General features: G+C 42.3%; 4 protein-coding genes across 9 annotated transcripts; 2 read left to right on the top strand and 2 right to left on the bottom strand.

The window, feature by feature from the left end:
• Positions 1-26,230: 26,230 nt before the first annotated feature.
• Positions 26,231-28,585, bottom strand: ras-dva1.S (ras-related protein ras-dva S homeolog). Its single transcript, XM_018239244.2, has one exon. The coding sequence runs from the start codon at positions 28,345-28,347 to the stop codon at positions 27,718-27,720; it is 630 nt and encodes a 209-aa protein (XP_018094733.1). The 5' UTR covers positions 28,348-28,585; the 3' UTR covers positions 26,231-27,717.
• Positions 28,586-67,403: 38,818 nt separating this feature from the next.
• dctn5.S (dynactin subunit 5 S homeolog) lies at positions 67,404-78,657 on the bottom strand. Its single transcript, NM_001093018.1, has 6 exons — positions 78,592-78,657; positions 74,822-74,890; positions 73,168-73,286; positions 69,583-69,694; positions 69,323-69,425; positions 67,404-67,815 (listed from the first exon to the last, which is right to left on the bottom strand). Exons 1-6 carry the CDS (start codon positions 78,637-78,639, stop codon positions 67,718-67,720), a joined length of 549 nt encoding a protein of 182 aa, NP_001086487.1. The 5' UTR covers positions 78,640-78,657; the 3' UTR covers positions 67,404-67,717.
• Positions 78,658-78,668: 11 nt separating this feature from the next.
• LOC108703181 (partner and localizer of BRCA2) lies at positions 78,669-112,814 on the top strand. Of its 4 annotated transcripts, XM_041578142.1 has the most exons (15): positions 78,669-78,803; positions 82,193-82,263; positions 82,362-82,421; positions 84,791-84,890; positions 85,332-85,798; positions 85,952-87,323; positions 90,078-91,252; positions 91,958-92,038; positions 92,781-92,948; positions 101,139-101,224; positions 102,115-102,276; positions 103,725-103,841; positions 110,320-110,407; positions 111,044-111,192; positions 111,705-112,814. In XM_041578142.1, exons 2-15 carry the CDS (start codon positions 82,213-82,215, stop codon positions 111,964-111,966), a joined length of 4,338 nt encoding a protein of 1,445 aa, XP_041434076.1. In that variant the 5' UTR covers positions 78,669-78,803; positions 82,193-82,212; the 3' UTR covers positions 111,967-112,814. The 4 variants fall into 4 exon arrangements, 3 of the variants coding, with proteins under 3 accessions (XP_041434076.1, XP_018094723.1, XP_018094724.1); XM_018239234.2 differs by having other exon boundaries at positions 85,332-87,323; XR_005964524.1 differs by lacking the exon at positions 110,320-110,407 and having other exon boundaries at positions 85,332-87,323; positions 111,705-111,843.
• Positions 112,815-115,179: 2,365 nt separating this feature from the next.
• spsb3.S (splA/ryanodine receptor domain and SOCS box containing 3 S homeolog) lies at positions 115,180-136,249 on the top strand. Of its 3 annotated transcripts, none has more exons than XM_041578145.1 (7): positions 115,180-115,243; positions 129,525-129,663; positions 130,695-130,869; positions 132,038-132,225; positions 132,413-132,515; positions 133,502-133,627; positions 134,573-136,249. In XM_041578145.1, exons 2-7 carry the CDS (start codon positions 129,535-129,537, stop codon positions 134,932-134,934), a joined length of 1,083 nt encoding a protein of 360 aa, XP_041434079.1. In that variant the 5' UTR covers positions 115,180-115,243; positions 129,525-129,534; the 3' UTR covers positions 134,935-136,249. The 3 variants fall into 3 exon arrangements, with proteins under 3 accessions (XP_041434079.1, XP_018094731.1, XP_018094732.1); XM_018239242.2 differs by lacking the exon at positions 115,180-115,243 and adding an exon at positions 127,201-127,364; XM_018239243.2 differs by lacking the exon at positions 115,180-115,243 and adding an exon at positions 128,180-128,223.
• The last annotated feature ends 7,930 nt before the right edge of the window (positions 136,250-144,179 follow it).

The following is a 144,179-nucleotide window of genomic DNA, read 5'->3' as shown; positions in this document are numbered from 1 at the left end:
AGAGGGGCTGCTGTAAGATGCTATAGACAGTCACTATTTAGTGGGCTGGCGGGGGAGTTGTTTGGGCCTCTCTGTACTTGCAATGCCAGGGCCTATTTTCAATCCCAGTTTGAGGCAGAGTTAGAGGATACACCCCCTAATTGTTATTAGAGACTTATAGGACAGCACAATACAATGTTTTGGGTTTGACACCAACCTTCCTTTTTTTCACATGGTGTCTTTATTTTCTTGATGTTTGGAGAAAATCCACATTGCTTTTCTCTTGTAGGAAATATTGCACTTTGCAGAAGTGGATGCAGATAACTTATGGCACATAAACAGGGCTGTATTTTCTACTTAGGTATAGGATGCCATGATCCTAGGGAGGCAGATTTGGGGAAACTATATGGATTTCTTTTTAAGTTTTGGAGCCCTTAGGACACCAACACTTGCACATATTGGATTGGAGGGAAGCAGTGACTGGTGCTGCATGCATACGCAGGCCCGGACTGGCAATCTGTGGGTTCTGGCAAATGCCAGAGGGGCTGCTATAAGGTGCGATAGAAAGTCAGTATTTGGTGGGCTGGTGGGGGCTGTTTGGGCCTCTATGTGGGCTGACTGGGCCTCTGTGTACCTGAAATGCCAGGGCCTATTTTAATTCTCAGTCCGGACCTAAAGCTGGGACACTGGCAGGGGCATACATGATTTGTATAACAATTGGGTAAGTATTTGGGAAGACACTGAGACTGTGGGGTTGGAAAGGACAGATAGGTGGGCTGCACAAGTGCACACAGTTCGTAGGTCGCATGCTTGTGTGTGCATCGCTATTTGGGCTCCCTTGGCCATGCATGTGACACAGGAGACCCAAGAAAGTTTTTGCTGGAGGGCATGGGGCAACGGCCCTGTTGTGGAGTGTCACTAGATATTTTTGAACCACAAACTGTAGCGTTAGATCCAGAGTGCTTATCCTCTTAAAACAGTATTACCCGCAATCTGGCCCTGGCCCAAACATCCAACAGAGTCACTGCTTTGGTATTTAAATAAGGCTTTATTTCAACACACTATGTGATATACATTGGCAGTGGGTATGTGGTAAGCCTAACACATTTCGTGCCCAACACTCGCGGCACTTCCTCAGAGTCTGACTCTGAGGAAGTGCCGCTAGTGTTGGGCATGAAACGCGTTAGTCTTACCACATACCTACTGCCAATGTATATCACATAGTGTGTTGAAATAAAGCCATATTTAAATACCAAAGCAGTGACTCCGTTGGATGTTTGGGTCAGCGCCAGATTGCGGGTAATAATGTTGATAGAAGTTCTGGATTGAAGTAGCCGGATTCCCGCAAGAGCAGCGACTGACAGGGAGACGCTGCGCTGCATGAGGACGAGCTTTGCTTTTCCTACACATCCTTAATTTATGCATGCTTACCCTCTTGGCCCAGGATTTCATAACCTTGTTTGAATGAAACCCAGATAAAGCCCGGGATTCAGTTGTGCACCCAAGATTCAGGACCAATCACTATTTCCTTATAGTTTAGGCAAGCAATGGAATCATTCTTGGCACCATGCTGGAGAGCCATGGGTGTATATACTTACATGTCTCTCGGTTGTGTCTAGTGCCTCATTGACATTTTTTCTAAAGGCCTGAAATCCAACAGTTAAATCCTTAGGCCTGGGCAATGCCCTGTATCTGAGTGTACACAACTCACAGTGACTTTAGCATTATTTCAATGTCAGGTGAGGAAGCAAATGTCACCCAGGCTGCAGAATTGGCATTTATATTTTAGCCAATCTAGATAAAGCTTTGTAGCTTGTAGAGGTGCCAAATTACCACCTTATATCTCAGTAATCCAGTAAAAGACTACCATACCCCCTACCCCTCACTAGTAAAGATACAATTCCTCCGTGCTTAACAATTTACCATCATGCATCAGAGCAGGATAAATGGGTTCACTGGTAAATGCCACAAGATTCATAGGGGTGTACATAGGCACAAGTACCTTTCTGAATAAAATCAAAGAGCACTCGGTATTATTCCTATAGACTAGTCCCCAACTCTTTTTACATCTAAATGCCCCTTTGGCATTTGCCAGAACCCACAGATCGCCAGTGGGGCCTTGTACTGGCCCTTAAAGCTACTCTGTTTCAGAGCTGAGCCAAGTAATATTTGCACTCCTTGCCCTGGTCAGGCTTGTAAAATATTGGGCAGGTGAATACCTTAAATAGGGGGCCTTAAAATAAAGTTACTCTGTGACCCATTAACATCTAATCATGTATAAATGACCAGCCAAAATGCAATAAATGACAATAACCATACAGTACAGGACACTGCTATTTATTATGAGGGGGCAGAGCAGTGTCTTGCCTCTTGTCATTCATCTAAAGCACTAATATGAAAAGCACAAACAACAAACTCCTGACACAATATTTTTCCGGCCATCATTTCCTCCAGGCTGGATCCCCAACCTTGCACTTTATTATCAGCCTTGATTATTTGCAATAGGCTTTATCTTTTTAAATGAAGAAATGATTTGCTTGGGCGCCGGTCGGTCAATGCAATTACCAATTAGGCCTCAAATGAATAATTGGGAAATGTGATGAGTCTTAAAGGGAAATTAGCAGGAAAAATGGCTTTTATTTTGCAAGTATGATTCCAATAGCAACCTTTTCTGACTATGTAACAGAAAACATGTAATTCTCCTTGTGTGCCTGTCTATTTTCTTCCAGCTACCTGTATGCAGGGACAGCATCTAAATCAGTTTTAAAACTCTGTAGTCTGGGTTAAAGGGATACTATCTTCAGATGCAGGGGTTTCTAGTTTCTTTTTATACCCATTTGCCCACACCCTGCTCCATTCTGCCCTGCTCCACCACCACTGGGTGTATAAATATGGTGGTTCTTGAAAAATCCAGGAGGATCTCATGTATAAATAAACCATAACGCCAGAAGATTTTGATGTAATGAAAAAAGACGTATTTCAGACCACTGACTCTTTTTTTGGGTGAGGCTGAGTTATAATCATATGACTTGGAGAAAGCAGACTGGCCTGATTGTGCCAGGATATATGCATGCAGAAAAGTGGCTCTAACTTTTCCAAAATTTCCAAAAGTAAATCAGATTAAGATCTCATTCACTAAACCATGCACCACAGACCTTGTTTATTAAAGTGCATGTATAAGAGCCCATATGGAACACCCTTTGAATAGGTCACCTGGGACCTATCCAAGGAGCACTTGCGCCAATGGCATTTGTACAGCCTTGCATTTAATTCAGCTTTATGCAGGCGGTGAGAAAGGGGACAGAATGACTGATGTAGGGGGACAGAACACTGACATTTAGAGGTAGGCTGGTGATGTCAGAGGGCAGACCAGTGATGCCGGGGGCAGGGTTACGTTACGACCAATTTCAGAACAATTTCAATATGAGTCCTGTTCATTTTTCAGACTTCTGGGATCTAGATAGGCAGTTTAATTTATTTAAAAATTACACTGGCAACCCTGCAGTAAACAGAGGGCACTGCTGTAGTTTTCAAGGCTATACCATCATACCACCCCAAACGGCTGAGTACAGAGCTGCTGAGCACATACAACACTGTATCGATGGGTCTTTGAGCACCATCCAGACCTCTGGGAGGTGAGGGTGGCACAAGATGCAAATGGAAAAAGCATGTTGGTTTTCAGATAAAGAATTATTTTAATGAAAGTGTACACTAAAAAGGGGGCAGGTATAACCATTCTCAGACATATAGAAACCTTATCCCGAGGCAAGAATGAGTGGAAGTCACCCATAAAGCCCCGTTGCACATGCAAATGGATCTGAACATTATGAATCACAATGACTCACTCACTCCCAGAAATGATACAAGAGAGGAAGAAAATAAAACCCATTAGTCAAGAACTCAGCATCAGGATCCAGCCTGGAGAAACATCCTACTATTACTGGTGTTCAATTGTTCACTCTGTTTATATTTGATGTTCATCATTTCCCTTAAATGGACAATAAAAAAACAAGGTCCAGTTGTAGTGTGCACACAGAAAATGTAAGGGTATCAGGTAAGTGAATACAATCACCTGACTTTTGGCACCACCAGTGATTTCACATTTCCTTCTCCTTTAATATAGAATAAAAGCTTTCTAGGTGTATGTGAATTCTTTAGTAGAAGGTATTCCCACATACCTCCCAACATTTGAAAAATGAAAAGAGGGAGAAAAACCTGTGCTTTTTGGCCACACCCACTTTATGGCCGCATCCCCTAATGATCATGTCCATTTTACATAATTTGGCAGGTTATGAAAGTTTGAACACATTTCTGAGAGTTTTAGGGAAACGTTTTCATCTGTTAAAACAGCTTTGCCAATAAAGGGGAAATTGCCCATTAAGCTGATAGTCTCAGTTCTCCCAAGAGACCGGTTTATCTTAAATAGTTACAATTGTTTCTTTGCTTATATTAAATTGTTACAAAAGCATCTAAGTGCAGCTGCCACGTATTCTGGGCTCTCTGCTCTCTTATTTTAATTACGTTTCAGCAACTTTGTCTCTCGCTCTCAGGCTATCAGGCTATCAAAGAGAAAGTCGGGACATTTCAGTAAGAAACCCGGGACTGCCGGCTAAGCTGTCAAAATCAGGACTGTCCCACAGAAAACAGCATAGCTGAGACTAACGGTCTTGCCCTATTTATTTTAGTGCTAGCCTTTTGATTTTTAATACTTTAAACCCCATCCTAGTGATGACTTACCTCTAATACTGATCAGAAAAGTCAAACAGTGGGATCGGGCCTTTACATTATACTCAAGATTATCCAAACTTCCGGGCCCAAAGGCTTCTGTAACAGTCTTGCAGCACATGCTATGATCCTGTGGGCAACGGGATAGATCCAGTGGGCAAGAGACTAGGGTTCTGCTACTACACTTGACTACAATAACACTGGTAAACCTTGCATTGTGGGGAGTTTGCTTCGGGAAAGTGCACTTTACATTCTTAAATGTAACCTAATAACCGACCTAACCTCAGGCCCAGTTAAAGCATTAAGCATCTCCATGGACCAAGTGTTGGGCAGGCTGAAATCACTCAAACGGTTTCTCATCTCTGTTTATGTGTAGCCCGTGTAGAGGTGTCATAGACGCTTCATACTATATTTGGTGCATCTATGGCTGGAGATGAGCCGACTGTTATTGGCAGAAGGTTGGGATAACGGTCGGCTTGCCAATCGGGCTGGCTGGAAATTTTTGATTGGGCTCCTTTGAAGGCACCTAAACATTGGCAACTGTTGAATCGTCAGAATTCTATAATTTCTACCTGTATATCTGACAATTCAGGTCTAACAGTACTGCAAACAAATCATCGCAGGAAAAAGATCGTAATTGTAACATCTCTTGCCACCTTTACACAAGTGTATGGCTTGCAGGAAATAAACACAAAGTGACTCGGTATCCTTTCTCATTTCCATATATGTGCCTACATATGAAGTAACAATGAAAAGCAAATAAATACAATGGTGAAAGAGTTACGTTACTCACAGGGTGCGTCCAATCACCATTCTGCAATGTTGCCTTCTCATTGTCTTTATTATCTCTTTTTCTATTTTTAGATTCCTATATCTGTGTTTGTACAGTGCCAGAAATCCAGCTAGCCACCTGAGATTATATACAGAAACAAGGTAGGTAACTGAAGGTTAAAATATGGGATCTCCCTTCCCTGGAGTCAGTTGAACTGTAGCTAATCTCTTTTTATGGTTCCCATAAGACCATTACTGTTGTAAGACCTAGTTTGCCCTGTGTAGGTCTGGGAGGGCAGACAATAGTGCAGTTCTTGTAAAATAACCAGAACTATCAACGGCACAAGTCATTACTGCTATGGAGCCCTATCCTTACTGTTATGGTGCCCTGTGCTGCCTGCCATATTGCAAGGTGCAAGGTGTAGACTGCAACCAGACCCGGGATAGAAGTGCTGCTTGAAGGAACAGTAAGGGGCAATTGTACTTCATCCCCTGGTCTTCGAAAATGACCCCTAGTAGGTTTCTGGTGATACTACACATAAGGAAGGTTCTTTGTAAATAATAATCTATGTTAAAACTTTCTGTTCTCTGCCCCTTTAAACAATATAACAGGAGTCTGGTCTTTTCTGGTGTGCTACATTGTTACAGGAGTCAGAGCAAGGGGTGCAGAGAATGTAAAAAGTCAGACAGACACCAATTGCAACCAGTGAAAATGTATAATGTGCTGTATATTGTAGGGTTAGAATAGTTTTTGGTGGAGTTCCTCTTTAAAGCTATCATTAATTCCAGCAAAAATACCTGTGATTAGGTACAAAATAGCTGCCTTCCAAAGGTATAAATATAGGGGTAGCAGATCCTATGCAAGCCTGGATTTGTGGAAAGGCCACCAAGGCCCTAGAATGCCATAGACACTTACTATTTATTGGGCTGGTGGGAGGGTTGTTTGGGCTTCTGTGTATTTGAAATGCCAGGGCCTATTTGGAATCCCACTCTGGACCTGGTCAACGCACAGAGAATTTTTAGGGGTCATACGATTTAACCCCCCCACCCAGCCAGTCACCCACTATAATAGACCAATCATCCAATGTCAGTAATATGCACTCCAACATTAAAAAGCATCAAAGTTGCACTCAAATTCCTCAAAGACAGCCGGAGCAGGAAGCACAATCAGGAGCCATGGTCTGGGCCAGGTTAGAAATGTAAGTGTCTGAGAAAGTGCTGAATAATACACAGAAATATGTACATTAAATATATATACATTATATATAATCCTGTATAGAAGAACTACTTTCCGGTTCATATGAGGCATTGAATGGTCCAGGGTTGCCAGGTCTGAATTTCAAAACCAGCCAAGCCAAGTCAGTTACAAAACCAACCAAAACTAGCCTTCAAAAGTAGCCCAAAAATAACACTTTTTTAAAATTTTCACTGATTTGCAACATGGGAAAGATTTGCCCATCACCAGGGGTGTAGTAAATACAGAGGGGGGGGGGGGCAGGAGGTATAGGGGTCCCATGAAGCTCTAATACATATGCAATACGCATTTTCATATATGCAATTTCAATAAATATTGATAAAACAAGTCAACCTCAAGATATTTTGGTGACCAGCAGATTTATGCCCCAAATTGTCTGAAATTGAGGAAAGTCACCGGAAAATGAGAGAAAGCTACAGAGGGAATGGAAGACTGAGGTACAGAGCCCAAAATCTGGTAACTCCCGATTCTACACAAGTCAGTCCCATTGCATGCTGGGTATTGTAGCCTTACATTAGACTTGGCAGTCTGCAAATTATTAAACAAAAACGACATTACCCAACATGCATTGGGAGACACAGGCTTGGCACATTAGGGCAAGAAAAAACTTTGGCTGGTTTCCAAAGTACAAATCAGCCAAAGGCCCAAAAAGTAGCCCAAATCCATACTTTGGCTGATTTGTACTTTTAAAGCCAGTGTTTTACCGTCCTGACTGGTAAAAATGATGCTTGACCCGAATGTTATTAATAGGAAAAAAATCTAAATATACAGGAAGGCTGGTATTTTTTTCCAAAAAAGGTGGCAACCCTACTCATGGTACAAGATGTAAAGAAATATTCACTAATATGTTTATGCCTACATTCTTGGAACTATGGGGTATATTTCTCAAAGAGTGAAGTTAAAGATCGCCACAGTCCTCTAGAGTCAAATTCCGCCACTCTCCATTCATTTCTATGGGATTTTGAAAGGCGTATTTCTCAAAGGATGAACTTTCACTTTCACCCATTAATAAATATTCTTTTAAAAATCCCATAGAAATGAATGGAGAGTGGCGGAATTTCACTCTAGAGGACTGTGGCGATCTTTAACTTCACTCTTTGAGAAATATATGCCTATAACTGAATGACTGATATGCCAAGATTTTATTTTTCTGTGTTTGTAACCTTATTATGTGGTAATGACCAAAAGTTGGACCTCCATGTGGGCTTTAACTGAAAGTCTGACAGTCACTGAGATTAGTCATTTTCCACAGCTTTCAAAAGAACAGCTTCATTGTGTGATTAGAAATAGACAGTAGTGTTCTATTGTTTTGTACTGTTATTCAACACAAGTTGCATGGATTATTCCATTCCTACTCTCTATATAATGCCAATAAAGGATATTCTGTACATACAGTAGCCCATGTACATACTAAAATGAACATTAATCTGACTTATACACAGACGGTACTCATTTTCCAGGGCACTGGGAAAGGTAGTTAGGGAATTAGTGACGACTTTTTCAATGTATCCTGGAATAGACTGGAAATTTACTTTCCTTGCAGTAAAAGAAGAGAGGGATGACTTGAGAATATTTCCATTGCAATAAAACGTTACTTTCTCTGTTGACAAGAATCCTCCTCTTAAAACAAACGCTTGCCGGCTTCTGAGAAAACGTTACGTACGGTTACAAGTAAATACACTTTTGGCAGTTGTGTTACCGCCTGCTCCTGATTCTACTCAGCAGCTCCAGAGTACTTGACATAGTCAAGTCTGGATACATTTTCCCGTGAAAAATCGAAAGGTCTCAATAGGGAATGTTGCTGAATTTGTAAGGAGATTGTGCAATTTACGAAGGTGAACTGCAAGACACTGTCAACCATATCAAGTTACAGGCATTCTGATTTGTTTGGACTGGTCTGGTTCAAAACTGCATGTCTGGGTTTCAAGACTCTGAAATCTGAACACTATCATCCAACTTAGACCCCTTCACCTCCTCTCTCCCTGACATACCATCATAGCTCCTTTGTGTTATCTGCCCCCTGATGTCACCACCCCCTTTTATAAACAGAAAAAGGAGACAACTCTATCTATGGGACAGCTTAGAAAATCTTGCCATACGAAAACCTGCTTTAGTCTGTTAATGTGCTTTTCTCTCTAGTGCCCTATTTCGAGATTTGAACAAACCATCGTGATTTGGCTGAACATGGCGGTAGCCACATTGGAGATTCCAACTATTCCTCTAACAAAAAGTGATGAAAATCAAAGCAAGATTAATGATCTTCTATAGAAGTTGTTCCCAAACTGTGGGACTTTCCTTCAAGGGTTGAGCGCAGTAGACGGGGCTGTCAGTTTGCAAGTCAGTCTGAGAATTGAGGGAAAAGGACAACTTTCTCTGTTAAATAGCTCTAGTAGCCTGATCTTTAGAGCAGAGACACACGGTCAGATTTGGGGAGATTAGTCGATTAGACAAATTGGCTCTTCTTCAGGGCGAATATTCTCGCCGAACTGCCTTCCCTTGCCTTCACGCTGGCTAGAGCATAAATCGCCGGTGGGATGGCAATCAGATTGCTTTGTTTTCCGAAGTCGCCTGAAATTTCCTCTTGAGGCAAAACAAAGCACTCCGAGTGCCATCCAACTGGCGATTTACATTCTAGTCGGCGGGAAGGCAGTTCAGGGATATTAGTCGCCCCGAAGAAGAGAAGATGTGGCGCCAGGCGACTAATCTTCCCGAATCTGACCATGTGTCTCTGCCCTAACCCATGGTCTCCCACCCCCATACTTAAATATGGCACTGGAAAAGTGTGTTACAAAGGACTGAGCATTGTTTCAATATTCCCTTGATATGCAACCCAATCACAGTATCACTAATATACTCACTAATATACTCATAATTGGGAAATAAATTCTGCCAAATTCCAGAGCCTCCCCTTTCTGTTCTGTTTCAGTGTAGAAATTTGGAAATGAAACATTACAGAATGTACAGAGAGCTTGTTTTTATACTGCTATTATAAGAAAGTTAATCCCTTCTTGTTTACCGTTACAGAGCTCAGAACACAGAGCACAGTGTGTGACCAAATGGTTTCTAAATGGGAAAGTAAATATTTTTAATACATTAATGCCTGAAGGCTGTATATTGGAGAGAATATTCAACGTGTTTTGGTGTTTTTACAGAGCTTTAAAAGAGTACAAAAAATCCACCACTCTCCATTTTTAACCAATAGCCCACTGCCAAATTCCAACCATGTAATGCAGAATTGCGCAGCTCATTTGGCCAATGGGCTGTCTGTCTCCCTGGCAGTTGGGGTTGACAGATGTGATGCAGTTGAAGATGGTGGCCATTAACACTGGTGTGGAACTTGTTGCATAGAAAGACAGCCTGGGAATGGGAAAGACTTTAACTCATGGCGTCAAATGGTTGGGGAGGGGGCCCAGTGCATGGGAGCTATTGGGTAAAAATAGAAAGTGGTGTGTTCTCTTTAAGTCTTCCCTGGATACTACAAAATGGGGACTTCATGTTCTAATTAAAGGATAACCAAAGCTTAACTAAAGAAGTAGCTAGACATGTTGTACATTATGTGTATAATATTTGTACTTCTGTACCAGCCCAAGGCAACCACAGCCCTTTAGCAGTAAAGACCTGGCTCCAAAGATGCCCCAGTAGCTCCCCATCTTCTTTTCTGCTGATTCACTGCACATGCTCTGTGCTGCTGTCACTTACTGAGCTTAGGGACCCACTCACAATATACAGTACACATAGAATAGAAATGTCACAATATAATGCTGATTAGTAATTAATACAGATAATTATTACATGACACTACAGAAACCAGTGCAATTAGCATCAGAATTTAATAATCAGCCCTGTAGCATCATCTTATTTTACAGGGGAAGCTCATTTTCTGGTGGATAATTAGTGACGAGCCCTAAGCTTAGCTTCTCAACAGCCAATCAGAGCCCACTGAGCATGTGAGTGTCACAGACACTTTCCAAGATGGTGACCCCCTGTGACAAGTTTGAAGTCCTGGATCTTTGCTGCTATTGACAAGCTGAAACTTTAGCCTCGTGCAATGTGCTGTATACAAAATATGGCATTTTTGGCCAAATTCATTTTTAGGGTTCCTTTAAACTGTTAAAAAAGACAGTAGTACATATATACAAGTAATCTTGCTAGATCAGCCTGCTCATGACTTTCCATTGATTATACAATTATGAGCCAGATTAAATGCAACAGCAAACACTTCTTATCAGATTAAATCTGGCCCAATATCTTTATATGTTTGGCCATGTATAAATGTATGGCACAAGTTCAGCAGGGGCACATTAGGGCTACATTAGTTACTCCAGAAATCACAGCCATCCAGTATTGGCTTTCAGCCTTGTCCCGTGTGTACAGAAATTTCTCTGAACCTTTTAGTGTTGTTTAGAACTGTAAATGACAAAACCACCATGTTTTTTGCAGTTTTACTTTGACATTATTTCCTGTAGATGATAAAATTCCTAAATTCCTTGCAGTTTTATGTTAAAGAATTGGTATTGTTAAATGTTTGCAATGTCTCCCATGCTGTGCTTCACAGAATGGGGCACCTCTTTCCATCTTTACTTCTGACACCCCTCCCAGGGCCGGATTTACATAGTTGGTGCCCCTAGGCCCACTGCTGTTCGTCGCCCCTGTCCCCTCCCTTTTATTCGTGCAAATTTTCATCATCTGGACTGGAGCAATGGGGTTTGGTGCACAGGAAATTTAAAAAATGATTGTATTTCCTGCTCATCCCCAGTATTTCTGAACCAGTATGGGTGTGGTTGGGCAGCATGCCGCCCCCCTACAATTCTGCCACCCTAGGCCCGGGACTAGATGGCCTTTCCACAAATCCGGGCCTGACCCCTCCTCTCTGGGATCAGGGGGGCTCAGACTGCGGGGTTGGCTTCCTTATAGCATATAATCCCACCAGAGGGTTGCTGGCTGGAGAAGGGGTCTGGCACTCTTGTTATGCCACTTTCACTTTCATATTTTACACCTAATGCAACTTTTTGCATGGTTAGGTTCGCCAACTTTTTTTCATTTAAATGTGGTTCAGGGTAAAAAAGCGCACATTTAACTGTTTACCTAAATACTTTGCTTTCATACAAGGCAAAGTATAATTTGGAGAAGCCTTAATAGCCTCTCAAGTTTGCTTCTTTGCTAAAATAGGAAAGAGAACACCCCTAAGCACACAGAGCAGGGTAGGACTGTGCTGACTGTTTGCACATACCAGAACTGTATTGTCTTATTTAACTATGGCTGGCACCTTTCCTAGTAAACTCATGTGTGTCTGGGTACCAGTCCCATGGCTCAACATCATTCAAAATGAATAGAATGATTTATAAAACCACAAGCAGTGGTGAGGCCCCATAGCCACCATTTTGTTGTCATGGAACTTGGCCAGATGCACAGAAACATACAGTCCACCCAGAATTCCATTTTGGTTTTACTTGGAACCTGATATCTGCAACCAATGCCTCTCCATCTGTTGATCTATGATACAGCTCCCAGCCAGGCCATCAGGCAAAAAGCCACCTCTTGCAATTTTAAGAGCCAAATCTCTGGATTTTAGCTCAGAAATTCAGCTACGCCTAGTGCAGAGAGCGATATTGAGCTCATTGTACTAGCGATTGGTGCGGCATCAGGGCTGCTGGATCGCTCCTGCTCCTAGCAGCTATGGCAGTGATCCTTATCTGTAGTTCTCTGGCTGTTGCTACTGCTACCAATGGCAGGCAACCAATGTTGCTAGGGTGCTGGCATCTATAGTTTAGGAATATGTGAAAAGACACAGGAATAGCTAGACTGCAGGGATCCCCAACCTTTTTAACCCGTGAGCAACATTCAGAAGTAAAAGGAGTTGGGGAGCAACACATGCATGAAAAATGTTCTTGAGGTGCCAAATAAGGGCTGTGATTGGCCATTTGGTAGCCCCTATGTGGATTGTCAACCTACATTGAGATTCTGTTTGGCAGTACATCTGGTTTTTATACAACCAAAACTTGCCTCCAAGCCTGGAATTCAAAAATAAGCTCCTGCTTTGAGGCCACTGGGAGCAACATCCAAGGGGTTGGAGAGCAACATGTTGCTCACGAGCTACTGGTTGGGGATCACTGAGCTAGAGGTTCAAGACCACCACTCTCTGTCGCCATCTAATGTCTATGTATGGAGTTACCAGGGGTGTGGAGGGTGCAGGGATTGCACCAGAGCCTGCACCCTCTCAGGCCCACTGGCAGTTCACGCAAGCGCCAATGAAAGATCTCTTCCGGACGGGAAAGGCCATGCAGCCAGGCCCCAGGCCCTGTAGTTACATTACTGTATGTATACCCTATAACCACCTGTTGAAATAGAAAAGAGTAAAATACACTGCTTTTCTTTATAGTTAGGTTGGCAACCCCTTTGAGGAAGCCATCTTGCCCAGTTATAATATACAGGCATGGGACCTGTTATCCATGAATGTGTGGGCTCTGGGGCTTTCTGGATAACTGATCTTTCCATAATTTGGATCTTCATATCTTAAGTCTACTAGAAAATTGTGTAAACATTTAATACACCCAATGGGCTACTTCTACTTTCAATAAAGATTTAAAAAATTTGGATTATTTGAATAAAATGGAGTCTATGGTAGACAGCCTTTCTGTAATTTGGATAACGGATCCCATACCTGTACTACAATGCAGGCCTGGACTGGGAGTCAAAATAGGCCCTGCCATTCCAAGTACACAGAGGCTCAAACAGCCCCCTACCAGCCCACTATATGGTAACTTTCTATGGAACCATACAGCAGTAGAGATGTCGCGAACTGTTCGCCGGCGAACATCGGGTGTTCGCGCTCGCCGGAAGTTCGCGAACGTCGCGCGACGTTCGCCATTTTGGGTTCGCCATTGTTGGCGCTTTTTTTTGCCCTCTCACCCCAGACCAGCAGGTACATGGCAGCCAATCAGGAAGCTCTCCCCTGGACCACTCCCCTTCCCTATAAAACCGAAGCCCTGCAGCGTTTTTTCACTCTGCCTGTGTGTGCTGAAGAGATAGTGTAGGGAGAGAGCTGCTGCCTGTTAGTGATTTCAGGGACAGTTGAAAGTTTGCTGGCTAGTAATCGTTTTGATACTGCTCTGTTATTGGAGGGATAGAAGTCTGCAGGGGTTTGAGGGACATTTAAGCTTAGGTAGCTTTGCTGGCTAGTAATCTACCTTCTACTGCAGTGCTCTGTATGTAGCTGCAGTGGGCAGCTGTCCTGCTTCTGATCTCATCTGCTGACTGCTGCAATAACAGTAGTCCTTGTAAGGACTGCTTTTATTTATTTTTTTGTTGTTTTACTACTACTACTACTACTACTATAAGAGCCCAGTGCTATTAGTCTAGCAGTGTTGGGGAGTGGGACTGGTGTGCTAATCTGCTGCTCCTAGTAGTTCAGCAGCACCAACTTTAATTTTTTTTTTTAATATTCATTTTTTTTTATTTTACTTTTTTTATTTTACTACCGCTGTAGTAGTGTATAAGTTGACCTTTTAGGCATTATTTGCCCTGTAGGCATTATTTGCACACTGTTTTCTTCAACCCGCCATCTAGCTGTGTGACCTTGTTCACATTCTGTCTAAATATCCATAATATTACCGTCTCCAGAAAAAACACCGGAGTGACTTTTTTCAAGCAGCCATAATATATTTTACGTAATCCGTATCCACCGCTGTTGTAGTGTATACGTTGACCTTGTAGGCATTGTTTGCCCAGTTTTTTTGGCCGCAGCCACTGAAGCACAGAGGCCAGAAAAAATATGCCATATAAATGCTGAAAATAGTCATTTTTTGCCATACGTTGACTCAACGTATATGGCAAAAAATTACTATTTTCAGCATTTATATGGCATATTTTTTATGGCAACTGTGCTTCAGTGGCTGCGTCCAAAAAAACTGGGCAAACAATGCCTACAAGGTCAACGTATGGCAGTTGTTTAAAGAGAACAGTAGATTACTAGCCAGCAAAGCTACCTAAGCTAAAATGTCCCTCAAATCCCTGCAGACTTCTGTCCCTCCAATACAGAGCAGTATCAAGCAGATTACTAGCCAGCAAACTTACTATCATCTGTCCCTGAAATCACTAACAGCTCTCCCCCTACACTATCTCTTCCAAGCACACACAGGCAGATTTTTCAGATACATTTTTGCCCTTGATCCCCCTCTGGCATGCCACTGTCCAGGTCGTTGCACCCTTTAAACAACTTTAAAATCATTTTTCTGGCCAGAAATGTCTTTTCTAGATGTTAAAGTTCGCCTTCCCATTGAAGTCTATGGGGTTCGCGAACCGTTCGCGAACCGCTCGCATTTTTGCGCAAGTTCGCGAATATGTTCGCGAACTTTTTTTCCGACGTTCGCTACATCCCTATACAGCAGCCTCTCTGGCATTTGCCAGAACCCACATATTGCCAGTCCAGGCCTGCTACAATGTTCCTGTGCAGCCCTAGATTGTTCATGCCTATTTAAATCATCCTAAGAAGGGGTTGCTCACTTTTAAATTAACATTTAGTATGATGTAGAGAGTGATATTCTGAGACAATTTGCAGTTGGTTTCCATTTTTTATTAAGGGGTGTGTTTGCAATTTGGTAGCCCCTATGTGGACTGGTAGCCTACAGGAGGCTCTGTTTGGCAATACACCTGGTTTTTATGCTGTCAAAACTCCTCCGCCTCCAAGCCTGGAATTGAAAAATAAGCAACTGCTTTGATGCTATTGGGAGCAACATCCAAGGGGTTTGGGAGCAACATGTACACACAGCAAATTATTTTTCAGGCCTCCAAAGTGTCTAGAAATTGAAAAGTTTTAGCAATATTTATTGAAATTGTTTATGAATTAGGGCCTCATGGGGCCCTTATATTTATTATAGACACAGGGTCTGCTTCCTCTGTAGTTATGTCCCAGCATATTACCTAGAATTCCCACTCAGATATAAAGGCAGGGGAAGGTTGGTGCAATGTCATGCCAAATCGAGAGGTGGACGTGCTGGTATGACATATGCCTGCAATTTAAAGAAGAATTTAAAAACGAATATAACTTAGTAGATGCAGCGTCAAGCCATATTGAGAGGTGGACGTGATGGGGCAACATATGTCTGTGATTTAAAGAAGGATTTAAAAAACAATTTAACTTAGCAGATGAAAAGAGATAAAAGTTGCTGCCGAGAAACCTGAGTGGAACACGTGCGGGGTGGAGGGAGCAGCAACTGGTTTTTCTACCCAAGGGCTTGGGGCTAATATGTGCTAATAAGCCCTGGTTACATTTCCTTTAATCCTGTTTGTGCAGAGTTGTGACACTTTGTCAGTAACTTACTGTTTTCTTTTGTTCCTCTTCATTTGACTTATTAGTCCCTGTCTCATTCCCAGTTTTTTTTACCAAAGGAAATAAATAAATTGAACAATAAAAGGTACTGTGTGACAATTTAGAGAAATGCCTTTATACAGTGATGTAGTTAGAACTTGTTGCCCTCCCCCATCTTTGGGAATAAGACATTTTTAATAAACATAAACCAAAATTGCTTATCGGTTACCCTGGGCTATTTCCTGGGTTCCCAGCAGCAGGCCTGGACTGGGAGTCAAAATAGGTCCTGCCATTCCAAGTACACAGAGGCCCAAACAGCCCCCTACCAGCCCACTCATGGGTGTCCGCAGAAAATTTTCCAGGGGGGGGCAAGTAATTTAGTTTAGGGTAGCATCCCCCAACAGACAAATATATATATATATATATATATATATATATATATATATATATATATATATATCTAGGGAATGACCACTATAATAAAGGGTGGAATGAATTTATGGAATGTAACTGCTTAGGTGCCCCAGTGTGGAAGTGGTTGAGATAGTTTATTGGCAGATTTGGAAGTAGATGGAGTGTTCTACTAATGTGAGGCAGGGTCTTGACATGAAGGGGCCAGGGATGAGGGACCTCGTGAATCAGGAAGGAGCAGGCAGAGATCAGGTTGGGGAGAGAAAAGGGCAGGTCCTCACCTATTTCTTTTTCATCGCTCAGCTCAGCTCCCGCGCATTCGACTCGTCCTCACAAAGCACCCTCGCGAGTGGCGACGTGACGTTGCGTTGCGTCGGCGACGTCGCGTTGCGTCGGCGACGTCGCGTTGCGTCGGCGACGTCGCATTGGCAAAGTCGCGACGGCGTTCCGTGACGTCAATCAGAGTCACCCCGGAGACTGGGGGAGGCAGTTGGGAAGCGCTGGCTGTGGGTAAAATTAAGCGTGCAGAGAGATTTGTGTGGACAGTCCCAGGGGGGGGCACTGCCCCCTCTTGCCCCCCTCTGTGGACGCCCATGAGCCCACTATATGGTAACTTTCTAGGGAACCATAGAGCAGCCCCTCTGGCATTTGCCAGAACCCACAGATTGCCAGTCCGGGCCTGCCCAGCAGTCACAGGCAGAGCCGGGCCAAGTAATATGGCGCCCAAGGCCCAGTAGTAATTACATTTACAAATAACTATGGGGAATGTGTAGTGAATGTATATTGGGAAAAATATTTCGCTAGTCTATAATAAAACATTTGGCACCTGACTTCTAAGTTTCCATGTTCCATGATGATGTTATCCCTAACCTCAAACCTAAATCCAAATATATTATATTGCTTATAAGGTCTCACTTAGCTGTCTCCCATTGACTCCATTTTGTCCAAATCATTTTTTTAAATGTTTTTCTTTTTCTTTGTAATAATAAAACAGTACATTCTACTTCATCCAAACTAACATATAATGAATCCCTATAGGAAACAAAACCAGTCAATTAGCCATTTAAACAAGACCGGGCCTGGATGTGCAACTGGTCCCCCCACTCCCTCCAGACGCAAATTTTCTTACTTCTTTTCTGTGCGAAGGAAGCTGCGTAGTTTTTACTTCTCCTGTGAGCCTAGAGGGGGTGCACCCCCCACACCCCCGTAGTTAAACCATTGAAACCAGTCTATTGGATTTATTTCATGTTTACTTAAGGTATGAAAGGTAAGGAAAGATCCATTATCCAGAAAACGTCAGCTCCCAAGCCTTCAGGATAACAGGTCCCATACCTGTATTTTCAATGGATCTACAGGATTTACAGGGCTCAGCTCTATGCGTTTGCAGCTACACCATATCCCATGTAATCTCTAGCAAGAAAGTTATTCACATGGAAACTGCTTTATCTCACACTTGGCTTCTCAAAACACTTGTAACTGTCCCAAGAATCTCAGGATTATGTGTCTAAATGGCCAGCAACGTGACACCATGCTCAGTAGAGGAGATGTGCTTGATGGGTTTAGGTATTGCAACACGTGTAATAGCAAAAAGCAAAAAGAAAACAAAACATTTCATGAGAAATGTAAGACACGTTTTTTCTTCAGGTGAAACTACCGGATTGAAGAGGGTGAATCTGAACCAGGAAAGCAGGATGAGGTTCAATAGAATGTGAACTGGAAAGAGAGCGAATCAGATGCATGTTCAGTAAGGGGCACATTTACTATTGGTTAATTAACCCTCAATATTCGACCCTCAAAGTAAAATCCTTCGACTTCGAATATCGAAGTCGAAGGATTTACCGCATTTAGTACGATCGGATGATCGAAGGAAAAATCGATTTTCCTTCGATCAAAAAAAGCTTAGAAAGTTTATGGGGACCTTCCCCATAGGCCAACATTGGTGCTCGGTAGGTTTTAGGTGGCAAAGTATGTAGTCAAAGTTTTCTTTAAAGAGACAGTACTTCGACTATCGAATAGTCGAACGATTTGTAGTTCAAATCGTTCGATTCGAAGTCGCAGTTGTAGTAGCCAATTCGATGTTGTATTCATTCAAATCCTTCACTCGAGCTTAGTAAATGTGCTCCTAAGTGTTGGACAGTGCCAAATAAAATAGCAAAATAAATAGCAAAATCCTAAGTGGAAAGAATGTTTTCTAAACAAACAAAGGGGAGGGCTACATACACAACGGCATGTAAACTGGAGGAGGGAACGTTAGCCACACTATATTACAGCCACACTTTAACATGTTGCTCTCCGACCCCTTGGATGTTGCTCCCATTGGCCTCAAAGCAGGTGCTTATTTTTGAATTCCAGGCTTGGAGGCAAGTTTTGGTTGCATGGAAACCATGTGTATTGCCAAACAGAACCTCCTGTAGGCTGCCAGTCCACATAGGGGCTACCAAATAGCCAATCACAGCACTTATTTTGCACCCCCATGAACATTTTTCATGCTTGTGTTGCTGCCCCTTTTTTTTTTTTAATGTGGCTCATTGGTAAAAAAAAAAGGTTGGGGACCCCCACTATATAAGAACAAGAAATTGGTGCAGAGGAATTGGTCCCAAATGCTGTACCAATGTAGGATGGGCCTACAAGGGTAGCAGAGAATTGTGTGGCAGGTCCCAGCCCTAGTGGGCCCCAGTCATGTAGAATTCACTTTTTGAATTCCACCATAAGAAATATATTACCTTTAGCAATATGTATATCTAATTGTTGTGAGAGTGGGTGTTGGCTGTCAGTCTCTCTGGTAGACCCTAGGAGGCCTGGTCCAACCCCATCTTTGCCTACCAGGCTAATCTTAACTTTGCAACTGTGAGTCAACAAGGACAGAACAATCACATCTAGAAAATCCAAGTTGAAGCTTAGCCACATCTCATAAGCAGATACAGGGGGAAAATCCTGTTTTGTTCATTTACGTCATTATTATATATGCAAAACAGTGTCCCAGGCATGTCAAATCCCATTTATTTGGCAGAAGTCTCCTTGATGTAAGCCCCTATCCCAAATCAGTGGAGCAGGGAGCACAGCAGTGAGAAGGAATGGTGGTGGCATACCTGGGTCCCACAGCAAATTATTTTTCAGGCCCCCAAAATGTCTAGAGTTTGACCTGTTTTACCAGGTCCCTATACCTCCTGCCCCCCCCCTGCAGCTGCAGGGTCTGCTTCCTCTATAGTTACACCCCTGGGTGGTGGGGCAGAAAAGGTGCGGAGGATTTGCCCCTAGATCACTTTGGATTTGGACTGGAATATCTGGTGCCCTTGTTTTCTAGTTACCATTACAGTTCGGGTGCCATCCTCCCCAGCAGAAAAGTTTCTTACTTCACATCACAAGTCGTGGGGGATAATATAGCGGAGCTCGTGTCCACCTGGTGCCTCTTCTCCCTGGGCTTCTTGCAGTCTTGGGCTGTCTGGCTTACTGCTAAAGGGTACATTTTCCCTTTAATCAAATGAAACATATAATAGGTGAGACAACAGTGAGACATGTGCAATACACCTGCCGATACACAATTCAAAAAATAGAAACCATCTGATTAGACAAATATAATAAAATGAATTACTTCCAATGGAGAAGAAGAATTCTCCCTTAGACCTGCTTAGCGAGGCGTAAATATGAAATAACCACAGCAACCAATCAGATCTTTGCTTTGCTTATTGATTATTATGGAATACTGCATTGGTGCAATAATTATTGCTCTATGTCATAATTAGGTAAATAAAGATCCTTCCTGTCCCTGAGCATATTCCATTATCTGGGAATCACTGAAACTAATGTTAGTTTCCATTCTAAGAGCTCAATGAGTTGTACCTTTTTTACTCCCTGTTGGAGGGATGCTGGGAGTTGTGGAATATTCACAGTTGGGGGCCTGCATGGAATAAAAATTAAACAATAATGTTTAAGCATATTGTGCACAGATTAGTGTGCCAGTGAGCATTGGATTTTCTTGACCTGTTGAAAACCTTCTCTCTATAAGCCGCCAGGACAGGGCTTTAGTCTGGGCCACTGATAGAAATATGAAATTTTATACAGTATGTGTACAGTAAGGGACATACTGTAACTGTATAATTAAGTCAAAAGAAAAATTTACAAGCCTGGAACGTTTTCACCTGAAACCAGACGAGCAGTGTCGGCCTGGCCCACCAGGATACCAGGAAAACTCCCAGTGGGCCCAGGTGTCAGTGGGCCTCTTGCTTCTTATTTAAGAAGAAAACATTTAAACACGGTTGAATTCTCCTTTAATGATTAGCAACGAATCACCAGCATAGGCTAATACCTTGAGTTGCTTATTGTTAATTCCTTTAATTGAATTCTAGAAATCATATTAATGGTTCTAGCTCAATATTGAATAATAGAGGTGATAAGGGGCAGCCTTGCCTGGTCCCTTTGAATATTTCAAATTGTGGTGACATTGCCCCCCCCCAAAGGTAATTTGAGAATTGGGATTTTTATAGAGATATTTGGTAGGATAGTAAAATGGACCCGTAATGCCAAATTTTTCGAGGGAGACAAATTAGTTATTGCAAGTAGTATTATTAAACGTCTTCTCCGCATCAATATTAACGATGGAGCTAGGAATCTTGTGTTTTTTTGGCAATAAATATTATGTGCATTAGAGCACCTGATCTATTTTTAATGAAATCATTTTGGGCCATCAAAATCACTAAGGGAGAATTAAAGAGAGACAATCAGCTGGGATTTTAGACAGTATCTTAATATCTTGATTTAGTAAGGAAATTGGCCTATAAGAGGAGGGAAGAGATACATCTTTATATTTTTTTGGGATGACTGTGAGATTTGAAAATTTGCTAGAGGGTAAGCTTTTTCCAAAAATAAAATATCACTGAATAAATTTGTAAGAAAGGGAGAAATGTTGTCTTTTAAAATGTTGTGAAAAGAAGGGGGAAGGCCATTGGGGCCCCCTGCTTTTGAAGCTTTCAAAATGTTAATAGTAATGGAGACTTCTTCTGTAGTAATTAAATTATTAAGGCTCTCTAATTGCTCAATTGAAATCTGAGGGATCTTGTAATCTTCAAAAAAGATTTAATTTTCTCAGAATAAACTAGTGGCTTGTAGTATAATTATTTGTAGTAGTTCCTAGAGATATCAACAATCTTATCGGGATCATTAGTCAACAGATTACTTTTAACTTTGGTCTTTATAAGTTTAGCCTGTCTGTTCTCTAAATTAGTAAGATTAAAAAGTAGCTGGTTGGCTTTGTTACTCAAATTATTGAATTTAGCATGCAAGTAAAGGTGGCCATACACGGATAGATCCGCTCGTTTGGCGATGTCGCCAAACGAGCGGATCTCCCTCCGATATGCCCACCTTGAGGTGGGCAATATCGGGCTGATCCGATCGTGGGCCCTAGGGCCCAACGATCGGATCCTAGCGTTCGCCAAACGGGCGGTCGGATTGCGGGACCGCATCAACGAACAGATGCGGCCGCGATCCGACGGGATTTTTAATCCCATCCGATCGAGATCTGGCCGACTTTCGGCCAGATCTCGATCGGGGAAGCCCGTCGGGGGCCCCCATACACGGGCCAATAAGCTGCCGACTCGGTCTGTCGGCAGCTTTTATCGGCCCGTGTATGGCCACCTTAAGAAGCAAAGATGTTAATGCCTAATTTTGATCCAAGCTTTAAGATCATCTATAGCTGTCTTATATCTTAAGGAATTATCTATTGAAGAACATTGCTTTCATTTGAGATAAAGAATACTCTGTTTTTTACTTAAAGGGGTTGTTCACCTTCCAACACTTTCTTCAGTTCAGTTGTTTTCAGGTTCACCAGAAGTAAAGACTTTTTGCAACTACTTTCTATTTTATTTTATTTTTTTTTTACAGTTTTTCTAAAATCTAAGTTTAAAGTTTAATGTCTCTGGTGTTTGAGTCTGGCAGCTCAGTAATTCAGGAGCAGACTCTAAACTGTTACAATTTTACAACATTTAGTTGTTACATTTCTCAGCAGCATCTCTGGAGTATCAGCAACTATTGTATCAATTCTTACAGCTGCCTTTAATGAAACCCAGAGATTCTGCTCAGCAGGGACAAAAATAAGAAATGTATCAAATAAATGTATCCATTTAGAACCGTTTACATGGTCGGCGACCCCCTCCCAGAGCTGCTTTAGAAGGTTAGAATTACACTTTACACTTTAAAATTTTAAAGTAGAAAGTAATTGGAAAAAGTCTTTATTTCAGGTGAACTATCTGAAACCAACTGAACTGAAAAAAGTTTTGGAAGGTGAACCACCTCTTTAACTCAGAGAAATTCTTGTGCACCTTTCTAAAGAACTGGGACTTGAATGAGGAAATCTCCCCTCTAACCAAAGCCTTTCATGTTTCACAAACTAAGGATGGGTTATTCAGATGATCTTTGTTATCAACCAGAAATTACTCCCATTTTTTAGATGTTTTTATCAAAGGGATATTAAAAGAGCGATCAAAAGCTCTCTCCCAGTGGCGTAACTAGATATTACTGGGCCCCACAGAGAATTTTCTTTTCAGTCCCCAAAAATGTCTAGAGGTTGAGCTGTTTTACCAATATTTTTTGAAATTATATATGAGTTAGGGCCTCATGGAGCCCCTATAATTCCTGGGTCCCCCTGCAGCCGCAGGGTCTGCTTTCTCTGCTCTCTCCTAAGCTATGTACTCTCCCTCTCTTTTGCCAAAATTGTTTCTGGTAGATAAGGAGCTAATGTGATCTCACTCAGCGCAGGCTTGGTAAAAAGTTAATTTATTAGAAAGTCAACAGAGTGTTAGAGCCGCTCTCTTTTCCTCTATAGCAAATTATTCCCCAGCAGTAACTTCAAATGCACTATACTCCGAGTCTTAGATCTCTATGAGATATTCAGTCTGCTATCCTTTAATGAGTAATTTAAAGGATTCAGGGTTACAGTCACTGGGTCTCATCTGCCATTTTGTAGATAATTTGTTTATTATTATTATCCAGCACTGAAGCAAACCATTCAAGGAAAAGGACACCAGGCGTATATGAGAACCCCCAAACGGGAGAGTCAAACAAACAAGTGCACATCATATTCAGAGCAGTGACAAGCGCAGGCTAAACTGAATGGTGGGCTCTGAGGGGAGTGACGCGAGAGCTTCGTTGGTGTTCATGAAGGACCGGGGACCCACACATAGATCACTTCTAACCCTCTGAGGTCTGCTGGCAAGCTCCAGTAACCAGTAAGTATATATTCTGACGAATTCGGGTCTTAAGATGGCCATAGACGTACACACTCCGCGTGTGGAGTGTCCCGGCATTTTTCGTGCCACGTCGATCAGTCGTTCAGTCGATCGGACAGGTTAGCAAATTTCTGTCGGCTACTGATAATATCTCTGCATGCATTGCTGATCTGACGATATCAGTCGGAGACTGTCACCAGCTTTTGTTGGACATAAACTTTCGTACGATTGCTGTCAGGGCAGAACATCTTTCTGGTCTGTTATTTTACTACTTTATTTAAACTGAAGGTTAGTGGCAGATCGGGAGATGGGGACGTCCGTTTGTTCATCCAATAAAACAGATAAACTTGTGCACCTAGTACGGATTCTCTACCCTTTCAGACAGGTGCTCTAACTCAGTGCTTCCATTCCTGTGGGTGCCGAAACCAGAAGTCCAGTTTCTATAATTGTAATGCCCAGCCCAAAGATTATTGATGCATGCTACTACCTAAGTCTTGGTTAAACAGCCGGGGGGTTTACAGGTTAAAGACTGTTGATGTAAACCCCAACATTATCTTGTACTTATGTAGTAAGTCACAATGAGGAGCAAACATCTGCCTATGGTGGAAATATGGATGGACTGATGGAAATTATACTAAGGTATGGCTCATTAGGCACCAGCAGGAGATCCTCTGGCAGCTCAGTCCAACTCTGGCAGTCATGATATCACCTGGTATAACCCTATTTCCAATATTCTTTCATGTGTGTCTTCGTCATCTGTCGTTGCAGTGCTGGGCTACACCCAATGCTCACCTTGCACAGGCATTCTACCATTTCCCACGGTATCCTCAATACAAGGAGCTCTATTCTAAGAGTTACTATATCTCTGCCTAAGTGCTGTGCAGGCAGATGTTTTACCAGCAGATCAGATGCAAGTGGGGTTAACGTGTGTGTCTATTAAAGTGAATTCAACATTTTGGGGGAACATCCCTCCATCAAATGCAATTTATGAGTATGTGGACCCTCTATACCCGGCACCAAGCTTTCTATGACAGAAGAAATTAGGCTGGTGGTACATTGTTTAGAACTGTTATGCATTCCAATGGGGCAAACTATACTCATCAGCCCCAAAAGACATTTGGCATCCAACAGTGAACAGTGAAACAGTGGCCTGTGTTAAACATTTACCAGCACCTTATATTCATGGGCATTACTGGAGGGGTCTTGTTAAAAGGCATCCAGATGGGTTTTGAGGGTAATGCCCGTGGGTGCTGCCCCATATATGGTGGGTGTCAATCACACTGACAATGAGTTTTGGGACAAGGGGCATTGTAAGCAGAAAAACAGGATATTTTATGTGAGTAAATGAGTCCTTATGCGTGCTATTTCCTTTTAAAGGGGAAGTTCATTACTTGGATGTAGATAATGACAGTCTGTGACCATTTACAACTCTTTCTGTTGTTGAATTCTCTGTGCACTTATAACTGCTTCACTTGCCCACTTGGAATGCACCGTGTATCTGTGGCTGAACTGTATGCTGTACAGAGAAAAGCCCACCACTTCAACGGGCTGCCAATACCTTCAAGACCACCTAGCAGTCATAGGATGCTTCCTCAATAGTTACATCAATGGTGATGTGCATGTTTCAAATGAATTGTATAACCCCCCATGAATAGTTGTGCCTCTATCATATGCCTTTGTATGCTTAGTTCACTGGTTGGTTCTCAGCAACCCAAAGAATCTAGCCTCAGTAGCCTGGTCACCTGGAGTAATGCATCAATAGCACATACAAACAACCAGTGGTGTAACTAGATGTTATTGGGCCCCACAGCACATTCATTTTAGGGCCCCTAACATTTCCAGAGGTTGCACTGATTTACCAATAAATGTTGAAATTGCTCATTATTTGAACCTCATTATTATGCCTCCTGGGCCCCCTGCAGCCTCAGGGTCTGCTTCCTCTATAGATACGTCGGTGCAAACAAGCCTGCATTTTTTCTCAGTAGAGGGGACCACGGCAGCTCCCAACCATAGTCCTTTAAATAAATATGTATTAATAAATATGTACATGTCTCTGTGCCCAATAGTGCATGTATGTATGTTTATTTAAAAAATGATAGATGGACAACATGCAAGATTTCAGGGGCATTTCATGTGGTCCCTCACTATTCACTATAGGGTCCACACGTCTTGCCATTATATTTTAATAGAAATATACCCACATTTTATTCTGTGAATCTTCTAAAAAAAAAAACAGTGTACGATTTGCTTCTAGTACAACAGGTTATCTGATAGAAGCATGTATAAGTCTGCGCAGGCAGGTGGGGGGCTTTCATTATAAAGGGGCTTCCTGATTGATAACAAGAGATTTAAAATGAAAAAAAAAAATCTATTTGAATATATGTATGGATGCATGATGCAGCTCTTCCCATGCCTGTATCTATATCTATAATTTTACTTGAAAGATTGTTTCTTATTAAAACCACGTTTGCTATACATGCCATTGCCAGCTGCACCCCATAATTTGCACAGAAGCACAAAGAGTAGGTTTCTCAGTGGAAATGATGGAATACAGTGACTTTATTACAAAAACATTGTTTTTATTCACAGAAAAATGTTACAGAAATGTGCAGTGATGACAGTTCAGATTCTTGGAACAATGATCTACCCCTGCCAGTTATTGTGCCCACTAATGTAAACCTTTCAAAACATTCAAATTATACAAAAGACTAGTGGAAATGTATAAAATGATACCCTCCATTTTTTTATTTTAGCAGTTTGTTCGGCTGAAGGTAGGAATGGGCCAGGAATTTGTTCAACTGTACCAACCAAAAGCAATCTGCTTCATAAACAACATTCATAAGTAACCTTAGGCAAATACAAGGTCTATTTTTCTTTTTCAGACGTTATGGGGTATAAAAACATGTAAAGCGTCCCACCCAGATTATATAATCAGTTCTTTTGACACTGAGCAAATATTTTGCTGCCCAACAACAGACTCCTATTTCTTCGTAGAGTAGCTATTTCCGATTTCTTATGCCTAGAATGCCTTTGAGCAAGCACAGCCCTAGGGACGGCCCTGCCTTTGTGACTGGCAGACTTGGCACTTACTCAGTACTCTCAGTCAGTGATATCAGGTTAGCAGGTATTGCTTCTCTTATCCACCAGTACAGTCTTTGTTGTTAGACTTGGTGCTCTGCTGTCGCTATGCACAAAAATCATCAGTTTGGCAAAAATGACCTCTCATCCACCAGTGAGCAGAGACTAGGAGACATGGCACTATCCCACTATTCACTAGTGACTTAACTAGAAGTTACTGGGCCCCACAGCAAATTAATTTTAGGGCCCCCAACCAGGGCCGGAATTAGGGGTAGGCAGAGTAGACGCCTGCTTAGGGCGCAACCAGGGGGGGGCACACTTTTAAGGGGAATTTTTTCTTTTTGACCATTGTATGCATGTCCTTTAATAGTTTTTCAATTTTATAAACCCCCTCTTGCCTGTGATTGATACTGAGGGCAGACACACTCCTCACCTCCCTCTTGGCAGCTGCTGGCACAGGTACATGTTTGTGGGCAATATCTTGGCTTCTGCTTGCACAGGTAAACAGATGATGAGGGGCAATAGGATTTTTGGCACAGATACATATTTAGGAGCAATATGATAGATTTTTGGCTGCTGCTTACACAGGTACATATGGGGGACAATGGTAATGCAGGACCGGGTGGGGGCACTGATTGAAGCCCTTGCCTAGGGTGTCAAAATACCTTGGCCTGGCCGTCAACATATCCAGAGGTTGTCCTTTTTTTTACCAATATATGTTGAAATTGCTCTTTATTCGGGCTTCACGGGACCTCCTTGCAGCCGCAGGGTCTGCTTCCTCTATAGTTACACCCCTGACTTGTAGTAAATGCCATCAGGTTGGCACAGAGGATGCCTCCCTTCCACCAGTGCTGCTGGCACAATCTATGTTTGTTCGAATCCCAATGGACACCCAAGCAGTGGGCACCAAGTACACTAATGGGGCTGCTGGTGGAGCAGTGGAGCTTCAGGTGTAGATACTGGAGGTCCATTTAGGATAAAGTGCAACTCTGGGGTTTCCTGCGGTGTTGGTTTGTGTTGGACTCTGGCTGTGCGCTGGCTCTGCGCCTCTCTAGGGCTGGGCTCAGCCAGGCAGGAGAGTTCACCCTTCGCATCAGCTCCTGGAACACGTCCCACACTCTGTAGTCGACCTTAGCCGAGGTCTCCACGTATCCACAGTCCCATTCCAACTCTGCGGTGGCAGCAGCCCTGAGATCCACCATCTGTCCAGCCTCCAACCCGGGGAACAAGTCCATCTGGTTGGCCACTACCACTATGGGCACCTCGGCGTCTCCTTTCACCTGGATGATCTCGCTCCTCAGCCTCTCCACCTGCTGGAAGGAGTCCGGCTCGGACAGAGAGAAGACCAGGGCAAAGGCGTCCCCTTGCTGGATGCTGAGTTTGCGCATGGCCGGGAAGGAGTAGCTGCCGCTGGTGTCCAGGATCTGGATGCGCAACTGGAGCTCCCCGGGCTCGGGGTTCAGGCAGTGCATCTCCTCTACTGTGCGCCGGTAGCGCTCCTCGAAACTGTCGTTGAGGAATCGCTGGATGAGGGCAGTCTTGCCGACCCCGGCAGCTCCAAAGAACACCAGGCGCACAGTGTCACTAGAGGACACAGACATTGCGCTGCTGAGCGTTTTCTCGCTGTCTCAATGGAGCGCTATCCAGGGTGCTGATAGGAGACGTTGGTCGGGCTTTATACGGGGACGGCTTGTGGGTCTGCTCCTCTTATAGAGACACTGGATTACTGCTCAGGCGCACTTTACTTTCCTATTTATTCTTTTTCCTTATATGGTGGCTTCAGACGAAATCATGAGAACACAAAATACAGCTCCGACGCTCCTTAGTTGTGTGAGTGCTGCGGCGCATCCCTCTGTATTTATACCCCAGCCCGGGCAAGCTCCAACCAATGAGTGCAAAGCCTGCACACAGTTGATTGGTCGCGCAGAGTGGCCCTGAGCCAGGGGGCGGGGTGAGTCAGGGGACACGTGTGTGTGTGTGACCCAGAGTGAAAACACATTTAATAACAATCCCCGTGTTTCTTTCATAATGATATTTTCTTTCTTTTTACAAGGATTTCCTTGTTATTTTCAGAGCTCTGGGAGAGAACGTGATCCCATGAGGGACAGGCACATGCACAAGGGTGTTGGGTTGAATTAATCACTCAGTGAGGGAGAGACTGACAAATCAATTGTTTATCAGACAATCCAGGGACTGAGGTGGACTGGGCAGAATCATGAATTGGCCTGTCAATAATTGGTGCAAATAAAGGGACAGTCCTGTTGTTATTTGCCCAATGCCCATGTTTAGTGTTTCTCGTGGCCTCAAGCAGCGTTTGGCCTGACAAAAGACCCAAGTTGTCGAGAATGTATTGTTTTCACAACCGATACAATATCCTTGCAGAGTGCGTACATGTGGGATCACACGAAACGCGTTAGGGAAAATGTCTGGTTCATAAATCTGTTTTACTTCACCACTGTGTCAACTGATCTGTCGAGTGCACGCTGCAAGGATATTGTATCGGTTGTGAAAGCCTCCCAAAGCTGTGGAATCGGGGTGTTGCACTCGGACCAGAGACCAGGAGCCAGTGTCGGACTGACCCACAGGGATACCCGGTGGGCCAAGGTGTCAGTGGGCCTCTTGCTTCTAAATATTTGGCTTATTTCATGGCCATTCCATGTTTCTATGAGAATAAAGAGGCTAAATAGATGGAATAATATTTTATAGTATGGAAAGAAAAGAGAATAGGAGAATAGAGGTTGACTAAGGAAAGGAAGAAAATAATACTTCGAGTGGGCCCCTGGTCTAAAGGTGTTTGGGTGGGCCCCTGGTCTAAGGGTTTTTGGTGGGCCCCTGGTGTCCCATTCCAACAATGCCAGGAGCGGTGAGTGACCTGTATACTATGAATGCATATTGAATGTCTTGAATCAAGCGATAGGTTCAGGGCATTTGCACCCGGACCCACCCAGTAAAAGGGTGAGCGCTGCAGGAATAAAGCCTGCATAATATTATTAATAACACTAAAAGGTTCTCGGATTGGAGCGCACGTGTGAAGTTGATTTTTAGAATGTATTGTTTGTTTACATGTCCTGTGGGCTTGCAGAGCATTGGCTCTATGTGATACAGTAGGTGTCTCACCCACCAGTGCATTAGCTGGCTCCAGGTATTTTCCATAGAGACTGGAATTTGCAAGAATTTGCCACTCACAGGCTGAGCTGGTCGATCTGGGCACCAGAAAAAAATGTGTGTCCCCCGGCAACCCAGACCCGCTTCTACCACCTGCCCAATTGTCACTCTGGCACTCTCTCTCACACTTACTACTCACTAATTATAGCAATCCCCTGATGACAGCCATTTACATTCTAATGGATCAGATCCAGGCACAATGAGCACAAGAAGTTGATCTAAAAGTTGCCATAGGCGTTAAGATTTTTCAACCAATTTTCAAGCGATCTAACAAATCCGTCAAATTATCGTGAGGTTATTGTGCAGCTAACAATTTTCGTCCGACATCTGTCAGAAAATTTATCGGCAGTGAAATTGACCCTTTGTCTTATTGTTTACAGGGCCAAGCAGGCAGCTACCCACAGTTTCCTTGTTTTAACTACACGATATCGCTCGAAAAGGTCTTTTTTGTTGATAATGAAAAGATATTTTAAAAATCTTAACATCTATGGCCATTTGACGCTTGGGTACACCCTGTACAAGAGTAGAAGCACCTATTAGCAAGATGAGCAATTTTATGGCACTTTAGGTCCCAGTCAAAGGCCCGGATTTGTGGCGAGGCCACAAAAAACTGCCTAATTGCATGGCTGGGTGCAGCTGGGAAATTGACGAAATATCTAGCCTCATGTCAGATTTCAAAATTGAATATAAAAAAATCTTTTTGCTCTTTGAGAAATGGATTTCAGTGCAGAAGTCTGCTGGAGTAGCACTATTAACTGATGCGTTTTGAAAAAAACATGTTTTCCGATGACAGGATCCCTTTAAGCCTGCACATGAGGGGCCCTCTACATTTCCCCATTTATCCCAATCAGTTATCAGGGACGGCTGCCAGTCCTTAGTTTGCAAAATGCTAATGATCTAATTATATGATTGTGAGATGCTATCTTATACTCACCACTAGGGGGCAATAAACACACAGGGAAATTAAGTCCTTAGACTTCAGTGCTGTTATTACTTTTTTAAATGTTCTTTGTAATCAGTAACCCGTGTCCTCATAATTATCTGTTTAATTGAAAGTAAAAGGAAGTAAAACTTCACTGATCTATTAATAACCACTTTTTACCAATCTATTATCTAGAATGCTTGAGACCGGGGAGTTTCTGAATAAGGAGTCTTAAGCAAAAGGTCCTACATCCTCTGCAAGCCAGGAAGCCACCTGGTTAAGAAATACATTCCTTTTTGACTATAAGACAATAACCTGATAACTGTATTTATTTGAGACAATACAATAGCCAAACTATTCAACTATAACCAAATTCATATCCCCTATATCAGTGATCCCCAACCAGTGGCTCATAAGCAACTTGACCGTTGCTCGCAGTTGCTTATTTTTCAATTCCTGGCATAAAAACCAAGTGTATTGCCAAACAGAACATAAGTTGGGGAGGGGTGGGGAGGAACATACCTTACCAGGAATCCTGGTTTACTTCCCCTTTAATTACACCATTGGCTTCTTTACACTGACACAGCTCATTGTCCTTGCCTGCTTTCATAGAAATGCTGCTAATGGTTGCTGCTTGCTTGTGATGGCTGGGCAAACAATGGGGCGAATTTTCACTCTACTTCACCAGGTGCAAATTCGCTACCACTATGCTAATTCACTAAAATGCATCTCTGCAGCTGAACGCTGGCGAAGTTTCCCTAGGGTTAATTCATCAGTGTGAGCATTTCATAGTGAAATTTCACTAACGTTCATTTCTGCCAAGTAATAAATTTCATTATTACTAGGGATGTACCGAATCCAGGATTTGGTTTGGGATTCAGCCTTTTTTCAACAGGATTTGGATTCGGCCGAATCCTTCTGCCCGGCCGAACCAAATCCAAATCCTAATTTGCATATGCAAATTAGGGCCGGGGAGGGAAATCGCGTGACCTTTTGTCACAAAACAAGGAAGTAAAAAATGTTTTCCCCTTCCCACCTCTAATTTGCAAAAGCAAATTAGGGTTTGGATTCGGTTCGGTATTCGGCCGAATCTTTCGCAAAGGATTCGGGGGTTTGGCCGAATCCAAAATAGTGGATTCGGTGCATCTCTAATTATTACACTTGTGCTTAGGTCAATTTGTATAGGGCATGTCTTTATTAGTGTTGTTGGTGCAGATACTTGAAGTGGCCACTTATTATTGTTAATGTCCAAGGAAGCAAAATAAAGGCAAAAGAGATCCTCTAATGCCCTAGACATGGGCCCACCCTAAAACAAATGTGGTATGCCCCTCAAATGGTAAAAATAAATGTTAAAATAAAATGTTTTAATAGTTACAACTTTTAAAGACTTTTTAAAATATGAAAAAATGTTTTAAAATGTTTGTATGACATACATACAGGATATGATGTCACTGACATAAGATTGAGGAGGATGTAGTTTCATCTTATCAATTTGCCAGGTCTAAGCTGGTGAAGAAAACTCTGGCAAAAGAGGTAACATTGTGTATTCGCACTTTAGTAAATTTGCGGAGTAACGATCATTGACCTGAGCAAAAATTGCGCTAACGAAGGTCACTTTCGCTACTAAATTGTCCTATATCCCTGCGGATGGGATTTCTGGCGAATTTTTGCTAGCAACAGCCACTTCGCCCTTTAGTAAATCTGCCCCATTGTGTTATCAATGCTACATCTGCACTTGTGATGTTTTAATAGCAGCGTCATATCAAATAATACAAGGTACTCTCCTTATGTTAGTTAAGAGCAATTTGGCTCATGTAGTGCTGGTGGGGTTGATCCTCTTCCCACGGGCATTAGTGACACTTGGTCTGGTTTGCAATGAAAAGACAAACCAGTGCAATGTGATGTGTATAAATATCTTATCTATATTCTTGGTTTGTAGGATGACTCTGGATTTGTACCTGTAGCAGCTTGGTATGTATCCCACATGAAGCTGTCCAAACATTGTACAGTATGTATTTGCAATGTGCTGTTTTATGGCTTTGAGTGATTTTTATCCACAGGCCTTCTATAAAGGCTGGTCACAAGATCTGCCAGAGCTATGCCTACTTGTTTATTATTGTATTTATATACTTTGTCAGTATATAATCCAACATGTTACAGTGTTTGTTATATCATTCATATCGCACCACTGGGTCCCTAATGCACACACACACAAACATTGCCATTCATAGATTAACTGTTAGAATGATGTAGAGAGTGATATTCTGAGACAATTTGCAACTGGTTTTAATTTTTTATTATTTGTGGGTTTTGAATTATTTAGCTTTTTATTCAGCAGCTCTCCTTGCTCTTTGCAATTTCAGCAATCTGGTTGGTAGGGTCCAAATTACCCTAGCAACCATGGATTGATATGAATAAGAGACTGTATTAGGAGAGACCATGAATAGACAGGGTCGGATGGGAAGATTGGGGGCCCACCGGGTTCCAAACCTCTGGGGCCCACACCACATGTGACGCTCATGCGTGAAAGCCTACGCACGGGGGGCACACGTGAATGCCAACTCACGGCAGGTATGCGCACATGCATGGACGCCACCGCGGATGCCCGCAATTAGTTGGGTTTTTTTTTTTGGCCAGCTGAACGGATTGCGGGTCTGGGCCGGGGCCAACCTTTTTTTTTTCCCGGTGTCCTGCAGGCTCAGTCCAACCCTGTAAATAGAAAGATAATAAAACATAGCAATAACTGTAAATTAAGAGCCTTACAGAGCATTTTGGTTTTAGATGGGGTCAGTGACCACATTCAAAAGCTGGAAAGAGTCAGAAGAAAATAAGAATAATACCCCTAGCCATAGCATATACTGTAAAATGGACAGAGACCACACTGGCAACAATAAAACTTAAAGGGATACTGAAATGAATCAGTTAATAGTGTTACTCCAGAAGAATTCTGCACTGGAATCCATTTCTCAAAAGAGTAAACAGATTTTTTTATATTCAATTTTGAAATCTGACATGGGGCTAGACATTTTGTCAATTTCCCAGCTGCCCCTGGTCATGTGACTTGTGCCTGCACTTTAGGAGAGAAATGCTTTCTGGCAGGCTGCTGTTTTTCCTTCTCAATGTAACTGAATGTGTCTCAGTGAGACATGGGTTTTTACTATTGAGTGCTGTTCTTAGCTCTACCAGGCAGTTGTTATCTTGTGTTAGGGAGCTGTTATCTGGTTACCTTCCCATTGTTCTTTTGTTTAGCTGCTGGGGGGAAAAAAGGGAGGGGGTGATATCACTCCAACTTGCAGTACAGCAGTAAAGAGTGATTGAAGTTTATCAGAGCACAAGTCACATGACTGGAGGCAGCTGGGAAATTGACAATATGTCTAGCCCCATGTCAGATTTCAAAATTGAATATAAAAAAATCTGTTTGCTCTTTTGAGAAACGGATTTCAGTGCAGAATTCTGCTGGAGCAGCACTATTAACTGATTCATTTTTTCCCCATGACAGTATCCCTTTAATATTTGTCATTCATGGCTCTTCAATCATCTCAAGCACTGGTACAGGTAGGCTGACACCACCCAGTTATAGGTACCAAAAAGGCTGCATATGTAACAAGCAATACCCAGTCAGTGTGTGTGTGTTAAAGCCAGTCATTCTGTCCTAATACAGAGCACAATATGTGCTGCACTTCTGTCCCTGGCATTGACGTGGACTACTTGGCAGAGACTGTTCCTGACCAGCATCACCAAACTCCTGTCTAATTATGTTGGTTTTTCCGCAGAGGAGCAGCTCCACCTTCGCCTTTACAGACCATGTGTTTGCTGTAGAATATTGAAGCATCTGTGCAGAATTTAATTTACTACATGATATGAAGGATGTACACAAACCACCCAGTTTTATGGTACCCTGTGTTTTGATATTAAATGTAGACTTTGTCAGGGCCAGAACTGTTTCTTGATTTCTGTTGTTTGCTGACAGCTCTGACCCACTTAACCGCTTTGCACCCTGTTGATGATGTTATGGCTGGTGGCTAATGAATGAACTGAAGAGCTAGAGTAAAACTTCATGCTGAGAAGTTGCAGTGAATCTGTGTATGGATGGAGCAGCACCGCTACAGAAGGGTCGTGTCCCCTTTACTAGGAGTTTCATATTGAAAGAAATAGATATTCTCTGTATAATACAGGCATTCCCCAGATGACGTACAAGATAGGGTCTGTAGGTCTGTTCTTAAGTTAAGAATTTGTATGTAAATTGAAACATATACATTTACTGATTGAATGCAACTTAGACAGATGTCTGTCTTAACATAGTATTTATTTTTACCTTTCTGTGCTCCACAGTAGACAACACAAGCCAGAGGGGATTGGGGCAGGTGGTTTATTAAAGTTAAATAAGCAAACGATAGTACATTACTGTAATAGCCTCTGTATGTAAGTATGAGTTGTATGCAAGTCGGGTGTATGTAACTCAAGGACTCCCTGTATTTTATACATGTATTTCCCCTTCAGTAGACAGTGAAGGTACAACAATGAACAATCTTTGGGATATATAGTAAGCATGTGCACCAAGACACATTTCTAGATTTATATGTTCTTTAAAGGGATACTGTCATGGGAAAAAATTTATTTTCAAAATGAATCAGTTAATAGTGCTACTTGAGCAGAATTCTGCACTGAAATCCATTTCTCAAAAGAGCAAACAGATTTTTTTATATTCAATTTTGAAATCTGACATGGGGTTAGACATTTTGTCAATTTCCCAGCTGCCCCCAGTCATGTGACTTGTGCCTGCACTTTAGGAGAGAAATGCTTTCTGGCAGGCTGCTGTTTTTCCTTCTCAATGTAACTGAATGTGTCTCAGTGGGACATGGGTTTTTACTATTGAGTGTTGTTCTTAGATCTACCAGGCAGCTGTTATCTTGTGTTAGGGAGCTGCTATCTGGTTACCTTCCCATTGTTCTTTTGTTTGGCTGCTGGGGGGAAAAAGGAAGGGGGTGATATCACTCCAACTTGCAGTACAGCAGTAAAGAGTGATTGAAGTTTATCAGAGCACAAGTCACATGACTTGGGGCAGCTGGGAAATTAACAAAATGTCTAGCCCCATGTCAGATTTCAAAATTGAATATAAAAAAATCTGTTTGCTCTTTTGAGAAATGGATTTCAGTGCAGAATTCTGCTGGAGCAGCACTATTAACGGATTCATTTTGACATTTTTTTTTTCCCATGACAGTATCCCTTTAACTTAATAAACTATACTTTCCATCTTCATTTTCCTCCCAGAGTTCAAAGAAATCCCTGTTTCATTGTATATATTCCATGCATACATAGGAAGTAGACAATCCATGATGCATACAATTATGCCCCCTATTCTGGTACCAATCAAAGTCCCCTCATACAGCTCACTGTCTTTTATTTGTCATAGGATCATTTTCCTTCAAAATCACAAAGGCTTCCTGCAGTCTAATAGTCTAACATCTGGAGCAGTCATCTCTGGTTTCTGCACTATTTTCCTTGTGCTCAGACTGCGCCTAGTCCTGGTTCAGCTACTCAGTGCACGTTTATATACAGGTATGTAACCTGTTTCCATGGACCTGGGGATCTGAGATTTTCCAGATAAGCCATATTTCCATAATTTGGATCTCCATATCTTAAGTCTGCTAAAAAAAGAATCTAAACATTAAATAAACCCGATAGGATTGTTTTGCCTCCAATAAGGATTAATTATACCTTCGTTTGGATCAAGTAGAAAATTCTGTTTTATATATATATTACAGAGAAAAAGCAAATCAATTTTAAAATTTTAAATTATTTGATTAAAATTGAGTCTATGGGAGATGGTCTTCCTGTAATTCAGAGCTTTTTGGAAAATGGGTTTCTGGATAATGGATCCTATAACTGTTTTAGAACCTATGAGTGTTCTTTTCTGTTCCATCATGTTCCATTGCCATATTCATCTACATATCTTGCTGCATTGTTTCTCTATGACATTGGTTCCCAAACTGTTGGTATGGCCAACCTAGAAAGGGGATGTTTATAGTGGTAGTGGGGGGAACTCAGCCTAAAGTTCAGTTAAGAAAGAATGACTAATTAGTCCCCTACATACCATCTTGTAGATGAGATTTAGGGTGACAACCTATTGGATGTTCTTGGAACTTTATATACCTCCAGTAACGTAACTAGAGCACCCGGGGCCTGGGTGCAGGCCGGGCCCCCTCTGAATGAAACTTTGGCACTGGATTCCCATCGGCACAAGCATCTGGGGGCCCTAGTGTGATAGCACCCCCTGGTAGTTCCGCCACTGTATACCTCAATGTTTTCCTATATCTGTAACTCATTAATGAGCTAAATGGGCTCTGTCTAAAGGTGTCCTAAATGTATGAATGTTATTGAAATGCTTTGCTGTGGGTCCTAGGAATTTCCATTTATGTCACTAATACCCACCTATACAGTTCACTCCAGTTTGCTACCTTGTTCCATAACCATTATTTAATTTCTGCTGCCGATATTACTCTTCAACCTGCCTTTGTCTGGCTTGAATATGCTAATCAGAGTCCCTTTGGTACACTAATGAGTAAGGAGAGTAAAAATGCTCTGTAGCAGAGATGATGGTCAGCCCCTACTGTAGATGCCCCATTTATTAAATTTGGAGAAAACATCAGCTTATATAATATACCCCATGGGAACAGAAGTTTTGCAGCTAAATGCTGTCTTTCCCAGAAATTCCCAGAAATCCTTATGTAAGGCCTGGCATGCTAACAAAGTGCAATATTGCCATTCTACATGCCGGCATTCCCTTTACAGTTAAATAGATATTAAATTGGGTTTGGGAGCATTTGGGAGCATTTTAAGTTTGATGAAATAGGTCTGACTGGTAATTAAGATTCTAATGCTCATTACTTGTGGATCTGCTATATAGTTAGAAGGCATTATCCTGCCCTGATCTTGCACCTGTAAGGCTAACAACATGTATGTACAGTATGTATAACTTTATTTATAAAGCACTGGTAAGGAACCTAAGCTGTACAGTGCAGAAAGTACAATATATATGTATATATAGGTATATACGGGGAAGACAAAAATAATTAATATCATGACAAAGAGCTTAAGTGCTATGCGGTAAGAGACATAGGGGCAGATTTACTAAAGAGCGAAGTGGCTAACGCCAGCGACTTTTTGCCATCGTTGCCCCCACAGGGACATTGCTTATTCAACTGGAGTACGGGCCAATTCAATAGCGAATGGGACAGTCGCTAGAGGTCATTCGCCAGGTGACTTTTCACTCTGGCGAATGGTCGTTACTACGCAAATTCAGTGCAGATTTTACTGAACGTTACCTCTTTCTCCAGAGTTGCCTTCTCCACCTCAGACCAGGCAAAGTGCTATAAAGTAGCTAGATCTTCCTCAATCTTCTGTCACTTACTTCTGTCATATCCTGTGTTCCAAAAATGCATTAAAGTTCAAAAAACGCTGGCGACTTTTCCTTTTTTTTTTAAGCAGGATTGGCTGCAAAAGTCCTAACTTACTTTTTTAAGTAAGCGGTTTTCTCCACACATTTTATAAAATATGGAACATTAATTTTACAGTGGGCTCATGTGTAGGGCATTATATTATTAAGGTTCCCTGGACATGTGTAATATAAACTGGTAACTTAAACCATTTGCAGCAACATTTATAATAAAGACGTCCATACAACTTTAAATTTCCAGAGTCGTCCAGCCTTGGATGCCATTGTTTAAGTTGAAAAGACTAAATAAAAACATTACTATAAAAAATAAAACGATAAGATAAAATGACTCCTATTCTATTTTCAAAGGCCATGACTAATGAGACAGAATTCACTCATGTGGGCCTGTTAGGCCTCTGCAGCAGCCAAATCACCTCTTCATCACGAATTTCCCCAAACTGCCTCCCCGCCGGCTAGAATCTAAATCGCCGGCGGGATGGAACTCGGAGCGATTTGTTTTCGGAAATTGTCCGAAGTTGCCCCAGAGCAGAGACACACGTCGAGATTTGGGATTAGTTGCCCAGTGACAAATCACCTCCTCTTCATGCAAATAATCTCCCCTAACTGCTTCCCCGCGGGCTGGAATCGAAATCGACAGCGGGATGGCACTCGGAGCACTTCATTTCCGAAGTCGCCTGAAATTGCTTCATGAGGAAACTTCGGGCGACTTTGGAATACTGTATTATAATTATAAATGAATTGCCCTTGGATACTGTGAATGAATCCATGCAGAACATGTCTGTAATTAGCCTCCACAAAAATCTCACTCCACCTAGTTTAGATTAGTGTGGAAATCTGAATAGGGAGATTATGATACATTTCCTCCATTGGACAGCAGATAAGGCACATGAATTGCATATCAGGACAGACATCACACAGGTTATAGTGCCTGAAAAAAAAAGTGGCGTCAGGTTTACTGTAACCCATTTGCATTCGGGACTACTGATAATAAATTGTAATCATTGTGCCGAAAGTGATCATTAATATTTCCATTGTTCCCTTTAATCTCTCCACAAACACAGATTCCAGGCAGCCGGACGTAGTTCTGTGCCCGGAAATAGGAGATCAGGCTGGCAGAGAAATAAGAATAACAGTTGCAGTGTTCTCCCGAAATAACCAGAGGCTTATATTTAATTTCCACCCAGGTTTACCTACAGTTGTGTTTGTTAGACCCCTTAGCTCATAACAAGGTTATACATACAGTGAAACCTCCATTTCACGTACACTAATTTTATATTTTACCTTATTTTACTTTTTTTTTTGTGGTCCCACTATTGTACAGCATACAGAATATCAGATAAGTAGTTCCAAATCCCATTCTATTTGCCTTTATGTTTAGCAGTGGTGTAACTATAGAGGAAGCAGGGGGTCGCAGGGGGACCTGGACCATGGGGTCATCTTCCTCTATAGCTAAAGAGACCCCAGCGGGTCCCTGTGGGCAGGGTCGGACCGGAGCCTTGGTGGCCCACTGGAGCTCCAAATGAAGGGCCCACCTCGCAGTCCCTGGGGGTCTTTCTTAAATCAGATCCCCTGGTCCGCAACATGCACATATGCAAACACAGCTTGATGCACACACGAGCACTGTGCGCAGGTTTATTTCTTTATGCGGCAGTCGGGGGGAGCAGGAATCCCACCGGCCCAGTGGGCTGGGAAGGCAGACTCCAGAGTGGGACAGGGAGAGTCGGAAGGGCTGGGTAAGGATCGCCATACTCCAGGCCCCTCAGAAGATTTTTTTGCTGGGGGGGGGCATGGGAAGCACACACTGGTTACTAAGAACATGAAATCAGTATTTTCCCCAAATCTTATCCTAACTGGCCTTCAGGTTGAGCCACCTGCCAACCACTGATCTTGAGTCTGGAGTTGCTCTAGCCAAATGTTGTTGGACTTAAATTCCCAGCACTCTCAAACATAGTGTCATGGGTTTAAAGCATTTTGGGAGCTGTGTAACCACATCAGCAGTGTAGTAGGACTGGGCTGATGGGACACCGGAAAAAAACCCAGTGGGCCCCAGGCCAGATCCATCCTTTTGTGAAAGCAGCTTCCTCCTTCCCTGGCTCCCAGCACAGCAGAAAGATAAACAAGGTAGGTGAAGGGGCCAAAGGGGGCTAGGTTGCGGCTCGCTGAGAGGGGCCAGAGAGCGCTTTGCGTCTGGGGTGGGGGCCCCGAGGCAGCAGCCCTAGTGGGCCCCCTAGTCTGACACTGCACATCAGATGTTATTAGAGAATTTTTTTGCATCATGTGAGCTATGGGGCACACCTCTCCCCTTACCTAAGCTTTAAAGGTCAACTAAAACCACCACTACAACAAAATAATTGGTTTCAGCGGATAGGGCTGGCATAAGGCTTCCTGTGTGATTCAAAAAATGAACTCCACATCCCCACTCTTTCCCTCCACCCCTGGTCAGTCAACTCCATTACGAGCCAGCTGACTAGTTTAGGAGCTGAGAATTGATTGGCACCACAGCCAGCAACAAGCTTATTGGGTCTCGGGTAAGATGAAAGACTATAAGGTATATGGCATGTTTTAAAGAGGTGGTTCATCTTTAGTATGTTATAGCTTGGCCAATTTTAGGCAACTATAATTGGTCTTCATGATTTAATTTTTTCTTTCAATAGTTTTTTATTGATTTTCCAAGAAAAGAAAAAGGTTTTACAATCAAGCAGTGTCGTCAGGTATTTTCAAACAGAGGAAAACAGAGAAGAGAGAAAGATAATGAAACGAGCTCATCCTCCCCCCCTCCAGACACTCTGTCAGAAGTGGGAGAGAGACGAGCTACAACAATGATAGTACTAACTTTAGATGACATGGTACAGTTGACGTATGTTTAACTGTATATGTGAAGCAGAGATGTTGGCGACTTCAGCGGGGTCCCTTGACTATGTAGAATATCTCGATGAGATGGATTCATTTTCGTTGGCTCACGGCTCAGGAAAATAACCAATACTTATCCAAACAATAGTATCAAGTGCCCATTACCTACTGTCCAATGATTATAAACACGATACATTCAGAGGGGATTACCAGAGAATAGAAGGGGTGTCTGCCAATGGAAAGGAATATCTGTACCATGGTTCCCAGATTTCCTTGAATTTTTGATATTTGTCCACAAGTATGCTAGTTAACCTTTCATTGACCATGATCCAATTTAGTTTCTCTTTAAAATGCAGTATTGGGATCTGAGACGATTTCCAATGTTTGGCTATTGTAATTTTCGCAGCAAGGAACATAAAAGTAATAAGGGACTTTGTATTACTATGAACATTGGAGATCTTCTGGTTCAATAAAGCCTGAATCGGATCTTTCTTAAGATTAACCCGTGTCACTGAATATATAATAGTATAGATCCGAATCCAGAATCTATGAACATGTGGACAGGTCCACCAAATATGCATGACGGTCCCACTCTGTCCACAGCCCCTAAAACAATCCTGGCTAAATTGAGGATTAATTTTATGTAAACGAGTTGGGACCATGTACCATCGAGTAAGGACTTTATAGGCAGTTTCTAGTAACGAGACATTTCTGGAACAGTGGGCTGTAGTTTCCCATATCTTGTCCCAGGTTTCCTTGTCAATGGTAACATTGAGATCTTTATCCCAAGCCGTCGTATATGACAAGGGGACCTGGGAGTCCATATCTAGCAGGAGACGATATAGATAGGAAATTAATCCTCGTGAGTATGGATATTTAATACAGGCATTTTATGATTTAATTTTTTATAGTTTTTGCATTATTTGCCTTCTTCTACTGACTCTTTCAAGCTTTCAAATGGGGGTCACTGACCCCATCTAAAAAAACAAATGCTCTGTAAGGCTACAAATGCGTTGTTATTCCTACTTTTTATTACTCATCTTTCTATTCAGTCCCTCTCCTATTCATTTTTCAGTCTCTTATTCAAATTAATGCATGGTTGCTAGGGTAATTTGGACCCTAGCAACCAGATTGCTGAATTTTCAAACTGAAGAGCTACTGAATAAAAAGCTAAATAGCTTAAAAAACCCCCACAAATAATAAAAAAATGAAATCCAATTGCACTTTGTCTCAGAATATCACTCTACATCTCTACATCCTAAAAGTTAATTTAAAGGCGAACAACCTCTTTACCTCTCTAATATATTATTGAGCACCAGGTACTATAACTAGCTGCTTGATATATGATGTTGCCTGGCACATACCTGGTAATTAGTGATGGGCGAATAAATTGGCATGGTGCGAATTCGCATCGAATTTCTGTGTTTCGACGCTGACTAATAAATTCACGAAACGGTGGCGAAAATTGGCCGGCGTCAGAAAAATCCAGACGCGCGTCAAAATAGTCAATTGCATCAAAACTGTCGTGCGTCAATATTATTCAGACGCCCATTGACTTTAATGAAGGCATCAAAATTGAAGTATGCGTCAAAATTGACACGGGCGTCAATATTCGCGTTTCGCAAATGTCAAATTACCTGAAATAATCAAGGTTGGTCCCTTTCAGCAGTACATATTCTATAGATACACTGTCCCTGCATGTAAAGGGTTTTTGCAAAGAAGCTTCATAAAAATGATTGGAAAATCTGTACGACGTGTTTGGTTTCCATCTTGTGAATATTGTTCCCATCTTTATTTATGTAACCCAACAAATCTGAGTTTATTTAATCCGGGGGTTGAGGCCTCATTAACATGCATTGACTGCACAGGACATTGGCTTCAGTTGGAAAAACACTGTGAGAATCCAGTGGCAGGCTTCAGGGACAGAATCATCCTGGTGATAACGTTCCATACTGGGCGCAGGTTTAAATAGGGTGTATGGAGTCTGGACCACAGAGCTGGCAATCGATGGAGAGCTGGGAGAGAACTGACATTATGATTCGGAAGCTGGGGGAGTATGGAGTGTCCTTAAGAACTGGATTCATAAGCATTTCACAGCTGGTGGGAGATGTTATCAGACCCCGGGGAATGATAAATGTTAATATATATGCCCGGTCTGACCCGAGAGGAGTGAACCCTGCGCCATGAGGTGACGCTGAAATCCATTTAATTTGTCCTGAGTGGGCCCTTATCTGATGGCAGCTTAGAAAGTTTAGAGGGTCCCTGGCATTAGATTTCGCTTTGTGCTGAAAAGAATCATAATAAGTTATTAGCAGGTCCACCGAACAGGATAGTGGTGTTAACCCTCTCACTGCCAGATACATGTTTACAAGACATAATCCCAATCTATGTTATATACATAAACACACATCTGTGTACATCTTGGGGTTCTTTTAATGATGTTTTAGAGCCCAGATCAGGGTTGTATTGAACTGCCACAGCACCAGAAGATGCCCAAGTGATCCCAGGCCCACCCCAGGTCAATTATTACCATTAGTAGCCTTTTATATAGTCTTGTATAAAATGGTATACACCTTGCACAGAAATAACACGATGGATGCGCAAATACAAAGGAATTCCACCCCTAAACAATAGTAAAAAAGTTAGATTTTGTATGCGCTTCCTTTACAAATAAAGTGCACCAACTTCGTGCTTCCCTTCAATTCCCTACGTGACTCGATTGTCCCTGTATTATGCAGAAATCCGGACACAAAAGTCTGTCTGTGTATTAAGTTCACAATCCTTGTATCCAGTGATTATTTCTTAGCTTTCTCATCGTATGAATCGAGGATTCGTACGATTTTCGGACCGTGTGTGGAGAGTCCCGACATTTTTCGTCCGGCGGAGATCGGTCGTTTGGTCGATCGGACAGGTAGAAAATTTCTGTCGGCTGCCAATAATATCTCTGCGTGTATTGCTGATCGTATGATTTTCAGTGGGAGACTGTCACTAGCTTTGTCTATCGTACGATTGCTGTCAGGGGCAGAACATCGGCTGATCTGTTCTTTAACTACTTTATTTGGTCGGAATGGTAAGACTTCGATCTTAATGGTTAGTGGCAGGTCGGGAGATGGGAAAGTCCAATCGTATGAATCAATGTTTGATCGGACCTTCCCATCTCCCGACCTGCCACTAACCTGTCGGAACGAACTCTTTGCGTCTGTGGCCAGCTTTAGGCACACCAATGTGCGGTATCGTAATATCGGTACCAGAGCCCTGCTTAGTTGGTACTTACAGGATTTCCCAGACACGATCTCAAGTTTGAGTAAACCCTCAGTGCGATATAGCTGTAGGACTCTCCTGCACGCGATGTGGCCACTCCCCTTATGATCCCGCATACGTTCATCAGAGCCTCTGATGAAGTGATTCATTCACGAAATGCGCTAGACAGAGTACTCTAATCGAAAGTGCAAGTGTATACTACTTTTTTACAGTTAAAGCTATCCAAATATTTGAGTTTCCCTCTTTTGCACATTGGTGTGCCTTATGTCTTTCTTTTATATAGTCTATAGACTATAGCTGGGAAGTAGGGTTGCCACCTTTTTTAAAAAAAATTACCGGCCAGTGATGGGGGGCGGTAACCCCGTGACGTAAAAAGGGGCGGGCCATGGGTCAATGGGCGGGTTGTGATGTAAAAAGGGGCAGAGCCGCGTGCAGCGTGATGCGAAAGGCCCCATCGCAAGAGGGGCAGAAGACGGAGGAGGGGTACGTTTCAGCTGGAGGGCCAAGGGCTTTTGTTATAGCTATTACAAATTACTGGCAGCTACATTGCCGGTAAATTTGTAATACCGGCCCCTGCCCTGGCAGGTATTTTACCGGCTAGGCTTTGTCAAAGGGTCTTTACCCGAAACATGTAGTGTGTGTTTTACACTGCTAGAATAAAAAGAAAACTTTGCACAAATTACTGCCTTGAAGCTGTTTATTCCATTTGCTCTACATTTCTTCGGATTACCTTAGGGGTTGCACAGACTCCTTGAATACTAACAGCTATATGAACGGTTTGCAAGCTACGTTGTAGCCAGAACCCTGTTTTCTTCATTTGCTTTAGAAACTCTAGTTTACAGTATATAAACAAGCTGCTGTGTAGCCATGGGGGCAGCCATTCAAAGATGAAAAAGTAGAAAAGGCACAGGTTACACAGCAGATAACAGATAAGCTCTTTAGCAAACAATGGGATTCTTCAGAACCATGACCATCCTGTGCTTGAATTGTCAAGGATACACAGCAGCTTGTTTATATAAACTAAAGTTGTATTGCTAATGCAAACACCCCAGTTGTACCTGCAAAGTACATCCATTATATTGTCGTTCCTTTAGGGTCTGGCCACACGGGCAGATTCAGGGAAATTAGTCGCCAAAAGACAAATCTCCTCTTCTTCACCACGACTAATCTCCCCCTGCCTTCCGCCGGATAAAATATAAATCGCCTGGGAGCAGAAACACGGAGCGCTTAGTTTTCCAAAGAGACCCGAAGTTTTCGCAGTTACGGACGACTAATCTCCCTGAATCTGGCCGTGTGGCCAGACCCTTAAAACCATTTCATTTTTTGGTGTTACCGTTCCTTTAACCTGATAATGACACCATTATGTTCTACAGAGCTTATCTGCTGTGTAACCTGAGCCTTTTCTCCTTTGAATGGCTGCCCCCGTTGCTACACAGCAGATTATTTATATAAAGAAAGAAGTGTTTTTGAAGCAAACACACCAGTCTTACCAGTGCACAGCATCACTTGCATTTTTTGATGTTACTTTTCCTTTAAGGAAGGGGGGCAAATAAGAAAATTCTAGGGAAGGGAATTTATATCAATTAAGGTGTCATTTTGATCTACAAATTCTATTTTTTTTTGATCTTATGATATTTAACCAGAGCAGTGAAGGTCAGAGATAACCACTATTAGATTCACTCCAGTTGTTATCTGTTGTTATGTATTTTATTACATTTATTTGCTCATTAATTATTCGCCTGTTAGCCTAGCAGAACGGCTGCTGTAATTGCCCCTTTTAATCATTTATTACAGCTTTTTCCAATGGACAGCTGAACCCTGGGGAGAAATAAACTACAATCTAATAAAGCAAATTAATTTGTCTTAGAATTAGAGTGTGATCCTGGAGCATTTTAACAGTGTGATTAACTGAAGGAGTAGCAGTGGGACATGGTGTTTAACTATTGAGTGCTGTTCTTATATCTTTCGATTTTAGGAAGAAAACCAGCGCTATAAGCTCAGGGATAGACAAAAAAAAAGTAATATATAGTGTAGTGATTTTTAGATAGAGTTACACCTCTTAGTGCAATTGCTAGGGGGTGGGGGTGTTCTTTTTCTTCTACCAAAGGGTTTGATTGCCCTTTAACTGTTTGTGTTTTTTTTAAATTATATGTGATCACCTCCTATGTGCAAGTAATGAATACTCACAAACGTTTAAATGCATCACTAGCATAAAGGTACAGTTGTTCCTCCAATGTGAGGCATCACTTGATTTCTAAAAAGGATGTGTAAAAACTTCTTTAATAAATACTTAGATAAAATACAAATTGCACTCACATATGTGTGCTTAAAATAAGCATATTATCAGTCCGTCTGTGGGTTTCCCAAATCCGCGCTGCCCAATAGATGTTAGTTGCCTGGCATAGTTTGTATGGCAGGCAATGTTGGTCTCACCCAGATGACATCACAACTAGCCAACGCGTTTCGTCTATGCAACTTCCTCAAGTCTTCAAAACTCTTACTGCGCCTTTTGTGATCGCGCGGTAACCATGGTCTCGGGACTTTATTTAAGTAACTGTTCTTATATATATACCAGGGAGCTGTTATCTGGTTACCGTCCCATTGTTCTGCTGATGGGCTCCTGGGGGGAAGGGATGGGGTTGACAACACTCAAACATCTTCTGGGTGCAATGGTCTGAACTAGGGGAAGGCATCAGAAGAGGTGAGTGGCTGGTGCCCCTTTATCCTTGCGCCCTAGGCACATGCCTCTTCTGACTACCCCTAGTTCCGGCCCTGATAGAATGGCTAATTGGTCTTTATTATTTATTTTTATATAGTTTTTGAATTATTTGCCTTCTTCTTCTAACTCTTTCCAAACTTTCAAATGGGGGCCACTGACTCCATCTAAAAACAAATGCTTTGTAAGGCTACAAATGTATTGTTATTGCTACTTTTTATTACTGATCCTTCTTTTCAGGCCTCTCCTATTCACATTCCAGTCCTTTATTCAAATCAATGCATGGTTGCTAGGGTAATTTGGATCCTAGCAATCAGATTGCTGAAATTGCAAACTGGAGAGCTGCTGAATAAAAAGCTAAATAACTAAAAAAACAAACAACAAATAATAAAAATCAGAAATCATTTGCAAATTGTCTCAGAATATCACTCTCTAGTCTATACCATACTAAAAGTTATTTTAAAGGTGGACAACCCCTTTAATTACATCAGCTGTGAGTATAAACGTTTCTAGATAACAGCCCTTCCTCCATCTGCTTCAAGAGGAACCAGATGATTTAGCTCTATTCCCATCCTACTTTAGAAATGTATATTATATATATATATCTATCCTGGAAGTGGATCCAGTACAAAAATCCTTTTCAGAATCTGCCATAACAATGCTCAGCTTAGTTTAACAGTGGGCAAGATACCTTTGACCAGTGATAAAACAGGAATGTAAATCCAATAAATGAAAATGATGGCACCTTTTGTGTCCAAGACACATGGTTACTGACAATAATAGTACTGCTTATCTTAGTGGACTTGTCACCCAGACATAAAAAGCTTTATAATAAAAGTCCCATCATTAAACATGAAATCCAAATTCTTTTTTTTATTAAAGCATTCATAGCTGTTGTAAGCTCATTTTAAATTTTCAATATCAATCAAATATTGTCTGCCCCTCCTCTATGCCTTAGGCATAGAGGCGGGGCAAGCAATTACTTTCACTTTCTATTCAGCACTTCCTAGATGTCACTGCTCTCCCCACATTCCCCTGTTCTCTTAACCATTTAATTGTGTAACCAGGGCATTGGAATAGACATCAGCTCCCCCATTCTGGTGCACAAACAAGGTTCTGAGATGATGCAAGGCTACACCTCCTAGGTGTGTAATAGGGATATGGCATAAGTAGGATTCTCATCACTGCTACTAAGAAGCATGGTCAAGTTAGTATTTCTGTACCATTACTGTCAGGATATAGTATATATTACACAGCAATGCCCAACTGTGTGCTGTAAACCTTAACACTTAATCCTACAAAGGTTGGAGTCATGATGGTGTAACATCACTGGTTCTGGGGTACCACTTTTAAGTTATGTTACAGCACCCCTTAAAGCAAATTGATCTGACAGTATTGGTGCAGACAGGAGGGGTTTGGGTCCTTTCTAAGCCTCTTTGCCCCCTTGCTGTATTAGGGCCCGCTGGTAATTACGCAGCTACAGCCAGACCTTGATTTGTAGAGAGGCCACCAAGGCCTGGGCCTAGGGCAGCAGGATTTTAGGGGGTGGCATGTTGCCCGACTACACCCACATTTGTTTAGAAACACTGGGGAGGCACAGGAGATACAATGGTTTTTAAAATTTCCTGTATGCAAATGCCCATTGCTCTGGTCCTGATGATGAAAATCTGATTGAATAAAAGGGAGAGGACGGGGCGACAAATGACAGTGGGCCTAGGGGTCCCTGCTATGTAAATCTGGCCTTGGCTATACTTAAGTAATTGCTAAAGACTGTGTGTATCTTAGTTAGTGTAACCAACCTCAGCTCAGGTAGAACTGGAAACTATATGACTAGGAAGTAGCTGCGTCACTGGAGTTCTTTGCAGGTACTGACCCTACATCTGTTCCTCCTGCAGATTCATTGCCGGCTCTCACCCTGGCAGGCTGTATTGGGTTTCACTTACACCTGAAACTGACGTCAACTCCAAAGACAGCATTTCCCATTAATCCCCTTATTCCTTATCAACAGTTACTGTTTATGGTCTATTTAATCAGGCAATGCAAGGTGCTGTTGTGCAGAAAGGAAAGGGACTCTGCGGCTTTAGTGAGATACAAATCAACTGAGGGCAACAGAGGAAGGTAACAACAGTACAGGGCAAAATATAACTCTTTATTGTCCGGATTGTTGACCAAGGATATATTTATTTAAATATGTATATTTATTCTCATATACACATGTACATAAGGATTCCTGGTTATAAAGGTTCTTTAAAGAAAGAAATATATATATTTACAAAACCTATTGACACATATCTACAGAAATAATAAAGTTAAAAAAAAGTTACACTACATAGAATTTATAAAGAATATTTACAAAGAAAATTACAAATATGGATCAGTTGGATCTAAATCCACTGCCTCCCTAATACTCATCCTTCCATTTTGGTCTGGCATCATAAAATGATATCCTATATGTCTCCTTTAAAAACTACAAGTCTGTGGGAACAGAAGCTGCATTTAATGAATATGAATACTATATACTATATTAATAGTAAAAAGATGTAGGTTGAGAGTGTTGCTCCATTAAATAATGGTACCTGTATAGTTGTAACAAATACAGAAAAGGCAAATGTGCTAAATCAGTTCTTTTCGTCAGTGTATACAATAGAGGAGTCTGAGTTACCAGACTTACCTCATAGCTGCACTATTGGCTCAGCTCAATCTAGTCAGTGGCTGATAGGGATGTAGCGAACGTCGGAAAAAAAGTTCGCGAACATATTCGCGAACTTGCGCAAAAATGCGAGCGGTTCGCGAACGGTTCGCGAACCCCATAGACTTCAATGGGAAGGCGAACTTTAACATCTAGAAAAGACATTTCTGGCCAGAAAAATGATTTTAAAGTTGTTTAAAGGGTGCAACGACCTGGACAGTGGCATGCCAGAGGGGGATCAAGGGCAAAAATGTATCTGAAAAATCTGCCTGTGTGTGCTTGGAAGAGATAGTGTAGGGGGAGAGCTGTTAGTGATTTCAGGGACAGATGATAGTAAGTTTGCTGGCTAGTAATCTGCTTGATACTGCTCTGTATTGGAGGGACAGAAGTCTGCAGGGATTTGAGGGACATTTTAGCTTAGGTAGCTTTGCTGGCTAGTAATCTACTGTTCTCTTTAAACAACTGCCATACGTTGACCTTGTAGGCATTGTTTGCCCAGTTTTTTTGGACGCAGCCACTGAAGCACAGTTGCCAGAAAAAATATGCCATATAAATGCTGAAAATAGTCATTTTTCGCCATACGTTGACCTTGTAGACATTGTTTGCCCAGTTTTTTTGGACGCAGCCACTGAAGCACAGTTGCCAGAAAAAATATGCCATATAAATGCTGAAAATAGTAATTTTTCGCCATACGTTGACCTTGTAGACATTGTTTGCCCAGTTTTTTTGGTTGCAGCCACTGAAGCACAGTTGCCAGAAAAAATATGCCACATAAATGCTGAAAATAGTCATTTTTTGCCATATACGTTGAGTCAACGTATGGCAAAAAATGACTATTTTCAGCATTTATATGGCATATTTTTTCTGGCCTCTGTGCTTCAGTGGCTGTGGCCAAAAAAACTGGGCAAACAATGCCTACAAGGTCAACGTCGTTGACCTTGTAGGCATTGTTTGCCCAGTTTTTTTGGCCACAGCCACTGAAGCACAGAGGCCAGAAAAAATATGCCATATAAATGCTGAAAATAGTCATTTTTTTGGTCGCAGCCACTGAAGCACAGTTGCCAGAAAAATTATGCCATATAAATGCTGAAAATATAAATTTTTTTGGTTGCAGCCACTGAAGCACAGAGGCCAGAAAAATTATGCCATATAAATGCAGAAAATATGCATTTTTTTGGTCGCAGCCACTGAAGCACAGTTGACAGAAAAATTATGCCATATAAATGCTGAAAATATAAATTTTTTTAGTTGCAGCCACTGAAGCACAGAGGCCAGAAAAATTATGCCATATAAATGCAGAAAATATGCATTTTTTTGGTCGCAGCCACTGAAGCACAGTTGCCAGAAAAATTATGCCATATAAATGCTGAAAATAGTAATTTTTTTGGTTGCAGCCACTGAAGCACAGAGGCCAGAAAAATTATGCCATATAAATGCAGAAAATATGCATTTTTTGGTCGCAGCCACTGAAGCACAGTTGACAGAAAAATTATGCCATATAAATGCTGAAAATATAAATTTTTTTGGTTGCAGCCACTGAAGCACAGAGGCCAGAAAAATTATGTCATATAAATGCAGAAAATAGGCATTTTTTTGGTCGCAGCCACTGAAGCACAGAGGCCAGAAAAAATTAAACCAGTAGGGTTTGCACCCTAGTTTGTAACGGTGGCGGAGGGAGGAGGAGGACGCTAAAGGACAGCTGTGTGTGGAGTCATGAGGCTTGAAGAGAAGGACAGCTGCATAGAAGTCAGAACAAGTCTTCCGGCGTGCAGTAACCCTCCGAGATCCACCCCTCATTCATTTTAATAAAGGTCAGGTAATCGACACTTTTGTGACCTAGGCGAGTTCTCTTCTCAGTTACAATCCCTCCTGCTGCACTGAAGGTCCTTTCTGAGAGCACACTTGAGGCTGGGCAAGACAAGAGGTTCATGGCAAATTGTGACAGCTCTGGCCACAGATCAAGCCTGCGCACCCAGTAGTCCAGGGGTTCATCGCTCCTCAGAGTGTCGATATCTGCAGTTAATGCCAGGTAGTCCGCTACCTGCCGGTCGAGGCGTTCTTTGAGGGTGGATCCAGAAGGGTTGTGGCGCTGCCTTGGACAGAAAAACATTTGCATGTCTGACGTTACAGACTGGCCAAAGGGCTTTGTCCTTGCAGGTGTGCTCGTGGCAGGATTACTGGCACCTCTGCCCCTGGAATGTTGATGAGTTCCTGAAGTGACATCACCCTTAAAAGCATTGTACAACATGTTTTGCAGGCTGGTTTGTAAATGCCGCATCTTTTCGGACTTGTGGTATGTTGGTAACATTTCTGACACTTTATGCTTGTACCGAGGGTCTAGTAGCGTTGCGACCCAGTACAGGTCCTTCTCCTTAAGCCTCTTGATACGGGGGTCCTTCAACAGGCATGACAGCATGAAAGACCCCATTCTCACAAGGTTGGATGCAGAGCTATCCATCTCCGCTTCCTCATTATCAAGGACTGCATCATCCACGGTCTCCTCCCCCAGCCACGTACAAGACCAGGGGTCCCCAAAAGGTCACCACTAGCCCCCTGGGAAGCCTGCTCCTGTTGGTCCTCCTCCTCCTCCTCCACAAAGCCACCTTCCTCCTCTGACTCCACTTCTGGCACCTCTCCCTGCGTTGCAGCATGTGCCTGGGTTCGTTCTGGTGATTCCGACCAGAAATCGTGCGCTTCCAGCTCCTCGTCACGCTGGTCTACAGCCTCATCTGTCACTCGTCGCACGGCACGCTCCAGGAATAAAGCGAAGGGTATTAGGTCGCTGATGGTGCCTTCGGTGCGACTGACCATATTTGTCACCTCTTCAAAAGGTCGCATGAGCCTGCAGGCATCGCGCATAAGCACCCAGTAACGGGGGAAAAAAATCCCCAGCTGTGCAGATCCAGTCCTACCACCCAGTTCAAAAAGGTACTCGTTGACGGCCCTTTGTTGTTGCAGCAGACGTTCCAACATAAGGAGCGTTGAATTCCAGCGAGTCTGGCTGTCAGAAATCAAACGCCTGACTGGCATGTTGTAGCACTGCTGAATGTCAGCAAGGCGTGCCATGGCTGTGTAGGAACGTCTGAAATGGGCCGACACCTTTCTGGACTGGGTGAGAACGTCCTGGAATCCTGGGTACTTGGAGACAAAACGTTGGACTATTAAATTTAACACATGTGCCATGCAGGGCACATGTGTTAAATTGCCTAGTCTCAACGCTGCCAACAGATTGCTTCCATTGTCACACACCACTTTTCCGATCTGCAGTTGGTGTGGGGTCAGCCACCGATCGGCCTGTGACTGCAGAGATGACAGGAGTACAGATCCGGTATGGTTTTTGCTTTCCAGGCACGTCATCCCCAAGACAGCGTGACAACGGCGTACCTGGCACGTCGAATAGCCTAGGGGGAGCTGGGGGTGCACAGGTGTGGAGGAGGAGAAGGAGGACCCAGCAGCAGAGTAAGAAGAAGAAGAAGACGAGGTAGAGAGCGATGGAGGAGTAGAGGTGGTGGCAGAACCGCGTGCAATCCGTGGCGGTGACACCAACTCCACTGTTGTTGTTGAGCTACCCATTCCCTGCTTCCCAGCCATTACCAAGTTCACCCAGTGGGCAGTGTAGGTGACATACCTGCCCTGACCATGCTTGGAGGACCATGCGTCAGTAGTCATATGGACCTTTGGCCCAACACTAAGTGACAGAGATGCGGTAACTTGGCTCTGCACATGTTGGTACAGGTGTGGTATTCCCTTTTTAGAAAAAAAATTGCGGCTGGGTACCTTCCACTGCGGTGTCCCAATTGCTACAAATTTGCGGAAGGCCTCAGAGTCCACCAGCTGGTATGGTAAAAGCTGGCGGGCTAAGAGTGCAGACAAGCCAGCTGTCAGACGCCGGGCAAGGGGGTGACAGTCAGACATTGGCTTCTTACGCTCAAACATGGCCTTCACAGAAACTTGGCTGGTGGCAGATGACTGGGAATGGAAACAGGTGGTCAAGGTGGAAGGCGGAGTGGAGGGTGGTTCAGACGGGTCAAGGAGAGCAGAGGTAGAGCAGTAAGATGCTGGACCAGAAGGAGTGTGGCTTTTAGTTTGCCTGTTGCCTTTGAGGTGTTGCTCCCAAAGTGCTTTGTGCTTGCCGCTCATGTGCCTTCGCATAGAAGTTGTACCTATGTGGCTGTTGGGCTTACCAAGGCTCAGTTTCTGACTGCACTCATTGCAAATTACAATGCTTTTGTCAGAGGCACACACATTAAAAAAATCCCACACTGCTGACTTTTTGGAAGTGTGCGATCTGGCGGTAACAGTAGAAGTTGGCGGAGTTGGCGGTATTGGCGGCAATGGCGGGTGCGTTGGCCGGCTGAACACAGGTGCCGATACATGTTGTTGCCCTACTGATCCCTGCGGGCTGTCCTCCCTGCTTCTTCTAAGTCTTATTCTCCTACTGCCTCTCTGACTCTCCGTCTCTCCATCTGAACTACCCTCCTCTTGCTCTCTTCTACTAGGCACCCACAAAACATCAATCTCCTCATCATCATTCTCCTCAGATGCATCAATTTCTTCTGACACATCACAGAAGGAAGCAGCAGCGGGGACCTCCTCCTCATCACTCATTATGTCCATCTCTATCGTGTTCTCTGCCAGAATTAAATCTGGTGTAAGGTCCTCATCTCCTTCATCTTCTTCTGGCAATAATGGTTGCGCATTACTCAGTTCAAGAAACTCATTGGAAAATAACTCCTCTGACCCCAGTGAAGAAGGGGCACCGGTGGTGGAGGAAGTGTTACGTGGGGTGGCCATAGCAGTGGAGGATGAGGAGGATGTTGTGGTAAAGTTAGAAACGGTAGAGGATGGGGTGTGCTGTGTAAGCCAGTCAACTACCTCTTCAGCATTTTGGGAGTTCAGGGTCATTGGCTTTTTAAAACTGGGCAATTTGCTAGGGCCACAGGATTGCATAGCAGCACGGCCCCTAGCACGGCCTCTGCGTGGCGGCCTGCCTTTGCCTGGCATTATTTTTAAAAAAACAACAACAACAACAAAAACTCAGTTGGTTTTTCTGGAAACGATAATACACACAGCTAGATGGCGGGTTGAAGAAAACACTGTGCAAATAATGCCTACAAAGTCAACGTATACACTACTACAGCGGTGGATACGGATTACGTAAAATATATGAATGCTGCTTGAAAAAAAGTAACTCAAGTGGTTTTTCTAGAGACGATAATATTATCAATATTTAGACAAAATGTGAACAAGGTCACACAGCTCGATGGCAGGTTGAAGAAAACAGTGTGCAAATAATGCCTACAAGGTCAACGTATACACTACTACAGCGGTGGATACGGATTACGTAAAATATATGAATGCTGCTTGAAAAAAAGTAACTCAAGTGGTTTTTCTAGAGACGATAATATTATCAATATTTAGACAAAATGTGAACAAGCTCACACAGCTCGATGGCGGGTTGAAGAAAACACTGTGCAAATAATGCCTACAAGGTCAACGTATACACTACTACAGCGGTGGATACGGATTACGTAAAATATATGAATGCTGCTTGAAAAAAAGTAACTCAAGTGGTTTTTCTAGAGACGATAATATTATCAATATTTAGACAAAATGTGAACAAGGTCACACAGCTCGATGGCGGGTTGAAGAAAACAGTGTGCAAATAATGCCTACAAGGTCAACGTATACACTACTACAGCGGTGGATACGGATTACGTAAAATATATGAATGCTGCTTGAAAAAAAGTAACTCAAGTGGTTTTTCTAGAGACGATAATATTATCAATATTTAGACAAAATGTGAACAAGCTCACACAGCTCGATGGCGGGTTGAAGAAAACACTGTGCAAATAATGCCTACAAGGTCAACGTATACACTACTACAGCGGTGGATACGGATTACGTAAAATATATGAATGCTGCTTGAAAAAAAGTAACTCAAGTGGTTTTTCTAGAGACGATAATATTATCAATATTTAGACAAAATGTGAACAAGGTCACACAGCTCGATGGCGGGTTGAAGAAAACAGTGTGCAAATAATGCCTACAAGGCCAACGTATACACTACTACAGCGGTGGATACGGATTACGTAAAATATATGAATGCTGCTTGAAAAAAGTGACTCCGGTGTTTTTTCTGGAGACGGTAATATTATGGATATTTAGACAGAATGTGAACAAGGTCACACAGCTCGATGGCGGGTTGAAGAAAACAGTGTGCAAATAATGCCTACAAAGCCAACGTATACACTACTACAGCGGTGGATACGGATTACGTAAAATATATGAATGCTGCTTGAAAAAAGTGACTCCGGTGTTTTTTCTGGAGACGGTAATATTATGGATATTTAGACAGAATGGGAACAAGGTCACACAGCTCGATGGCGGGTTGAAGAAAACAGTGTGCAAATAATGCCTACAAGGCCAACGTATACACTACTACAGCGGTGGATACGGATTACGTAAAATATATTATGGCTGCTTGAAAAAAGTGACTCCGGTGTTTTTTCTGGAGACGGTAATATTATGGATATTTAGACAGAATGTGAACAAGGTCACACAGCTCGATGGCGGGTTGAAGAAAACAGTGTGCAAATAATGCCTACAAGGCCAACGTATACACTACTACAGCGGTGGATACGGATTACGTAAAATATATGAATGCTGCTTGAAAAAAGTGACTCCGGTGTTTTTTCTGGAGACGGTAATATTATGGATATTTAGACAGAATGTGAACAAGGTCACACAGCTCGATGGCGGGTTGAAGAAAACAGTGTGCAAATAATGCCTACAAGGCCAACGTATACACTACTACAGCGGTGGATACGGATTACGTAAAATATATGAATGCTGCTTGAAAAAAGTGACTCCGGTGTTTTTTCTGGAGACGGTAATATTATGGATATTTAGACAGAATGGGAACAAGGTCACACAGCTCGATGGCGGGTTGAAGAAAACAGTGTGCAAATAATGCCTACAAGGCCAACGTATACACTACTACAGCGGTGGATACGGATTACGTAAAATATATTATGGCTGCTTTAAAAAAGTGACTCCGGTGTTTTTTCTGGAGACGGTAATATTATGGATATTTAGACAGAATGTGAACAAGGTCACACAGCTCGATGGCGGGTTGAAGAAACAGTGTGCAAATAATGCCTACAAGGCCAACGTATACACTACTACAGCGGTGGATACGGATTACGTAAAATATATGAATGCTGCTTGAAAAAAGTGACTCCGGTGTTTTTTCTGGAGACGGTAATATTATGGATATTTAGACAGAATGTGAACAAGGTCACACAGCTCGATGGCGGGTTGAAGAAAACAGTGTGCAAATAATGCCTACAAGGCCAACGTATACACTACTACAGCGGTGGATACGGATTACGTAAAATATATTATGGCTGCTTGAAAAAAGTGACTCCGGTGTTTTTTCTGGAGACGGTAATATTATGGATATTTAGACAGAATGTGAACAAGGTCACACAGCTCGATGGCGGGTTGAAGAAAACAGTGTGCAAATAATGCCTACAAGGCCAACGTATACACTACTACAGCGGTGGATACGGATTACGTAAAATATATGAATGCTGCTTGAAAAAAGTGACTCCGGTGTTTTTTCTGGAGACGGTAATATTATGGATATTTAGACAGAATGGGAACAAGGTCACACAGCTCGATGGCGGGTTGAAGAAAACAGTGTGCAAATAATGCCTACAAGGCCAACGTATACACTACTACAGCGGTGGATACGGATTACGTAAAATATATTATGGCTGCTTGAAAAAAGTGACTCCGGTGTTTTTTCTGGAGACGGTAATATTATGGATATTTAGACAGAATGTGAACAAGGTCACACAGCTCGATGGCGGGTTGAAGAAAACAGTGTGCAAATAATGCCTACAGGGCAAATAATGCCTAAAAGGTCAACTTATACACTACTACAGCGGTAGTAAAATAAAAAAAAGTAAAATAAAAAAAAATGAATATTAAAAAAAAAAAATTAAAGTTGGTGCTGCTGAACTACTAGGAGCAGCAGATTAGCACACCAGTCCCACTCCCCAACACTGCTAGACTAATAGCACTGGGCTCTTATAGTAGTAGTAGTAGTAGTAGTAGTAAAACAACAAAAAAATAAATAAAAGCAGTCCTTACAAGGACTACTGTTATTGCAGCAGTCAGCAGATGAGATCAGAAGCAGGACAGCTGCCCACTGCAGCTACATACAGAGCACTGCAGTAGAAGGTAGATTACTAGCCAGCAAAGCTACCTAAGCTTAAATGTCCCTCAAACCCCTGCAGACTTCTGTCCCTCCAATAACAGAGCAGTATCAAAACGATTACTAGCCAGCAAACTTTCAACTGTCCCTGAAATCACTAACAGGCAGCAGCTCTCTCCCTACACTATCTCTTCAGCACACACAGGCAGAGTGAAAAAACGCTGCAGGGCTTCGGTTTTTATAGGGAAGGGGAGTGGTCCAGGGGAGAGCTTCCTGATTGGCTGCCATGTACCTGCTGGTCTGGGGTGAGAGGGCAAAAAAAAGCGCCAACAATGGCGAACCCAAAATGGCGAACGTCGCGCGACGTTCGCGAACTTCCGGCGAGCGCGAACACCCGATGTTCGCGCGAACAAGTTCGCCGGCGAACAGTTCGCGACATCTCTAGTGGCTGACTCAGGAAATGTTTCATAAAACTTTAATAAAAATGAATGTGAAGGCACCAGGGCCAGATGGCATACCCCCCTGGGTACTAAGAGAGCTTAGTTAAGATTTAGACTGGCCTCTAGTTCAGTCTTTCATCTGGTATGGTACCTATGGATCGGAGGAAAGCTGATGTCATTCCAACATTTAAAAAGGGATTACGGTATAGTGCAAGTTTTTGTTGTTTCTCTTTACCAGTTTTTTCCTCCTTTTTTCTTGTCTTTTTTAGTTTTCCCCCGTCTTATTCCATGGTATGGTGCCAAGTTGGGGATGTTCACGCTGCAGAAGGAGTGATATGATAACTATGTATAAATATATAAGGGGATCATATAATAATCTCTCTAATGATTTATTTACCAGTAGGTCTTTCCAGCTGACACAAGGTCACCCATTCCGATTAGAAGAAAAGAGTTTCCAGCTAAATATTGGGAAGGGGTTTGTTACAGTGAGAGCTGTGAAGATGTGGAATTGTCTCCCTGAATCAGTTGTACAGGCTGATACATTAGATAGCTTTAAGAAGGGGTTGGATGGTGTTTAGCAAGTGAGGGAATACAGGGTTATGGGAGATAGCTCATAGTACAAGTTGATCCGGGGACTGGTCCCATTGCCATTTTGGAGTCAGGAAGGGATTTTTTTCTCTTTTGAGGCAAATTGGAGAGGCTTCAGATGTTTTTTTAGCCTTCCTCTGGATCAACTGGCAGTTAGGCAGGTTACATATAGACTTAAAAGGTTGAACTTGATGGATGTGTGTCTTTTTTCAAACTAACTTACTGTGTTACTATGTAACTATAAAATCAGTCCATCTGGGTAGTCGACCTTAAACGGATTTTATGAAAGTATTTATATAAGTGCAACATGATTGCACCCATATCCCCCAAGTCTGCTGTTTGGCAGAGAACAGAAGGGATTGTGGCTTCCCCAAGAGGTGGAGGTAATGCTACATCCCTAGGCCCAGATTTGTGGTGAGGCCAGAAAAGTCTGGGCCTAGGGCACAAAATTTTAGAGGCGGCATGCCATCCAGCCTCATCCTAATGTACATTGGGAACGCACAGTTCCCCAGTGCTATGGGGGGGGTCCGCTAGGACCATGAGACCTAGGGTGCCTCTGAGGGGAAATTCGGCCATATACACCCCTTGCCAAAAAAATTGATGTGCCCTCAGAGCAGGGCTGGCACATGCAACTGCCTTTTAGTTGCCACCAGGGTAGCTACAGTAATACTGACAGATATCTCCATTAAAAACAGTATCAGACTGGGGTGTACAACTTCAAGGGCCCTCCTTGCAACATCAAGGGCCCCGTCCTAATGTACACACTCCCTCCCCAACTGCTGCCATGCCACATATGTTTACTTCCTTAACTTGCACTATAATGGGCAGAGAAGGGGCAAGGCAGAGCCCAAAGTGCTACGAGGAGTGGGTCAGCGGGTTTTATCCCAGTGTTGCACCAGCCAAGTCCAACTCTGATTATGGATTGTCTCTATAAACTTTTTATTGTCTGAATCTGAACTAAAAGAATCTTTGGCAGACAAACGCCATGCAGGAAAGACCTAGTTCCTGAAGCAACCATATCGGCTACCCCAAGTAGGGCCGTAACTACAAAGGAAGCCGACCCTGCGGCTGCAGGGGAGCCCAGGGGGTATAGGGACCCCATGAGGTCCCCATGAGGTCCTCATTCATATACAATTCCAATAAATATTGGTAAAACTGCTCAACCTCTAGACATTTTGGGAGCCTGAAAAAAAATTTGCTGTAGGGCCCAGTAATATCTAGTTACGCCACTACAAGCAAGACTCAAAATTGAAGGATTAAGACGTACAGTATATCACAGGGTTGGTAACTCAGACAATATATAGTTGAAATTCTACTCACATTGAATCACGAGGACTACATACATGGTAAAGTGTCCCTTAGGGTCACAGACTAACATAAGCTGTATATACAAGATGAATAACGTGTACCTTCTATTTAATGTGGTTAAGGTAAATCTGTAGCATAATGAAAGGTTGTCTCCATACTCAGCAGTTGGAGGGAATGAGTTTTGTGAAAATCAGTCAAGATAATTAAGTCAGGAGGTTAATTGGAATGTGCCAGTGACCTATTTCACAATGAGCCGATGGCTGCACGTCACAGCTTCAATGCCTCGACCTACACGACTAGAGCTCCTCTGCTTTACACTTTTCATTCCGTGTAAACACATTCCATGGTTAAAATAGATATTACACTATTTCTATAGCCAGGGTACAGCTCCCACGTAGTCCCCTTTACAGAAAGTGTGCAATACAGGCCGAGAACTGAACTTGTGCACAAAACATTCTGTCTCTGGATACTTTCTAGCAGGAGCCGACTAGAGAATATTGTGTGGATATCTTTCCTATTTTGGTGTAACTGTTCCATTAAAGGGATTCTGTCATGATTTGTATGGTGTCATTTTTATTTCTAAATTACACTGTTTACATTGCAAATAATTCACTCTACAATATAAAATTTCATTCCTAATCCAAAAAGTGTATTTTTTAGTTATAATATTGGTGTGTAGGTGCATCTCAGGTCATTTTGCCCGGTCATGTGCTTTCAGAAAGAGCCAGCACTTTAGGATGGAACTGCTTTCTGGCAGGCTGTTGTTTCTCCTACTCAAGGTAAATGAAGGAGTCGGAATGGGACATGTTTTTTTACTATTGAGTGCTGTTCTGCTATTCTGTTATCTGGTTACCTTTCCATTGTTCTGCTGATGGGGGGGGGTGGAGGGAGAGGTTATATCACTCCAACTTGCAGTATAGCAGTAAAGAGTGACTGAAGTTTATAAGAGCACAAGGCACATGACTGGGGGCACCTGGGAAAAAATATGTCTAGCACCATGTCAGAATTCAAAATTACATATTAAAAAATCTGTTTGCTCTTTTGAAAAAGGGATTTCAGTGCAGAAGTCTTCTGAAGCAGCACTATTAACTGATTCATTTTGGAAAAAACATATTTTCCGTGACAGTCTCCCTTTAAGTGATTGGGACAGGCTGCAGGAAGAAACATGAGTAAAATCATTTTCTACAAGCGATTTTTGTCTGTTCTTCCAGGCAGATTTGCTGAGCAGGGGGGACTTATGGTGGCGCACAACCTCAAGTGGTCGTGGGGAGCAAGTCTCGGCTGGTGGGACCCACCAGGATTCCTCCCAGTGTCCTGCTGGTCCAACCATGGATTTGCTACAGGTTGCTTAGATTAGGAGGTTGCAGTTTAGCATTTATGTTTGTAAATCAGCCCAAGATGATGCTCAGGTTTCAGATAGAAAAACAAATTATCTGTTGGATCCAGATCAGGGCTTTTAATTGGTCACTGCAGGGCACTTCCTGTATTTTTGTATTCTTAAGCCACACCAGTTTTAATTCAGCCTTGTGTTTGGCATTACTGTCTTGCTGAGAGAATAAGACACTGACCCTTAACATTGCCAACAAGGAGGATGGGACGGGTAATTTCAGAAAAAAAACCTGTAGTGGGAAATATGCCCGATGCTGCAAGTCCACGGGTCACCCAACTCCCAGTTCATATGTTTATCTATGTATTTGTTGTTATATACAATCTGTCAGCACTCTGTCTACCCTACTGATGAATAGCGAGATGTCCGATGTACCGCTATTAGCAGGGATGATTCTCATTAGACAATCTTATTGCCTCTATCATTAAATAAAGACACCTCTTATTGAGCTTGGGGAATCAAATGGAAGAGTTTTAGGGAAGGTTTAAACCCATTTTCATGGAAGAATATTGCAAGTTTTAGTACTTAGATGGGCATAAGTCTCCCACAGCATGCGGAGCCTTTGCCACATTGAATTATGACTAAGTGACCCAGGTCCCCAAATCTCAATGTTGTCATACTTTGAAAGAGTTTAGTGGGTAAATCTCAATTCAGCTGCCATAAGAAGCCCTCCGCTTCACAACAGTCGCCTCCATAGATGCTTGTTTATATCTAAGTGAATGGCCGTTACCAGCCAGTGGTGAATTTGTCTCCAAAGGGCATGGAAAGACTTGACTGCAACACTAATGTTTGTGCAGTGGGGAATAAAATGAGAACAAAACACTTCCCAGTGAAAGGATAAGGCAGCGCTTTCAGGAAAGGTGACCACTGAGCCTGCCTATTTATAGGCCGTTGGTTATTCATCCATTTAACCTGAATCCATTTATATTCATGAGGCTTCTTCTCAGCAATACAAACCTCGCAAGTGTCACAAAGTAACCAGAGATGGGATAATGAAGACCGCTGAGCTCAGGAACACTTGCATAGGTACCGGAGAGGTGCGTCACCTTGTCCCCACTTATGATGTAGTCTTAGTGTGCCCCGGGAGTGTATGTATTGTGGAACATTACCAGGGAGTAGCTCCCACGTCATCAGCAGTGATGTACCATCTACTGGAAATAGTATATCTTATACATTATATCCTATATACAAGATAATGAATGTCACCATGAACTTCTGGGACTATATTAATTCATGATGATATTAAGCAGTGCAATCAGGTAATGGAGACCTCAAATATCCTTTTAAGTAGTCCAAATTCACAGTTCCGGCAGGTAATTACATATACGCAGAACAGCTACTAAAGAAACACTTTAAGGCGGCCATGTATGGAGCGATCACAGAGAGTACTGTACGGGCCCACCTATGTTATGGCCACTTTTGTATTGTAGTAGAATATTACCTTGTTGTCGTTGCACTAACACAACGTGTTAGCCCTGCGCTTAAAGGAATTGTTCAGTATAAAAATAAAAACTGGGTAAATAGATAGGCTGTGCAAAATAAAAAATGTTTCTAATATAGTTAGTTAGCCAAAAATGTAATGTATAAAGGCTGTGTAAGTTTCTATATAGTGTATATATATATATATCAATATTAATAATATTATATCAATATTAATAATATACCTCAACCCACTTACTAGGGTTTCTGGTTCTTTTGAGCAAGCAGACAATGAATCCACACCAATGAGCGTATAGTAAAGTGATGTATTGTAAAATAAATCAATTGATTGTTCTACATAAATCATTACACTTACTAAACAAAAATTACTATATTTACAGTTACACATTACACAAGTCTACATAGTTGTTACCAAAAAAACAGGGGAATAGAGTTCGGCTTCATCTCTGCCTTCCCCTCTGGTCTTCATTCCTCACATGTCTTGTCCCAGGCTCCTCTGGCTTCTCCAGCTCTCTAGCTGCCTCCTCTCAGCTGCCCAGCTCCCTCTCCCCTGCCCAGCCCCTTCACATGTCTGCTCGTGTTCTTTTATCCTGCGTTCTCACCTTCCCCCGCAGGAACCCTCCCAATTGCTAAGATGCTGTGATAAACCCCCAACTTGCCTACATCCTGTTGAGCAAGTTTTCTCACATACACAATCAGTTTTATGGTCCCCACAGCAAACATAGACCTTAGTAGTCACAGGAAAACCTTTGTTATGATAATCAGGGCTTCATGTAAGTTCCCTGAACAACCGCTTTCATATTAAATAACAAAATCAAGATGGCAATTTCTTACAGCTGGAGTGACTGGATGTGTAACATAATAGCCAGAACACTACTTCCTGCTTTTCAGCTTTCTTGGTTTCCACGGATTGGTTACCAGCAAGTAACTTGAGGTTGGGCACATGGGTCATAACTGTTGCTTTTGAATCTGAGCTGAATTCTGAGGATCAATTGCAAACTCACTAAACAGTTAAGTTCCATGTGGACCCCCCCTTATAGTAGCTGACTAACTCAGAGTTAGAGACCTTATAAAAAAGCAGGAAGTAATGTTCTGGCTATTATGTTACACATCCAGTCACTCCAGCCTTTATACATTACATTTTTGCCTAACTAACTATATTAGAAACATTTTTTATTTTGCACAGCCTTTCTATTTACCCAGTTTTTAATTTTACACCGAACTGTTCCTTTAAGCTGATGGACCAGTGGATCACTAGTCTGATCTCTTCCCTTATGGCCTTAAATTTTGATGGTGAAGAACTGCCATTCATAGATGTTTTTTTTACTCACCTTGGCATTATTGTACGAAAGGATGGTGGCACTGAAGATGACCTCATAACCAACGTATGGAAGTCCAAGCATTACAGAATTAACACCAAACTGTGCCTGTACCAGAATTGTGTGGTGTCAAGACTGCTTTATGGCTCAGAGTGCTGGCAAATGACATATTGCCTTAGCCAAGCTGTCAGCATTACAGACTTCCTATAGTCCTGTTACTTACAAAAATGCACATCTTCAAGTCCATCTTAGACAATGTGGATGGATTTCTTAGGGTCAGGGCACACACTCAGATTCGGGGAAATTAGTCGCCCTGCGACAAATCTCCTCTTCTTCGGGGCGACTAATCTCCCCAAACTGCCTCCCCGCGGGCTAGAATGAAAATCGCCGGCTGGATGGCGTTTTCCGAAGTCGCCCGGTTCGGAAAACAAAGCGCTCAGAGTGCCATCACGCCAGAGATTCACATTCTAGCCTGCGGGAGGCAGTTTGGGGAGATTATTCGCCCTGAAGAAGAGGAGATTTGTCGCCGGGCAACTAATCTCCCCGGATCTGAGCGTGTGCCCAGACCCTTATGCTAAGGAAGAATGGGGGGGGGGGGTTACCCTTAATGCCCCGTTTGTGAATTTAAACCACTAGCAGGCTTCATGAACCATAGCTGAAAACAATATCATTGTGTGCATGATCAATCTGTGGCCAGAAAAGCAAAACAAAAAAACCATAAGGCTGACAGTTACTGATAAGAACATTGTGTCAATGTGGTGCCTCACACTCCCACACAGGGAAATAATTGATAAGGTATAAATCATCTCCAGGTAAAGCACTTTTTTTATTCTGTGCTGGGAAGGACTCCGTGTGTCTGGAAAATATGCAAATGCCAGCATCATTGCAGAGAAATGGCTTGTAATCTATTCCCACCATATTCCTGGAAGCCCTTTGAAAATGCTAACCCCCAGGACTAGTTAATATTCAAGGTGTAAGAAAGTTCCATCATGGAGTGCAATACACTGCTGCCTTTTATGATCAGGAAAGAAAAGAGATAAAGGCCATCTTAAAGGGGAACTATAGAGAAAATGAAAATTTTTCATAATGAAGCAAGAAACATTATAAATACAATCAATTAGTCTTCACTATTCCTCTCTCAGCATCTGTTTCTTCATTCTGTCTTCATTCAGCAGTTGGGTGTCAGATGAATGATCCAATATATCTTATAGGGGGGGGCTTCATTTCCTAGCAGATGTATTCGAGCTCACTCAAGTAACTGATTCCTGTACAAACAAAATCTAACAAAATATCTGCATTTTGCACAAATTCTGCATGTAGAGAGACATGATGTCTGGTGATTTTAATAGAGTGAGCTCTAATACATCTTCTAGGCAAAAGGAGTTCCCCTAAAAGATATATTGGATCATTCATCTGAAACCCAACTCCTGAATGAAGACAGAATGAAGAGAAAAAGATGCTGAGAGAGGGATGGTGAAGGTAAACTTGATTATTTCAGAAACAGTACTGAATATTTAATTGTATTTAGTTTCTTATTTCAGTATGCTGAAGCGAATATTACATTTTCATTTTTGAGATAGTTCTCCTTTAAAATATTGTGCTACGTGTTTTAGCTATTCATCAAATAAGCCAATTCAAGTGACTTTACTCAGATTCGGCCTAGTTGTGCTTCTGTGTGTTCAGTGTTATAGAAATACCCAGTGACTAGGGACAATGGAATAGTATCGCTTTAGTGCTGAGTGTTAGCCTGCAAAACAAAACACAGTAGGAAATATCAACAGGCAACAGAAAACATAGGGCCTTTGGCAACTTACCTTGGGTCCCTTCCTGCTGTCAGCAATAATAAGCGTTGCTTCTGGTCTCCCCCAAAAACCAGTTATTGCCACATTATTCTTGTGGTGTGGGCCGGCTAATGGGCCAGCAATGGAGATCCCATGACACCACTAAGGCTAATGCAGCCAAGTCTACTATGATAACCTACACTTCCATTTAGTGAAAACAGAGCTGCACACATTGTTCCCCAGTGGGTGAGTAGAAGCTGACACTCACCTACCTTCGGCCACAATGCAGTCATAACGCCTCCCGGCAGTGCACCTTTGAAGACTTTCTTGCAGCATTTTAGGCTGTCTGGCCCCGGTTTGAATCTGAGCATAGCCAGTCTTTGTTGCACAACCTATAAGTAGGGTTGCCACTGGGCCAGTATTTTACTGGCCGGGACGGTATTTTACTGGCCGGGCCGGTAAAAATGACGGTTGATCCCAATGTTATGAATAGGGAAAAAAGATAAATATATATTAAGGCGGGTATTTTTTTCCAGAAAAGGTGGCAACCCTACCTATAAGCAGCCTCTTTCCACCCATAATAGAGATATTACACCATTCACAATAAAAATAACAACAGCACACTGTCTGGCTTATATAAACAAATATGAGTGTTCCTGAACTACAAGTCTTAGCATACCCTTACATATTATCAAGGGTAAAAGCATGCTGGAGGCTGTAGTGCAACATTATTAGGACTGGACTTTTAAAGCAATACTGCTTGATATACCCAACACCCCTACTTATTATATAAGGATTCTCCAATGGAACCTACCTGCTCTTTTATTTGTTGGTTCTTGCAATTGTCAATGGAGGGATTGAACATTACATCTAAGCAGCACTATATCCATTCCTCTGCTGCTATGGCACAATCAGATGTTAGATAACCATCTAGCGTGGGATAACTATAAGACAAACATCAGAGAAATGTAGGGAAGGAATATGCACCCTTTAAAAGCAAAGTAATGGACATAGTTAATGTTTAGAAGAAGATGCAACAGAAAAGCTGGAAACCAGAAAGTAAGAGCATCTCACCCGGGTATAAAAAAAACAAAAGGATCAGTGTCAGTTGTATAGTGAATGCAATTATTTTTTTAATGAAAAGTGCAGCAAAGGCAATGCTAGGAGGGCAGTGGAGCATTGCACATGGGTTTCCTAAGGCTGGGAGAAGCATAACATATGTCCCAGCTCTTCGGGTTCAATACAGTTCATAACCGAGTCACAAATAGTTGAGAGGAAGGGCATTAATAAATACATAGTGTTACATAGCTGCAGGGAGACCATTTCATACATTGTTAATCAATTGGATGCACATAACATAGATATATATATATATATATATATATATATATATTAACAAATTAAAAAAAAAATAGTAAGAGACTTCTAAATCTGTGTCAGGGGGAGGAACTTCTGGTAGTAATTCTTGGTCACGTCGATCATGAGGTCTTGAGTGCATTCTGGGAGTTCTCCAGAAAACAGACCTAATGAAACGGAGAAGAAAATCAGTCAGAAAAAATGAGATGAGCCCAAACTTGCCTATTACATCCCCTAGCCTTTTTATTGTGTTATAACCCCCCAACATGATAAGAGGAGCAAGGACCAAATGGTCTGAGGGGAGGGAAATAAAACAAACAATCCAGTAAATAGAACTTTCTCAGCAAGAAAAACTCTCTAGGTCTTTTCAGAGCCCATAAAGAGAGAGATACCATAAAACTACATTAGTATATTCCACCATACTTATTACTGCTTTACTCCATGAGCTGGTATTACTGGGCGAGAAAAGAGACACTAAAGGGGCAGATTTAGAGAAAATTTGAATTCTGAATTCTCAAATTTTTTAATGGTCAAATTCGACTAGGGAATGATTAAAATTCAATTAGAGTTTTTAAAAAAATTTTAATTAGATTTTCGAGATTTATCATACACTGGCCCTTTAAGAATTCAAATTCGACTATTCGCCACCTAAAACCTGCCGAATTTATGCTTGATTTTATTTATGATCAATTTGGCGTTGTTTGCAGCTTTCCTGACATTCAAATTTTTTGCACAGAAAAAAACTCGAATCGAATTTCGGGTTGATCCTATTTTCCCGACTTTGCAAAATTCTATTTTTTTTTTTATTACATTTGATTGATTTCAAGTTCATGGGAGTTTTAAAAAACTCCCATGAATCGAAATTCGATCTGCCTCCCCCAAGGCCCATTTTTCAAAGTCCAAATTTCTGTAAAATACTCCGACCAAATCAGCACTCGTTTTTTCCTCTTATTTATCAATACAATTTCCCGACAATTTTTAAAAAAACCCGATAAAAATCGTGAAAACAGTGAATTGTTTCTGATTTTTCCCTGAAAACCACAAAATCTTTGGATTATTGCATGAAATCCAATCAAGATATCTTGGGGACTTCTCCCATTAACTTATATGTAACCTTGGCAGGTCCGAGATACCGGATTTTTGGATTCAGACTTGGGGTACAATAAATCCCGAAAAATTTACATTTTTTTCACTAAAAATTTGGATTTTATAGTAAAAAAAACAAAAACTAGGGATTCACCGAATCCAGGATTTGGTTCGGGTTTCTGCCTTTTTCAGCAGGATTCAGATTCGGTCGTTTCCTTCTGCCCGTTGGAACCAAATTTGCATATGCAAATTAGGGGGGAGGAGAGAAATCGAGTGACTTTTTGTCCCAAAACAAGGAAGTAAAAAATGTTTTCCCCTTCCCGCCCCTGATTTGCCTATGCAAATTAGGATTTGGAATCTTTCGCAAAGGATTCAGTGGTTCAGACGAATCCAAAATAGTGGATTTGGTGCATCCCTTTGGTGCATTCAGAGTTTAGTAAATAACCCTCTATGGGTAAGCAAGAATTTACTTATGAAACAATTTGGCCAATAACATGCAGTAAAGCATCACGTGTTGTGTTCCATTTGTTCAGTCGCTCTATAATGCACTGGTATCCCACATATCAGCTATTTAATGTATTAACTTACCCGGACATCCTGCAAACATGGTGAAGGGAGGAACGACGGTTTCTGGTGGTAACACGGTATTGTCCAGAATCTTACAGCAATCTTTTAAGACACATCTACGGCCCTGCAATAAGAAATCATTTCAGACAAATGTAACGATAGTGTTGATGAGAGATCCAAACGTAAATGGCTCAGGGAGGCTCTTAAGATGCCAATAACCCAACATTTATCAATTGCAATTAAACACCCAATGCAACTTTTCTTTTTTGCACTAAACTCACAATCACGCAATTCTTTCCGATGTGCACATACGAGCCAATCTGCGCTGCATTCACCACACAGTCCTCTTCGATGAAGACGTGGTCACCGATGTGTAAAGGGAAAAATGCCACACTGCAATAAACAAAGAGAAAGAAAAGTCGACTAAATGTACAATATTAAGCCATGGGCAAAGCAGGTTGCATGTCCTTAGCCTGATAATTATATGTTGCAAACAGTGGGCTCACATATGAAATGTGACCTCGGTGACAGAATGCTCTAGTCTAAGGGACCCCAACTTTTTTTTATACCCGAGTCACGTTTAAATGTATAATGTGTCAGGAAGCTACACAAGTATGAAAGAAACAGTTCCTGGTGATTTCCAAATAAGAGCTGTGAATGGTATTTGGAAGCCCCATGTGCCCTGCCCACCTGCAGGAGGCTCTGTTTGACTCTACACACATCTTTATGCCTTAAAGCCAATAGTTTAAAGGGACACTGTCATGGGAAAAAAAATTGTTTTATTTGTTTCTGAAATCTGACATGGGACTAGACATATTGTCAGTTTCACAGCTGCCCCCAGTCATGTGACTTGTGCTCTGATAAACTTCGGTCACTCTTTACTGCTAAGCTGCAAGTTGAAGTGATATCACCCCCAGCAGCCTAACAACAGAACAATGGGAAGGTAAACAGATAACAGCTCCCTGGCACAAGATAACAGCTGCCTGGTAGATCTAAGAACAGCACTCAATAGTAAAATCCAGGTCCCACTGAGACACATTCAGTTACATTGAGTAGGAGAAACAACAGCCTGCCAGAAAGCAGTTCCATCCTAAAGTGCTGGCTCTTTCTGAAAGCACATGACCAGGCAAAATGAACGGAGATGCACCTACACACCAATATTACAACTAAAAAAAATACACTTGCTGGTTCAGGAATTAAATTTTATATTGTAGAGTGAATTATTTACAGTGTAAACAGTGTCATTTAGAAATACTGTAAAAACTACATCATAAAAATCTGATAAAGCTTACTTGGTTAACATTTCCTTCTCCTTTAAGAACTTTTAAACTAATATGTGCTCCATCAATCAGTGGCTATTTGCAACCCTAGAGCTGCCTATGGTGAGGTTTTGTCCTCTTGGTTAAAACCATAACAAGAAAGTAGACACTCCTAAAGGGTCTCAGGCAACAAGGATTATATTTTGATGATTATGTCCCTTTAACACATGACGACTGATTTATAAAACCCCAGTATTATGTCATGTGTATTAATATCACATGAATCTGCTGTACAGCATGATTTCTCAGCACATGTACAATCCAACCCAGATTAGCTCCCCAGTATAATTATCCGGACAAAGGATCTTCATTTCCAGCCCACTTACTCCAAGAACATTTTTTTGTCTGATTGTACCAGAACATATAACAAAATGACAACATTTTAGCTCCACATAAATAAGCTGGGCCTTGCAACATGCACTTATTTGTTACATAAAAAAACTCATTGAAGAGCAGGCTATAATATCAGCAATTACGGCAAGCTGCACCAGCACCAAGATTTACATAATGTAACTTGAATACTAGGGCAGCAGGTGTCCAAGAACAGATTACACTATTAGGTGTTTGGTTATAAAACAAATTGCATGGTATAACTTTAACCCAATGATTCCCAAAATGTGGGGGCTGCTAGATAAGTTGGAGAGGTGGCTAGCCTAAAGATCAGGTAGGGTGAGATTTGGGGACTATTACTAATTGCTCTACTAGATATTGGGAATCTGGTAGCCCAGCTTGAAGATAGGGTGAGTTTTGGGTTAAAATAATTTTGCTGTCCTAGACCTTTAAAGAGAGACTTGAACCCAAAAGGTCCTACAATTGTTGCTTGAACTCAAAAGGTCCTACAATCGTTGCTTGAACTCAAAAGGTCCTACAATCATTGCTTGAACTCAAAAGGTCCTACAATCGTTGCTTGAACTCAAAAGGTCCTACAATCGTTGCATGAACTCAAAAGGTCCTTCAATCGTTGCTTGAACTCAAAATGTCCTACAATCGTTGCTTGAACTCAAAATGTCCTACAATCGTTGCATGAACTCAAAAGGTCCTACAATAGTTGCTTGAATTCAAAAGGTCCTACAATAATTGCTTGAACTCAAAAGGTCCTACAATCGTTGCTTGAACTCAAAAGGTCCTACAATCATTGCTTGAACTCAAAAGGTCCTACAATCGTTGCTTGAACTCAAAAGGTCCTACAATCGTTGCATGAACTCAAAAGGTCCTTCAATCGTTGCTTGAACTCAAAATGTCCTACAATCGTTGCTTGAACTCAAAATGTCCTACAATCGTTGCATGAACTCAAAAGGTCCTACAATAGTTGCTTGAATTCAAAAGGTCCTACAATAGTTGCTTGAATTCAAAAGGTCCTACAATCGTTGCTTGAACTCAAAAGGTCCTACAATCGTTGCTTGAATTCAAAAGGTCCTACAATCGTTGCTTGAACTCAAAAGGTCCTACAATCGTTGCTTGAACTCAAAAGGTCCTACAATCGTTGCTTGAACTCAAAAGGTCCTACAATCATTGCTTGAACTCAAAATGTCCTACAATCTTTGCATGAACTCAGAATGTCTTACAATAGTTGCTTGAACTCATTAGGTCCTACAATCCTTGCTTGAACTCAAAGGGTCCTACAATCGTTGCTTGAACCTCAAAAGGTCCTACAATCGTTGCTTGAAATCAAAAGGTCCTACAATCGTTGCTTGAACTCAAAGGGTCCTACAATCGTTGCTTGAACCTCAAAAGGTCCTACATTCGTTGCTTGAACTCAAAAGGTCCTACAATCGTTGCTTGAATTTAAAAGGTCCTACAATCGTTGCTTGAATTTAAAAGGTCCTGCAATTGTTGCTTGAACTCAAAAGGTCCTACAATCTTTGCTTGAACTCAAAATGTCCTACAATCGTTGCATGAACTCAGAATGTCTTACAATAGTTGCTTGAACTCATTAGGTCCTACAATCCTTGCTTGAACTCAAAGGGTCCTACAATCGTTGCTTGAACCTCAAAAGGTCCTACATTCGTTGCTTGAACTCAAAAGGTCCTACAATCGTTGCTTGAATTTAAAAGGTCCTACAATCGTTGCTTGAATTTAAAAGGTCCTGCAATTGTTGCTTGAACTCAAAAGGTCCTACAATCTTTGCTTGAACTCAAAAGGTCCTACAATCTTTGCTTAAACTCAAAATGTCCTACAATCTCATGGCAAAAGGATTACTTAAATTTTTGGCATATTGCACATTTTTTTGGCAAGTGCCCATTTTAACACATTTGCTGCCAAATGGGCACTTACTCATAGGCTCATGAGAAAGTGCCTATTTGGCATGAAAATTGTTAGGTTGTAGATGTCCTAATAAAGATTTTTTTACTTTTGTAACTAATTTTGCTACTGCATTACTATTATTTTGTCTCCTCTTATCTATATTGTAATTTTGAACAGGCAAGAATGAGGCAGTAATTCCCATGGAAGAGGTGGGCTTGCTGTATTTAAGGTGTGGCAAGGCATGCATATTGGGACTCATTATGGCCACTGTAATTATGGCTACTCAGATTACAGATAACTCACCCTTTGCTAAACTTCTTAAAGGGAGGCCTGATCACACTGCGGCTTTTGATGACACAGTGACGTCCCACTCGAACATTGGCCAAATCGCCCCGTATAATACAGTCGTTCATAACGATTGTCTGCAAGAGAAGAAGAAAATGTCACAGTTTGTTTGGGAGAACCTGGAACACACATGTCTATAGTCTATCAACCAAACTGCTGGTTCTCCATCTCTATGTACTACTGTACTACATGTTACTGATAAGCAATTTGCGGCACACCATGTCAACTAAAATTCCCAGCAAATGTGTTTAATTACCTTGGAACCAGAGCATAGTGAATATTGTTATAGCATGCTGGAATCCTCTAGTGGCCAAACAGAGGTATAACTATGTAACTAAATATTCCCAAAGCATGCTTATAAGTTAAAAAATAAAAGAACTACAAGTTTATTACATATTATAAAAAGTCAAACAATCCCCTCATGGTGCCTAACACGTTTCATGCTTACCTAGCACTTAGTCATAGGCAATCTCTGAACTTTTTATAATATGTAATAAACTTGTATTTTGTAACTTATAAGCATGCTTTGGGAATATTTTTTAAGTTACATAAAATCCCCAGCAATCTTATACCAGCTCAACTGAATGAGGAATGCTGGGAATTGTAGTTTGGGTCTGCTACTTGTATAGTGACTTTATCTAAATCAATATACTCAGCTACTCTGCTTTACTCAACACTAAACACAGTCTTCAGACACAAGCATTATTTTTATAGAATACTGTCCCTTTAATATAGACTGTCCAGTTGTCTCTGTAACCTACACCCTGGCTTTCCCTACTATCCTTTGGTAGGATAACAGGATGCTCATGGACCATTGACCTATCACCGCATCCTATCACTTACCACTCATCCCTTCCTGATATATATTACCAGGGGTCACATTAAAGGCCTAATTACTATTTTGTATGCCAGGCTACAGCAAGATGTACACTGTAATAATTTGGAAGGGCTACATCACAAATGGGAATCTGATGCGGCCACTGTCCTGGACAAGGAGTGTCAAGAAGTGCAAGAATCAGTCCTACTAGTATTCCCTAACTACAGGCTACTCGTAATCCAACTATACATTGTGCACAGAACCTATTACACCCCAGCCAGACTTCAACACATTAATGCAGACATCCCAGACCTCTGTACTAGATGTGCTCTAGACAAAGGGACTTTTATTCACATCATGTGGAGTTGCAGCAAGATTACCTCGTACTGGAAGAAAATCATAGATACCTGGGGTTACTCTACTTACACTGTATCTGTTCGCTGCAACTTGAAATAATTACCATATATCAAAATATAAACTAAGCTTCAGTAATATTTACTTTGCCTCCTCATCATCACTATTGTAACACTAAACATATCCTATATTGTCAATGACTTGCTGAACTGTGATATACTTTATCTTTTGTTCTTTAATAAACTACCTGAATTTAAATGTTTATGGTTCTACAGCCCATCTGCACAATGGGAGATGTCAGGGGCCAGTGTTGTTTTGTTGCTGAGTCCCTGTTACAAGTGACAGAATTGCTATAACCCTTACACAAATGTCCCAAAATGTCTCCATAGCAGTGATTTCACCACAAGAGCTTTGTTAGGAACCAGGGGTCCTATTACCTACCTTTCCATTTAGTACAATGTTCTGGCTGCCGCACAGGACAGACTGACGGCTCACTTTATTCCCGGATGCCTGGCGAAAAATACAAAGTTTATATGGCTTGTAACTGCACCCATAATGCACTTGCACCCATACAGGCACTGTATATTATTATTTTCATCCTACTATTTACATAGCACTGGCATATTCCTTAAGACTTTAAAGAGATTCTACATCATTCATATTAGTCCCTGCCCCAGGGGAGTCTCAATGCAACTTTCATATAACTCACAGATCAGATCACAGATATCTATCTATCTATCTATATAAATATATATATATATATATATCTATATATATATATCTATATATATATATATAAAAAACAGTGGAGTATGACACATCTTCCACACATTCAGCTGTTGTATAAAACTACTCCCAGAATCCTCCGCTAGAACCTGTATCTGGCAACAGCCTTAAAGTATCAGGCTTGATATTAATGCAATACTTTGTTCATAAATCTGCTCTAGGGTGGAAGACTCTGCCCTATTTCTTCAAAACACTAATATCTGCAATGCACCACATTAAAGTGAAAATGTACCCCAGCTATCAGTTAGGGATGCACCGAATCCAGGATTTGATTCGGTATTCGGACATTTTCAGGAGGATTTGTATGAATCCTTGTGCCTGGCTGAACTGAATCCTTAAAATCATGTGACTTTTTGTCAAAAAACAAGGAAGTAAAAAAATGTTTAGCCGGGCTCTCTTTTTCCCTCCTCCTCACTGATTTGCATATGCAAATTAGGCTTTAAATTCGGTATTCGGCCGAATCTTTCACAAAGGATTCGGGGGTTCGGCCAAATACAAAATAGTGGATTCGGTGCATCCCTATTATATATTTAGTTTCACAATAAATAGTCAGTATACATCTATACTGGTGTAGTGGATTCTGTATAGGGATTCTTGTTTATCTGCAGAGTTTATAGATTAATTGTGCCAATGATAAAGTGCCATTTCTGCACAGAATATTAAAGCACACGTAAACCTTTAAAACAAGTCAATATAAAATTGATCAGAGTGCTATTCTATGCACTTTTGCAATTTACATTCATTATTTATTTTCTTCTTTTCCCAAGATTAAGGGATACATGTACTGTTAATGTGAATGAATTTTGTTACAACAGCACCACCTGCTGGTCAGTTTCCCACCAGTCTGACCACCAAGTAGTCAAGGAAGTTGTCAGGAGAAAGAAAGAGGCTGCTCTGATGTTCTTCTGCTTAGGAAAGATTTGAGAAAGGTTTCTAATTTTTTTCCTAAGCAGAAGAACATCAGAGCAGACTCTTTCTTTCTCCGGAATGAATTCCACATCTAGAGGACTGCAGGCTGGACACCCCAGAATTCAACCGACTAAAGCAGAGCAGATGTGAGCAACCTGTGAACTTAAGATGCCCTAAAAGGGGTTGTTCATCTTTCCGTTAACTTTTAGTATGATGTAGAGAGTGATATTCTGAGACAATTTGCAATTGGGTTTCATTTTTTATTATTTGTGGCGTTTGAGTTATTTAGCTTTTTATTCAGCAGCTCTCCAGTTTGCAATTTCAGCAATCTGCTTGTTAGGGTCCAAATTCCCCTAGCAACCATGGATTGATTTGAATAAGAGACTGGAATATGAATAGGAGAGGCCTAGGAATAAACAGTAACAATAAATCTGTAGCCTTACAGAACATATATTTTTATATGGGGTTGGTGACCCATTTGAAATCTACAAAGGGTCAAAAGAAAAAGGCAAATCATTACAAAATTATAAAACATAAATAATGAAGACCAATTGAAATGCTGCTGAGAACTGGCCATTCTATAACATACTAAAAGTTAACTTCAAGGTGACTCACCCCTTTAAAGAGGATATTCACCTTTGATATAACTTTTAGGGGCAGAGTTATCAAGAGTAGAGTTTTTTTGAACTCCCGTAACTTTGAAATTGGAATAAAAAAAAAAAAGTTTTTGGAATAAAAAAAAAACAATTATTTAAAAAATCAAAGGGTTTTTTTTGCTGGTAAATAGGCTGTATTCGATCGTTCAAATCGAACGAAGATCGTATTCGATCGAATTCGATTTGAAGTATTTAAAAAAAAAAAACTTTTTTCAAAGTCCACCAATTGATTCCAAGTAGGTTCTAGGAGGTCCCCCATAGGCTAAAACAGCAGTTCGGCAGGTTATAGATGGCGAACAGTTGAAGAGATAGTACATGATAAATTTCGATATTCAAATTTTCTTCAAATTCAAATCAATTTTTGACTATTCCATAATCGAGGTACACAAAAATAGCTTGAAATTCCAAATTTTTTTACTTCGAATTTTCAATTCGACCCTTGATAAATCTGCTTAGTATGATAGAGAATGATATTCTGAGACAATTTGCATTTGGTTTTCATTTTCTATTATTTGTGGGTTTTTATTAAGTTATTTAGCTTTTCATTCAGTAGTTCTTACATTTGCATTTTAAGCAATCGGGTTGCTAGGGTCCAAATTCCCCTAGCAACCATGCATCAATCTGAACACGACACTGGAATATGAATAGGAGAGGGTCTGTATAGAAAGAGGAGTAATAAAAAGTAGCAATAACGATACATTTGTAGCCTTACAGAGCATTTGCTTTTTAGAAGGGGTCAGCGACCCGCATTTGAAAGCTGCAAAGAGTCAGAAGAAAAGGGCAAATAATTATAAGCCTATAAAACATAAATAATGAAGACCAATTGAAAAGTTGCTTAGAACTGGGCATTCTACAACATAATAAAAGTTACCTTAAAGGGATACTGTCATGGGAAAACATGCTTTTTTCAAAACGCATCAGTTAATAGCGCTGCTCCAGCAGACTTCTGCATTGAAATCCAATTCTCAAAAGAGCAAACAAATTTTTTTATATTCAATTTTGAAATCTGAAATGGGGCTAGACATTGTCAGTTTCCCAGCTGCCCCAAATAATGTGACTTGTGTCTGCACTTTAGGATGGAATTACTTTCTGACAGGCTGTTATTCCTCCTACTTAATGTAACTGAATGTGTCTCAGTGGGACTTGGCTTTTACTATTGAGTGCTGTTCTTAGATCTACCAGGCAGCTGTTATCTTGTGTTAGGGAGCTGTTATCTGGTTACCTTCCTTGTTCTTTTGTTTGGCTGCTGGGGGGAAAGGGAGAGGTGATATCACTAGCAGTACAGCAGTAAAGAGTGATTGAAGTTTATCAGAGCACAAGTCACATGACTGGGGCAGCTGGGAAATTGACAATATGTCTATCCCCATGTCAGATTTCAAAATTAAATATAAAAAAAATCGGTTTGCTCTTTTGTAAAATGGATTTCAGTGCAGAATTCTGCTGGAGCAGCACACACACACACACACACACACACACACACACACAGTTTGGCTATGCATGGGATTCTGGGATTTGTAGAACTAACACACACTCTAGACCCACCCATGGGTACTACACACACACACGCACAATCTGACCGGGGAAGGGGCGGGACGTGGCATTGCAGTGAAGTTGCGAAATATAATGTAGTGTAACTGTAACACATCTGTTCATAGGACTCCGGTTTAGCGACAAAATCACTTCCCCCATCTCCATCCGGGATACAGGGGATCCTGCTCATATCCCCTCCTCCTCCCAGCCGTACTGTGCCGAGTCCTGGGCGGAAAGAACAAGCACAGCCAGGATACAGAGTGACACCTCTCAGCACTCACACTATCCATTGCCATATAACGAGGCGACTGAATGACAACTGTTACTTACGGTCTCTATATACTCCGACTTGTTATACAGCAGCTCACTCAGCTCCATGGTCCCTTCACTCCGGCGTCACTTCCGGTGCGCGGGGAGAGCCGAGAGCGGACTGGTCACATGATCTCCTGTCACACAGTGTGCCCGAGAGTTGCACTTCCGGAAGTCTGGTATGGATGCCTAGGGGCTTGTACGTGTGAATGGGGCACAGGCAGAGCAAGAGGGTGAGTCCAATGCCGGGTGCTCAGTCAAATAATTACATTTATGCACAACTTATGTTTTTTTTTTTTTAAAGGGGAACTCCACCCTTAAACTGTTTGTTTATACTGAAAGAAAGTGCCATTCTAAGCAACTTCCCCGTATTCATTCATTACCCGAATGTAAAGTTACTTGTTACAATTGAATAGCAGCCTTTGATTATCCTTTTCTCCTCTTTGGTTCTGACTCTTGTAGCAAAAGTCATTTCTCAGCCAGAGCTCTTAAAGGGGAAGTTAACTTTTAGTATGTTAAAGAATGAACAATTATAAATTACTTTTTGATTGGTCTTCATTGTTTTATTTATTTTTTATTTTCTGAATTACTTGCCTTCTTCTTTTGAGTCTTTGTAGCTTTCAAATGGGGGTCACTGACCCCATCCAAAAATAAATGCTCTGTAAGGCTACACATTTATTGTTATTACTATTTTTTTTTTTACTCATCCTTCTATTCAGCCCCTCTCCTATTCATATTCCAGTCTCTTATGCAAATCAATGCATGGTTGCTAGGGTAATTCAGACCTTGGCAACTGGATTGCTAAAATTGCAAATTGAAGCGCTGCGGAAAAAAAATGCTAAATAACTCAAAAACCACAATGAAAATCAATTGCAACTTGTCTCCGAATATCCCTTTCTACATCATACTAAAAGTTAACTCAAAGGTCAACAACTTTTGAGTTATTTAGCTTTTTTATTTAGCGGCGCTTCACTTTGCAATTTCATCAATCCAGTTGCTAGGGTCGGAATTACCCTAGCAACTATGCATTGATTTGCATAAGAGACTGAAATATGAATAAGAGAGGACTAAATAGAAAGATGAGTAATAAAAAAAAGTAGCAATAACAATAAATGTGTAGCCTTACAGAGCATTTATTTTTTTAGATGGGGTCAGTGACCCCCATTTGAAAGCTACAAAGCGTCAAAAGAAGAAGCCGAATAATTCAAAAAATAAAAAAAATAAACAATGAAGACCAATTAAAAAGTTATTTTTTATTGTTCATTCTCTAACATACTAAAAGTTAACTTCAAGGTGAACTTCCCCTTTAAGAGCTCTGGCTGAGAAATGACTTTTGCTACAAGAGTCAGAACCAAAGAGGAGAAACGGGTAATCAAAGGCTGCTTTCAGGGGGGTTGTTTACCCTTAAATTAAAATTAGTTTGATGCAGAGAGTGATTTCCTGAGACAATTTGCAATTGGTTTTCATTTTTTATTATTTGTATTTTTTGTATTATTTGTATTTTGTTTTTTATTTGGCTGTCTGGTTGCTTGGGTCCAAATTACCCTAGCAACCATGCACTGATTAGAACGAGAGACTGGAATATAAATAGGAGAGGCCTGAATAGAAAGTTGAGTAATAAAAAGTGACAATAACAATACATTCATAGCCTTGCAGAGCATTTGGATTTTTACAGCACACTGGTGACCCCCATTAGAAAGCTGGAAAGGGTCAGTAGAAGAGAGCAAGTAATTCAAACAGTATGACAAATAAAAAAATGAAGGCTAAAAAGGCCTAAGAGTTAACTTTAAAGGAGAAGGAAAGTCATTTAGCACTTGGGGGTGCCAAATGTAAGGCACCCCCAAGTGATTGTATTTACTTACCTGAAACCCCGGGCTGATGCTCCTATCAGCAGAAAACTGCACCGGCCCGGGGTTATACTAGTGAGCACCATGGAGTGATCCTCTCTTCCGTCTTCTTCTTTCTTCATGCGGCTGCGCATGTGCATTACAGTGAAAAGCCAAACTTTAACTAAAAAGTTGTTCTACTGTGCAAGCGTCTTTTCCCCCGGGAAATTTTAAGAAAGAAGAAGCTGGAAGAGGATCCCTCTGTGGTGCTCGCTGGAATAATCCAGTTTTCTGCTGATAGGAGCACCGGCCTGGGGTTTCAGGTTAACATCCCCTTTAATCTTTTATCTTCTGCTGCATTGTTCCAGAAGCCGTTAACTGTTTGCAATAGCAGTTACAGTCACAAATAAAAGCAGCACATTTTTTGTAATGAATGTATATTGGAAACTTTAGTCGTGCAAAAAAAACAGGGTAATGTTCCTTTAAATATGGCTTTGGTGTATAGTTAGCCCCCTATAATGTGTAAGGGCTCTTACTGGTTGCCTGTCTCCCCAGCACCCACCCCTCATGAATACTGCGCTGTCGAACCAAGAGGACACATGGCTGAGCATGGAGAAATCTTAAATGTCCACTATAGTATCACTTTAAAGGGATACTGTCATGGGAAAAAAAAAATATTCAAAATGAATCTGTTAATAGTGCTGCTCCAGCAGAATTCTGCACTTAAATCCATTTCTCAAAAGAGCAAACAGATTTTTTTATATTCAATTTTGAAATCTGACATGGGGCTAGACATATTGTAAATTTCCCAGCTGCCCCAAGTCATGTGACTTGTGCTCTGATAAACTTCAATCACTCTTTACTGCTGTACTGCAAGTTGGAGTGATATCACCCCCCTCCCTTTCCCCCTCCCCAGCAGCCAAACAAAAGAACAATGGGAAGGTAACCAGATAGCAGCTCCCTAACACAAGATAACAGCTGCCTGGTAGATCTAAGAACAGCACTCAATAGTAAAAACCCATGTCCCACTGAGACACATTCAGTTACATTGAGAAGGAAAAACAGCAGCCTGCCAGAAAGCATTTCTCTCCTAAAGTGTAGGCACAAGTCACATGACTGGGGGCAGCTGGGAAATTGACAAAATGTCTAGCCCCATGTCAGATTTCAAAATTGTATATAAAAAAATCTGTTTGCTCTTTTGAGAAATGGATTTCAGTGCAGAATTCTGCTGGAGTAGCACTATTAACTGATGCGTTTTGAAAAAAAACATGTTTTCCGATGACAGGATCCCTTTAATGTATAGTGTATTTTAAAAGAGCCCATGACACCAAAGAAAATTCATATTAATCGCCTGTGTTTGTAATGTCAGTTTCATTTAAAACCACAAGGCATGTAAATGCATACGTACATCAGTGCTATACAATAAATACATTTCCTCCCACAACTTTTCCACTATAGGGGACACAGGCGATGAAGGGTTCACTCCACCCGTTATCCTGCTCATCGTGGAAAAATTGTTTTGTTGCTTCTGAAGCGCTTCCATTGATCATACAAATAATACATTTTAGTAGCAGAGGTTATCATAGTCGGTCTTGAAGAGGTGTCCTACTCTGCATAGTAGATTACTATCTAGAATTCAAGGATTTCAATATTTACAGTTCAGGTGAAAACAAAAACTAGGCTTTTTGCTGTGAAGAATCATTTTCTTTTCAATTCTTGGTGCTGTCCCTTTAAGCAAAAATGTTGTTTCATGTACACGCTGAAACCATTTTATTGCCTATTTAATTTTATCGCAGGTGTAGATGTGTGTCCCACCATGGAAGATCCAGTGGGTGCTAAATCCCTCACGTCAGAAGAGAAAAAGAAGGTATATCCTATTCATTTTCTGTTTATTGTATTTAATAGTGATGAAAACTGAATCTCCTCCTTCATTTCTGTTTTCCTTTGTTGTTTTCTTTTTTTCAGATAAAAGAAAAGCTTTGCCTATTACAAAAAGAATACAAGAGAACATTCAACCGTTTGAGGGTAGGTATAAGCCTTTTAAAGGGTTAATATCGTATAATACACAGCAGTCGTGAATATCCGGTATTATCACATGACTCACTGGAATTTGTGTATTATAAAGAAATGATAGAGCCCCAGTTGTAAAATATGAGTATATTGAAGGGGTTGTTCACCTTCCAAATACTTTTTCAGTTGAATTGTTCCCCAGAAATAAAGACTTTTTTCAATTACTTTCCATTATTTTATTTTTTTTACAGTTCAAAATCAAAGTTGAATGTCCCTGTCTCAGTCTGGCAGCTCAGTAATTCAGGTGCAGTTTCTGAACTGTTACAATTTTGCAACATTTAGTTGATACATTTCTCAGCAGCATCTGTGGAGTATTAGCAACTATTGTATCAAGTCTTAACAGCTGCCTGTAATGAAACTCAGAGATTCTGCTCAGCAGGGACAAATAAAGGAAATGTAACAACTAAATGTATCAATTTAGTATCAGTTTAGAGCAGTGATCCCCAAGCAGCGGCTCATGAGCAACATGTTGCTCTCCGACCCCTTGGATGTTGCTCCTAGTGGGCTCAAAACTGGTGCTTATTTTTGAATTCCTGGCTTGAAGGCAAGTTTTAGTTGTACAAAAACCATGTGTACTGCCAAACAGAGCCTCCTGTAGGCTGCAAGTCCACATAAGAGCTACCAATTGCCAATAACATTCCATATTTCGCACCCCTAGGAATTTCTTGCATGATTATGTTGCTCTCTAACTTATTTTTAGGGATGCACCGTATCCACTTTTTTTGATTCGGCTGAAACACCCGAATCCTTTGCAAAAGATTCGGCCGAATACCGAACTGAATCCGAACCCTAATTTGCATATGCAAATTAGGGGTGGGAAGGGGAGAACATTTTTTACTTCCTTGTTATGTGACAAAAAGTCACGCGATTTCCTTCCTCACCCCTAATTTACATATGCAAATTAGGGTTCGGCCGGGCAGAAGGATTCAGCTGAATCTGAATCCTGCTGAAAAAGGCAGAATCCTGGCCGAATCCCGAACCGAATCCTGGATTTGGTGCATCCCTACTTATTTTACATTTAAATGTGGCTCACGGGTAGAAAAGGTTGGGGACCCCTGGTTTAGAGGGTCTGCGACCCCCCTCCCTCCCAGAGATGCTTTAAAAAAGTTGACTTACACTTCAATATCAGAAAAACAGTCAGACATAGAAAATAGAAACTAATCGGAAAAAGTATTTATTTCTGGTGAACTGTCTGAAACCAACTGAACTGAAAGAAGTGTTGGAAGGTGAACAACCTCTTTAAAAGTCACATTGGAGTCCCATGACCTGTCAGAAGCATCATGCTTTGATATGGGATTTTAACACATCTTGATTTTAAAATATCTTTATAAATTACAGTAGAGGGTACATTATCCACTAAATATTGAGCTACTAATGCAACCTCATCCTCTAATTACCAAAATTAGAGATATATTAGCCTATAAAGTATAAAGCCCATGCAGACTCACTTAAAGGAATTGTTCAGTGTAAAAATAAAAACTGGGTAAATAGATTGGCTGTGCAAAATAAAAAATGTTTCTAATATAGTTAGTTAGGCAAAAATGTAATGTATAAAGGCTGGAGTGACTGGATGTGTAACATAATAGCCAGAACATTACTTCCTGCTTTTCAGCTCACTTGGTTTATACTGACTGGTTACCAAGCAGTAACCAATCAGAGACTTGAGGGGGGGGGGCACATGGGTCATATCTGTTGCTTTTGAATCTGAGCTGAATGCTGAGGATCAATTACAAACTCACTAAACAGATATGTACCATGTGGCCCCCCTTCAAGTCACTGACTAACTCAGAGTTATAGAGCTGAAAAGCAGGAAGTAGTGTTCTGGCTATTATGTTAGACATCCAGTCACTCCAGCCGTTATACATTACATTTTTGGCTAACTAACTATATTAGAAACATTTTTTATTTTGCACATACTATCTAATTACCCTGTTGTTACTTGTACACTGAACTGTTCCTGCTTTAGCCCATGTGGCCTGTTTTAATGCAAACTGACATATGTCACATATGTTGTTGCATTTAAGTGACAGAAGTGTAATGGATGTGGGAGCAGGGGGGGTGCTAATTAGTTTGAGAATATTTCTTCCTGCTAACCTCATTACTTAGATTTAAACTTGTGAGACACCACCACAAATGTGACGCCACAGTAGCCAAAAAATGGCACAGGTTGCTTTATATATCCTAACAGCTAACCAATGTATGTGTATAATGTAGCAGTGGATTTGGTAACATTCCACTTTGCCTCAGGCAACATTATCTCTAGAATTAGTGTCTATTTTCTTTTTTTTTTGGATATGTGAAGTATGTTTGTTTCTCTTTAACAGCGATCCCAGAGAGCCGAGCAAGTGAAAACACACATTCAAAAGACTATTGCAGAGCACAACCGTTTGCTTAGCCAAGAAGCAGCCGAACCCTGTAACAAAGGTGCCACATACAGCTGCATACTATTAAGGAAGATGGTAGCTAAAGCACAACGGTGGGAGGGAGGCTATGGAGTAAGAGTGGTGATAGCCTTTGTTGCACAATGTCCTGCATGCTGGTGCATGAGCCAAAATTAATGATATTTTTTTCCCTTTCTAACTGCCGTGGTGCATCTTCATGCAGGAGTACTGCAAACAGCTCTAGCTGGGCTTAATTATAAACAATGGGCAAATATGGCCCAGTGTTGCAAGTGTTGGCAACTAATAAGCAGTTAGCTTTGAAGAGTATTCCAGGCAGAATAGTAAAATAAAATCTTTGGTTACTATAGGCTGCTGCTTTGGGTTAAATGTAGCATGTGTTAGAGACTGAGTTCCTGGACTTAAAACTAAAAATATTTCAACTTTTTTTAGGCATTTAATATATATTTGTGTTTTATTTCTTTAGGATCTCTGGGCAACATCACTGACTCTACTGGCAAGGATGCAGATTCACCAAGTAAATCTGCTCCCCCGGTAGTTCCGCCACTGCCCGGATCAGACAAAGAGAGGAAACCATGTGTTATATTTAACCCCAAACCAGAAATTCTTTGTGCTGATGGCAGCTCCCCATTTTGTGCTGGGATTGGAAGAAGCAGGGAGGAGCTTGATGCCACAGAAGAGGCTCAGAATATGGGGCAGGCTAATGACACCATGATTCAGAGAAGCAGATTGACGTTAAGAAGATCAGTAAAGAAACATTTTGAAGATCAGTCATTCTCTGATAGCTCTTTGCTTAGCGATGCACTGAAAGATGCAGACGGATTACAGGGTAAAGTGATGGATGTGAGTGATTGTGGGTCAGCAGTGTTCAAGAAGAATGGAAAGCATCCCAAAGAGCAAAATTATATAAATCTGCATGGTAACGCAACAGGTCCTGATTTTGGTGCAGAAAATGTAAACCCTGAAACACAGGACGCTGGGAATCTTAAAGAGTTATTTCTGGGTTGCGTAGGCACGTCTCCAGTTATCAGAAAACAATGCAATGACAATAAAATACAGGTCAAGTCAAGCTTCACTGAAGTTGGCCATACATCAACCTATGAAACTCTTTCAGATGACACTGTAACAGAACAAAGCAGACAACTGCTCAACTGCAGGGACAATATAGGAGAATTATCAATGTCTGCTAGTATAGACAAAACACAAGAACCTCCCCTGTCTCCTGGTTTAGACAAAATAAAGGAACACTCATTGTCTTCTTGCTTGGGCAAAATAAGGAAACCTTCGCTGTTTCTTTGTATGGACAAGACAAGAAAACTCTCATTATCTCATAATACAGAAAAAACAAGGACACCCCCACTTTCTCCAAGTACAGACAAAATGACTGAACTATCCCTGTCTCTTAATATCAATAGAACTAATGAGTCTGCATTATCTCGTAGTATGGACAAAGCAAATGGACCATCGCTGTATCCTCGGAGAGACAAAACAAGGGAACCCTCATTATCTGCTGGTATAGACAAATCAAGGGAACTGCCGCTGTCTTCTTACATAGAACAAAACAATATGTTGGCTCAGAAGGACCAAACAAGTTGTGATCTTGTGCTTGCATTGCAACACGTGCACACACAACCTATTACACACATACCAACTCCTTTGTGTTCAGATGAACAGAATCTTATAAACCAAGTAAACAACATCCAGGATGCAACCACAAACACTGAGAAGGACAACAACCTACTGAACTCATGCACTCTTGTGGAGGGACTATTATTCCCTGTTGAATACTATGTGAGGACAACACGTCGAATGTCCAGTTGCCAAAGAAAAGTGGACCTTGATGCCGTTATTCACAGCCAGCTTGGCCACCACAGAAGAGGGTCAAGAGGGAAACCAAGGTCAGAGAGAGTGTGTGGAGAAGAGGGCAACATTCATATGTCTCCATCACCCAGTGCTTGCTTTGCATCACAATTTGTATCCAATGCTGTGTGTTTAACACCACGCAGTTACCAGACTCCTAACAGCATTAAACGTGGAGCAAATCGGGGCCGAAGGGGAAGGGGGAGGTACTTCAGTCCAAAGCTTGACACGCCTCAAGTATCCTCCTCATGTAATGTGAAGAAGAAAGCCTCCTTGATGGAATCTGATGCAGTCACTAGCCCAATTTCGAATGGTTCACAAAGTGAAAAAGAGAATTGTGAGGAACAAGCAACCCCCAGTTTAGATGGGCATACCAGCCATGCATGTGCTGCTAACAGAACAGAACTGCAACATGTGACAGAAGGTTTAAATCTGGAACAAACCTATATTCTGCCCAGTTCTGAAAAGAAAAATACATATGGTGTAAGATCAAGGAACATTGACAGTCTTCTTCATTGCTCCGTGCCAGATGATATGGAGGACTTTGTAAATGGCTCCATTATGCCAAAAAAACTGAAACCAAGCAATGAGCTAACCGGTAAGCTTCTTTTGTTTATTTTGTTCTTGTAATCTGTATATCTTTATTTATCACAATCAAAGTATGCTTGTATCAGTGCTGTTTTACTTAAACCAGAGTCTTGCTTCTTTAAAATAGACTTTTGGGTTCAAGTTCCACTGTGGTATCCAGCATCTATCAGGGAAAACTTATCAGTTATGCTTCTCTATTTATAGTTCCAAAAATCTCCAGAATAGCAAATACATGTTCTTCACTAAATTCATCCTTATAAGCCTGCAAGCTGGACTTGCAGGAATATCCATGAGGATTCCTGGATTAGGAAGCTCTGCTCTAAGGTTTTTCTGTTCCTGGTCCAGGTAACTCTTAAAGGGATTCTAATAAAGTCAATAATAGTGCCGCACTCACACTATACTGCTTGTTGAAGTGTTGGGTGCATGGCTGTGTTCCTCTCTGCAAAGGTACATTTCCACAGTATAACATATAATCCAGCAGCACTTCGATAAGTGAATCAAATATTTATTCATGCCACTAGCCAAACGACGTTTCGGGCTATTCCAGCCCTTTATCAAGCTTGATAAGTTTGAAACGTTGCTTGGCTAGTGGGACAAATAAATATTTGATTCACTTAACGTAGTGTTGCTGGATTTTATGTTATATCTTAAAGGGATTTTGTCATGATTTTTATGGTGTAGTTTTTATTTCTAAATTACACTGTTTACACTGCAAATAATTCACTCTACTATATAAAATTTAATTCCTAAACCAACAAGTGTATTTTTTTTTGTTGTAATATTGGTGTGTAGGTGCATCTCAGGTTATTTTGCCTGGTCATGTGCTTTCAGAAAGAGCCAGCACTTTAGAATGGAACTGCTATCTGACAGGCTGTTATTTTTCCTACTCAACGTAACTGAATGTGTCGCAGTGGGACAGATCTCAGATATACCAGGCAGCTGTTATCTTGTGTTAGGGAGCTGGTTACCTTCCCATTGTTCTGTTGTTAGGCTGCTGGGGGCGGGGGGAGGAGGGGGTGATATCACTCCAACTTGCAGTGCAGCAGTAAAGAGTGACTGAAGTTTATCAGAGCACAAGTTACATGACTGGAGGCAGTTGGGAAATTGACAATATGTCTAACTCTAAGTCAGATTTCAAAATTAAATATAAAAATATCTGGTTGCTCTTTTAAGAAACGGATTTCAGTGCATAATTCTGCTGGAGCAGCACTATTAACTGATGCATTTTTTTAAAAAAAATGTATCCCTTTAACTTACTGTACCACAATTATTTTCAGAAATATTCCATGCACAGGTATAGAAAACAGTATACTAAGGTGCTTGCTCCTCCTGTCTGAGGAACACTCACTGCGGGTTGACAATGTAAGTTCTAGACGTGACAGAATCTAAATGTCTAAGCTGCAGGTCATCAACTGTTTTGATTTACGGTATGTCTCTCTCATACTGGGAAGCTGTGCATTCACCAGATTAACATGAGAATCTTATCTAACAACCACAAGAGGGCAGCAAACTGCACATTATTTCTATAGCTGTCATTGTTTCTGCTTGAAGGGATCCTGTCATCGGAAAACATGCACTAGCATCATCGGTCATTTTGGGTAAGATGCTTAAAGGGATACTGTCGTGGGAAAATTTTTTTTTTCAAAATGAATCAGTTAATAATAGTGCTGCTCCAGCAGAATTCTGCACTGAAATCCATTTCTCAAAAGAGCAAACAGATTTTTTTATATTCAATTTTGAAATCTGAAATGGGTCTAGACATATTGTCAGTTTCCCAGCTGCCCCTAGTCATGTGACTTGTGCCTGCACTTTAGGAGAGAAATGCTTTCTGGCAGGCTGCTGTTTTTCCATCTCAATGTAACTGAATGTGTCTCAGTGGACATGGGTTTTTACTATTGAGTGTTGTTCTTAGATCTACCAGGCAGCTGTTATCTTGTGTCAGGGAGCTGTTATCTGGTTACCTTCCCATTGTTCTTTTGTTTGGCTGCTGGGGGGAAAAAGGAGGGGGGTGATATCACTCCAACTTGCAGTACAGCAGTAAAGAGTGACTGAAGTTTATCAGAGCACAAGTCACATGACTTGGGGCAGCTGGGAAATTGACAATATGTCTAACCCCATGTCAAATTTCAAAATTGAATATAATAAAATCTGTTTGCTCTTTTGAGAAATGGATTTCAGTGCAGAATTCTGCTGGAGCAGCACTATTAACTGATTCATTTTGAAAAAAATGTTTTTTCCCATGACAGTATCCCTTTAAGCATCTTATCCAAAATGACCGATGATGCTAGTGCTGCGCAGTAACCTCTGCCTTATAATATACTACTCTAAGGTAGCTAACGTTATGTATGCATTTAAGGGATGTTACTTTGCCTGTATACAAAATTACTGTGGTAATTGGGGCAGGAAAGGGCCAAGCTATGTGTCTAGGGCTACATTTATTTACTTGTGGTCTGCCTCATAAACAGTGTGACATGTACTTCTGAACTACTATGTGTGTAATGACTAGCTGCGTATGACTAGTATTTACACTTCAGTTGCCATTGTTGGATCTATTATACGTCTGCTGTTAAGTCAGCAGGTTTCAATATGATACCTGGTCACACCAGTCAGCTACTGTGCCTGTGTTCTGAAGATTACACATTTCCCAGGTGGACACTGGTTACAAGTTACACTCATTTTAGTTTACTCTGTTGTAGCACAATTGTAGTTTGAGGTTAAGCAGATTTATCTCAATGTGTTGTTTTTTTTCCCCTGACAATCTTAGATAACCAGACGCCAGAGAGGCTTAGATTATGCCCTGCTCCATCTTCTCAATTCCCTGCTCTGAGCAGCAGAATGAAAAAGCTGTTGTCCTATTTAGAAAACAAAGATTTTCAGTTGCCCGATGAGGATTTTGGCCTCCTAAAGCTTGAAAAGCTGAAGTCTGTAAGGCGACTGGAACCCGTTGCCCCTCTACCGTCCACTCCAACTGGTAGAACAAGACTTGATAATACAACACTACCATGTACAGATCATTCTACTGCCTTTCAGGCCACCAACGATGTGCCAAATTCATGTGTCCTCACCATAAAATCCAGTGCATGCACTTTATCCGATGAAAAATCATATCTAGGGCCATCTGACCAAACAGCTTCTCAAGGAATCCTTTGCATTGGAATGACAAATACACCACAAATACACAAATACAACTCTTATCCTGCACCTTCAGTAGAGCTTCTATCCCGAGTCTCCCAGACAAGGGAAAGTCAAGAACTAGCCTCTATCCAAAAAGAGTTTTCTCTAAACCTTTCACAGAAAAGGAGACAGACTGATCTCATTGGCCCTTGTGAGGTTGATGTGAAACACGTTGATAAGGATTCGGTGCCCCATCCAAACACACAACATACATTAGATAACCTACATCCAGTAAATATATCTCCATCGCCTTCCAAAGAGCCGAGGACACAGACTTCCAGTGATCTGAAACCTTACTTAGATCCTTGTGAGGAGTTGGGGGCTTCGGGGACTACAGTCTTCCAAATAAAAGAGGTTGATCTACAGTTTCCTTCTAAAGAAGTGCCTTGCAGTGTCCTCTTATCAACCTCAATGTGTTCCATGCCTCTAGAAAAACTGGGTGACAGTGAGCTAGTCTCTTGCACCCCAGGCTTCCCTTTCTTGGATTTAACCCCAGCTGTCCTTTCTGCACCATCACAGGGCGGTGGCTCTGTCCTTACTCCGTGCAGTCCTAAATTTGAGAAAGCAACAGCCACCATGAATGAGACCTTATCAGCACAAACTTCTGCAGATGAATTAAAAAGACTGAGTGCTGACGAGAGGCTCAAGAAAGAAAGTAAGAGTGACAAAGAGCAATGCATTGTAGTGGAACCCTGCTCGGGTATTGTGTCAATTAGGGAGAAGAGTCTGCAAGACGTAGAGAGTTGTGCAAAAGAATTTAATAAGGTAAACCTTTTCTATATGAATTCAACAAAGAATTTTCCTTCTTCTTAGTAAACTGGAAAGCCCTACATGTAAGGCCTTCATAAAGCCTACAATCTTATTGACAACTATGAAGTGGAACTGTGAAGGGAGCGATGAAAGAGGAGCGCTTTTTCTGACCATATGTGGAATTTCTTTAAAGGAATTGTTCAGTGTAGAAATAACTAGGTAAATAGATGGGTTGTGCAAAATAAAAATGTTTCTAATATAGTAAGTTAGCCAAAAATGTAATGTATAAAGGCTGGAGTGACTGGATGTCTAACATAATAGCCAGAACACTACTTCCTGCTTTTCAACTCTCTTGGTTTCCACTAAGGGTTCACCAGGCAGTAACCAATCAGTGACTTGAGGGGGGGGGGCATATGGATCATAACTGTTGCTTTTTAATCTGAGCTGAATGCTGAGGATCAATTACAAACTCACTGAACAGTTATGTCCCATGTGCCCCCCCCCCTTCAAGTAGCTGACTAACTCAGAGTTAGAGAGCTCAAAAGCAGGAAGTAGTGTTCTGGCTATTATGTTACACATCCAGTCACTCCAGCCTTTATACATTACATTTTTGGCAAACTAACTTTATTAAAAACATTTTTTTTTTACATAGCCTATCTATTTACCCAGTTTTTCTTTGTGTTTCTTTTTCTTCCAATTATAATTCCTCATTTCTGGTAGGAACTATCTTGCGGATCCCAGCATGAAAATCCTTTGTGGACATCTGAGGGAGCTCACCTGCATCTCATCTCACAGATACAGGTTGGACAAGTGTATTAGAGGAACAGAACAATCTATTTATTGTTATAGCAAACAGGAGCATGATTTTATGATGTCGTTTTTTTATTTTTAAATCACACTGTTTACATTGCAAATAATTCACTTTCCAATGTCATTCTTGAAACAGGAAGTGTATTTTTTTTAGTTGTAATATTGGTGTATACACGCCATCTTATGTGCTTTCAGAAAGAGCCAGCACTTTAGGATGGAACTGCTTTCTGGCAGGCTGTTGTTTCTCCTACTCAATGTAACTGAATGTGTCTCAGTGGAACCTGGATTTTACTATTGAGTGTTGTTCTTAGATCTACCAGGCAACTGTTATCTTGTGTTAGGGAGCTGCTATCTGGTTACCTTCCCATTGTTCTGTTGTTAGGCTGCTGGGGGGGAAGTGATATCACTCCAACTTGCAGTAACTTGCAGTAAACTTGAAGTTTATCATAGCACAAGTCACATGACTGGGGGCAGCCCCATGTCAGATTTCAAAATTAGTGTAGTGTAGAATTCTGCTGGAGCAGCACTATTAACTGGTGCATTTTGAAAAAAAACATGTTTTCCCATGACAGTATCCCTTTAAGTAAGGTCAAAGAATATGCTTGTCTAAGACAATAGGGGGGGGTAGGGCCAGAAAACATATGGGGCCTTAACAGTTCATCAGAACACTCCTAAATCTAAAGGGTACGTCTCGTAACCAGTTTGTAAGTAATATGGAGTATTTCCTTTTCAGGATAGCTGCAGTGGGGAATGCATGGTAGACCTTTGTTCAGTATTTTGGGAGTTTCCTAGCGGAACAGAGATGTGCATTGTGGTTGCTAGCGAATCTGTCATCTCTCTCTGGAGACCACACAGTGCAAGACGGCAGTGGGAAGCCACGCACAGCTGGACCTTCACTGAGGTGCGTATGAATGTAGGTCCGGACTGACAGTCGGTGGATTCTGGCAAATGCCAGTGGGGGCTGCTGTAAGTTCCCATAGACAGTCACTATTTATTGGGTGCTGTTTGGGCCTCTATGTACTTGATATGCTGGGGCCTATTCTGAATCTCAGTTCAGACCTGTATGACTGTATCTACACAGGCCAATATGAATAGGACATTTTTAGCATAACCACATTGTTCCAGATGTCATTTAGAGATCAGATTATATATCAGTCTCATTATTTTAAGATGCGTGCAGCTATAGCTAACTTGTGGTGCATTCTGTTGATGCAAGAACATCCAACAAAAGCAGTGGTGTAACTAGCTATTACTGGGCCCCACAGCAAATTATTTTTCAGACCCCCAAAATTTCTAGAGGTTGACCTGTTTTACCAATATGTATTGAAATTGTATGTGAATTAGGGCCTCATAGGGCCCCTATACCCTCTGGACCCCCCTGCAGCCGCAGGGTCTGCTTCCTCTGTAGTTCTGCCCCTGAACAAAAGCTACAGTGTAGTTCAGCCCTTAGCCAAGGATTTAGCTTTGTGCCAGCTGCTGCATCCATCGTTTTACAGCGTTGCCAAAAGGCAATCACAAACTGATTTTTGACCACAAACAATGAGTAGAATAAATATCAGAGCTCTACAAACAGTTAGTTATTATTCATTTGTTATAATACTCCTAATAAAACTCTTAACTCTAAAACTCTAAAGATCTGCAAACTATTCATTTGACATATTATTAAAATTAACATGTATTTATATAGCGCCAACATATTGGAGAGGTGACAGTCTCTGGAGGGGAAGGCCAATTAAAAGAGAGTTACAGTAGTCTACACGTTATATAACGAGAAAGTAAATAAGAATTTGGATCGTATTTTGTATATGTTCCTTAGGTGGAAGTGACATGATTTAATAAGTGACTGGATATGAGGAGTGAATGACAGGGCAGAATCTAGGATAACCCCAAGGCACCGGGCCTGGGGAGACGGGGTGATGGTGGAATTGTTAAAGGAACAGTAACACCAAAAAATGAAAGTGTTTTAAAGTAATGAAAATATCATGTAATATTGCCCTGCACTGGTAAAACTGATCTGTTTGCTTCAGAAACACTACTATAGTTCATATAAACAAACTGCTGGGGAGCAATGGTGGAAATTGAAAAACGGCTATATGGCACAGGATAACTAATGGATAACAGATAACACCATTAGACAGACAGAGCTTATTTGCTATCTGCTGTGTAACCTGAGCCTTTTCTCCTTTGAATGGCTGCCTCCATTGCTACACAGCAGCTTATTTATATAAACAATAGTAGTGTTTCTTAAGCAAACACAGCAGTTTTACCAGTGCAGGGCAACACTGCATTATATTTTCATTACTTTAAAACACTTTTATTTTTTGACGTTACTGTTCCTTTAACTATGATAACTAATATGATACTCCTAATAAAAGACAGCTAGGTGCCGGGGGTGCGCATGCGCGAGCAGGGCAAGATGGATGCGCCTTGACTCTGCTCCGCAAGTATCCATGAGCTCCTAACCAACGGAAGCCGTTCCGACACATTGTACCTGCGCTTTTGTGGTGCGGTGGATTAGAGGCGGCAAGGCGGTTCCGTGAGTGGTCCGCCAGTGTGGAGACTTTGTCCGCGGAGGCGCTTGTAGAGGCGCTTTGGGCTCGGCTGCGTGACCTCGAGGCCTAAGAGGGGGACTTCCGGTTCCGGTCAGCGGCCAGTTAGCGCTTGCTTTGGCGCGGACGGCGGGTGGTTGGAGCGATCACTCCCGGTCCCCTTTCGGCTCAGACGATCGGTGTGGGTCCCGAGGCTAGGACGCTGCGAATTCCTCTGTCCCTAGAGGTCTATGCTGACAGGAAATGGCAGGCCGAATAGGAACGCCAAGGCTGGCCAATCCTCTGGGCCAGGTAAGGCAGTAACCCCACAACGCACCAGTTACAGATATGTTAAATACATCTAAAAGGGGTTCAGTATCACCTGTTGGGAGGCCTATGATCATGGAAACCCCTGAAATTCAGGAGCCAGGGCTATTAACCCAGAGCCAGCAGCATTGCCCATGGAAGAAGTACTCCTGGGTAAAATTAAAACTTTACTACAAGGGGAATTGGAATTAATGGCCTGCAAAATCTCAGCGGATCTTGCAAAACAGGTGGCTGAAATGGGCCAGAGGATTGCTGAAACAGAATCTAAAATGGATGATTGCATAACGGTCCTTGATGCACATGAGCAAGATATTGAAGCGATCCAAGCCCATTTAAAAGAAGTGCAAGATAGAATTGAGGACTCTGACAACAGATCCAGACGCAATAATATCCGGATAAGGGGTCTTCCGGAAAGCATTACAGATCTTAATACAGCAGTCACAGAGCTAATGCAGGCGCTAGTTCCAGATCTTACGCCAGATAGGCTAGAGATGGATCGAGTTCATAGAGCCCTCAGACCACGTAGGCCAGAGGACCCTCCACGTGATATTATACTTCCGTCTTCACTTCCATCAAACCCAGGTGGCTATCTTAGCAGCCGCACGCAGCCAAAGTAAGCTGATTTATCAAACATTCCCTTTTCAGCTTTATGCCGACTTGTCTCCCACAACGCTACAGAGGAGAAGGAATTTGGGCCCGATTACAAGAATTCTACAACAACGTAAAATTGTATACCGTTGGCTATTCCCATTCCGTTTGATGTTTACCTACAATAATAAGCAATATTCAGCTTCATCACCAGAAGAGGGCCGTGATTTACTTATAAAACTGGGTCTAGATGATGCCTCATTGAAAGAGATCCCAAAAACCTCTAAGGTTTCACGGAAGATTTTACCAATGTGGGAAAGAGTAAAAGGGCCTGTATAGTACTATCCTTTACTCCAGTAACCAACGTTATGTATGGGCCCCAACTTTTACTAAGACCTGGGATTTAGGCCCATCTATCTGTTAAGAATTGATCCTGGATATCCTTTGATAAAGGCTTATGTTTAAGAGAGGGGGAAGAGAGGGGGAGGAAGGTGGGGGGTTCACCCCCCCCCTTTTTTTTTTTTTTTTTTTTTTTTTCTCTCCCTTCTCCTCTCCCCCCCTCTCTTTGTTTTATTATATTCCAGAGCTTCTACTGTAATTGATTAGCTTGGAGGCTACAGGCATGGAATGGAAATTATGTGAAGGAACCTTTGTCCTTAATTTGTTTAAGGGGTACAATAGGTCGTGAAATAAGTAACTATCAAAAGCTCTCGATACGTGGGGCTTTTCCCCCTGTTAGGAGGGTTAGTTGGGTGGGGCTTCTCTAGTGTTAGGTTGAAGTCCCAAGCCTCCCCTCCACTAGATTTTTGGGATTATTATAAAGTATTTGCGGTAGAGTTATTAATAAGCTGGATGTATGTATGGTTTATATTGTTCTTGGGGGTTTTTTTTTTTTTTTTTTTTTTTCTATTATGCCTCAACTTGCAGGTCCAACTTCAAGAAAGAATGTATAGTACGTTCTTTGTATTAGGATTGTCTGGCATTGCCCTAAAGGGTTTGATACTTAGATGTCTGTCTTGGCCCGTAAAAAAGTGTAAACTGTATACCGTTATGTATAATAATGTCAATTAAGATACTTAGTCACAATGTTCAGGGGTTTAATTCACCGGTTAAAAGAACCAAGGCTTTTGCCCCAATATGCAGCTTTGAAAGCTGACATTGTTTGCTTACAGGAGACTCACCTCTCGCATTCTTCTCACCCTAAATATTTTCATAAAAGATACCCCAGAGTCTTACTAGCAACGAGTACTACAAAAACTAAAGGGGTCGCTATATGCTTTCATGCTAGCTTATCAATTGTGATAGACAAGGTTATCACGGACCCCGAGGGAAGATACGTTATAGCTAATGTCCACATTGGGGACTCCCCTCTTACTATAGTGTCTTATTATGCTCCCAATTTACACCAGTTGGGGTTTCTAACTAAGCTGTTTGACTCCTGTAAGCAAAATCAGGTAGCCCAGATGATCTTATGTGGTGATTCTAATATGGTCTGGAATACACACCTAGACCATCTATCTCTTATTGATAGGGGAAATACCGGGACTACAAATAAGCAGGTTGTAGAATTTAAGAATCTCCTAAGTTCGTCAGGACTTGTAGATGCCTGGAGAGAAATTAATCCGGAACCCGCCAATTTTCCCATTACTCTGCCCCTCATAAGGTCTCTACTAGAATAGATCATATTTTTATTACCTCTCCTATAGTTACATCACTCCAATCAGCTAAAATGATTAATATTGGGTGGTCTGATCACTGCCCGGTATCGATAGGTCTGTCCCTTGCTTCTGCCACCGCTCCGGGCCGGCAATGGCGACTCAATGAGTCTCTCTTGAGCTATCCCGAGGTCGTGGCAGAAATAGGGGAGAATTTAGAAAGGTACTTTCTTGAAAATGCTTCCTCTGTGGCAACTGAAACAACATTATGGGAAGCTCACAAACCAGTAATTAGGGGGGTATTTATTAAGATAGGTTCCCAAAGGAAAAAAACAAGGGACAAAGCGGTTAATGTGTTGGTTAAAGAACTTGATAGGATATCAGAACTGTATATGAGTAAACCTACAGAGGCCCTTTTATCCCAGGTGCAACAAGCCCAAAGGGATCTAGATCTTCTCTTAACATCTAGGGCAGAGAAAACCTTGAGATGGGCTAAACATAAATTATATAGCTCCCTTGATAAGCCAGGTAGGATGCTAGCTCGGAAATTAAACGAGAGGGATAATCCATCCCCGATACATAGAATTAAGACTGCACAAGGCCCTATATCAGGGAACCCACGGAAGATAGCTGAGACATTTGAGCAGTTCTATCAGAAGTTATATACCTGCCCGGGCCCGTCTGGACCTGAGGCAATACCCAAATTCTTTAGAGATTTTGAGCTACCTCAACTCTCCCCTGAGCAATCCTCTTCGATAGAGGAAAGTATAACGGTGGAAGAAGTAGCATTGGCGATTAAGCAGCTCAACTCCAATACAGCTCCAGGCATCGACGGCCTTACCAATATGTACTATAAAAAATTTTCAGTTGAATTAACTCCATATCTAACTGACATGTTTAATGGCCTGAGAGAGGGACAACGATTTCGACCGGAATCTGTGCAAGCTAAAATCTCGGCTATACCTAAGCCGGATTCTGACTTATATGACTGTAAAAACTATAGACCGATTTTGGTCTTAAATACAGACATTAAGATCTTAGGGAAAATTATAGCAACACGGATTAATACTTTTTTCCCGTCTATAATAAATAAGGACCAAGTGGGCTTTGTTCCGGGGCGTCAGGCCTCAGACGCTATTAGACGTTTAATCCTGCTAACACAATATGCTGTCACTAAAGGGATTAAATCTATGATCCTTAAATTGGACATATGTAAGGCCTTCGATTCTTTATCGTGGGACTATCTTTATTACGTTCTCAGAAAATGGGGGTTTGGATCAAATTTACTGTCGTGGGTGACTGCATTATATGATAGGCCCTCAGCTGTGGTCAATATAGCAGGCTTTGTCTCTAATCCATTTCAGATCTTCAGGGGGACGCGCCAGGGGTGTCCCCTATCTCCGATTTTATTTAACCTGGCAATTGAACCACTAGCTATAGCGGTCCGTTCCAACCCAAATATTGCTGGTATTGAGGTAATGGGTCACCAACACAAACTTAGTCTTTTCGCAGACGATTTGTCCCTTACCATTTCTAAACCCCTTACGTCACTTCCAAATTTATATGGATTATTAGATAGATTTGGTAAAATTTCAGGGTTACAAATTAACCATAGCAAAACTGAAGTCTTAAATATTAATCTCCCCCATGATATGGAAAAGTTACTTAAACTAAACTTCGACTTCCATTGGCATCCTAATTATATTTCGCTATTAGGTATTAAATTGACCAGATCATATGATCACTTATTTAAATTTAATTATCCCCCACTGTTTAAGGTCCTATCCTCTCTTCTGGAGAAATGGAGCTCCCACCATATCTCATGGATAGGCCGTATAAACTCTGTAAAAATGACACTTCTGCCGAAATTGTTATACTTATTTAGGACTTTACCGATCCCAATTCCATCAGGACATCTTAAGAAGTTTGAATCCAAGGTATTAAAGTTTGTGTGGGCAAGTAAAATACCAAGAGTCAATAAAAATACTTTATTCCAACCTAAAGATAGAGGGGGGCTGGGTCTTCCCAAGCTATCCTATTATTATCAGGCTGCCCAACTAGCACAGATTCTTACCCTACATACCCGGGAGGATAGTCCTCATTGGGTGGCACTGGAAGGTGCATTTACAGGATCCTGCTCCCCTCTTGCACTTATTTGGAATCGAACAGATGGGAAATTTAAACAGACAAGCAGATGCTTACAGCATACCTTGAAACTCTGGGGTGCTGTTGGTAAACATATTCAGCTGAAAACTCCTGGAAGCCTATTGGCGCCCTTGTTCCAGAACCCACAGTTTCCACCGGGGTTACAAACATTCCGATTTAAGTGGTGGTTGGATAGGGATATTAGAACAGTGGGGCAATTATGTAACTCCTCAGGACCTCTGTCTTTACAGAAATTGATAGATAAGTTTTCGGTCCCTTTAACAGAAAGATTTAGGGCACAGCAACTGTATCATTTTGTCTCTACATATTGGCAGGTACAAGATGTGGATAATAGGGAGACATTTTTTGAAAACTGGTGCGCCCGATCCCCTAGAATACAAAAAGTGGTTTCTATGCTATATAACAAGTTTTTTGGGTCTTCTCCATCTTCAATGTTGCCCTATATGTCAGCTTGGCAAGAGGATATATCAAGGGAAATAGCCTTGGAAGACTGGGACCAGATTTGGAGTTCAATTAAAAGGTCATCTAATAATGTATCCTTACTAGAAACAAACTATAAAGTTTTATTTCGCTGGTACTTAGTCCCCACTCGTATAGCTAAATTTGTCAATACAGCAGACCCTAATTGCTTTAGAGGTTGTGGGGAGTCAGGTACAATGATCCACACTTGGTGGACATGTCCCCAGGTTAGGAGATTCTGGATAAGGATCTTCAACATGATCTACTCAGTCTTCGAGGTTTCCATCCCAAAAGATCCATTGGTGGCTCTCCTGGGTAAAAAACCGGATGCCCTCACTAATACCCAGTTTAGCCTACTTGGATTTATCTTACTGTCAGCCAAAAGAGCGATAGCTGGTGCATGGAAGCAAAAACAAATTCCAATAGAGCCAGTTAAATCCAGAATAGATTGGATTATGTCCCAAGAGAAAATGATGAGCATCCTTCAGGATACTCACTCGAAATTTCTAGTAGTATGGAATCCTTGGATTGAATATAGGTATGGATCGGGAATGCCAGACAATCTTTTATCATTATAATAGTATAAAAATACTTGTTCATGTGTAAATGTAAGCAGTTGAGGTGAAATGTATAGTTTTGGACTGTACTGTATTGGGGTTTTTTTTTTTTTTTTTTTTTTTTTTTTTTTCCTCTTTAGGCACTAATAGAGATTTGATCACCATGATTAACGAGAGTTTAATAGTAAGGTCATAGAAACCCTAGAGACACGGGAGTTAGTAACATGCGCCCTTTTCGGGCCTCTACTTGGGCACGAGTTTGAATCTAAGCACAAATTTTTTTTTTTTTTTTTTTCTCCTTTTTCACTCTCACCTTTTATTCTCTCCTCACATTTAATATTGATATGGGTCAGTTATATATGACCCTCTTAAGTTGTGGTACACTTTGCTATGATACCTATAATAATTGTTTAGGCCCCATATAACGTCATTAGTTAGGGGAATACGGTAATGTCACGTTAACTTGGTATTTCACTTTTTCCGTTCCCTCCCCCCTTTTTTCTTTTTTTTTTTTTTTTTTTTTTTTCCTTTTCGTTGTTTGTGTTGTAAGATTAATACTATTCTGTAATCTACAGTATTGTGTCTTGTCCTGTTATTTGTGATTTAAAATAATAAAAAGATTGAAATAAAAAAAAAAAGACAGCTAGGTGCCAAATTCAGCTTCTGTAGTGGAAGAACAAGTGTGGCCTGACTAAATCAATAAATCTGTTTTTTTTTTCCATGCGACATGTTCATTCTCGCCCATTGCCAGACCCTCTGCTGTTGCTGTGCATTCGGTGCCTGAGAGCTAATTACTGTCTCCTTATTGTAGATGCCCGTCATCCAGATACTTTCTCTTCCAGGAGAGAAGGACATCATGTGTGTGGCTTTGGGAAACCTTGAGATTCTGGAGATCCGGTAAGTACAAATATCTTCCACATTTTCCAGTCCCCTAACTGATGTGTTCTGTGGCATCTGTATTGCTTACATCAAATAAATGCTATCAGCTGTAATAGAAAAAAATGGCCACAATGTAAGCATTCAATATATACAGTATGTAATACATGTGCCTAATGGACTATAGAGACTCCATTTGAAACGGAAATAATAATGCACCAAAGTTATTAATGCACAATTGTACAAAAACACGAGACGCATACCTCCCAACTGTCCCGTTTTTCGCGGGACTCACGATTTTAACTGCTCAACCCGTAGTCCTGGATTGTTACTGAAATGTCACGATTTTCTCTTTGATCTCCTGCACTGAACAGCCAGAAAAATATACAAAGTTTCTAAAACATGATTGGCTTTTGGCAGAGAGCCCAGAATACGCGGCAGGTGCACTTAGATTTTAACATGTGTTGCAGTTTAAAATAAGCAAAGAAACAATTGTAACTATTTAAGATAAGCAAGTCTCTAGGGGAAACTGTGACTTGCAGCTTAAAGGAGAATTCAACCTGTAATAAAAAAAAATAATAAAAAACCTCCCTCCTACCCTGGGTAGACCCCCAGCCTACCTGCCCCTCCGGGCAAATGCCCCTAATTTTTTTACTCACCCCTACGTTCAGATTCTGGCCTTGGAGTTCACGGGCACCATCTTCTTTCTTCTGTCTTTTTCGGAAGTTTCGGCGCATGGGCAGATGGAGTATATTTCCTGTCCCGAGCCACTGCGCATGCAACAAAAGTCACAAAAACGGTCTAAATTTTTTTGGAAATTTACGTGACTTTCGGCACATGCGCACTCAAGGTATTACTATTCTTTGTCCCTGTTTTGGTAAAGCTTTAATGTTACTTTCTAATCTTTTCAGGGCTCTGTTTTCCTGTCCAAGAGGCTTGAGTTGGGAGCAGCGAGTGGTGAAACTGGGACACACAGAAACAGCACGGGGCTTGTCCAGGCTTCGACTAGTCTGCAGCAGTGGCCTGGGCCCAAACCAAGAAGTGGAAATCTTGCAGCTGTCGAGAAACGGAAGGTGAGGATGTAATGTATTTGCTATCTGACACCTTTATTTTTATAACCCTGATATATTCCTCCGTGCTATAAAGAGCTGATGGAGTACACCATTCACCTCAGTTCCTGCCCCAGTGGAGCTTAAAGGGGTTGTTCACCTTTAAATTATCTTGCATTACGATGTAGAGAGTGATATTCTGAGACTATTTGCAAATGGTTTTCATTTTTTATTATCTGTGGTTTCTGAGTTATTTCATTTTTATTCAGCAGCTCTCCAGTTTGCAAGTTCAACAACCTGGTTTATAGGATCCAAATTACCCTAGCAACAATGCATTGATTTGAATAAGAGGCTGGAATATGAATAGAGGCCTGAATAGAAAGGGAATAATCAAAAGCAGCTATATCAATAAATGTGTAGCCTTGCAGAGCATTTGCTTGTAGATGGGGTCAGCGACCCCTTTCTCTGGAGTCAGAAGAAGAAGGCAAATAAAAAAAACTATAGAAAATAAATAATGAAGACGAATTGATAAGTTTCTTGGAATTGGCCATTCTATAACATACTAAAAGTGCTAGAAAAGCTACTAGAAAGTGTATTGCCAATAGATTAGCCACAATAGTGCAAGCTATATCACTATATTTATTTTGCAGAATGCTTTACCATACCTGAGTAAACAGCTCTAGAAGCTCTCTTTTTGTTTAAGATAGTAGCTGCCATATTAGCTTGGCGTGACATCACTTCCTGCCCGAGTCTCTCCCTGCTCACTCATGGCTCTGGGCTCAAACAGCAGGGAGGGGAGAAGAGAGGCAGATTACAGCAGGGAGGGGAGAAGGGAGGGAGAGAGGAGCAAACTGAGCATGCTCAAGCCCTAGCCCTGGAGGTTTATGCTAAAATGATGAAGTCTGATACAGTAAGCTTTATCAGAAAGGTCTATATAAATACACCAGTAAACCATCAAATTAATGCTGCTCTGAGTCCTCTGTCAAAATAAATACAGCATTTCTTTACTTCTATTGTGTACTCATGGGCTTCTGTATCAGACTTTTTAGCTTAAACCTCCTTGCCCCGGGCGTGAGCATGCTCAGTTTGCTCCTCTCTCCCTCACTCCCTCCCTTCTCCCCTCCTTGCTGTAATGTGAGCCCAGAGCTATGAGTGAGCAGGGAGAGTTTCAGGCAGGAAGTGATGTCACACCAAGCTAATATGGCAGCTGCTATCATCATCATTTATTTATATAGCGCTGTCAAGATACGCAGTGCTTTGACAATAAACAAACAGAGGGAGCTTCTAGAGCTGTTTACTGGGGTACAGTAAAGCATTCTGCAAAATAAATATAGTGATATAGCTTGCACTATTGTGACTAATCTATTGGCAATAAACTTTCTAGTAGCTTTCCTTCTCCTTTTAAAATCTTAACCTCTATTGGCACCTTTACATTGGAACGTTGATTTCTGTTTGTCCCTGCTATTTTGCAGAATTATAAGGTCACGTACATTGCAGTCCCCGGAGGCAAGTATCCTGTCCTTTTCTGAAGTGAGGGGACAGGCAGATGCTATAGTTGGCTCCACGGTTGATAACAAAGTGGTTATCTGGTAAGTTATGAGTTGTATGTACCAAAATGTGTGTTTTTACATCAGATCTGTAACAGATGTGTTTGCCAATTACTGGGGGCTGAAATGTAATATGGGGTTATGCCAGGTCATTTATTATTTTGTACTATCCTGAATGTAAACTAAATGTGGATATTGCCTTATCCAAGGCCCGAATTAAGGCCTTGGGCTGTTAGGGAATAAGGGGTGTTTATTATATATTTTATTTAGGGATGCACCAAATCCACTATTTTGGATTCGGCCGAACCCCCGAATCCTTTGCAAAAGATTTTTCCTAATACCGAACAGAGTGGGGTGGGAAGGGGATAACATTTTTTACTTCCTTGTATTGTGACAAAAGGTCATGCCATTTCCCTCCCTGCCCCTAATTTGCATATGCAAATTAGGATTCAGTTCAGCCAGCCAGAAGGAATCGGCCGAATCCTGCTGAAAAAGGCCGAATCCTGGCTGAATCCCGAGCCGAATCCTGGATTCAGTGCATCCCTAATTTTATTATATAATATATAATCGACAACCAGAGATTTCTGCACTGAGCATGTGCACATATGTGTGTGTTTCTATATGTATGCATCCTAAAACAGGATTTTTTGATACTCACCGTTAAATCTGTTTCTCTGTAGTCATAAGGGGGACACAGGGACCGATGGGGTTAAGCTCCACCCTCCAGGAGGCAGGACACTTGGTAACAATTAATTAAGGGGCGTGCCGTGCTTGGCTTAACCCCGCACACAGTGCTCAACACTCAGTTTGTTCCAAAAAAAAATTTTAACCATTATAACTGAACTATAACTTATGACAGAATGAAAGTCAGGGATTATCCTGGACACGACCATCAGGTCAACGGCTCGTCCTAGGGCGGGAAGCCCTGTGTCCCCCTTATGACTACAGAGAAACAGATTTAACGGTGAGTATCAAAAAATCCTGTTTCTCTGTCGTCTTAGGGGGACACAGGGACCGATGGGACTTAACAAAGCAGTCCCAAAAACAGCAGGGTGGGACGAGCCAAATTTAACTGATTTAGTGGAAGATAGACTGCAACACCTTGCGACCGAGGGAGGCCTCAGCCGACGAAGTTTTGTCGAGTCTGTAGAATTTAGTAAATGTATGAACAGAGGACCAGGTAGCTGCTTTGCAGATCTGATCCAATGAGGCAGCATTGCGCCATGCCGATGAGGCTCCCATTGCTCTTGTGGAATGAGCCTTGACACCTTGTGGTGGTGTTCTACCTTTTGACAGGTAGGCTTGGCAGATGGTTTGTTTGATCCATCTGGCGATGGTAGTCTTTGATGCTGGTAGACCTTTACGAGGTCCGGAAGGAATAACAAATAGAGTTTGAGATTTCCGAAAGGGCTTTGACCGTTCAAGGTACCACCGGAGTGCTCTGACTACGTCTAGATTGTGAAGACGTCGTTCCTTGTCATTATTTGGATCTGGACATAATGATGGAACTATGATTTCCTGATTAATGTGGAAGGAAGACACAACTTTGGGTAGAAACGAAGGAACTGTCCGCAAAACTGCCTTGTCCTTGTGGAACACCAGAAAGGACGGATCACAGGATAGTGCACTCAGTTCAGACACCCTTCTGGTTGACGAGATTGCCACTAGAAACACAGTCTTGTAAATGAGCCATGTGTCGGAAATAGAACTCATGGGTTCGAATGGAGGGTCAAGTAAGGCCTCGAGTACGAGATTAAGATCCCAACCCGCGACGGGCGGTTGAAATGGAGGAATTACGTGAGCCACTCCTTGCCAGAAAAGTCCGTATGGTGTCCTCTGTTGCAAGTCGATGTTGAAAAAGGACAGACAACGCAGATACTTGTACTTTTAGTGAACTGAGTTTTAGACCCAACTGCAGACCACGCTGTAAATAGGACAACACTCTAGGCATGCTGAGTTCTAGAGGGGGCAGGTTGAGCTCTTCACACCAACTGTAATAGGAACGCCACACTCTGTGATAAGATTTGGAAGACGTGGGTTTACGTGCTTTTAGCATAGTTGAAATAACTTCTTCTGCTATCCCTTTTCTTCGCCAGATGGATGCTTCAATAGCCATCCCGTCAAAGCGAACAGTCCGGGATTTGGATGTGTCACTGGACCCTGGCTGAGCAGATCTGGTCTGTGTTGTAGACGGATCGGTTGTTCTATGGACATCTCTTGCAGATCGGAGAACCATGTTCTTCGAGGCCAATAGGGAGCTACCACAATTACCGTGATGGTAGATCTCCTGATCTTCTTGAGGACTCGAGGTAACATCGGAAGAGGAGGAAAGACGTATGCCAGGTCGAACGACCAAGGCTGTGTCATGGCGTCCCACTCCTTCCGCTATTGTGTCTCGGGAACGAGCAAAGAACCTTTGAACCTTGCGATTGGTTCTGGATGCCATGAGGTCGATCTGTGGGTAGCCCCAGAGATTTACTAGCTCCATGAATGCCTCCGGATGAAGTTCCCATTCGCCCGGATGTACGTGATTTCGGCTGAGGAAGTCTGCTTTTATGTTCGCCACTCCTGGGATGTGAATGGCCGACAATTGTACTTGGTTGGTTTTCTGCCCAACCCAGTATTGCTTGTGCTTCCTTTAGTGCAGCTTTGCTGCGTGTTCCTCCCTGCCGATTTATGTACGCCACTGTTGTGACGTTGTCGCTTTGGATGCGAACTGGTTTTTGGTGCAGGCGATGTGACCAATGGAATAAGGCTAGTCTTACTGCTCGCAATTCTAGTACGTTGATGTGAAGTTTGGACTCCTCGGGAGACCATTGACCTTGTGCAGATAGGTTGTTCCACGTGGCCCCCCAGCCCTTGAGGCTCGCATCCGTGGAAATTACACTCCAATCTGGGCTCGCCCATGATTGACCCATGGCCAGGTTGTCCATCCTCAACCACCACAGAAGAGTCTCCCTTGTCGTGTGGGAGAGGTTGATCACTCGCGACAGAGGACCTCCTTTCCAGGATGACAAAATGTTTGCTTGTAAGTCCCGTAGGTGAATTTGAGCAAAGGGAACTGCCTCGATGGTTGACACCATGAGTCCCAGTACTTTCATTGCCATGTGGACAGTTGGTCTCTGGTGAGATAGGAGTGACTGTACTTGATCTCTGATCTTGTGCTGTTTGTCTCGTGGAAGACAAACCATCTGTGTCATTGTGTTGAATTCCAGGCCCAAGAATATCATCTGGTGGCTGGGCTGTAGGTTGGACTTTGACCAGTTGATGGTCCAGCCGAATCTCTGCAATAGTCGAGTCGTCTTGCATAAGTCCTCCTTTGCCTTTTCTTCTGATCTGGCCTTCAGGAGAAGATCGTCCAAATATGGAGTCACTGAAATGCCTTGTAGTCGTAACGTTGCTGCCGTTACCGCCATAAGCTTGGTGAACACCCGTGGTGCTGACGAGAGTCCGAACGGAAGTGCCACAAATTGAAAGTGTTGATTCGCGAATGCCAAATCGGAGGTATTTTTGGTGGTGGATCCAAATTGGTACATGAAGATATGCGTCCTTGATGTCTAAGGACATCATGAGCTGTTCGTGCTCCATGCCTCGTATCACTGATCGGAGTGTTTCCATCTTGAAACGAATGGACCTGATAAACTTGTTGAGCAGTTTGAGATCTAAAATTGGTCGGAAGGATCCGTCCTTCTTTGGCACTATGAACAGATTGGAGTAGAACCCTGAGAATCTCTCCGGCTGTGGTACTGGTACAATTACTCCAGTATGTTCCAGTTTGGAAATGCATTGTAAGAATGCTCGTGCTTTTTGGGAGTGTGATGGAACCCTGGACATAAGGAATTTTCGAGGGGGTAGATTTGTGAAGTCGAGATGATAACCTTCCGTGACTATCTCGTTGACCCAAGCATCTGAAGAGTGATGGATCCATACCTCCCGGAATCGTAGTAACTTGCCCCCTATTTGTTCTAGCGATTCCGGAGGGGGTGCCCCGTCAGGCTGAGGTAGACTTATCTCCTGCGGGCTTCGTGAAGGTTTTGTTGGACTTCCATGGGGTGCGAGTTTTATCGTTGGTCTTGTTACGAAAGTGGGAGCGTCGTGGTGGACTGTACTTGCGTGTGTAACGTCCGCTTTGGCCACGAAAAAACTTTCCGCGTCTGGCTGTCCCCATGGACCTGCTCTTTGCCTGAGGAAGGAAGGTGCTTTTTCCCCCTGTTGCTTGTGAAATGATTTTCTCAAGTTCTTCACCAAATAATCGTTGACCTTTAAAGGGCAGTGAGGTTAAGGATTTCTTAGAACTTAGGTCAGCTGACCAGTTTTTAAGCCATAAGGTCCTCCGTGCCGCTATGGATAGAGCTGATGTTCGGGCTGTAATTTGTGAAATATCCAGGGTAGTATCACAGAGGTAAGCGGACGCCTCCGCAATTGTTTGCGCAGAGGACAGTAGGTCAGTTCTGGGCACTCCTTCTTGAATGTCTGTGACTAAAGATTCTGCCCATGCTTGAATAGCTCTGGACACCCAGGCTGAAGCGAGACAGGGTCTCAGGGTCGATCCAGAAGACGTGTAAATAGCTCTTAGGAACCCCCTCTAACCGTCTATCCGACGGATCTTTAAAGGCCGCTGCGTCAGTTACCGGCAATGTGGTAGATTTTGATAATCTGGACACGGAGCATCCACCATTGGAGGATTGGTCCACTTATCCACAAGCTCCTTGGGAAAGGGGTAGGATTTTGAAAATTTCCGTGTAGCTTGGAATTTTCGTTCTGGATTGTTCCATTCATCTTGTATCATGTCCGTCAGCTGGTCATGCGATGGAAAAACTGTTGTGGACTTCTGTTGTCTCTTGAACAACCTAGATGTTTCAGCTTGTTTTTGTGCTTGAGAAATATTAAGTACTTCGAGCACCTTTTTAATGATGCCATCCACATCATGTTGGGAATCACGATCTCTCTCACCCTCATGATCTTCCTCTTCTTCCCCCGAGGACTCGTCTGAAGGTGGTATTTCGCCTTCTGATTGAGAGGAATTTTGTTCTGCCGACAACTCGTCGGAAGATACATGTGCTAAGGAATCGGTCTTAGAGTCATGAGAACGTTTGCGTTTGCCGCTTGGTCTGTGACTAAACTTAGCCAAGGCTTTTCCTAGGGTATTAGCAATGGCTGGTAATCCTTGTAAGGATGCTAAGGACTGAGACAGTTGAATAGCCCAGGAAGGAGCCGGTAGATCTTGCACCCGGCTGGGCCCCGGCTGTAGAGAAGGGCTTTCTGACCCAGGATTTTCTGTCTGTGTCTCTGTAGGAACAGGGTTGTTGGAAGAAGCATTTTGTGCCCCCTGCCCCATTGAACAAGATCTGCACAGTGGCTCGTTCTGACGCCCTGGAATCTTAGATTGACACTTTGTACAGGCAAAGTAAGTCACCATTGCTGTTGTGGGTACTCTCCCCCCCGCCCTAGTGAATAATCCCACTGGCCTACCTTCTGCCATTGGATATCACCTGAGTGGAAAGTAGTGTGCGAGAGCTGAGTCAAGTTCCAGCTGTTGCAACTGTATTTATGGAGCGTGGATAATTTCCAACTACTCCGCTTTTGCCACCAACTGAGCTCTAAACTAGGAGTATGCCTTGTGGAGCTGTGTTGGTCTCTCCCCTGTGCGTTCCGGCGCAGCCAGCCAGTCCTCTCTGTAGAATGAGCGGGGACAAAATGGCCGCTGGAACGCATATGCGTTCCAGCGCGAGCGCGATCCAAAATGGCGACGCGCGCCAAACGGAACAGGGCTCTGCAGGCGCCGGACTCCCCGCCCCTCCTCCTAGTGCGTGCGGATCAGTTCACTCTCCCTCTCCCTGCCGTCTGGCCTCTCGGTTCTACACAATGCGCAGTGTGCGCATTACAAGTAGGGAAGCCAGCGTGTCAGTGCCTGTACTCGGCTGCAGGGAGAGGATGATGCAATGTCTTTTCCCCACTCCGGTTCCCTCACTGAAGGTACCGGGGGGCACGGGGGCACAGAGCACGGGTGGCGAGAAGAGGAGGAGGGAGGTATGAGGGGGGGGGGGGGCGGAGGGGGTTAACAGCTGGTGCCACCGTAGCAGGGAGGTTACAGGCAGGTGCCAGCGTACTTACCCAATGGTAGGTTCACAACGGCCAGACCCTCTGTCAACCGAATGGAAGCCAGGCACTGTCTGGATGGTCGGTATAGCCCTCAGGCTAGGTAATGACCCCGGTGAATATTACATGGTGGGGGCTAACCAAAGGATACAGGCAGCCCTGTTCCTGGTATCACCCCAGGTGCCAGCCTCAGCTAGCCGAAGAAATCTTTCCCCACAGGGAAAATCCAACCTCCTGGTAGCAGGACACTTGAAAAACTGAGTGTTGAGCACTGTGTGCGGGGTTAAGCCAAGCACGGCACGCCCCTTAATTAATTGTTACCAAGTGTCCTGCCTCCTGGAGGGTGGAGCTTAACCCCATCGGTCCCTGTGTCCCCCTAAGACGACAGAGAAATATTTGTTTCTATTCTCTTTACTTTCAGGAATGGTGTGACAGGGCAGCTGCTGAGCACCATAAATGTAGGGGGACTGTGTGGTGACTCGGCTTGTCTGAGTGCATTTTCCAACTCTGTAAGCAGACTTGTTTTTATTTTCCTGCAATTGTTTTATTGTTTGCAGTAGGGATGCACCGAATCCACTATTTTGGATTCAGCAGAACCCCCGAATCCTTTGTGAAAGATTCGGCCGAGAACCGAATACTAATTTGCAAATGTAAATTACGTGTGGGAAGGGGAAAATATGTTTTATTTCCTTGTTTTGTGACAAAAAGTCACATGATTTCCCTCCCTGACCTGAATTTGCATATGCAAATTTGGATTCAGTTCGGTCAGGCAGAAGGTCTCTTCCAAATCCGAATCCTGCTTAAAAAGGCCGAATCCTGGCCGATTCCCAAACTGAATCCTGGATTCAGTGCATCCCTTTGCAAAATGACTTCAACTTACTTCTCCATTAATTATTCCAAATACTAATTAATTGAGTAAGTTGAAGCAATTTTGGCAATTCTTAATTGATTCAGGAATCGGTGTCTATTAATTAAAATCATTAATGGTCGGCACGGAATTGATTGGTATCCCCATTTTTTTAAGAGTTTTGAGCACTGTGCGCTTTATTAATTGATTAACCTATAATGAGGGGGTTTAATTATTTATTTTTTCTTTGGAATGTATTTCTAAGTATGCCTGAATGTATTGCTTCTGTTTATTTCAGGGTTTGCTTTTCCTGGTCCTCGCCAGTCCTTATTGCAGCAGCTTAGAGGCAGCAAGGAAATGCATTTTTAAGCTGATCGCAGCCAATCCCAAGAGTGAACTTTGTGCCCATGTTTTGTCTTACACACTGCCTGAAGGACAGGATGGACGGTAAGAGATGTCAATGGAAAACCTAGAGTACACTTTATGATTATGTTAAATTGTATAAATAATATTTTCAATATATTCTTTATCAATTTTGTGGGTCAAGTCCTCTTTTGATGCTCATAACAAGGTCAAAGACAGTCTTTATCCCTAAATTTAATTCTGACTTTGAAGTTTGGGTTCACCACCCAATAGACAAAGCTCTTGGCCCCATTATGGGTACCAGTTCATCCCCGTATTTTGGAAACCACTAGCCTATAGTTTATCTCACTTAACTTATCAATAAATTCTGTAAAGACTTTCAAATAAAATGCCCAGGTTCCATTTCTGTCAGTCGGTGGCTGGAGGCAGCAGCTTGGAGACATGCTAGGAAATTATTTATGTAGCAGAATCCCTAGAAGAACAGCTGCTGGGACCTACTTTAACTGGTCAGTGGGTGGCATTTTTATCTGCATTTTGATTCTAAAACTTCTAAATTAAATGTCATTCTTGGTTTTGTGTCTTTTTTTTTTTTTAAGGTTGTTGGAAGGTGATATCATTAACCACCATGCAGCTGCAGTACTTACCAGTGGCTGTGTTGCATTTTGGGATTTATCCAGGAGTCCGTGCTCTACTATTCTCCTTCCAGATGCAGACGTTCACTGGTCCCTAGTAAGATGGGCCCACAGCATGTCACTTGTGCTGGCTGGACAGAAGAATGGAACTATTTGTGTTTATTCATACACAGAATTGGCCCCAAAAGAAGAAATCAAGGTGTTTGAGAAAAACAGAATCAGCTGAGATTTAGAAACATTCTGCCTATAAACTGAAAGGCCGACTGGAAATGGAGCAGAGCAAGAAAGGCACAACAATTGAGGTGACAAAACCTGTAGGTGGATAAAATAGTGAATTATTTAATCATATGACCATGGGTAATTACAATTGGCACCGTAGGTCAACAGAATAAGGGACAAGCTGACAGTATGACGTCTCCTCTCAGCAGAGTAATGGAACACGGTGAGGTTAATGCCCTCAGGTGGTGTCAGTTTGCCTCCTGTCATTAATTTGGGTTATATCAGGTAAACTGGTGCTCCTAAAGCCCTGTTCTTGCAAATATGCACACAGTACATAGATAATAATTGTAATGCATACTATAAATTAGGAATGCACCAAATCCAGGATTCGGTTGGGGATTTAGCCAGGATTCTGCCTTTTTCAGCAGGATTTCTAATTTGTATAGGCAAATTAGCGGCGGCAAATTAGCATTTGCATAGGCAAATTAGGGGCAGCAGGGAAATCTCGTGCCTTTTTGGCACAAAACAAGGAAGTAAAAAATGTTTTCCCCTTCCCACCCCTAATTTGCATATGCAAATTAGGATTTGTTCAGTATTCGACCTAAACTTTTGCGAAGGATTCGGGGGTTCAGCTGAATCCAAAAAAGTGGATTCAGTGCATCCCTATTATAAATAGCATGAAACACAATGTCCACGTTCCATGGTGAAACAAGGTTTCCTGTTACATAAGTAAGTGTGTGTGTGTGTGTGTGTGTGTGTGTATAAGTCACTGAGGCGTTCCATGACATGGAACTCCGAGGTTACTACTAATATCCTCATATTTTCCAACTTTATTCATTATAACACATGTGACAAAAATGACACCACTAAGCTCCGTTTATAACTGGTGACATCACTAAGAGCCGTTTATATAAGGATAAAATTTACAGGATATTCATGGCTTTTGTGTATTATATAGTGAATAACCCCCTATTGTAAAATATAAGGATATTATAAGTCACAGAGGAGTCCCATGACCTTTGGCCTTGTGCTTTTATACAGTTCATGTAACTTCGAGATTATTTCTAATTTCCTCATATTTTCCAACAAGGGGTACTTTATTTATTATAATACACAAGTTCATGTGACAACAATGACATCACTGCTCACCATTTCTAAGGATATAATTTACAGGATATCAGTGTCGGACTGGCCCACCGGGATACCAGGAAAACTCCCAGTGGGCCAAGGTGTCAGTGGGCCCTCATGCTGCTAAACATTTGGCCTTCATGGCTATTCCCTATTCTATGAGAACAAAGAGGCTAGATAGATGTAATAATAGATTATAGTATGTAAAGAAAACAAACTAGCAGAATAGAGGTTGATTGAGGAGATAAAGAATATTAGTACTGAGAGTGGGCCCCTGGTCTAAGGTTTTATGGTGGGCCCCTGGTCTAAGGTTTTTGGATGGGCCTCTGGTGTCCCAGTCCGACACTGCAGGATATAAATGGCTTTGTGTATTATATATAGATATTAGCAGTACTTCCTCCAACTCAGGTTACAGGAGCCGTGTATACTGTATTCAAAGACTCTTAATATAAGGGCATGTTTCTATTATACCTTGTCTCATTCTGTGTTTCTCCTATACACCAACAGTGCTTTACTGCCTAGATAAAATGAACCACAAAGCTGACAGAGGCCAGTAGCTCACTACAAAGCAAAGGTGTGCAATATGGGTAAATAGCCACTTACTGACTGGGGACCAAGGATATATACTGACTGCCAAAGTCATTTGTACAGAGTTATGTACAGAAAGTGTATATTTGTGTTGTAAATAGCTGCATTAAAGTATCTCAAAATGTTTTGTCTACATTTTTTTTGTATGACTGTGTCTGTATCCTGATAAAACAAAATTTAAGCTTTTTGAAAAGTAAACATAATTTCAAGCAACTTTGCAATATACATCATTTAAAGCCTAGCCCCCTGTTCTCCTGCTGATCTATCTGACTACTTTGCTGAGCCGGCTGACTACTTTGCTGAGCCGGCTGACTACTGTCAGGGGCGATCCGCCAATGAGGCGAGCTGAGGCGCTCGCCTCAGGCGGCATCGGCAGCTAGGTTTCCAGGGGCGGCAAAAAGCCGCTCCTGGTGCCTTTAAGAGCCGAATTTCCGGTTTTTGAACCGGAAATTCGGCTTTACTAGGGCGAGAGAGCGCAATTGCGCTCTCCGCACTAGCGTTGCTGCCTCCCCCCTAGAAATCGAATCGGGCTGGGGGGGCGGCATTACTGGAGCCGCCTCAGGCGGCAATACATACAGAAACGGCGCTGACTACTGTTACTTTGTATCAACTGATTTCAATAAGGAAAGGAACATCACAGTGCAATGCATTGTGGGTTATGTAGTTCCTGCATGCTGTCTGTAAGCTGTGGAGAAGTTGTTACCATTTGTAACATCAGTGAATTCCCTGCCAGGATTTCAAATGATGCAGGAAGAGAAGTATAAATAAATGCCATTTTCTATGCTGGATTTCAGCATAGAAAATGGCATTTATTCATACTTTTGAAGAAACGGGTAACTGTGATGGGTATATTGGGGGTTTCTGTCTTATGTGAGCCTCTTTATCAAATTTTAGTTTGGAAGCCAGAGTTCCCCTTTAACGGCAACATAACACAAAGCTGAGTGAGGCAAGTAGTTCACTTCCAAGTATGTCTTGCCAGACTAAATAGTACTTTACTACATGCAAGTCTTGTCTTATTTGTACCCACTTGTCCTTCTTTACTTGTTCTCCTCTCACTCCTACTACCTAAAGCTCTGCTGGATGCCACCGGATTTGCATTTTGTACTTACATGGAACAAAAACGAATGGAAATGATCAGGGTTACGACAGATCGCTGATGAATTGTTTTATCTGCTATCAGAATTATTATCCTTTACTTAGAGACAGTGACATTATACTTGTTGCTTTACAGAAAGTGGTCATTATTCACCTCAAACCATTCCCCAGCGGAGCTTACAATCTAATTTCCCTACCTTATGTCTGACTGTGCTTTCAGGCTCTCCTGTCGCAGCAATAAAGTGCATACTGTGATAAATGGTGTTGATTTTATAAAGGCCTATTGTGGAAATAAGAGCTGATGGGAGTTTCCTGTGCCTAGGGTTGCCACCTTTTATAAAAAAAATTTACCGGCTGCTGGGGGCGGGGCCTCAAATGGGCGGGCGTGATGTCAAAAGGGGTGGGGTGTGATGTCAAAAGGGGCAGGGCCACACAACGGACACCCGCGGACACTAGAAGAGGCAAAAGAAAAGGTAAGTTGCAGGGGATTGGGGGCAGGCCGAGGGCTCCTTTTGATCGTATTACAAATTTACCGGCAGCTACGTTGCCGGTAATTTTGTAATCCCGGCCTTGGCAGGTATTTTACTGGCTAGGCCGGTAAAATACTGGCCGGGTGGTTTATATATTGTCTCCTATGTGGAAAAAAGGTTTTATGGTGGAATGAGACCAAGGTAAAATAGTTTGGCCCTAATGTATAATAAAACAATAACACTAAAAAAATCAAAGTGTTTTAAAGGACTAACTATCATGTAGGGTTGCCCTGCACTGGTAAAACTGGTGTGTTTGTTTCAGAAACACTACTATAGTTTAAATAAACAAGCTGCTGTGTAGCCATGGGGGCAGCCATTCAAGCACAGGATACACAGTAGATAACAGATAAGTACTACTATAGTTTATATAAACAAGCTGCTGTGTAGCAATGGGGGCAGCCATTCAAGCACAGGATACACAGTAGATAACAGATAAGTACTACTATAGTTTATATAAACAAGCTGCTGTGTAGCCATGGGGGCAGCCATTCAAGCACAGGATACACAGTAGATAACAGATAAGTACTACTATGCTTTATATAAACAAGCTGCTGTGTAGCCATGGGTACAGCCATTCAAGCACATGATGCACAGTAGATAACAGATAAGTACTACTATAGTTTATATAAACAAGCTGCTGTGTAGCCATGGGGGCAGCCACTCAAGCACAGGATACACAGTAGAGAACAGAGAAGTACTACTATAGTTTATATAAACAAGCTGCTGTGTAGCCATGGGGGCAGCCATTCAAGCACAGGATACACAGTAGATAACAGATAAGTACTACTATAGTTTATATAAACAAGCTGCTGTGTAGCCATGGGGGCAGCCATTCAAGCACAGGATACACAGTAGATAACAGATAAGTACTACTATAGTTTATATAAACAAGCTGCTGTGTAGCCATGGAGGCAGCCATTCAAGCACAGGATACACAGTAGACAACAGATACATTCTGAAAAATCCCATTGTATACTACAGAGTTTATCGGTTATCTGTTGCATATCCTGTCCTTTTTTACTTTTTCAGCTTTCCATGGCTGATAACCTTCCCCAGGTATTGGCAGAAACATCTTCCACAAACAGCACAACTGTCATTCAGATTAGTAGCTGCCAGTGGACACATTTTGACGCCAGGGTTCTCATTGGGAAGTAAACATCTATGCTTTGCCTCACAGGTGAATGTTTCACTCAACTCCAAGTCCCCCATGCCACATCGTTTACAAACTGTCTGATAAGAGCTGGGATAGAAACAAATATTCTAATTATTAGGGATGCACAAATCCAGGATTCAGTTTGGGATCTGGCCTTTTTCAGCCGAACTGAATCCTAATTTGCATATGTAAATTAGGGGCAGGAAGGGAAATCACATGACTTTTCATCACAAAACAAAACGTATGCAAAAAACGGAGCACCGAGGAAACTAATGTCATTATAAAAAATTAAAAAATGATGATTTATTAGGCAATATTTGAAATTCGCAGCAGCATGCCACAGACATAATATGGGATACCCACTTTATGCATTTCATGGCTTCCCGCCACTTCCTCAGAAGCTATCGACAGCCTTCCCCCCTTCCTTAAAACATGCACAAATCCAACCCATAAAACTCATTAACCCTAATCAATAGTCTTAATAAACAATAAATAAATAGTCCCATTGATTAGTCGGGCATACGACACAGTATCCATAACATAAGATAGTGTATCTTTTACTTGAAACATTAGTATCATACCTCCCCCTCCTGGTTGTAAAATTAAACAATGTTGCATAGAATTATTTACTGATTCAATTTAAACTGCAACCATAATGGTTCCACATGTATTTATTCCATTTCCACCAGGAGGATACCAAGAGCCCTTCAAGGCCCAGACCTACCTAATAAATGGGATCAGTGTCGGACTGGGCCTGCGGGACACAGGGAAAAAACCCGGTGGGCCCCGGGCTCTTGTGGGCCCTGCCGGCCCAGATCCGCTACTTAGTTTGGCTGCGCGATCCCACTTTGTTGGGGGTCGCGGTAGAATAGAGGATCTGCGCATGCGCACAAAGGTATTGCTGCGCGCGTGCGCACAAACGCGGCGCCGTGTGCATGCGCACTGGTCCGATGAAGCACGCCGGATCGGCAGAGGGGGCCGGAGCAGGGCCCTGGGGCAGTAGCCCGGTGGGCCCGAAGCCCCCAGTCCGACCCTGAATGGCATTAGAAAGGAATAAATAGGGAATAATGGTCACATTAAATTGATACAAATTTAACATCACAAAACAAGGAGGTTAAAAAATGTTTCCTTTCCCGGCCCTAATTTGCATATGCAAATTAGGATTCGGATTTGGTCCGGTATTCAACTGAATCTTACACGAAGAGGTGGAATCAAAATTCTCTGAACCATCAAAAATCATTCCCCATGCATAGTCACCCCCCCCCCCCAAACAGGGGTGGATTAACGCCTAGGCTAACCTAGGCTATAGCCTAGGGGCCCATGGTTTTTTTTTAATTTAAAAAATTCACCGGGTCTGGTCCGGGTCCCCCCCCTGCAGCCTGGGACTGGGAGACAATTTTCGGCAGCAAGGCACTGAAGTCAGGCGTGCGAGTGTCTCTGCGTGTGTGCACATTCACATTAATATTAGTGATGTCATAGTGATGTCATTTGTGTATGCCGTCACTTGCAGTGGCACACCTGTGACCTACGGTAAGCACCGCAACTTCCAGGAGTTGACAGCTCTGGATTAGTCGACCATGGTAGCAAAGATTTTTTTGCAGGCAACTTATCTTCTCATGTGCTATTGCCCTTAGGCAACTTTGGGTGGCTTTGGAAACCTGAAGCGACACATATTTTTTTCCTACTGGTCATCAACATTATTGCCAACAGGAAAGCATTTGCAGGAGATTAGTCGCCACAGAAGAGCAGATTTATTCTGGGAAACTAATATCCCAGTCTGCCACAGCGTCCCAGAAAAAGAAACATTAGGTAATAGTTAAATATGTCCTGTGACAGCTCCTGCAACAATTCAAGGTGGCCAGGAGCCCACAGCAGGTTTATTTCACTATGAAGTGCTCCACTTCTACCCATCACTCTGTTATTGTGATGCTGTCAGGGATCTAATGGCACATGGTACCAGACTGGGACACCAGGGGCCCATCCAAAAGGCTTAGACCAGCGGCCCACTTTCAGTACTATTTTCTTCCTCTCCTCACTCAATCTATTTTCTCCTTGTCTCTTTTCTTTACATACTATAATTTATCATTCCATCTATTTAGCCTCTTTGTTCTCATAGAAATAGGGAATGGCCATGAAATAGGCCAAATGTTTAGCAGCATGAAGGCCCACTGACACCTGGAGTTTTGCTGGTATGCTGGTGGGCCAGTCCAATGCTGCACGGTATTAATAATAAGGTACATTACAAAGATGGGCTTTTTTTGCAGGGGAGTCGACAGGAGCTGCTACAGTGTTAGCCTTGGGCATGAAGCTTAATCCCTCAACTAAAGGCTGCCCCAGTGGCCTGGCAGTGAGAGGAGATGGAGGGCACCCTATGCAGGAGACTTCTGATTGCAGAAAAGAATATGACTGTGAAATTGCAGGCAGCAACCGGGCTCAATAATGGGCTTGTGAGACAGAATCATACACTTCAGTGAGGAGGGGAAATGCAGTTGGTTTATGAGCACATATGAATGAAATTCACTGAATCCATGCACTATAGACAAAAAATAGCAGCACACTGTTAAGTTGCAAAAGTGCTCAAGTGCATAATTTATTTAGCCCACAGCCTTTGTATGCTGTGGGCTAAATAAATTATGCACTTGAGCACTTTTGCAACTTAACAGTGTGCTGCTATTTTTTGTCTATGGATTGATGTGACCCGAGGACAGGATTGGGTCTTCTAGTTCAGCACCTGGCACTTCAACTGTGTTTGTTTGAGAGGTGAGCGCCAGGCCCGAACTGACAATGTGCCCGTACGGGCAATTGCCCGAGGAGCCGCTCTGTTTCTTACTAAGTGGGCCGCTCTACTGTCCGGGAGTCAACTGCCCGTGCAAGTCCCCTTCCCTGCCCTTTTCCCTGACTGTGTGGAGCAGTGAAACGAGAAAATCAATTCATACTTACCGAGATTTTCTTTTCCTGGACTGTAACATGGCAGTGGGCACACTATGGGTTAATCCCCCCTGCCTCGTGATTGGACAGGTTTTCCTCAATAAAAACTTACTTCCGCCCCCTGGCCGCCATCTTTGACGTACTGGAGTCTCCCCCAAACAGGGTGGGAAGCTGTGCCCACTGCCATGTTACAGTCCAGGAAAAGAAAATCTCGGTAAGTATGAATTGATTTTCTCGTTTCCTGTTCCTTCCACATGGCAGTGGGCACACTATGGGATGTACAAAGATCAACACAATTGCTGGGAGGGAATATTTTAATTATCAGGTAGAGCAGACTGCAGAACGGCTGAACCGAAAGCCGAGCATTTTTTCATGAAAACATCAAAGTGATAGTGTTTAGCAAACGTATGAAGGGAGGACCAGACTGCCGCCTTGCAGATGTCCTCCGCCGAAGCCCTGGAATGGAATGCCCAGGACGCAGCCAATGCCCTCGTGGAGTGCGCTTTTACATTAGAGGGTACACTGTCTTGTTGAGAGTTATAAGCCAGATGTATGCATTGCTTGATCCAATTGGCTATTGTCGACTTGGAAGGCTGAGTTCCTGCTTTGTTCCCAGAGGGGATTGCCAGGAGGGATTCGGTCTTCCTGAAGGTCTTGACTCTATCTAAATAGATAGACAGGCATCTAATGACATCCAGAGTGTGTAGACGTATTTCCTCATCCGACTTCGGATCTTGGAAGAAGGATGGCAGTATGATATCTTGGGATGTATGAAAGTCGGAGAGTCTTTTAGGTCGAAACTCGTCTGTTGTTCTTAAGATAACTCTGTCTTGTAAGAAAGAAAGTTTGCCTTCTTGTATTGACAGGGCTTGCAGCTCGCACACACGCCTTGCTGATGTAATCGCTAGAAGGAAGCACATCTTGAGTGTCAGAAACTTAAGGGGTACCGTGTCCAAAGGTTCGAAAGGTTCCTTAGTTAAGGAGTTTAGGACTAAGTTGAGGTCCCAAGGGGAACGATTGAGCGGACTCTAGGTCTGAGTCTTCTTAACCCTTGGAAAAATCTTTTCACCAGGGCGTGTTGAGCCCAAGGAGTTTCGGAGAAATGAGATATAGCCGAGACCTGGCCTTTAATAGTGGAATTGCTGAGGCCTCTATCAACCCCTTGCTGAAGGAACTCTATTAGCTTGATTTCTGATAGGTTTTGGTGATTCAAGTCATTAGATTTTCCCCAGTCCAGAAATTTCTCCCATACCGTGAAATACTTTTGGATGGTGGAAGATTTCCTAGCTGCTAAAAGTGTGGAAATGGAATTAGCAGATAACCCAGATGATCTCAGGTTCCTCCTTTCAAGAGCCATGCCGTCAAGTGTAGTCTCTCGGGATGAGGATGAAAGATTGCCCCCTGGCTGAGGAGATCCGGGATGACCGGAAGGGTGAGAGGTTGTTTCGACTGCTAGTCGTAGGAGGAGAGGAAACCATGGTCTCCTTGGCCAGAGTGGGGCTACTAACACCACTTCCGTTCGATCCTCTTTGATCTTGTCTAAGATCCGGGGAATCAGGGGAAATGGAGGGAAGATGTATGGTCTGTGGAAGTTCCATGTTATTGAGAATGCATCTTTGAAAGCTGCCCCTTTGTCTAGGCCCCAAGACACAAAGGTTGCCAGTTTCGTGTTTCTGCTCGTTGCCATTAGGTCTAGGGCAAAAGGACCCCATTTTGATTGGATGAGGAGGAATGCTTTTTGGTTTAGTTCCCATTCTCCCGGAATCACATGAGAGCGGCTCAATTTGTCTGCTAGAGAGTTCTGACAGCCTGGACATGAACTGCTTTTAGGTCTGTCAGGTGGAGTTCCACCCAAGAGTACATATGAGTGGTCAAGGTTAATAGCTCTCGTGATTTTGTTCCACCTAGTTTGTTGACATAAGTCACCGCCGTCATGTTGTCTGACCTGATCTGTACCGCTTTTCCTTGGACTAGGTGTTGGAATTTGAGGAGACTTAGGAAGATGGCTTTCAATTCCTTCCAGTTGGACGATTTGCGTTTCTCTTCCTTGTTCCAGTTCCCCAGTACCCTGTGATTCCCTAGGTGTGCCCCCCATCCTGTCTTGCTGGCATCCGTTGTGATGGTGATCCAATTTTTTGGAAGAAGACAAATGGGTTGTAGGAGATTCACTTCCTGTAGCCACCAATTGAGAGATGCCATGGTAGCTGGGCTTAAACTGATGAGTTGATTGGGGTTCATATAGTCGTGGTCCCAATTCGAGAGAAACTCCTTCTGGAGTGCTCTGGTGTGCATTCTGGCCCACTTGACGCAATCTGATGTGGATCCTAGTTTCCCCAAGATTTGTTGGCATATTCGTGCTGTTGTCATGGGGAATCGAGTGAGGGCTAGGGCCGTTTCTCTGATCTCTGGAATCTTCCTTGTTGGGAGGCTTAAGGATAGAGTCCGAGTGTTTATTAGGACTCCCAGAAATTCTAATTCTTGGGTAGGTTGAGTGTGGCTCTTTTCCCAGTTGATCAACCAGCCCAGGCCTCTGAAGATATGTAGAGGTTGTGAGAAGGTGAGCCCTCAGAAGATCCCTGTTGGGGCATATGATTAGGAGATCGTCGAGGTAAGCAAAAATTTGTATTCCTGCTAGTCTCAGATTGGCTATTACTGGTGCCAGGACCTTGGTGAATATTCTTGGGGCCGTCGCGAGTCCAAAAGGTAGGGCACGGTATTGAAAGTGTCGGTTTAGAATGTTGAACCTCAAGTATTTTCTGTGGCGCTTTGTTACTGGGATGTGTAAATAAGCGTCTTTCAGGTCCAGCTTTACTAGCCAGTCCCCTTGTTCTATGCAATGAGATATTGACTTTAGGGTCTCCATCTGAATGAGGAGATGTGAAGATTGCGGTTGAGCAATTGTAGGTTCAGGATGACTCTGAATTCTCCGTTTGCTTTTCTCCGAAGAAACAAGTGGGAGTACAGACCTTGGTGTCTTTGGTCCCTGGGCACTACAGATATTATCTTTTTCTCTAGTAGTTCTCGTATAATGAAGGTTAGCACTTTCCTTCCTTCCGGGGACATGCGTCTGTCTGAGGACATAAAATTGGTAGGTGGGAAGCTTTTGAATTCCAAGTTGTATCCGTTTGATACTATGTCTGTCACCCAAGTGTCTTTTATTTCCCGAGCCCACTCCGTCTTGAAAAGAGAGAGTCTGCCTCCTACAATGGACTGAGGGGCTCCAAGACCTTCATGCCCTTTTTTCCTGTTTTTGAACGCTTTTTCCCAGGAAAGGACTGGTCTTTAGATTTCCATTGTCTGGAAAAAAGGTTTGCCTGGTTTATATTGTTTGGCATCTTTGTAATTAGGTCTAGAGGTGAATCTGCCTCTGACCTGTCTCCCATCTCGCCTATCCTGAGGGAGAAAGGGTGATTTCCCTGCGGACATTTTGGATATAATTTGATCCAATTCTGGTCCGAACAGTAGGTTACCCCTAAAGGGTAGGGAGCAAAGGTTATGTTTAGATTGTGGATCTGCGTTCCAGTGTCTTAACCAAAGACCTCTTCTCGCGGTTACTGACAGACTCATGGATTTCCCTGCCAGTTTGACCATATCCATGGATGCTTCGGCTACAAAATCGTTTGCCACCTTGATATCTTGTAGCATGTAGGCCAGTTTGCTCCTGTCTTCGCCTTTTTTAATAGCTTCTTCCAGTTCTTGTAGCCAGATATTGTTGGCTCTGGTGACGGAGGTAATGGCCACGGCAGCTTTGCAAGTAGCTCCTCCTGCTACGTAAGCTCTTTTGAGTGAGGCATCTTGCCTCCTTTCCATGGGGTCTCGAAGTGAGACCCCTTCGTCCACTGGAAGTGTGGTTCTTTCTGGCCACACGAGTGATCGCCGCGTCCACTTTGGGAGCGAATTCCCAGGCTTTGGATTGGTCTGATGGAAAGGGAAACATCTTCTGAATCTTCTTGAAATAGTGAATTTTCTATCTGGATTTTCCCATTCAGAGTCTACTGTCTTCTGAATAAATTCATGAATAGGAAACAAATGATTTTTCTTTGCTATAGATTTGAACATTTTGTCTTTTTTGGTTGGAGATTGTGATTTTTCTTCCAAATCCAAGGTTTTCCTTAAAGCTTTGATAAGGGCTCTACTAGATCTGTGTTGAAAGCTGAATCTTCAATGGAACTGGTGGTTGATAGCTCTCCATCTGATTCTGGGCTATCCCTTCTTGGTTCAATACCTCGGCCTTCCAGACTGCTGCCTTGCAGATATCCTCCGCCGATGAATGCTACACCTTCTGGAGCTTCAATAGCACTAGGTGTTGTTTGGTCTAAGCCGCTGAGATGGGGGCTGATATTTTTAAGCACGTTATCCGTCACTTGTGTAACCATATCAGCCATGGATTTGTTAAATGACTCCTTCATCCAAGACATGAACTCATTGAATTGGGCCGGATTCCCTTCCGGATTCTGTATGCATTTGGCACAGGAATTGCTGTCTGGCAAAGCTGGATTGTTGCAGGAAGCCGCATTGTCTCCTATTGGATTTTCTTCTCTGACTTCCAGGGGAGCTCCTGTCAAGAGAAGAATACAATTAGCCCTGTTTAAGTTAAGCAATGTATATTCCCATGTGAAAAGACATCCAATCTTCGCCTCTCGTAATAACTCACCCCCTTGAGCCCGAATGAGAGCGTCTGGAACTCATGAGAATAATCCTAATTCTGACCCTGGAAGGAGAGGAACACATATATCCAGGGTGTCCTGCCTCATTCATGTGGGCTTAACGTAATAAAACAGAGGTGTACTTACAGTTGTACCCTCTGAACCGCACAAAGGCACTCAGGCAAACAGTTGTCTTACCAGTCTGGCAGCTTGAGGGGGAAATGGCGCCCAGAATTTAAATTTTTCGCGCCAATCTGCTTCCGTGCGTCATTTCCGCTCGTTTTCGCGCCTTGGCGTCAATATCGAGCGTGCGTCAGCGTCCGCGTCCATGCGGTCGCGCTCCCGCAAAAAAAACGCTGGCGTCCGTCGCCATGTTGGCTGTGGAAGCAACGGTGTCTTATTGCGCATGCGCCATTTACACGGCATTGCGTCTGACCGCACCGGGGGCACAATTTGGCCATAAGCCCGTCGGCTTCTCCAAGAGCTCACACAAGGATAAAAAACCTCGGCTCAGGAGCTTCAGCAGGAGAGAGGCAGTCTGCTGGACATCAGGGGGGAGCGACAGGAGGAAAAAAGATGGCGGCCAGGGGGCGGAAGTAAGTTTTTATTGAGGAAAACCTGTCCAATCACGAGGCAGGGGGGATTAACCCATAGTGTGCCCACTGCCATGTGGAAGGAACAGGAAACAGACCTCTCTGCAGCCGTGCTGTCTCCTGTTATACGTCTCCTAATAATCCGCTCTCTGCTGGCAAGTCTGACAGGCTGCAGACAGCAGACATGCTTAGTGGATTGCAGAGTGAGCATCAATTAGAAACGGTCTGCTGTTTGCAGCCTGCCAGCAGAGAGCTGATTATTAGGAGAAGTACAACAAGAGACAGCACGGCAGAAAGGTCTGTTTCACTGCTTCACACAGTCACTGAAAAGGCAGAGGGAAGGGGACTTTCTTGGGCATTTCTCAGAGTACTGAAAATTACAAGTTGGCAATACAACAAAAAGGGTGTGGAGCTTGGGTGGGCTGAATTGTGAATCAGAACATTACTGTGTCTATTAAAAATCACATTTGAACATTTTGCCACCCACTCAGCTGGGAATCATGCATGTGTTAAACTGCTGGAACTGTCACTGTGTCCTTTAGGTGATTACTTATTTACTGTTCTGGATTCTCATGGAACTACACTACAGCACTTTGGGGCAAATTCACTAAGCACCGAAGCACTGAACGCTAGCGTTAATTTGCTAGCGTTTGGCATTTTCGTTACTTCGCAAATTCACTAACGAACGCTGGCGTAGTTTCACTAGTGTTACTTCGCACCCTTACGCCTGGCGAATTTTCGCTACGGACGTAACTACGCAAATTCACTAACTTGCACAGTGTACTGAACGCTATCTTTTACGCTAGACTTCCTTCGCCACCTCAGACCAGGCAAAGCGCGAATAGAGTAGATAGGGATTGTTTAAAAAAAGTCAAAATTTTTTCTAAGTCCCAAAAAACGCTGGCGTGTTTTCTATATTATGGGTGATAGGCTGAAAAAGATCGAAATTTTTTTTGGGGCTCCCTTCCTTCCGCCCTACATTTCCTGACTCATGGCAACTTAACTATACAGTGGGCACATGTGTAGGGCAAAATAACATTTTTATTTGATGTTTTGAAGGTTTTCTAGCCATTTGTAGTGCTGATACGTATTCCTCCATTGAAATTTGAATTTGGCGCCGTATGCAAATTAGCCTTCGCTAGCGTAACTTCGCTTCACTTAGTGAATCAACGCTAGCGCAACTTCGCAATCTTACGCTACCCCTGTGCGCAACTTCGGATTTTAGTGAATTTGCGAAGCGCTGGCGAAACTACGCCTGGCGAAGTTGCGCCTGGCGCAACTACGAATGTTAGTGAATTTGCCCCTTAGTCTTCAGGAGTAGTTCAAACTTATAAAGATATAGCCAATGCAGCACTGCATAAAAGTAGACATTTGCCCACAATGATGTGGTGCCTAGGCGTTCATGCCCCAACAAGACCTTCAGCACATGTAGTAGTTCTACAGAATCTGGATAGGGTTGCCACCTTTCAATAAGTACAGTTAAGTGAGAAAGGCAGCTCTTTATGCACATAATTTTTGCAGTTTTACCCCAAAATATGTGTGAATGAGTACAAAACCATTGTGTGTTTACATGTGGGCTGCTTTGATTTTTTTTGCCCGGGCTGCTTTTTACTCCCAGTCCGGCCCTGGTGAGCGCTCCAATTTTTGTGACTGTCTGAATCCATGCACTAGGCCTGGGGTGCCCAAAAGGTAGATCAGGAATATACCAGTAGACCTGGTGATCAGTAGATCTCAAGACTCTGTCAACAAACAACTTGACTATATCAGCCACCTGATTTATTCTTTTCATTCAGATATTTACTATGTTAATACAGAAGAAATAGTTGTTTGCAGGGTCGGACTGAGGGGCCCAGGCTCATGTGGGGGGCTCTGACCTGTGTGTGTTCATGCTGGAAAAGCGCGCGCACTGTTTGTCGTGACCAGCAATGAGAGGGAGAGGCGCATGAGCGAAATGGCGCTGATACGCACTGTTTGTGATGCAACCGGCCAAGCGAGGACGAGGAGCAGGGAGCGGATCTACCACAAGAACCACAGGCCCACTGGGTTTTCCCAGTGTCCCACAAGCCCAGTCCGACCCGGGTTGTTTGTTAAATATAGCAAAATACATTTTATCATAATGCAATATTTAAGTAATAAAAGAATGCTAATAATGCTTTTATGGAGGTAGATCATACTGGGACAATAACACTAAAAGTAGATCTCGCATTAGTAAAGTGTGGGCACTCCTGCACTAATTAGTTCCCCCCACTCTCTCTCTGTGGATCTTCCCTGACACACTGAGCTGTTTGTAGTTCCCTCTCCCTGAGTTTGCTCCGTGCCTCAGAGTTACTTCCGCATGTAAAGCGATGGATACATCCACCCACCAATCAGTGAACGGAAAGCCTCATTATGCCCCACCTACTGCAAGATTCCAGAAGCCATTGAATAAACAAACCTTCTAGGAGGCGGGACATTCTGTGAAAGACATCCAGCAAATGACATACGGCTTACGTTGCTACCTGTAAGCACAAAATATGTGGGCGTTACCTCCATGTGTGACAGCGGTCCGCAACCAATTACACGCTGAGATTTAGTTTGGCTTAAGCCTTATGTTTTGACGAGCAAGGTATTTGACCACTCAACAGGCGTCATTTGCAGATTGATGTCTTGTATCAGCCAACCGGGTCGGCGGGGCGGAACTGACTGGTATTGGACCGGGGCTGGGTCAGTGGTTACTGTTGTCGCCTGTGGCCCAGTAACTATAGGTAGGTGTTCTGTCAGTAGGTGTTGGAGGCAGAGGTGTGAGGGGCCGGTCGGGGGTTTCGGAGTCCTGAGAGCTGTGCGGGGAGGGCTGTGTTTGTCAGGAGGCGACAGTAAAGGGAAGGCCACTGGGAGAAAAGGGGCGTAGGGTGCCAGGCTTGGGGCTGACTGACAGGCACTAGTGGGGCCTTTATAGAATTGCACAACACGTGACTTGTATGTGTTATTAAGGGAACTCCCTATGGGCAGTGTAGTTAATAATGTCCCGTGTGTCACTACATCTTAACGGGGGACTGATCAGACAGGCCAGTGCCTCAGAACCAGGGCCCTGCTCACACCCTGCGGGGAAGTCGGAGGCAGGAGTTACAGACAGGGCTCAGTGTGGCAGGGAAGAGCCACAGAGACAGACAGACACGGAGACAGACAGGCAGCCACAGAGACAGACAGACATAGAGACAGACATACACTAAGACAGCCACAGAGACAGACAGACATAGAGACAGACAGGCAGCCACAGAGACAGACAGACATAGAGACAGACATACACTAAGACAGCCACAGAGACAGACAGACATAGAGACAGACAGGCAGCCACAGAGACATAGAGACAGACAGACAGACATGAAGACAGCCACAGAGACAGACAGGCAGCCACAGAGACAGACAGGCAGCCACAGAGACAGACACGAAGACAGCCACAGAGACAGAAAGGCAGCCACAGAGACAGTCAGGCAGCCACAGAGACAGACAGGCAGCCACAGAGACAGTCAGGCAGCCACAGAGACAGACAGGCAGCCACAGAGACAGACAGGCAGCCACAGAGACAGACAGGCAGCCACAGAGAGAGAGAACTAGCAGCTGCAGGTTAGTGCATGGATTCAGGGGATGCTGGGAGAGATGATACTGTATATCTTCTTCATTTGTTTGTGTTTTACGGTGCCATGTTGAGCTCTAGGGTATTCTACACGTACTCTTTTTATCATGTTGTGCCCTGGGCATAATATTCACATAACTGCCATTGTATTTCATCCGTCATAAATACTGGATTTATTTTGAGCGTTATACGTGGAATAGGCAGTGTATTTATTCTGCCATATAATCTAAGGGCATTTGGCCCTGCATTTGTGCACTGTTCTGGGACATTATGCATTAAGTGGACACTGCACTTAATTCACTTGGTTTCATTTGTGTGTCCTTTCACAAAAAAACAATTCAGAATATTGCTTTACCTATACACAAAAATCATGCTAGGCTCAATGGTAGATTGATGGTCTGACCCAGATCTGGTCATGTGATCAGACTGAGGAGTGTCAATCTTGCAAGACTAAACCCCCGAATCTGGGATGATATCTGAAGCTCCACTGCAGGGGGGCCCCAGAGCTCCATGGGTGGGCCCCTGTAATTGTGCTGCTGTAGGCAATACAGTATAAGGAAGCATGAGCCATATTCAGTGTCACTGTATTGGGTGCCATGATAACATTCTTATATAGGGAAGGGGGATGGTATAAAGGACATTTCCCCGGAGCTTTCTGTCATTATAGTGGCCCCTTGCATGGGGAATATAGATACAAAAAACATATTATTATAGTTACTTTCGCTGCATACATACATACATAATGGTTTTCCAAACTGCAAACCTCTAGCTGTGGTTACAATTATAAAGGACTTGAACTATTATTTTGATTATGTGACCAATGGTCAAGTACAAATTGATAGTATAAACATGCGTTGAATACTCGTAAATTTACAAAGGAATCCCTGAAATGAATGAGGGGTGTGCCTTCCATATTCCTTCCCCCTATTAAAGGGGTGGTTCACCTTTAAGTTAACTTTTAGTATGTTATAGAATGGTCAGTTCTAAGCAACTTTTCATTTATAGTTTTATTAATAATTTGCCTTCTCGTTCTGACTTTCTAGCTTTCAAATGGGGGTCGCTGACCCCATCTAAAAAACAAATGCTCGGTAAGGCTACAAATGTATTTGTATTTTGTCGAATAAAAAGCTAAATTGCTCAAAAACCACAAATACCGGTAATAAAAAATGAAAACCAACTGAGAATTGTCTCAGAATATCACTCTCTACATTATACTAAAAGTTAATTGAAAGGTGAACACCCCTTTTAAGAAAGTATATTGCTTTTATCTGACCTCCAGTTGCTCCCCCAGATCACACAGAATGGCCCGTCGTCCACGTAACAGCAGAGCGTGGCGTTTCGTTCTTAGTGGTGTGCGCAGGGATCACGACGCCCACTCTCCAGCCTTACACGCAGAAGAAGAAGCATGGGGGTATGACTCTGATGGGCAGGTAAGTGTGTGACTTGGTACAAAAAAAAAAAGCTTATTTAATTTAATGCATAAGGAATATTGTACCCCCTGTTGTAAAATATATGGATATTAAGAAGTCATCCAGGAGTCCCATCACCATACAAAGGCACAAGGCTGAAGGCCGAGTGCTTTAGTTCATGGAACTCCGGGACTTCTAATATCTTTTTATTTTACAATAGGGGATTCGTTATTTTTTTTATAATAGTCAAGTTTTAGGGTGTCATGTGAGACAAATGACATCGCTCAGCACCATTTATAAAGATAACATTTACATAGGTTTCTAATACAGGGAGGCACATGTATCAAAGGTGGAATTTCGAATTCATGTGAGTTTTTAAAAACGACCCTAAACTCCCATAAATTCGACCAATCGAAATGTATTGAAGAAAAAAAATCAAATTTTTCAAACTCGGATGAATTAAATCGACCCAGAAACACAAATCGAATTCGATACAAATTAAAGAAAACTCGATTCGAGTTTTTTCTCTGAAAAAAACTTGAATGTCAGGAAGGCTGCAAACAATCCCTGGACGTCTCCCATTGACTTAAAGAGTAGTTCAGCAGGTTTTAGGGAGCAAATAGTCGAATTTGATTTAATAAAGGGCATGGGATTCTGCCTTTTTCAGCAGGATTCGGAGGAATCCTTCTGCCCGGCCGAACCGAATCCTAATTTGCATATGCAGGTTAGGGGCAGGGAGGGAAATGACGTGACTTTTTGTCACAAAACAAGTGAGTAAAAAATGTTTTTCCCTTCCCACCCCTAATTTGCATATGCAAATTAGGATTTGGTTCGGTATTCGGCCTAATCTTTCGCAAAGGATTCGGGGGTTCGGCCGAATCCAAATAGTGGATTTGGTGCATCCCTAAATCAAATTAAAATTCTTTAAAAAAACTGGAATCAAATTTGAATAACTCCCTAGTCTAATTTGACAGTTTTGACCATAAAAAAAAATTAAAATTTTCAATTCGACCCTTAATAAATCAGCTGAAAGTCAAATGTTCTTTTTGCAGCACAGTAACAGTGACTCTGACACAGACCTGCTCCACCTGCCACCCTCCATCCCTAGTGCTGTACCCGTGACAGGAGAGTCGTACTGCGCTTGTGACAGTCAGAACGATCCTTATTGCTCCAGCCTGCACACCTTCCATCAGATCAAGAGCTGCCAGTGCGGAGAGGAAGACAACTGTAAGAACAAAAGCAAATGTTCATCTAAACCTTTCCTTTGTACATATCCAATATCTCATTTTACCTTTTTCAGGGGACCAGGAAATAATTATGTAAAATCAGGGAAATGCGTTAAAGTAACTTTTTCTTCAAGTACTTTAAAGGATATAAGCACAGGAGTCTGTTTTACTACAATATTTGCTGTGTTAATAACAAGGGTTAATCATTGCAGTGTTAAAGGAGAACTAAAGCCTAACTAAAGCAGTAGCTAGAAATGTTGTACATTATGTTTTGGGATTCTGTACCAGCCCAAGGCAACCACAGCCCTTTAGTAGTAAAGATCTGTGTTTTCAAAGATGCCCCAGTAGCTCCTCATCTTCTTTTCTGCTGATTCACTGCACATGCTCTGTGCTGCTGTCACTTACTGAGCTTAGGGACCCACTCACAATATACAGTACACATAGAATAGAAGTGTCACAATATAAGGTTGATTAGTAATTAATACAGATAATTACTACATGGCAGCACAGGAACCAGTGCAATTAGCATCAGAATTTAATAATCAGCAAACCTGTAGCATCAGCTACAAACCACATTTCTGCTTGATAATTTGTGACGACCCCTAAGCTAAGTTAGCTGTTCAGAGCCCACTGAGCATGTGAGTGTCACAGACACTTTCCAAGATGGTGACACCATGTGACAAGTTTGAAGTCCTGGATCATTGCTGCTATTGACAAGCTGAAACTTAAGGCCGGTTGAAATATGTTCAGTGTATACAATATGGAATTTTTAACCATATTCAGGTTTACGGTTTAGTTCTCCTTTAATGTTACACTATAGGGGGCATATGCATGGTCCCTCTCGTCAGTCACATACACAACCTAAAGCAATAAGTGATTGGTGCTCATTGGAATTGACCATTTACAGGCAGAACCATGGCAAAAAATACATCTGCTTAGTATTTTAAACCTCTTTATTTCACTAATAATAACATTTATAAAGAAAAAAAATCAGTCTTTGGGAACATCAGGACAAAATTTTGACGTAAAATCCGGGAAAACATTAATTAAAATCAGGAAAATGCACCCATTGAAATGCATTAGAAATAAAAAAAATTTAAAATGCCGGTAAACTTAAAATCAGGGTACTTAAAATCTAGGTTTCGCTGTATTTCTTTATTTTTTTATAGACTTTGACTGGGTGTGGGACGATTGCAGTAAATCCACAGCTACCGTACTGAGTTGCGACAGCCGGAAGGTGAGTTTCCACATGGAGTACAGCTGTGGGACGGCGGCAATACGAGGCAACCGAATGCTCACTGACGGGCAGCATTTCTGGGAGATCAAGATGACATCCCCAGTCTATGGCACAGATATGGTATGTACGGAATGGCGTTTCTCCTGCACAAAGTCTCGTAGGCAGTCAAGATTGTGTTATTGTTTTTGCAAACCACACTGGGTGCTGGGGGCTTTTCACGTCATCCCTTGTGCAGATTCATATTCGTGTATGTGCAGCAGAGTAAAACCTGGAAAAACGAACAAGATGTTTTGCTTTTTTACTTCAGATGGTCGGCATTGGGACTTCAGATGTGAACCTAGATAAATATCGTCACACGTTTTGCAGTCTTTTGGGCAAAGATGCAGAGAGCTGGGGACTCTCATACACAGGTACATTGTTGCATTAAAGAGTTACAATTTCCGTTATAAGTCATTTAAAGGGATTCTGTCATGATATTTGTAATGTAGTTTTTATTTCTAAATTACACTGCAAATAATTCACTCTACAATATAAAATTTCATTCTTGAACCAGAAAGTAGTAGTCCCCATCTCAGGTCATTTTGCCTGGTGCTTTCAGGAACAGCCAGTGCTGCACAATGGAACTGCTTTCTGACAGGCTGTTGTTTCTCCTACTCAATGTAACTGGATGTGTCACAGCGGGACCTGGATTTTAAGGGTCTGGCCACACAAGCAGATTTCAGGGAGATTAGTCGCCCCAGCGACAAACCTCCTCTTTTTTGGGGCGACAATCTCCCCGAACTGCCTTCCCGCCGGCTAGTAAATCGCCGGCGGGCTGGCACTCGGAGCGCTTCATTTCAGAAGGCGCCTGAAGTTTTCTCCCCGAATTTGACCATGTGTCTCTGCCGTAAATGCCCCCATACACGGTCCAATAAAAGCTGCTGACAGACCAAGTCGGCAGCTTATTGGCCCGTGTGTAGAGCTCCCCGACGGGCTTTCCCGATCGATATCTGGCTGAAAGTCGGCCAGATGCTGATCAGGCAGGTTAGAAAGTCCAGTTGGATCGCAGCTGCATCTTTTTGTTGATGCGGTCCCGTGATCTGACCACCCATTTGGCCCACGATCAGATCAGCACGATATTGCCCACTTCAATGTGGGCATATCGGGGAGAGATCCGCTCGTTTTGTTGAGAGATCCGCTAGTTTGGCAACATCGCCAAACGAGCTGATCTCTACGTCTATGGCCACCTTTAGTCTTCCAGATTGGAAAAACTACCCCTTGGTGTACAATAGCTCAATCTCTGTGCAGTGCTTAGGAACAGGACAAACAAGAATTCAAGGTTCTATTTAGTCTGATCTTGTCTAATCTTGCTATTTGTTACAATGCAATAAAGATCAACATGTTTTATTTCTATCAGGGCTCCTCCAGCACAAAGGAGATAAAAGCAACTTCTCTTCCCGCTTTGGCCAAGGCTCCATTATTGGAGTGCATCTGGACACATGGCACGGAGTGTTGACATTCTATAAAAACAGGAAGTGCATCGGTAAGTTTCATCTGCTTTTTCTTTTTTTTCATCTGTTTGCACCAGGCTCTAATAATCAGATTATTTATTATTATTTATCTATCAGATTATCAATTATTATTTATCTATCAGGGAGGACAACTCTGGGTAGTTAATGACCACACCAGGCCTGTGTTTGCAGTGTGTCACCTGATCAAATCACTGCTGCTGACCACACTGGCTTGTTTATTCAATAAGTCATATGACCATGTTACTGCTGATGACCACATTACTCGAGCATTCACTGAACCACCTGATTATGTGCTGATGGAACACAGGTGCATTTACCGTCTCCTGTTTTTCAAAACGCATCAGTTAATAGTTCTGCTCCAGCAGAATTCTGCACTGAAATCCATTTCTCTAAAGAACAAAGAGATATTTTTTTATATTTAATTTTGAAATCTGACATGGGGCAAGACATATTGTTAGTTTCCCAGCTGCCCCCAGCCATGTGCTCTAATAAACTTCAGTCACTCTTCACTGCTGCACTGATCACTGTTGCAGTGATATCACCCTCTCCCTCCCCCCGCCACTAGCAGCATAACAACAGAACAGTGGGGAGGTAACCAGATAGCAGCTCCATAACACAAGATGACAGCTGCCTGGTAGATCTAAGAACAACACCCAATAGTAAAATCCAGGTCCCACTGAGACACATTCTGTTACAATGAGTAGGAGAAACAACAGCCTGCCAGAAAGCAGTTCCATCCTAAGGCGCTGGCTCTTTCTGAAAACACTTGAAAGCTGAGATGCAACTACACACCATTATTACTACAAAAAATACACTTGCTGGTTCAGGAATGAAATTGTAGAGTGAATTATTTGAGTGTAAACAGTGTAATTTAGAAATAAAACTACATCATCATGACATAATCCCTGACCCATACCTTGATCACAGTTTATATCAGAGTCTCTGTATTGTAACAGGTGTCGCTGCCAGACAACTGAGGAACAAAAAGCTCTTCCCTATGGTTTGTTCGACAGCCGCAAAGAGCAGCATGAAGGTGATTCGCTCATGTTGCTGCCGCACCTCACTGCAGTACCTCTGCTGCGCCCGCCTGCGCCAGCTTCTTCCAGACTCTGTGGACTCTCTGGAGGTCCTTCCCCTTCCTCCTGGTCTCAAACAAGTGCTGAGTAATAAGCTGGGATGGGTTCTGCAAATGGGTTCAAATTGCTCCAGCCAACACAAAGGCAATGGGTCAGTGAGCACCTCCTGTGGGAGTGACTCTGACAGCAGCTGCACGCCCGGACACGACGACTGTCAACGCAAACGGTGCCGCAGGATTTAAACGGGAAGCAGGGAGTTCTGTCACAATGACCCCTCGGTCTGGCAGGCCAAACATCTCACTGTGAACATTACCATGGAACATTACCATGGACAAAAGAAAGCAGAATCCCTTGTACTTCGCTACTTGGGAGTAAAATCAAAACAATGGAAAAACAGGAAATGGGTTACCAGTTTGCTATTCTTTGAATGAATGAGAATAATGGTGCTTAAGTAATTCTGGTTACCCAAAATATGGTCCCAGCTAATGTTTTAAGAGGCGACCGTCAAGTAATAACGATAGTGAAGCACAGAACTACGCTCATTCTGAACTCTTAGGGCAAGCAACAGCGCCCTTCTGTGTTTCCCATACAAACCATTAAACTGACAACTCTCAAGGGTGACGTTGTTCTTGGGAGACAGAACTGGGCCAGCCCTAAAAGATACAAACGTGAATATTACCTGATTGGTATCACTGAAACAGATATCACGTATCCACCGCGGTTTTTTTATTTTCTCATTCAACCGTTACCTTTTGGATGAGTCTAATTTGCCTTTTAGTAATGCGTCTGGACATTCAGAGAGCAGTGAATGCCAACCTGCAGGCCCGGACTGGCAATCCTTGAGTTCTGGCAAATGTCAGAGGGGCTGCTGTAAAATGCCATAGACACTCAGTATCACTGAGTGGGCTGGTGGGGGGACTGGTTGGGCCTCTGTGTACTTCAAATGCCAGAGCCTATTTTCACTCCCAGACCTGCTAACCTGTGTCATATTTGGGATAAATGGCACCCAACAGCCTGTATCAGTTGTCTAAAAAATGCAGAGCTGTAGCCGAGGATGATGTGCCACAGGTTAGGCATTGCTGCCCTCTGCCTCTTGCTGTCTAGCTCCATTGAGAAAACCTGCATCAAACCTCTGTCTTACAACAATTGGAATTAGGGATGTATTCCTAATAGAACTTTACCATGTTAGGGGGGTGGGAGCTGGCTAGTACACAGCCCATTGGTGGGGAATAACACTCCTTTATAGCATGGTGTAGGAGCCTAAGTCACATATGCATATTTATGCACTTAGAAACCAAATGCACCAAGCCCCACAAGATGCTGTGCCTCTGCTCCATACAATAAAGGATTGGTTCATTCTCTATTGATATATCGGTTTCTTGTTTTTATCACTACAACTCCCATTATCCAAATGATTATAAAAGTGTGATTAGGATATTATTAGTGCGTCGAAGGGCTGAAGAGTTGCTGATTGGAAGAGCATTTTAGGAAGGAATTGGTTCAGTATGAGATCCATATACCCTTGAGCCTCAGTATTGCAATACAATCGTCTGTAGGCTGCCTGAGTTATCGGACACCCAAAAGTTTTTTTTTTCCGGTGTAGTTCTTTTTGTGGGGGGTTATTTACTAAACTCCGAATGCAAAAATCATGAAAAATTTGTGATTTTTTTTTAATAAAACCAGACTCGGAATTTATTAAACCCAGAGGATGGAAAAGTCAGAATCTGAAAATCCAGCATCTCAGACTTGTCGAGGTTGCATATAAGTCAATGGGAGAAGTCCCAATGATTTTTTGATGTGCGCTGGGTTTCGTGCAATACCCCAGAGTTTTCGGGTGAAAATTCGGTGAAAATCGTTTTTACCGCAAAGCAAGTTTTTGGGAAAATGTAATAATAAATAAGCGTAATTTGATAGGAGTTTGTAGCAGAAAACAAGAGACAAATTCGGACTTTGATAAATAACCCCCTGTTGTTGAAAAATTAAATTGGTTATCTACCATTAATAGTAGGGATGCACTGAATCCAGGATTCGATTCGGGCTTTTTCTGCAGGATTTGGCCGAATCTGCCCGGCCGAACCGAATCCTAATTTGCATATGCAAATTAGGGGTGGGGAAGGAAATTGCATGAGTTTTTGTCACAAAACAAGGAAGTAAAAAATGTTTTCCCCTTCCAATCCCTAATTTGCATATTCAAAATCAGTTCGGTATTCGGCCGAATCTTTCGCAAAGGATTCCAAAATAGTGGATTCGGTGCATCCCTAATTAATATATAAGACGATGGTTCCAAGTAAGTCTCACTAAGGTATAGTGAATTAGTCACTCGTCATTATCATTATCAGTCATTGCTGCTATTGAGAAGCTGAAACTTTAGGCTGGTGCAATAATTGCAATATATAAAATATGGCATTTTTAGACACATTCATTTTAGGGTTTAGTTCTCCTTTAGGAGAACTAAATACATAGAAATGTAACTGTTTAGCATTAAAAGGCGTGTTTTGTAATAAGCTAAAATAAAGCCATGTTTTGAGCATAAGTGGGCTTTAAATACCTCCTGAGAATGCATTGACTGCAGGTCATGGCTACTGGAACTTCTGCCAGCTCAAATTTAGCTTATTATAGGCTTTTTATTTTAAGTCAAGTCCATCCCTAAAAATATCATCATATGCTCTACTGGGGCCTAAGCAGGAGAGGATTGTGTGATGCTGGGGCTGTTCTCAAGACAGGGAATTGTCCTTTTTGTTTTCATTATCTCTAGGTCCTCTGACATTCAATGCTGCTTTATTATGTATAGTAGTAGTAAGGCACCCATCCCTAATTTTCTTTAAATATGACCCCCCCATCTGTAATGCTCTTCTCTGATGTTCCTTGTATGAGCATGCCCAGTGACCAACACAAACTATATCTTTGGGAAGTAAAGGCTGTTTTGTTCCGGGAAACCTGTTATCCAGAAAGCTCCAAATTACGGAAGGGTAGACCTCCTCCCCCCAGCCTACCTGCCTGTCCTGGGCAAATGCCCCTAATTTTTTACTTACCCCTCCGTGCAGATTCTGGCCTCTGAGTTCACGGCAGCCATCTTCTTTTTTCGGAAGTTTCGAGCGAATGCGCAGTTGGAGTAAATTTTCGGTTCCGAACAACTGCACATGTGCTGAAAGTCATGAAGATTTCAGAAACATTTTCAGAGATTTTCATGACTTTCAGTGCATGCGCGGTTGTTCGGGACCGGAAATCTACTCCAACTGCGCATGCCCCGAAAATGCTGCCGTGAACTCCGAGGCCAGAATCTGCTGCGAGTAAAAAATTAGGGGCATTTGCCTGGGGGGGGGGGGCAGATAGGCTGGAGGGGGGGTCTACCTAGGGTAGGGGGGAGGGTTTTATTTTATTACGGGTTGAATTCTCCTTTAATCCAAACTAACATATAACTAATCCTTATTGGAAGCAAAACCTGCCTATTGGGTTTATTTAATGTTTATATGATTTTCTAGTAGACATATGAAGATCCAAATTACAGAAAGATCCATTATCCCGAAAGCCCAGGTTCTGGATAACAGGTCCTATACCTGTACTGCTTTTTAATGGACATGGCACCAATCATATGAGAGTTTGTGTGCTCAATATTTGGCAGGGTATCTCATAAGAGTCTTTCTGTAATATTAGCAATAATGTCAGGTGCTGTACATGCATCGAAACTGCCAGTCGGGACCAACTAAGTAAATACAAACTGAACCCAAAGTGTTTTGTTACCCCCAGCAGTGTCATTAAGTTGGAATAGATTTAACTTTTTTACTGAAGGGAGCTGTGCTCGGCTATCCAGCTAAAACGAACGTTCTGCAAAAGGGCACTATATGGTTACAGTTACATCTTAAAGGAGAACTAAACCCTAAAAATAAATATGGCTTAAACTGCTATGTTTCATATAGTGAACTTATTGCACCAGCCCAAAGTTTCAGCTTGTCAATAGCAGCAATGATCCAGGACTTCAAACTTGTCACAGGGGTCACCATCTTGGAAAGTGTCTGTGACACTCACATGCTCAGTGGGCTCTGAGCAGCTGTTGAGAAGCTAAGCTTAGGGGTCGTCACTAATTATCCAGCAGAAAATGAGCTTCCCTGGCTGTAATATAAGCTGATGCTACAGGGCTGATTATTAAATTCTGATGCTAATTGCACTGGTTTCTGTGCTGCCATGTAGTAATTATCTGTATTAATTGCTAATCAGCCTTATATTGTGACATTTCTATTCTATGTGTACTGTATATTGTGAGTGGGTCCCTAAGCTCAGTAAGTGACAGCAGCACAGAGCATGTGCAGTGAATCAGCAGAAAAGAAGATGGGGAGCTACTGGGGCATCTTTGGACACAGATCTTTACTGCTAAAGGGCTGTGGTTGCCTTGGGCTGGTACAGAAGCACAAAACCTAATGTACAATATTTCTAGCTACTTCTTTAGTTAAGCTTTAGTTCTCCTTTAGGAAGAAAAAGTTTATTTGCACTCCTAAATTACCTATCCACATCTGCCAGCACCATTGCGTTGTTTATAACCCTGCTAGGGAAAATGTAGTACAATATCACACTGTGTATGTATAAATATATGTATATACACTGTGCGGGTAGGATGGAAGTAACCATTTGCACCGCTCTACATGTAAAGTCTTGTCCTAGAGACATTTTATTTCCTTACATAGTATTTGTGTATATGAGTTTGCAGAAATAGGGGAATACAGAATAGCGAGTCCTGCTAAGCTGTCCCTTGCCTGGCCGCTGAGAGCTGTAGTTCTGTTGTAGCTAGAGAGCTCTGTAGTTGACTTTATTTGGTTAGGACAAACCAGCTTTGCTTATGTGCTGAGCATTTTATGGCAGCTCCCCATGGCAAGTATTCACCGGGATGATACATATATTATGGAATTGGCTTTGTAAAACCAAACCCAATAATGTTGAACCTTAAATGTTCCTTCATTGCACCGGGCTCCAGAATACACAGTACTTAATGGTGGACATAGTTCCGTAACGTTTGTACAATATGAATGCCTCGCTTTCTGCTCAAATTTCCATTTCTCTTTGGATAAATAGAGTATAAATACTCATGTCCAGTTAGCAAGAATGTTTTAGACCCGTGATGTTAATGGACTACAACTCCCACCATGTTTTATCCCCTAAATATATGTGAAAGTGGTTGTTCACTTTTACATGAACTTTTATTATGACGTTAGAGGGTGGTATTCTGAGACAATTTGCAGTTGGTTTTCATTTTTTATTATTTGTGGTTTTTGAGTTATTTAGCTTTTTATTCAGCAGCTCTGCAGTTTCAGCAGTCTGGTTGTTAGGGTCCTAATTCCCCTAGCAACCATGCATTGATTTGAACAAGAGACTGGAATATGAATAGGAGAGGCCCTGAATAAAAAGATGAGTAATACAAAGTACAAATAACAATAAGGGGCAGATTTATCAAGGGTCGAATTGAAAAACTTCGAAATTCAAAATGACCAACCGAAATTAAATCAAAGTTGTTGTTTTTTTGGCCAAATAGGTCCATTTTTGATCGAATAGGTTTGTTTTTGATCAAATTCGAATCAAACTAATATCGAATGCGAATGATTTCGATTCTAAGTTTTTCCAAAAAAAAAAACTTAGATTTTTCAAAGTCCACCAATTGACTCCAAATAGGATCTAGCAGGTCCCCCATAGGCTAAAACAGCGATTCGGCAGGTTTTAGATGGTCAAATGGGCAAAGTCAAATTTTTAAAGAGACCGCACATGATTAACTTCGAGATTTTTCAAATTTGAATAGAATTTGGACTATTCCCTAGTTGAAGTACACAAAAATTTGCTTGAAATTCGAAAATTTTTAATTTGAAGTCCCTAAATGTGTAACCTTACAGATCATTTGTTTTTAGATGGGGTCAGTGACCCCCATTTGAAAGCTGGAAAGCGTCAGCAGAGGAAGGCAAATAATTAAAAAAATTATAGAAAAGAAAGGCCAATGGAAAAGTTGCTTCGAACTGGCCATTCTATATCATTCTAAAAGTAAACGTAAAGGTGAACCACCCGTTTAAATAATGCAAGAAATTATAGACTGGGTCAACAGACCCTTATTGTGCCCCCCGATTGCTGATTTTCTTCTTGATCTTTCTACATGGAAATTATTGGCGTGCGCTGATTTATACTTTAGTTATATGGCCTTTTCTGTTACATATTTTACAGCCTCCTCCTCTGTGCTGGTTATAGAAGGGCACCAATTGGATCAACTTGAATGGAACATGGAACTGAAACATTGAAAAACTGTAAAGCTTGTCTGTTTCCTTCATTTGCTTTTCTACTTGATTTGCATTATATTATGTCGCTCGAGGCTCAATTTACTGTATTATAAAAAAAAAAGCAGTTTGATGGAAGGTCTTGTAGCAGAAAACAAATAAGACAAAATTGTTGTGTGTGTGTACAGATATAAATATACAGATATAAATATATCCCAAAAACACATTGCTGACTATTTTTTGTATTGGCTTTCAGTGCAGGAAAGAGACTTCTAGTAAGGGAGGGGCACACGGGGAGATTTAGTCGCCTGGTGACGAATTGCCTCTTCTGCGGGGCGACAATTCCCCCAAACTGCCTTCCCCTTGCTACAATGAGAAAACGCCTGCGCCAATGCACTTGCAGCTCTTAGATTTCCGAAGTTCCCTCACGAGGAAACTTCGGGCGACTTTGGAAATCGAGGCGCCGTGAGTGCATTGGCGCAGGCGTTTTCTCATTATAGCAGGCGGCAGGCAGTTGGGGGACATTGTCGCCCTGCAGAAGAGGCGATTAGTTGCCAGACGACTACATCTCCCCGAATCTGCCCGTGTGCCCCTGCCCTAAAATTTCACCAATACAGAGGTTTGCCCAGGTCAAAAAGAAAAGTTAAATGGCTTTCCTTAAGGCCCCCATACACGGGACGATAAAAACTGCAGACAGACCGAGTCGGCAACTTATTGGCCCATGTGTGGGGCCATCCGACAGGCTTCCCCGATCGATGGCCAAAGTCAATCGGGCAGGGGTAAAAATCCCGTCGGGTCGCGGTTGCATCTGTGCGTTTATGCAGTCCTGTGATCTGACTACCCATATCGGATGCATTACGATCCTATTGTTGGGCCCTAGGGCCCACAATCGGATCAGTCTGATATCGCCAACCTCAATGATATCGGGGAGAGATCCGCTTGCTTGGCGTATCGCCAAATGAGCTGATCTCTTCATCTATGACCACCTTTATTCTTTCTATAGGAATATAAAATGCCTATAACATATGGTGTTATCTACTGTACATCCAGTGAGAGTGGTAGAGGAGAGGGAGGTACACAACATGCAAGTATTCATTTTACTGTCATGAAGGTGCAGAAAACTTCTACAAGGCCAAACACTTTTGGCTTTTCCCAAACCAGGGCCCCAATATGAAACTGTCTGGGCTCAAACTAGGACAAAAAAGTCGCCATGATAAAAAATGCCCATTGACTTTAATGCATTAGGACAAAAAAGTCGCCATAAGAGAAAACGCCCATTGACTTATGCATTAGGACAAAAAAGTCGCCATAAGAGAAAACGGCCATTGACTTTAATAAGGGTAAAGCCACACGAGGAGATTCGGGGAGATTTTGTCGCCTGGCGACTAATCGCCTCGTCTTTTGCGTGACTATCTCCCCGAACTGCCTCAGCGTTTTTCCCCATAGGCTACAATGCAAAGTCGCCTGCACTAATGCACACATGGCAATGCGTTTTCAATAGTCGCCCGAAGTTGCCTGGCAGTTCGGGGAGATAGTCGTGCAAAAAACGAGGCGATTAGTCGCCAGGCGACAAAATCTCCCCGAATCTCCTCGTGTGGCTTTACCCCTATTAAAGTCAATTGCCGTTTTTTCTTATGGCGACTTTTTTGTCCTAATGCATAAGTCAATGGGCGTTTTCTCTTATGGCGACTTTTTTGTCCTAATGCATTAGTCAATGAGCGTTTTCTCTTATGGCGACTTTTGTGTCCTAATGCATTAAAGTCAATGGGCGTTTTTTCTTATGGCGACTTTTTTTGTCCTAATGCATTAAAGTCAATGGGCGTTTTTTCTTATGGCGACTTTTTTTGTCCTAATGCATTAAAGTCAATGGGCGTTTTTTCTTATGGCGACTTTTTTTGTCCTAATGCATTAAAGTCAATGGGCGTTTTTTCTTATGGCGACTTTTTTGTCCTAATGCATTAAAGTCAGAAAAAACCTGACACATTACTAATCTGTGACCTCTCTGGGGTCTTCTGCCTTCAATGTGCCCCCAGATTTATTGTCTTGTGGGATCCGTAAACCGGAGAGCTGGGATATTCTCTCGCAATCTAAACCACAGACAGAATTAGCCTTGAGTAAAGGAAGGTGCAGTAAGTATGGGAGACATCAGCAGAGGAGAGTATGAAAACTTTGAAGTGGAAACTGGTAACCAGGGAATTGATGTATATAAGGATGGAGAACAGAGAGTTACATAGTAAAGCTTTGTGATGGAATTAAATACAAGCATGAACTTTCCCGAGGGAAATGCAATACATCGTATTATAGGCAGGACAAATTATAAAACACCACTGACCTTCATGAGAAGCTGGGGAGAAGGGTAGGCCTGGGTCACAATCCAAAACTTCCTTCTGCCTTAATACTCTAATGAAATAATTTATATTTACCAATGTGAGGTGCTCAATGTTACTTCGGCTGCAATCATGAGCTATTGTATAATACCAGGGCCGCCATCAGGGGGGAGAGTTGTAGGGGGCCCGAGGGTAAGGGGGGCCTGGCCACGCCACACTTACTTGATTAGCCGGGCCCCCCATCTTTCTGAGAGCTGTTGACTTCGGGACGGCATGGACGTTTAAGGGGCCCTGGCCACCAATTTTCTTATAATGGGGGGGGGGCCTGGCCACCAATTTTTTTTTCTCATGTGGGGTCCTAGCCACAAATGTTTTTTTTATGGGGGGCCCTGACCACCAATATCTTTTTATTTTTTATTAACATGTGGAAACCCAAGCCACCAATATTTTTTTCTAACTGTGTGGTGGGGGCGGACCTGTGGCGTGGAAATGGGCTATTTAAGTTAGTGCAGAGAATTGTAGCAGTCGAAATGCCCCAAAGAGCAACTTACCATTGAGCTATACTCTTTGTCACTGCACATCCATGTTGGCTCAACTCTTTCTACTTGTCCAAGCATAAAACTTCTGTATTTCAACAGAGCTGTAAGAAAACAAGGGCCTACAGAAAAGAAAAATACACAGAGAGTAATAATATTAGATTCCTAAGCAGAGAAACTATTATAATTAATTATCTGCTTCCAACTCTACAGGGGTTCCCAGGTCCCCCTCAATACCCAGCTGCCTCCCCCGTAGGTACCGGTCCACATTGTTGTGAGACATTTTCAAATGTAATATTTTCAACAGGGTGGTGATATTTATTTAGGCAGGAGATATATCAATTTATTACTGACGTTAAAAAGACAGTACTTACCATTG

This window comes from Xenopus laevis, chromosome 9_10S, assembly GCF_017654675.1.
Source record: "Xenopus laevis strain J_2021 chromosome 9_10S, Xenopus_laevis_v10.1, whole genome shotgun sequence".
Classification (NCBI taxonomy): domain Eukaryota; kingdom Metazoa; phylum Chordata; class Amphibia; order Anura; family Pipidae; genus Xenopus; species Xenopus laevis.
This window is presented reverse-complemented; position numbering and strand designations above follow the sequence as displayed.

Bases quoted from the DNA above. Each gene is read 5' to 3' on its own strand.
- LOC108703181 (XM_018239234.2), top strand. From the start codon at position 82,213: ATGGAAGATCCAGTGGGTGCTAAATCCCTCACGTCAGAAGAGAAAAAG. The intron at 102,277-103,724 runs GTGAGGATGTAA...GCTATTTTGCAG, and splicing joins CAGCTGTCGAGAAACGGAAG to AATTATAAGGTCACGTACAT. The intron at 103,842-110,319 runs GTAAGTTATGAG...CTTTACTTTCAG, and splicing joins GATAACAAAGTGGTTATCTG to GAATGGTGTGACAGGGCAGC.
- ras-dva1.S (XM_018239244.2), bottom strand. From the start codon at position 28,347: ATGTCTGTGTCCTCTAGTGACACTGTGCGCCTGGTGTTCTTTGGAGCT.
- dctn5.S (NM_001093018.1), bottom strand. From the start codon at position 78,639: ATGGAGCTGAGTGAGCTGCTGTATAACAAGTCGGAGTATATAGAGACC. The intron at 74,891-78,591 runs GTAAGTAACAGT...ATTTTTCGCCAG, and splicing joins AGTCGGAGTATATAGAGACC to GCATCCGGGAATAAAGTGAG. The intron at 69,695-73,167 runs GTGAGTTATCTG...TGTTTATTGCAG, and splicing joins TTTAAGAAGTTTAGCAAAGG to TGTGGCATTTTTCCCTTTAC.
- spsb3.S (XM_041578145.1), top strand. From the start codon at position 129,535: ATGGCCCGTCGTCCACGTAACAGCAGAGCGTGGCGTTTCGTTCTTAGT. The intron at 129,664-130,694 runs GTAAGTGTGTGA...TTCTTTTTGCAG, and splicing joins GGTATGACTCTGATGGGCAG to CACAGTAACAGTGACTCTGA. The intron at 133,628-134,572 runs GTAAGTTTCATC...GTATTGTAACAG, and splicing joins TAAAAACAGGAAGTGCATCG to GTGTCGCTGCCAGACAACTG.